Source organism: Triturus cristatus, chromosome 7 (assembly GCF_964204655.1).
Source record: "Triturus cristatus chromosome 7, aTriCri1.1, whole genome shotgun sequence".
Lineage (NCBI taxonomy): Eukaryota > Metazoa > Chordata > Amphibia > Caudata > Salamandridae > Triturus > Triturus cristatus.
The window spans coordinates 1,131,185,388-1,131,329,566 of NC_140590.1; the positions used below are offsets into that span (position 1 = coordinate 1,131,185,388).

General features: G+C 46.1%; 1 protein-coding gene across 1 annotated transcript; it reads right to left on the minus strand.

Moving 5' to 3' along the window:
- Nucleotides 1-11,881: 11,881 nt before the first annotated feature.
- On the minus strand, nt 11,882-83,842 carry THOC3 (THO complex subunit 3). The gene is made up of 6 exons (XM_085618265.1): nt 83,574-83,842; nt 48,729-48,885; nt 44,138-44,342; nt 43,602-43,763; nt 29,133-29,233; nt 11,882-13,143 (listed from the first exon to the last, which is right to left on the minus strand). The coding sequence occupies exons 1-6, from the start codon at nt 83,751-83,753 to the stop codon at nt 12,980-12,982; spliced, it is 969 nt and encodes a 322-aa protein (XP_085474391.1). The 5' UTR covers nt 83,754-83,842; the 3' UTR covers nt 11,882-12,979.
- Between the last annotated feature and the right edge of the window lie 60,337 nt (nt 83,843-144,179).

The window sequence follows — 144,179 nt, forward strand, 5'->3', positions numbered from 1 at the left end:
TTTTTTTTTTTTTAGCCTTTCATAAGCGTGGCTGTGGCTTCACCATATGCTTACTTGTTTTTGCTTGTGTTACATAACGTAAGGAAATGTCTATATCCACCCTTATCGCACAGGGGATTTTATGGTGGGTCTTACCGTACACTGACTAGGTACACACCTTCTAGGTGATCATTTTACATGTGTTCACATTACACTTCTTTATTCCTTACGCAGGGATGGGAATGGGTACTTTCCCCATTTGCCCCCATACATTAGCCTACCTGGACTAATTACAGTTCTTTCCCTTACATAGGGCACCATTTCATTGGTCTCATTCCCTTTTACATGTAAACTGTTTCCCTTACACAAGGTACAGCTTTGTGGGTCACAGTCCCATCTACTTTTTTACAGGTACCTTTACACAAGGCACCGTCTTATGGGTCTTAGTCCCATTTACATGGCTACCCTCACTCAGGGTGCGTCTTATGGGGTTTTTGACCCATTTCTACTCTGCACTGCATAGTACCTCTACATGGGGGTTGTCCTCTCACGGGCTTTCACACTATGGGTCTTAGTCCCATTTACAGTGCTCCTCACACCCTTGCATAGGAGTAGAGGACAGCCATGGGTTTTAGTCCCATCGGCTGATTTTGCCTTTCTACATTTAGTCACATTGCTGTTTTTTCAATGCAATGTTACTCTCATTATCGATCTATTGTCTTTTTGAAAATTGGGAGAGGATCAGTTGCACTATTGTGTTTCTTTTCCTCTTCACCGTTTTCTCTTATGTCCAGCTTAACTTGTGTTGTCATACCTATTTTCATCCTTGGTCTCTGGACTTACATTGCCTGTTGTCTTGCCTTGTCTCCAGCCTTTTCTCCCGTTATTGTTCATTCTTTTTCTTCCCTGTTCAGTAGGAGATCCGCTTTCCCTCCTCTCTGTGTCTGTGTGTAGGCTGGTGTCCGTTTTGCGTTGTCCCTAGTTCTTCCCTTCCTGCCTGCCTGGGCAGTGGGTGCGTTAGGAGCTTAGTCTTTGGTGCGTCTGTGTCCTTCTGCCCCTTGTTGTTTCCGTCGTCTGGTTACTTGTTTTCTCCTCTCACCTTTTCTATGTCCGTGAGTTTGGGTTATCTCCATTGGCTTTTGCTTTACCCTTTGCATCCTCCTCATCTTCTTCTTCCTCGTTTTCTTACACCTGTTCTTTCGCTCTGCTTTGCTCACTCCTTTCCTTGACGTTGTTTCTGTTCCTCTGCAGTTTTTCCTTGTTATCTCTTCCTTGGTTCTCACTTGCTATTTGTTATTCACATATTGGATGTGTGCTTCAGTTAGAACGAAAGGGGATATGTAGTATCCTGCATTTGGTAAGGTTATGTATTTTACTACTCCTGCTCTGCCAGCGTTTGTGCAGTAAGCCCAATAGAATGTTGGGGTCATGATGTGCCTCGGAATGTTGGGACACTGAGAGCTGAAGTGACAGTTAGGCATGGGCTGATCCGCAGACAGGCTGCTCCTGGTGGGGCTCTCCTTCAGAACTTAACTACCTGTTATACTACTAGTTACCTGCTTGAATAAATCTTACTAAATCACTACTTCCTGCGTGGACCTCCTCACTACACTCTTCTATATCTATTACGTGTTGAGTTCAGTGCAGTGCATGCATGTATAAACAAGCATTTGCAATGCAATAGGTCTCGCATTTCCGCTAGTTTGAGCTATTGACATTGTAAATGACAATGCCTTTTTTTGTTTTCATTTTTTAAAACATAAATAAAAGGCATTGTTATTTATAATGCCAATAGCTCAAACTCACGTAAATGCGAGACCTATTGCATTGCAAATGTTTGTTTATTTTTTCCAGCGTTTAATCAACTTCAGGACCAAAAAGGTGTTTTTTATCGAAAGGTATATTTAGTATGGATTGCTGGACTTCAGGCTTGAATCCTAAAAATCCGTAGCCAAATCCGTAGCCAATCATGACGTCTCAGTAAGATGCTGGTATCTAGAGCATATCTGATAGAAACATTGGAAATGAATTTTCCTTCTTGGACTAAGTCCTGAGCTTTTGCCCTATGCTCATCTGGGAGAAACTGCAATGATTGTTCCATTTCGTCCCAGTGGGCTCTATCATACCTTGCTAGTGGGCCCTGCGTATTAGCAATAGTAGCAATACGCCATAGATTAGCTTCTTGCGCCGCTACACGTTTGTCCAAAGCATCAATAAGCTTCAACTCTTTATCTGGGGGAAGGCATCCCCAGATGCTTGAGAATTAGCTCTCTTTCTGGCATTTGACACCACTAAAGAGTTAAGTGGTAACTGACCCTTAATAAAAATGAGATCTGTGGGGGAAGATTAATAAATTTTGTCTACTCCAGGAGAAAGAATTCTAGAACGGGCAAGGTCTTTAAAAATATAGTCTGTGTGCCTTAACATACCTTTGAGCATAGGTAGTGTTTGATTAGATTTATGTGATCCTAGGGTGCCAAAGACAAAATCTTCCTCTAAAGACTCTTTACGTAGCTCCACCCCATGGTATTCTGCTGCCCTGGCAATAAGCAGTTGGTATGACAGGTTGTCATCAGGCAGAGATGGCCTAGCAGGATAAAGATCCGGGTCTGTATCTTGTAGAGGATCAGTGGTGTAATCTGTCCAAGGATCTGGAAGTTGTCCGCCATCATAGTCAGTGTCACCTGTGACAGTTACAGTGGAGGAGACTGACTAGGTGTAATATTTAATGGATCAATCTGTGGTGAAAAGGGAGGAGGAGGAGATGGAAATGTGTGGAAAGGAATAGTGCCAACACTTTTCCTCTCCAAAGGAATTTTGTCTGGGTCATCATCATCGGGAAGATTGTGCTTAGATGGTGATTTAGCATGAATGTGTCCTGTATCGGGATGAATGTACAGTTTTTTCTGTTTTGGATCCAATTTAATAGGTGCAGCATCTTTATTTGGATCCGGTTGTATAGCAGGCAAGTCTTTGCTTTTCAGTATCGAAGTTTTCAGGGTCGAGCCGGAAAGTCCTTTTGGTGCTGAAGGTTGAGACTCCGAGGGTTTCTTGGGTTTGGAGCTCGAAGGTTTGACTCGGAAGTAGGCTTTGGCTGATTGGGTCCCGAGCCGGAAGGCTTTTTTGAGTGTTTTGGTGCCGATCCCAAAAGCAGAGCGTGAGAAACCTCTTTTCGGTGGCAGCCTTGGCCTTCAGCAGAGGTGGTGCCGAAGCCTTAGATTTTTTAGGGAAGGTGGGAGGGGGTGAAGAAGGCGTCTTCGGTACTCACGTCCCCTTGTCCCTGCAGCACATCATCGTCTTCGAGGTCGATCTGCAATTCTGAACCGGAGTCGGACGCAGCCGAAGCCAGCTCTTCTGCCGCTGATACCTCTTCTTGTTCGGAGTATTCGCCGAAGATATCTGGTGTGACATCCAACTGTGGCATATATCGATGTCGAGCCCAACTATCACAAATAGTTTTCTTTGATCTGAAGGACCGGCACGCGTCACAAACTTTCTCTGTGTGCTCAGGGGACAAGCACAAATTACACACCTGATGAGTCTGTGCGCAGATATTTTGCATGGCACAGAGGACAGAATTTAAATGGGGTGTGTTCCATCGACGAGGAGCCGAACGGACGCGGATGGGCCAGAAGGCCGCCCGCAGTTCTTCGGACTGAAATGTCAAAGTCTTGGGTTTATATTCGAACCACAGAGAGAAAAGCAGGTTCGAGAACAATACAGCCGAGGTAGATAGAAGTACGCACCAAGGGGTAACCCGAGGATCGACTCCAAAGCGGGGCAACAATACCCGTCCGAACCCGACGGCAGAAAAAAACAATCTAACAATGGAGTTGATGCCCATGCACACCATCACCGAAAGGAGGAGTCACCCACCTCGTGACTGGAAAGACTTCATCGAACAAACACAACTTGCAAACATTCGGACCCAACACTAGATGGCAGGAGTATGCAAATCATGTGATCTACAGCTCACATTCCTCAAACACACTGTTTAGGCAACGGGAGGATAAACTGAACCTGTAGAGCCTAAATCAAATGAAGACAACAAATGGAAAGCCAGAACACATGATTTACAACTACAAAGCCAATTGTAATCAACGGGCGAAATGCATTCATAGATCAACTTTCTGAAAATGCCCAAGGTGTCTTTAGCATAGGCTGTAAAATAACAAGTATACACCAAACAAATGCTCAAATATTTAAATATTTTGGTTAATTCACAATCAAATATCAAACAGGCTTTCACATTTTCAATGTTGCTTCTTTATTTGTATACACTTTATTAATTTCAATCTATGAATTTAATTATTATTTAATTTTGCAACAGTCATAGACCCCTTGAGCAGGCCTTACCGACCACCTCAGGAGTTCTTGGACCCAAGTTAAGAACCACTGCTCTATAGTAAATGCCATCTAGTCCACAAAAGAACTAGCCACAGGTGTATCCACAGGCATACACTGAATACAGACAGCCATCGTAAATGCTCCAATGTAACTGCCAGAAGCGGCCAGAAGTGACAAAGGAGGTACCCCAAAGGGATGCATAAACATATGCTCTACACGGTCAGCAAAGTAGCGGCAGCAGAACAATCCAGAAGAGTACACTACATGCTGACAGAGTATGCTCTCTATTGAGTCATTCTGGGAGCAGCCTGGTGGCAACATCATAGTGGGTATCTCGTGCTACAGGGAGTAACAGTGTTAGAGGAATGGAAATGTCGAGGAAGGAATATAAATATTAAGGTAGATTGAGCTTGTGCCCCAGCTCACTTGCCACAAAATAAAGCCTTCAGCCAAAAGAGTCGGCAAATAATCAAAACAGGCAAACTACAAATATAAACAGCTTTGAGTGCTGCAGATTCCCATAACTCTTTCCCAATGGACACAAGTGATACGTCAGGATGGCTACTCCATCATACAAGTACTATTGGTACCTTTAAAACCAGCTTCCCATGTCAAACTAGAGGATTATTCTCAACCCTCAAAACCTTTGAGCGGCCTCACAACAATAAGAGCTGGATAGAAATCAAGGCGTAGCAATTCTACTTAAACCACTAGATCACTAACCAGGCTCACAAGATTACTTAAATTACAGAAATATAGCTAAGCTTCTAAAAGCCTTAACTATCAACTTTCCATTCTCTGCACAAGTAATAAGTAAAGTTTATTTATTGCCAAAGGAGGAAAATGACGTGAACGAGATCACAAAACCGAAGCTGGAAACGAAGGCAGCTTTTGCGATCCTGGGCCAAAAGGAGACTTTCCAACTGGGGTATACAGGTTACGCCCCCGGAACCTGAAAGATACGTTGCCATCTTTAAAATGACAACTAAAATACACCCCTTTCCTGCCATGTACAACCGGGCAAGAGCAACAGAGCGATCTACAGCACCCAAGATGCTGCCCGATCCGATCAAAGTTCACAGTATTAGTGCCCACTCAATTTTGAGGGTCACCGGTCCAACGAAATGTAACAGTCCAACAGCCGATGAGCTAAGAGTAATTGTAGAAAAGCAAGGCAGCCAATGCTGCAGTTTGAGGAATGTTACCAGTCAAGGGAAACTTGATTGGTCCTGGCTCCCAGCAACTTTAGGGCAGGCCAATTATGAACGAAAAAAAGCATAACTGGCAGTTGCTCATTTCCCACGACCATGAGGTGCTACCAGCAAGAACCAAGCTCATTTGATCAAATTTAAGATCATAACCCTCTGCTCATGGAACATTAATGGCTGGGACCAAATTAAAATGCAAAAAGATGTAAATGCTTACTTATCCTTTGATTTTATCTGCTTGCAAGAAACCTAGTGTAGTGATGCCATTTTGTTAACAGGGTACAAATAATTTGTTGTAATCCAAAAGGGCGACCAAAGGAAGTCCAGCAGGCAGTCTTGCAATCTCATGTCAATCTTCCATGAATTGCAAAACAGAGAGATTAACGTCACATAAATTATGGATTCAAGGGATCTCAATGAAATTACAGAATAAGAGGGTGTGGACAAGATGACAGCCATGGTGGATGCACTCTAAGGAGCTCCCGGCTGGCCCGCAGTCACCTTCACTTCTGCTGCTCCTCCTGACTGCTCCAGCTTGGCAGCTACCCCCCCCCCCCCCAGCTGTGGTGGGTGCCGGGGGCTCTTCGGGGACAGGGGCACTTCGGGGTCTTGGAATGGAGTCCGGGACTGCTTCTCACCGTTGCAGAGGGCCTGGCCGGCTGCGGCCTGCGGAGGCTGCGGATCCCCGACCTCAAGTGATCCGGCACCGAGGAGAGATAGGCGGGGCTGCCGCGGTGCTGGGGCGTAGGTTTGACCCTCAGAACAGAGACAGCACAACATCCTACGGGCCTGCCCGCTAGAAGGGCAAAGCGACAGCTCCCAACACACGATACACCCGTGGCGGAGGACCTGCCCTGACAGAGAGAGTGGCTGGCGGGGCCGGGTCTATGGATGGTGAGAGGAGGCCTGTCTCAGAGGCGTGGGGAGGACTCGTGCAAGGCTCCTGCACCGTGCGCCATCGAGATCACCAGCGACTGCCCTGGGACTGGAATTGCGCGGCCGGGGCGCGGAGAGGCCGGTCAGTGTGGTGGCAGCCCAGTGCAGCTCTCACCTGCCACACCACCCGTCAGCGAGCCAGTGGTTGCCCCGGATGCGCCTGCGACTGGAGGAGACTGCTGCCAGCACCTTTGGTCATACGCCGGTGAGTGACATTGTTCCTCATGGAGTGGGTATATGAGCAGATAACTAGAGGAATGTGAGGACTACCCAACTTCCCTCTAAATACATACTGCGACATCCTGACTGCCCAGCTTCATCTACCTATTTGCAGCACCCTCACTGGGCACTGTGGGTTGTTCAGCCGGGGCCCCGATTGCTGGCAGAGTACAGCGCCTGGAGTAGGGCATGCAACTTCTGGTCCTCACATGTGAGCCCCCTTCGCAGCTCCAATAGTATCTACAGGCAGTCTCCTCATTTTGGGGAGGCAACGCAGACTCCTGCATTGCCCCTGGGCACCCTGCTGCTCTGGGAGCTGGCCACTGTGCACACCTGGCAGTGAGAGGTGGGGACTCTGGTTGCGCAGAGAGGGAGCCTGCATTTGGTTTTTTTTTACGTCTTGGAGAGCTGGGCCAAGTGGAATGACAGACTGTAGAGGGGGGCGCAACAGACCAAACTGGATAAATACACAATGCATAGCGCACCGCCGTGGATAGAGTTGCTGCAAGACCCCTCTTTAGCTACGGAGAATACACAAACTGACCCCTTAGGGGCTCAGATCCTTGCAGCCATTGAGGCCTTGAGCACAGCGGGGCAAGTCAAGATAGAAGCAGTGTCTCTGGACGTGGGCCCACTGAGGGTGGACCTCTGTGCGGTAGCAGAGAAGTCATTGGCCACGGACCAGACCGTCACTGAGCTGCAGGCCTAGGTTTTGACATTGAAATCTACTCTTACAGATCTTTCTGCGAAGGCTGCAGTCCTGGAACGCAGGGCTGAAGATGCAGAGGGACGTTCTTGAAGAGGTAACCTGCGATTTGTTGGTTTCCCAGAGGGATCTGAAGAACGAACCCCTGAACTGTTCCTAGAAAATTGGGTCAAGGCTGTATTCCTGGAGGCCTACCTATCCTCTCCGTTTATGATTGAACAGGAGCATCAGGCATTGGGCCCAGCCCCTCCAGTAGGCGCAACACCTTGCACACTCATTGCTAAAATTCTGAACTATAGAGACTGTAACTGCATTCTCCGGGAGGTCAGACGGATAGGAGACCCTGTCTTTGAAAATCACATTATCCTCATATTCCCCGACTATACGCGGTTGGTACTACAGCAGAGAATGTCTTTCACTGGTGTAAAACAGAAACTGACTGCAATGCAGATACAATACATGTTACTCTACGCAGATAAACTGAAAGTTCTACAAGATGGACGCTCGCATTTTTTCTCCACCCCCGATGCGGCAGGGGACTGGCTTGAGGTACGAGGGGTGACCCCTGACCTCGAGAGGAACAGACACCTAATCCAGAGGCTCGCAGCACTCACGCAGGACCAGCAGGCAAGGAAGGCATAATAGACAATCCTCCGTTCATGTCAAAGGTTAGTGGTACGACAGGATGGCTTCCTAGACTTGGAGCGGCTGAATTCGGACAGCGAGGACGGACGCCTACCCCATATTGATCCAGCACAACGGAGGACTGAGCTAGAGGTAGCCAGGGCTCTGGTGTAGGTGGTAACTGCCTCAGATGCGGACACCAGTACGGGAAATGTCATAGAAGACGCCCCCAGACTGCGGTGCCCTGACATGCGGCAGTCACACCGCAAACATTTGTGCCGTTTAGGATGGCGCCATAGTAGGCGCGATATTTTGCTAGTGTATATGACATATGTGATTGATGGCTTATTTGGAGTATGTGTTGAGTGCGATTGGATATTCCTCATAGTGATGGCTCAAGAAGGACACTGAATGACTATATGGGTGGGCCGCCCCCTCCCCGACTCCTACCCTGATCGAAGGCTCTGTGTGAGAGGGACACCTGAGTGAATGACTGAGTGGCTGAGGGCGGGGGGGCTCGTGTGGCACACCAATATATATATATGAATAAGTGATACAATATATTTGTGTGTATGCGGTAGACGGCATACACCAACCGAGCCTGAATCTGCAAAAACTTACGCCGTTGTGACCTGTGAGATGTTTTGTGGTTGTTGTTTGATTTAAACTCTTTTTTGGTTTGAGATAGAAGTTGGGGGGTTTGAAACATGATTGAGGAGGTACATTTTGTTATTGCAGTGTTTACCTGGGGGGCGGGAGGGAGGGGTTATCCTCATAGAATTTTTTGCTGCAGCATTGGCGGGGCATATGTGATGGGATCATACAAAATTACAAGCGGACTGATGGCGCAGTTTAAAATTGTAACATGGAATGTACCGGGCCTTAACTCCTTTGTAAAGAGATATTGAGTGCATACTTACCTTCGTTCATATGGCATCCATAAAGCTATGCTGCAGGACACATTTATCAGAATCGGAGATTCCTAAGCCCCATAGGGAATGGAGAGGCCAGATGTTCTCTGCGACTTATTCCACCTATGCCCAGGGAGTAGTAATTTGGGTGGTGCCCCCAAGTCCCATTCAGAGTCCTCGGTTGTGAGGCAGATATAGAGGGGGGGTATGTCCTGGAGCATGCGGAGTTAGACAGTAAAGAAATCTGCATATTTCAATGCTTCTTCTCTTGGCTAAGGGCAGAAAGGCCATCCATTGGGGTCGACGACCTGCTCCCACTGTGTCCGTCTAGCTGCGAGACACGGCATTCTGCCAGGATCAACTATCTGATTTCTAGGATTTGATGCCCCTGCAATCCCACCCCAAGGATATTTGGGAACCGTTTCTTGCATACAAGCGTCACAGGAACTCACCTGCAACCTCGCCACAAGGGCCTGCACCCGTCAGCCCACTTCCCTCTGCCTCATCATTCTCCCCCAACCACACAATATAAGGGATCAGACATTTAACACTAACAGCTGGGATGTGTAGCCCTGCTCCCTTACCACTGCTTCTGTATCTCTGGCTGAGAGATGCCAACACAATACTGAGGGCCTCGGCCCACATTGTTGATATTGGTTGCTTGGAGCCATCTGTGAAGGAGGAACTGTTTTGATGCTGCTTCATTGCTATACACCATTATGACACCGTACGTCTTCCATTCCATCCCTCCCTCGCCCCTCTCCTTCCACTCCCTTCCCCATCCAATCTTCTACGGTTGTGACACTTGTTACTTGTATTGCACTATAAATGCCAATAAAAATAATTTAAATAAAGAATTGATTGATTTTATTCCACTTTCTATTAGGTTTTAACACAGTGACTTTCGGTTATATAGAATTGTCTATTCTAAACAGTAAAACAAACATTAAGCAGTTTAATTCCGCAAACTTTTTGCATCACATTTTTGATACATCATGGTAAGATGCCGTAATCTGATCGCTTTTAGCCATAGAGGGTTTTAAGATACAGGACATCTTAAATTAATTTTCCTTAAGATTAACTAAAAGTACCCCGGTACAGATGAAAGTATGCCTGTCAAATTATCCGTCTGTCATAGTATTACCTCAGGTATTGAGGAATGCAGGTTTTACATTATTTGAAGGTTTTAATTAACTATTAAATAAAGACTTTACTACTGGGTAGATTGATTTGAAGGAGATAAAGAGTTAGCCAAGGAAAGATGATGATGGAAGGCCAAGGCTAACGGGTTCTGGCTCACCCTGGCCCAAACATGGAAGATGGATGCCTTTAACATCTCCAACCTTTACCTAGTCACCCAGTCTGGATACCCTGGGAGGATAGTTGTATAATGGAACAACACATTCCGTTGTAACGCATGCCTTTACCACACATGCGTTACAACGCAAATGCCTTTACCACGTATTTCCTCCATCACACATGCTTTTACAACGTATTTTGTTGAAAATCATGCATGGTAAAGGCCTATGCGTGTTAAAGGTTTTCCCTAACCCCTGCCCTCAGTCCTTAAGCCGGTTCCCTAAACCCTAATTCTATACCCCAGCACGACCTCGGCCCTGTTAAACATTACCCAACCCTTCCCTAAGCCCTAAATCTAGATCCCAGCGCGACCCCATCCCTGTTCAAAAATTCCTGACCCTTCCCTAAGCCCTAAATCTAGACCTGCAGCGTGACCCTCTGTTAAAAAAAAATCCCAACCCTTCCCTAAACCCTAAATCTAGACCCACAGCGTGCCCCCCTCCTTGTTAAAAAATACTCGTCCCTTCCCTAAACCCAGAATCCTGCACAACCCCATCCTAGCCTCCAGCACTTTAAAAAAAAAAAAAATACCAGCCCCCCCCGCCCGGAACCCTAAATTTGTCCCCCGCCCCCCAGATCCTTTAAAATAAAATCAGCAATCCCCCTTACCTTTTCAGGATGAGGCACTGCACACACGTCGTCAACAGGAAGTGGAAGGATCCCTTCGCTCCTCTAAAGACACCGATAGCCTTTACTACGCAGGTGCCATTACCAGCATATGCCCTCACCACGTACATTGTTAAAAAAATGTTTGGTGAAGGCTAGGTGTGGTAACAGTGTATGCGTGGCAATGCCTGCGTGGTAAAGGCCCTGCGTGGAAACAGCTGTGTTGTAATGGCTGAATCCCGGGAGGACAGATTAAACAGAGTGTGGAGAGACCAGACAAGGAGAACTCTGCAGGTCATGGGAGAGAGCACTGGCTTCCTATTGGATGGCAAGGAGACAATGCGGAGGGGAGAAGCACCAGCCAAACGAGGAGTGCTTGAGAAGTGTTTGTACTCTGAACATGACCTAAAGGAAACTAGCACAGGATGGTGGTAAATATGTGTTTTGGAGCCATAAGGCCACTGGCCATAAATGGCTCCCTTTAAAACAACATTCAATCATGTCCTGGAACCAAGACACAGTAATCGGAAAACAAATTTACCAAAAATGGAACAGGCTAAATTATAGATTATCAAAAGGGGAGGAGGTAGAGTATCTGCCCCAGCAAAATGCTACACCTACATTTGTGTGCACTGCTTATGAATGCATATGGTGTGCACTCAGATTTTGCCCAGTGCAAGCATCATCACAGGTCTTCCTCTATGCACCGGACACAAGTCACAGCTCCATGAAAGGTCTCAGCCCAGGGATGACTAGGTAGGAATGTCTTTGTGGGTCGAATGACTGTGGGTGCCACGTGGCAGTAGGTGAAGGAGATAGAGGTCAGGATGGGAAAGAAAGGGAAGAAGCACAGGTCCAATGAGAAGTGGTTAGGCACAGGCAGGGCTCACAATATTTGCCAGATTGCACCAGCTAAACATGGTGACAAAGATGCATGTTGGAGCCCAAAACTCAGGAACCAAAAAGAGCCATACACTTAGACAGTAAACAATCAGGCTCTTTACTAAAGATACAGCATACAAAACACAAATCCAACATTAGAGAACAGGCAATATCACATCTTTGCTGAGAGGGTGAAAGGGTGATTTCTGCCTGAAATGAACAGCTAGGAAGAACTTGGGGTACACCTCTTATCAGATGCACCTGGCCAGCAGCTGGGCTCAGGCTAAGGCACAGCACAGAGACAAATATCTCCTCTGTACTGATTTTGGCTTGTAGATCTATAATTTTCAGGATCAATTCAGTGACTAGAGGTAATTATGTTTCACAGATCTAACTCCTAAGTAAATCAGTTTTGAATGAAGCTTATACAGGACATAAGGAGGGCGAGCTTATAACAGGAAGGAAAGGGTTTTGTATGGATAACGTGGAAGGCTTGCATGTATTTTTTCCAAGGAACTCACAGGAGATCTCCCAATAAATCCAAATTCTAATAACTGGAAGATCACAACCTCTCAACATCAAGAGAGCCGCCTGTCCAAGAGCACATCCAGTAACAGCACAGACATCACTAGCAGTTCACACATTATAGCGATTTATTCTTATCAAAAGTGAATACAAAAATGAAACAAACCCACCTCCGAGTCTACCCTTCTAAAATCACAGACGTGTTCTGAAAGCAGAATACTGAACATAATATATGCCTGCTTGCAGCTCACGTCTGCATTGAAGGGTTGGAATGAAGTGTCTTTTCCAAGCCTACTGCCAGTCTTCTGCTGCTTCCTAGTTTAAGACCGGGGATTTGTAAACTAAGAGTTCTCGAGTCCATGTCTAGTTACATCCAGCAATTACCAGAACTGGTCACCATGGCTCTTTGTGACAAAAAAGTCCTATTGGGGTGACCGTCAAATATTAAACATCCCAGGTTCACAGCTTACACAGTTTTCTTTCGAAGAGGAGTTCAAAGTGTTCAGCAACATCCCTTGGAGACCAAGCACAGATATCAAAATGTTCCAGGGAAACCTTCCCATGATCTTGCCTCCTTGTAAGCATTTCTAGCATGTTACAAGCCTTTGCGCTTTCACAGGTTCTAGGCTCTACACCTGCTGAATCTGAGAGATGCACGTAGAGTCTGTCATTGTCTCTTAAGAGTCATTCGGAAGCCCAAACAACTTGACGGTGCCAGCTTCCCGATTGCTATCATATTTGCCATCCTTGTCATCGCATGCAAAGGCCAACAGGGGGCGTTTAGGGTGCCAAGCCACCGTGAAGGTGGGTGATTCACACTGTACCTCACAGAGCTTCTCACCTGCATCAATTAAAAAGAAAACACACATTAATGCACAAACAACCAGCGTTCAATGGAGGGTCAAGTGTCAAGTAAGTACATTCACTGTTATGAACAAACAAAACATGTTACTTACAGGTAACTACATTCTCAAGTGTATGTTTCTTTTACAGTTTCATTGCGATTTCCAATAGTAGTAAATACCATTAGTACGTCAAAAAGGCTTTAAAATGGGGTGTGTTTACTAGCACATGAAACTAACTAAAAACATTCAATCTACAGCAAATTAGGTGAATTTGCTCTGAACTCCACACCCCCAGGAGTCTACTGTATCTCAGAATTCAAAGAATGAGTGTGAACGGAGGAGGGATAGGAGAGTCTGCCCCAAAACTAATTAACAACTTAGTGAAGGAAAAGGGGCAAGTCTTCAGCTGATTGCCAAACCTAGAAAAGGCCAGCAGCTGAACTCTCAAAGTAAACCTGAATCCTCATTTGGATAATGGGATCTTGTGTGGGAGCAACGAAAATGGATGGGGACCTAACAGTGAACAGGAGACACAACACCTCTTCCACTTGGCTGGATACATCTGCGTTGTGGATCGCGCTGTGGCCCGTGGGAGGAGTTGTTGAAACTCCACCAGAATGGGGAGCAAATGCATTTAGGAGCCAGGCCGTCAAGCGCATGGGCGCAAAATGATGCAGGAGCATCTGACCCTCGCATCTGGACAGGAGGTGAGGACATGAGTTCCGACAGATGGGAGGTGCTTCACTGGGTGCCGTAGGTCTATCAAACCAATATTACCTCAGTACTCTAGAGTTTAGGATAATTTGATATAGCACCCATTTTATCTTCCGGATGGTCCTCAAGTGAGAGGAAATGGCAGACAACCATATCCAAATGTCCTGTAGCAACTTTTCAAAAATATGTCCTAACTCACCCGTAGTTGTCTATGCCATACACTGTTACAGGACTGACATTTCCCATTGGTCTCTGTGGCAGAGAACCAGATGTGTCTTGCCCCAGCAGAGAAACACTTTGTTCAGTATCGCCTGGTCCAGTTCCCGCTTTCAAGTCTCCTGTCAATCTGCTCAGCTTATCGGCCTAAATGTTTCTGCCCCCCCCCCCCCAGAAGGTGTTCTGTCCTCAGTAGTATGCCATGCGGCATTGTCCATACAAGATAACCTCAAATTCCACCAACAGGAAAGATGGTCCAGTTCCCTTCCTTTGGATGTGATCAGAAATGCCTGCTGGCACCCCTTGATGGCCATCAGCTCCAGAACATTAGCATGCAGGTGCGTTTCCTGGCCTGTTCATAATCCCCTAGTGGACAATGCTTATGCTGCAAGATGAGCACTCAGCCTTTCATTGCACCCATCATAATGACTAAGTGGGCACCCTGCAACTGCAATGGAAGACCTATGGAGAGGTTAAACTCCCACATAACCACAGAAGGGCCACTTTCTTTCAAGGTGTGGCCTTTACCAGATCGAACAAAGCAAACATCTGTCCTGGTCTCCTGGTAGTGGCTCATGTCTGTCGAGGCAGCAGTAAGCATAAGAGGGATGAGCAATGATAACCCCACAAGCAACTTGAAACCTGGAAATGAGAGGGAATGCACCATTTGGAATAATACCTTCAAATAAAATCTTATGAGTTATTCTTCCAAAGGGAAGGCTTTTCCTGCCCTTGTGCCTCTGATTCCCCCACCAAGAAATGGATGTGAACAGACATGAGGAGACAGGGCTTCTCCTCATTGAGGCTCAACACCAGGCACTTCGTTAAAATGATTGTTCAGAATTTCAGTTTGAAAGTGTCAAGGTCCCCCTTGATTTCTCTCCTCAGGATGACGCCGACGCTATGTGTGGGTCCCCCGCCCATCCGTCCCCGGTCCGGTGTATGCGTAATACTCTCGGACGCGGAGATAGGTGGATGAGGGAAAGAAAGGGAGGAACCGGTGGAATGACCTGGTACTCCTTCCTTCCGAGGTCTGTGTGTCTGCTAGGGTTCAGGTAAGCGCGCGTAGGGCCCTGGTGTTCTCCACAAGTTCGAGCCCTCTTTGGGCACGGGGAGACGACCTGAGAGCTGACCCCACGCCACCTAAGGAGCCAGCCGGTGATAGAGCCGTTAGAGGGTTGTCGCCTGAGCACTCCCTTCCGCGCCTTCCTCGTTAATCCACGGGAAAACGGAAGCGGAAAGAGAACTCGGAGACACCAGCGAAGCCGGTGTTCTCGGGTGCAGGCGCTACCACTCAACGCCGGTAAATCCGGGGCGGAGGAGCGCCCGTGGGACCAATGTATGCGCTGCTACTCAACGCCTGGAAATCCGGGGCGGAGGAGCGCCGATGATGCTGAAGGTCAGGCCGGCGCTGCTACTCGACGCCTGGAAATCCGGGGCGGAGGAGCGCCTGTCAAGCCGGTAAGGATACCGGTCCGGGTCGTCAGGATGGGGTTATACCACGAAGTAGGCACCGTCGTGATGCGTGGTCGATGTTTGGAAAAGCAACCGCCGTCTCTCACCTCCTTGCTGGTCCAGGGGGAAGCTCTGCGAACTCCGTCCGGTCTTTTCTCGTCGGGTCTACGGCGGGTACGAAGGGGCTGGAAACAAGGGTGGAGCAAAAGGATTCAAGGTTCTGCTCGATGGGGCCTTTGATAGGAACTGGATACAGGAATCATTGGCCCCGCCTTCCGGGTTGACGCGCCTTTTATTCGCGTCCCTGTTTACGTAAGGTCTTCTCCTGGTGGGAAATCACGGAGGATTCTGGGATTTGGAGTTCGTCGCTCTCGGAGGTGCGTTGCCGCAACCCCGATCATGACAGAAAGTTAATGGCGACTGGTAACCTTGATGTGTAGGAATTTGGGGTATTTGAAGAATATGATATTAAGTTGAATAATACCAAGAAGGTTTCGATTTTGTGAAGCTGGAGGACTTCCTCCATGGGGACTATAGAAAGCTACTTTTTAGTTTACTTGTCGGAAGTTGCAGATTTCAAATTGGACACCAAACTTCAATTATTTTATGAGCAAGAAGCTCAAATAAAATCCTTTGGATTACATTAATCAGTGGATGGCCTAGAAGTTCCATTTCTATAGAAGGGAAAGGAGACAACATTCTAGCAGGATGTATTCTGCAGGGGGACCTCAGAATGTACCTGAAGAAATTAGAGCGTGACCCTGTTTACCATGTCAATCAAGCATCTGTAGGATGTGATATACTGCCATTTATGAATTCTAGGCTTTTCCCACAAAGCCCTGGTGGTCAGCAACAATGAAAACTTAATGTCACTTGGCAGTTTCCTGAGATCTTGACTAACAAGCTCCTCTTTACCTTGCAGTCTGCTTAGCACTTGGATAGTGCCAAGGACTGTGATGGAAAGTAGAGCACGGTGCACCAGAGTTAGTCCTGGTAACGGTGGACCACTGCCGCAGTTAGTTGTCAGTGGCTAAATCCACGCCACATGGATGACTGCAGACAATGTAAATTCTCCCTCATGCAGATTATCCTTCTAATCATTGCCTTGTCCTCAGTGATCAAATCCTGACAAGATCCCATGTCGGCCCACATTTGGCAGAAATACCTGCAAAGAATAACAAAGGTCTTCATACCTTTGCTGAATATGGCCACCATGTTGGATGCTCATTTGTCAAACCTGCCATTCCCCTATCCTTATGATTAAGAGCTGTTTATCGAGACATGGGATTACGGGATCCCATTTGTACTGCCGCCATAGGCAGAAGTCAGATTTTAGATAGCTAATGAAGAAGGTAGTGGTGTTATCCAGAACCTTGCACTTTTTTTTCCAGCCAGGATGGTTGCATGATTTTCCACTCTTCCAGATACATTTGGCCTATGATATGCACCTTGGTGGTCACAAAAAAGTTACAAAGAAAGCACTCCCCTTTGTAGTGAACGGCAACTCAAATGTGCAACTCATCTGCTTTAGATGCTCTCATAACTAACGAGTAAAACTTTGCGATATCATCCGGTGCTGAATTTGCTGTGAAGAATTAGTGAAGAGTGATATATTGAATTGGATGCAGATGCACTGTCATCTTATTCTACCCTCCCACAAGCTGGCTCAACTTCTAGCACCACTTCTTCCTCAGACTTATTGTCCTCCGTAGAATAGGTCTTGGCTTCCACAGTACAGGTACTGGAGGTAGTTGCAGAGGTTTATGAATTAGGAGCTGCAGGATGAAGAAGGTGGTGGAGGTTGTGAAGAGGCACGGGCATTAGGGAACCTGGAATAAAATCTTGCTTTGCCTTGATGTCCAGAAGCTTTCTCAGAAGTTCTGGTCACACTTTACTGCGAGAGGTATGCACTTCCTTGTCAGATATTAGTGAGCTTCCCCAGGCAGTTTGAGGCTCTTTAGACTGTGCAGTCAACTGAGTGATCATTGACAAGAGAATTGCCAAGAAGCGTTGACTATGTGGTGTGCGATCAACAATGGCGGCCGGAGACTAAGTTGCAGTTGACAAAGGTTGGGTCATGGACATGGAAGTGACTGGCAACAGGGGCGACGTTAACAAGCCCTGGAGCCAATGAGTGCAGTCCTTGTGAAGGCAGCAATGTAGGTGGATCTGTTGCTAAAGGACAAGCTACTTACCTTCAGTAACGCCATATCTGGTAGAGACAGTATCTAGCCGCAGATTCCTCACCTTTGAATTTCCCAGGCGTCAGACAGAATCCGGAAGATTTTTCTTCGAGCAATACCCCTGTGCGCCGGTTGATGGTGTCAGTGGGCTCCGCGTGACATTGTTGGCATGGTTTGTGACAGAAGTGACATCTGCATCAACTATATAAGCGCCACCTTAGTGTGCTGACATCAGTTACTTTCAACGACTTTCCACACCAGAAATGTGGAGCCATGAAGAGTACGGACACTGGCGTATTTAAAAACTAGAGTCCTGAAAGGGAACAACCTTGACCCTATAAACTTGTCCACAGTGCACGGAGGATAGTTGGCTTGGTAAGGAATCTGCTCCTAGATACGGTGTCTACCAGACAAGGTTTTACCAAAGGCAAGTAACTTGTCCATCTGATAGAGACATCTAGCCGCAGATTCCTTACCTTTGAATCGATACCCAAGCAATACCATCCCTTGAGGTGGGGCTGCGGACAGGTTTCAGACTAGAAAGTCCAGCAGGACCGAACGCACAAAATGACCATCCCTACGGACCTGGCTGTCCAGGCAATAATGCTTGGTAAACATGTGCAGGGATGCCCACATTGCTGCTTGACAGATTTCCAGGGCTGGAACTCCACATGCTAACGCAGTGGTAACAGCTTTAGGTCTGGTGGATGAGCTCTTAAGCCTTCAGGAGGCTGCTCCTTTGCCAAATCATAGCGATCTTGATGCAGAGAACGACTCATCAGGAGATGATCCTTTTCTGCACCACCTGACCTTTCGTCACACCAACATACCTCACGAATAGTTGGTCGTCCTCCCAGAACTCTGTCTTGCAGTCAAGGTAGAACGACAATGCTCGTTTTGGGTCAAGCTGGTGGAGTCGCTCCTCTTCCTTAGAGGGATGTGGAGGAGCGTAGAAAGTGGGCAAGTAGTGGAGGGACGCCTGGCTTCCAGAATAAGATTACAAACTTCTGGATGGAAGGTCGAATCTGCCACCGCTCAATCTCCACGTAAAAAGGCATAGATTGACAGGTTCAGGTGGAGAACCTCCACCGCCGCTGCGACAGAAGATCCCCTCGAAGGGGCAGCCTGATCGGAGAATCTATGCTTATTTGCAGAAGCTTGGGATACCAAACACTCCGTGCCCAGTGCGGAGCCAAAAGGATGACTTGGGCCTAAACGTTTGTGATCTTCTTAAGAACTGTGGAAAGGAGTGGCATGGGCAGAAAGGTGTACAGGAGGCCTGAGCTCCACCCGAGACAGAAAGCGCCTCTGAGCGAGAGCAGTCTTGGAAACTCAGGCGCGCAAAACTGCTGACACTGCACATTCTCTGCAGAGGCGAAGAAATCTAAGCAAGGCTCTCCCCACAGCTGAAAGAGAACTAGCACCCCCTCCGGATGGAGACACCACTCGAGATCCGCTAAGCATTGATGGCTGAGTTTGCCCGCCCTGGCATTCAGGGAACCTGCCAGGTGTTGAACCACCAGGGATATATCCTGCTGTTCCAGCCATGTCCAGAGACACAGGGCCTCTTGTCAAAGAGTTCACGACACCACTGCTCTGTTTGTTGCAGTACCACTTGGCGGTGGTCTTGTCTGTGATCACTTGAACTAGCCTTCCTTTGATGGAGGGTAGGATGACTTTCAATGACAATCAGATCGCTCGGAGCGCCAGCATGTTGATGTGGAGTCCAGATTCCGCTGGAGACCAGAATCTTCTGATATCCACCCCTCCCATATGGCCTCCTCATCCCAGAAGTGAACCATCTGTCACTACTGCGAGATCTAGTTGGAGAAGTGTCTGCCTCTGATCCAATCATGGTTCATCAGCCACCAATACTGGTCTCGTGCAGTTCCCTGCGAGATTTGGACCATGTCGAAGAAATTCCCCTGATGCTGCGCCCACTAAAATGTCAGGTCCCACTGCACAGCCTGCATATGCCTTCTGCCATGTGTCACTAGCATGATGCAGAAGGCCATGAGGCCCAGCAGCCTCAAGAGTTAGTCTCACAGAATTCCAGGATAGAGGCTGAAACATCAGTATCATAGCCTGAATGGGCCCAAAACTGCACTGTGTCCAGAACAGCTCAGGTGAAAGGGAGCATCCGAGAGGGAGACAGGTGCGACTTCGGCAAGCTGATGCTCAGTGAATGCAGGAGGTTCGCCATAGAGAGGAGGTGGGAAAAGACAGTCTGGGGCGAGTACGACTTCAACAGCCAGTCATCAAGATAGGGGAAGACTGGTACCCCTGATCTCCGCAGATGAGCTGCGACCACCGCCATCACCTTGGTGAACACCCAAGGGGCACTGGTAAGGCCAAAGGGAAGCACGGTATACTGAAAGTGCTTGTGGCCCACGATAAACCGCAGGTAGCGACGATGGGCAGGCAGGACGGGATACAGAAATAGGCATCCTGAAAGTCCAACGCTACCATCCAGTCTCCCGGGTCCAGGTCAGACTGAATTTGAGCAAGAGTAAGCATCTTAAACTTCTCTTTTCTGAGGAAGTAGTTGAGGGTTAGGAGGTCGAGAACAGGACAAAGGCCCTCGCCCTTTTTAAGGGCCAGAAAATAGCAGGAATAGCAACCACAGCCTATTTCGGCCCGGGGACCCTCTCTATGGCTCCCTTGGCCATGAGTGTCTTGACTTCCTCTCAAATCAAAGTGATCCTCCGTCAGCTGGTCATATATTGGAGGTATGGAGGGAGAAGCAGTTTCGAAGGGGAGGGAGTAGCCCCTTCGGACTATTTGCAAAACTCACCTGTACGAGGTGATGTCTCACCAGCGGAGGAAGTGATGGTGTATCCTGCCAACAACTGAACGCCCATGATCTGGGACCTCTGGCCACCCAAGCCACGTGGTCTGGGCGAGCCGTGCCCAAGGCCAAGCAGATGCTGCGCAACTTGTGCAGTCCTCTGGCTAGGTTAGGGCTGGCGCTGCTGGAAGCCCCTTCTGTAGCCACAAAAGGAGCAAAAGGCGGATGCAGGACGGGATGATACTGAGAGGCTCAAGGATTCAGCTGTAACTCGTGACTCTTTAAAGCAATCTAGCGCCGCATCCACCCTGTCTCCGAAGAGACGAGAGCCATCAAAGGACATGTCCATACGGTTGGATTGGACATCCCCAGAGAAGCCAGGCGTGGTGCATAACGGCCACCGTCGAGGAAATCTCTCCGCCCAGCGAGTCTTGTGTCAAGACCACAGCGTACGGCAAACTTTGCTGCATCCCTCCCATCTACAACAGCTTAGGGGAGGACAGCCTAGGCCTCCTCAGGGACTTGTGGTAGCACTTGAGCAACTGTCTCCCATAGCGAATGGGAGTAATGGCCCAAAAGGCATGCAGTGTTTGTCGACTGCGATGCTAGGCTGGTGGAGAGTACATTTTCTTGCAGAACTATCCCGAAATGTGTATTCCCCCATCCAGGAGTGCGCAAAGGAAAGGGCCACGGAGAGTAGAGGCTTAGACCACCAAGCTCTCGGGGTCGGGGGAGAGGAGAGGAAAGCTGGGTCGCCCGGTTTAGGGCGATGGCAGAGGGTGATGGTTCTATTCACAGGAGCCCCTATACTGGGCTTGGACCAAGTGCCCACAAGAATGTTGGTTAAGGCCTCATTAAATGTCAACAAGGGTTCTGAAGTGGAAACACCAGGGTGAAGGGCCTCTGTAAGGATGTTGGTCTGGACCCAAACAGTAGGAAGCTGCAGGTCCAAGACCTCCGCAGCCCTATGCACCAACATAGCGAAGGAAGCCCCCTCCTCCTTAGCCAGGTTAGGTGGAGAAAGCATGCCACTGGGGAGGTATCCAGGCCACTGGTATCACCCAGATCCTAGTCCATTTCCTCTGTATAAGGCAGGAATTCTAAGAAGTCGTACTGTCCCTCCCAATCCTCATCCAAACCTACCTCCTCGGAATAAGGCTGAGGATACGGCATGGAGTCCAATGGCTCCGTCTGCGCCAGGGGGGCGCCCGGCTGGCTCCGTGTCATCTGGAATCAAGACACTTCGACTTCTTGTGCTTTTTATGGTGCTTCTTACCAGACTCCTTGGAAAATTTCGAATGAATAACATTGTTGGGGACTACAGCAGCCAGAACCCATCTGAGATTCTGGAACCAAGACCCACATTTTGCTTCTGCTTGAGCCAGTCTTGCTCACCATCCTCACTGCAATTTTTGAAAACTCTATAGTCTTTTCCTCTCATATGATTCCCAGGATCAAGAATTAGAAGTAGAGTTTTACAAACTTTTCAGGAAGGCAATCTAAAGATGACGGTCTTTGGTCAGGGCGTTGCATAGTCAGAACAGTTCATTTGTTGTTTGAATAGATTTTTGCAGTGATTCATCATGTAAAACTCCAGTCTTGAGACTTTCACCTTTGGCCTGCTTCGATGTTGATGTCTGGAGGACTGCCTGAAGGAGAATGATTTTGTATAACTTGTCAGCAGTCAACATCTCCTAAATGAAGATGTTTTTGCTGAATATTTTCTTATGAACTGATCTTCAAATCTAAAACCCTGTTAAAGCATCTGCAAGGCCACAGATTTTTTTGCGACAAATGTAGGTCAGTCTTGTGGACAAATGCATCGTCTAGTCACTAGGGTCCTAACACCATTAAAAAAAAACCTGTATCAGCATTTGTAAGCCAAATATGATGTTGAACTGAGGGCAAACAGATACCACCCTAGGATATGTTTACGGGTAGGTACAATCTGTTATCAGCTGCAATAACTGTTGCACCTTCCAATACTGCCCCTTTGTGGAAATCTACGAGGAATAACAGCTGGATGGACTACATAAAGCTTCTTTTTAAACCAATTTTTAGGTAAGCGAATATGAAATAAGGGGGGGGATCTACTCTATTAGGGTCTCGCAAGTCTCTTACTATTACATCTAATATGCACTTGTAAGAACAAGTGATTCTGTTAATGTTAAAAAAAACGCTGCAGGATTTTACCAGGGAAGCCCACAGAAAGAGACAATAAACTCTGGGAAGTATATGTAGATCTGTTCTGTGTAACCAGTGTCAACATCTTCCACAAACTTCTCATCAGACAGGGCCTTATGAGATGTTTAAATTGGGCCAATCCTTGACAACTCTTATGACTCCCCTACTGCCTCTCTGCTCTTCAGGTGTCACTGTGGGGAGTCTGTGTTCCCAGCTCACAACTGCAAGGGTCATAGCGGCTGTAGTACTCCATCTTGTGCAAGTATAAAAGTTGCCAGGTCCTAACCATATTGCTTGTTACTGTGGATAACTCTGGAAGTGAGCAGCTGGGAGTTGGTGCTAATTTGTCAATGGCTGCCTTCACAAAGAAACTGTCTGAGGAACAAAGGCTTATGGTAGTGACTTTCTTTCAGACTAATCATTCAGCAGCGACTCCTTTAATAATGTCCAAGTAGGACATAACTGTCCTTCAATTTACTGGATTACTTTTGTGGCTTAGTTGCACTCTGCGGTACAAAAGGGGGTGGTGATGAACGGAGCATCAGAACCAATCAAACACTCACACCCAGTCAACAGATCTGGGTTTGATCCATCACCGTTCTTTAGCCCACTCTGCCACCCCAGTTCAGACATGGCCATATGCAAATCAGTCTGACAGTGTGCCTCATGGGAACAGTCCAGCCGAATTGCCAAGCCATGTCTTCCCTGGACCGGAAACAAGCTTCCTAGGACCGGTTTCTGGCATTTCAGCGTCTTCAGCCAGGCTTGCTTGAATCCAGTGGCAAAGTGAGCAAGGGACTCACGTCTGAGCATACCCTGCCAATTTATGGCGAACAAAGCGGTACAAAAGGGGGTGGTGATGGACGGAGCATCAGAACCAATCAAACACTCACACCCAGTCAACAGATCTGGGTTTGATCCATCACCGTTCTTTAGCCCACTCTGCCACCCCAGTTCAGACATGGCCATATGCAAATCAGTCTGACCCTGTGCCTCATGGGAACAGTCCAGCCCGGACTGCCAAGCCATGTCTTCCCTGGACCGGAAACAAGCTTCCTAGGACCGGTTTCTGGCATTTCAGCAGTCTTCAGCCAGGCTTGCTTGAATCCAGTGGCAAAGTGAGCAAGGGACTCACGTCTGAGCATACCCTGCCAATTTATGGCGAACAAAGCGGTACAAAAGGGGGTGGTGATGGACGGAGCATCAGAACCAATCAAACACTTACACCCAGTCAACAGATATGGGTTTGATCCATCACCGTTCTTTAGCCCACTCTGCCACCCCAGTTCAGACATGGCCATATGCAAATCAGTCTGACCCTGTGCCTCATGGGAACAGTCCAGCCCGAACTGCCAAGCCACGTCTTCCCTGGACCAGAAACAAGCTTCCTAGGACCGGTTTCTGCCATTTCAGCCGTCTTCAGCCAGGCTTGCTTGAATCCAGTGGCAAAGTGAGCAAGGGACTCACGTCTGAGCATACCCTGCCAATTTATGGCGAACAAAGCGGTACAAAAGGGGGTGATGATGGACGGAGCATCAGAACCAATCAAACACTCACACCCAGTCAACAGATCTGGGTTTGATCCATCACCGTTCTTTAGCCCACTCTGCCACCCCAGTTCAGACATGGCCATATGCAAATCAGTCTGACCCTGTGCCTCATGGGAACAGTCTAGCCCGGACTGCCAAGCCATGTCTTCCCTGGACCAGAAACAAGCTTCCTAGGACCGGTTTCTGGCATTTCAGCCGTCTTTAGCCAGGCTTGCTTGAATCCAGTGGCAACGTGAGCAAGGGACTCACGTCTGAGCATACCCTGCCAATTTATGGCGAACAAAGCGGGACAAAAGGGGGTGGTGATGGACGGAGCATCAGAACCAATCAAACACTCACACCAAGTCAACAGATCTGGGTTTGATCCATCACCGTTCTTTATCCCACTCTGCCACCCCAGTTCAGACATGGCCATATGCAAATCAGTCTGACCCTGTGCCTCATGGGAACAGTCCAGCCCGAACTGCCAAGCCATGTCTTCCCTGGACCGGAAACAAGCTTCCTAGGACCGGTTTCTGACATTTCAGCCGTCTTCAGCCAGGCTTGCTTGAATCCAGTGGCAAAGTGAGCAAGGGACTCACGTCTGAGCATACCCTGCCAATTTATGGCGAACAAAGTGGTACAAAAGGGGGTGGTGATGGACGGAGCATCAGAACCAATCAAACACTCACACCCAGTCAACAGATCTGGGTTTGATCCATCACCGTTCTTTAGCCCACTCTGCCACCCCAGTTCAGACATGGCCATATGTAAATCAGTCTGACCCTGTGCCTCATGGGAACAGTCTAGCCCGGACTGCCAAGCCATGTCTTCCCTGGACCGGAAACAAGCTTCCTAGGACCGGTTTCTGGCATTTCAGCCGTCTTCAGCCTGGCTTTCTTGAATCCAGTGGGAAAGTGAGCAAGGGACTCACGTCTGAGCATACCCTGCCAATTCCATCACCACCCCCTTTTGTACCGCTTAGTTGCACTCTGGCCAAGCTAACGGAGCCTCCAACAGGACTCAGTAAACTGGATTCCCTAGTTGGTTATCAATTGACAATAGAAAAAGTATCGGTACCCATTTGTAGCATACCTTTGAACAAACATGCGCTGTTGCAACAAACTAAGTTGCAACTTTGACTTTTATTTACTAAGCTGCTGTAGGAAGCTGGCTCTGTATATCCTATACCTAAATGAGATATAGTGTGCACAGAGTCCAGTGGAACACCAAAGGTAGGCAGAGGTAAAGTTAGATAGTACCTCACTCTCTATTTGTGGTAGTGTGGTCGAGGAGTAAGGCAGTATCAGAGGACAGTGTTAAGCATTTGTTGTACAAACTCAGTCAGCAAATTATTTCACACACTCAAAGACGTTCCTTCAGACCAATTGTTTTTGTATAAAAATATTCTTTTAGTGATTTTGTTTTCTAGAACCAAGCAAGCCTGCCACAGGTAAGCAAATACTTTATAGTAGTAATGCAGTTTGTAAACAGTTTGAATTGGAATTGTATATGCACTTTGTCTGGATTACAGTACTGGTACTGAGAATGCAATGCTTTGGAAATACAGTACATATAGTTTGTATAGGCTTTTTAGTAAAATTACAGGTAAGTTACCTTTGAGATTACTTTTCTTACACAGTGCAGTATACCTGGATACTGCACTGGGACATTTCCTGTAAAGAGGTAAGTAAAAGCGTTTTGGTTATTTGGTTACAGTTTAAAAGCTTTTCATAAATTTCCCAACTCCACACTTAGAAACTTTACACAGCAAAACAGTAAATGTTATCCTATGGAAAAATAGTGTTATCGGTTTAAGGGCAAGTATTTGGTTGTGGGAGTTAGTGTTCTGGGGGTAGACTCAAGGATCCTCCAGGGTCAGGAAAGCACTCTTGTTACACCCTCAGCGGCACTAGGGTGGCCAGGTGCTGAGGCCCAATGTTATCCAATGGGGGATTGGGGGCCTCCGGTTGGTGGCTACTGACAAGCAGGCCACTAGGTTGTGGGAGCAAAGCTCTTGGATTTTAGCTCAGGGCAAATGGGGAAACAAAGTGGCACCCTCAGCGGCACTAGGGCGGCCAGGTGCAGGGTGCTGTTTCGTCGTCGGGCGCCCTGTTACTTGCAATGGGGAGTCTCCAGTTTGTAAAGGCACTGCAGGCTCGGGGACAAAGGTTTTCTGGGTGCGACCACCAGTTTGAGAGGTAAGTTGGGGGTTGGCTAGGCACCATCGGTTGGGCCACGCAAGGCCGTGGGGCATCGGGTGCAGGGGTGCCTTTTAGGATCGGATCTTCTTGCCAGCTCCTGGTCGCGGTTGGGGGGCCCTTGCGGTTTGAGGCTGCAGGAGGCTTGAGGCAGGTCAGGGATCGCTGGATCTTGGGTCAGGATCCACGGGGAGACCTCCTCTTGGTGTTTGCCCGCTCGGGCCGTGGACGGCGGGTGCAGAGTGGTGCGGATTTGCGGTTTCCGGCCGGGGTCAGAGGTTGCAGATGAACAAATCTCGTGTTTACGGGAAACAAAGACTTTGGGATGGAAGGCTGGCAGGTCCTTTGGGTTTCTCGAGGTAGCTGGCTGCAGGACACACCGGGCTTTCGCAGGAGCAGGTTCGAGGTGGAGACAGGCCAGTAGGGCTGGGGCCAAGTCAGTAGGCGTCTTCCTCTTCTTAGCTTCAGCACGGCTGTTCGGTGCTTCTTCTTTTCTTCTTCTGGTTACTTGTCTGAGGAAGCAAGGTTCAGAGGTGCCGCTAAATACTAGATTTAGGGGCATTACAGGTAGGTAAGAGGTTGGGACCAATGGGCCTCTTCCCTGGGGTGGGTACACCCCCTATTATGCCACCCTCGAGTGGGAGGGGGCATATGCCTCTCCCTGGTTGGCTGGGTCCCCCCCATCTGCAAGATGGCAGGGACTGAGAGTTGTGCTTTACCTCGCCTCCCCCACCTGACCGGTGGAGTTGGCAGAGGTGGGCACACCTCTCTTCCTCACTTGTTTTTCCCGCCAGTTCTTACACCCAAAGTGAGGGTCAGAACCAGTGGGTACCAGTTGTTGAAAGCAGCAAGTGGCCTGGGGAAGCTCACAAAGGCGACAAGCCTTTGAAGCTTCCCCTTCATGGACCCTGCTCATCCTGGGGGAGGAGGCTTAGCACCTCGTCCCAGGATGTGCATTGTTTCAGGCCCCTAAGAGCAGCAGGCTCTAGACCCAGGGGTCCAGAAACATGTCTGGTGGTGGTAGCTGAAAGCAGCCACTCTGGACACTAGTGGTAGGTCGTTTTTCAGGGGGCATCTCTAAAATGCCCTCTGTGTGCATTTTTCATTAAATCCCACACTGGCATCAGTGTGGGTTTAATGGGCTGAGAAGTTGGATACCAAACTTCACAGTTTTCGGTGTAGCCATTATGGTGCTGTGGAGTTCATAATGACAAACTCCCAGCACCATATACTCTTAATGGCAGCACTGCACTTACAATGTCTAAGAATGGATTTAGACACTGTAGGGGTACAGGGCTCATGCACCTGTACCCTCACCACTGGTACAGTATACCCAGCTAGAGGGGAGACTGATCTATGCCAGGGCAGCGGGTTTTAGGCATGGCACACAGGGACGTGTGCCATGTCGGCTCTTCACTTTGTTCTGCACCAAGACACGCAGCCTGCAAAGGCAGTGTTTGTGTGTAGAGGTACTGGACCTCTAAGGGTGGCACAATAAAAGCTGCAGCCCTTAGAGGCCTTCCCTGGTTATAGTGCCCTGGGTACCTGTGGTACCATTTACCAGGGGCTGACCTGTGGCCAGAAATGCCACTGAGTTTAGGTTTCAATGCAGTTTTAGGGAAAGAACATATGCCCTGGGTACCTGAATAGCAGGGGCCCAGGGCACACTCAGTCAAAGCACATCAGCAGTTCAGCAAAAAGTGGGGGCTACCATGCAGAAAGAGAGCACTTTCTCACAGCTGTCACTTGTGACACAACATGCATCTAAGGTAACAGGATGTCTGATGTCCTTGGAAAACAATGCAAGTATAAATACAGTAAAAGAAACTTTAAATTAGTGAGAACTAGTCAAGGATGAATTACTAGCATTGAGTGATGCTGTTTGTACCCTACTTCTTATAAGTGTTTTCTTAATGTGAAGATATTTCTATAATCCAGCGAATTGTTACAGATTTAACAGGTGGCCACTGTGACTACCATGTGATCATTTTTTACCAGATTTCCTTCCTAGCTGCACCCTCCCTAATTGGCTTTCCTTCATGTGGTCACTCCAATACTATGTGCTGTCAAATGCGGAGTCGATGATAGCAAAAGGTGGGCTTCTGGAGGCTTGTTTTTCCTGAGGATCAAAGCCTGGCATTAAGCTATCTTTGTCCCAGCTGTACATTCTGCTAGCCTATGTTTAGAAAAAGATTGTAACCAGGAAGGTTTCTTATGTTTCTTTTGATGTCACCTTTGGGGGAGGGAGACCTTAAAGAAGGTTCTTGCTGGAAGTCGTTTCTTAGCGGAGTATAGTTTTTGAGAGGCGCTAAACAACTTACAATAACTGTTTCAGAAATCCCACAGCACACCCAATAACCACCACACCTGTTGCGGTGCAGAGGTAAAATGTGGGTTTCCTGCAACACGCAATCAAAGAAGGAAACATAGTGTGAGTTACTGTGTGAGTGAGTTACAGTATGAATAAGAGCTAGCGAGAGTTAGTTTATGAGTGAGTGTGCAGGTGTCTGCAAGTTAGTGTATGAGAGGGCTGGTTGATCTCTATGTGAGCACCTTTGGAAGTATATGTGTGTGTGTGACAAGAGTTTACATGTGTGAGTGTGTCCAACACATTTCTACTACATCGCACAAATTCTCCCCAAACCCGCTCCCTCCAATCTCCCACATACAATCTTTCTGATCAGGAAATTCCTACAGTGCTGATACAAACCGTACCTGTTTCCACCTGGGCAATATCAATAAAATGATCCTCAGATGCCGAAGCCAACATTTTTCCATCATGGCTGAAGCTCAGTGTTCTCACTGGCCAGTCAAGTCTGTGGGAACAAAATGTAACAGTAAGTGTGATGGAGTACAAGAGTAAGGATTTAGCTGAAGCCACAGACCTTCTAATGGTCGCAAACAAATGGCACCAATATTCATGTCATAATTTAAGACCAGGGCTATGCAGGTTGATTAACTGGCTCATAACCAGGAACAGCAAGTAAAATTGTCAAGGTCCATGATTGTTACACTACATCCTACCTCTTGCAAATACACTTGCTGTGAGTGAACAGTAAGTTTTTGAACCCTCTGCATGACACTTCTAGCCCTGAGAGCTTCTATAACCTCCCTCCAAGGTAGGTGAGGGGCCCTAAATATGCTACCCTCAGTAGCAGTAAGGTGATCTTAAACTTAGTTAAAGGACACTGGAGCATCACTAACTTTGGGGGGGGGTGAGTTTGGTTTTGTTTTGTTTTTCTTCAAGGCAGGCTTTGAATGAGAAGAGCGACCCAGGATCCTACATAAGGTAAAGAAAGATGTGCCACAAAAGAATGTAATAAAAAAAAAAACAGTTTTGACGTAGAGTATAATTTATTAGTAAACTTGACTATCAAAGTATTCAAATCACTTATCAGAAGTGTCATTTTGTTTTCAACATCCCTTCTGTTTATTACGCAACTTAACAAATAACCAGTCTGGATAAGGTAAACTCTGCTAGGAACAGGCATGAGGGCAAGCCTCCCAACTCCCACTGGTGCACAAAGTAAAGGGGTAGGATAAGTCCTACATTCGTTAATCTCATAACTTTGGGCGCCCATGTATGAAGACCCTTCTGCGTATGTTACAAGTGAAATCCATTCACAGTGTGGAGTAAGATCAGATAAAGGGCCAGTGATAAAAACATCACCTCAAAGGGCATGAGTAGCACGTCAATGCAAATCAAAAGACTACTATAAAAATATAAAGTGATACAAGCATAGATTCTAAGTCAGAAAGGAGGTTTAGCAGCCTCACACCCATTACCAAGTCATCAACGAGTTCCTAGATATGGAGTGAGCAGCCCAGAAGATCTTTGGGTGCATCATTGTCTTGGATAGTTAATAACCCTGTTTGCGTCGATCTTGGATTTACTTTTTCTGTTCTGTTGGTGCTTCCTATTTTGCTTAAACACCCATTCCTTTCTGCTTGCGAACGCTGGGTTTCCCACCGATTGCTAGCATGGACTCTGGAGCCTCCATCTGCTAGGGCCTTTCCAGAGGAAGAACACTAGCAGCATATGCTTTTGTGGTGGGTGAGAAAAAGATACTGTGAAATTGGAAGATGAGGTAAAAAGGTGATTCCCCACAATGGTAGCAAATTTCCTCCTTGAGAACATTTGTCATTCCTGGCAGTAATGGGAGTGAGTCAAGTGGTGCCAAATCTTGAAATACATCTAGCAGGAATATGGCTGAACGAATTTAGATTAAATATGGCAGAAATATAGATTATGGGGTGGGAAGGGTCCTTTGTGGTAGAAGATCTAAAGTGGTTCAGTAGTTTAAAGTTATAAGCCACAAAAACGTTGTGATATATTGGGCTGTGGTATACCACTGTAATTTCACAATATAGCATGGTACATCACTACTTTTAAAGTCATATATATTTTTTTAAGTTTACAGAGTACTGCGGTAGTACCCCAAAAGTACTACAGTACTTACAGCAATAAAAAGTAAAAAAAAAACACACATGCTGAAAAATTACACTGTACTATACTTAGCCTTAAAAGCTAGAATGCAGACTAAATATTGTCTAAACAATATTTTGCCCTTGCAAAATGAAAAGGCAACCATATTGTTTATGTACCTACCTTTTCAGACTGGGCTACACTGCCTCTTTCCTTCCTATGCACTTCTAAAATAGTAGTCCACAATATTTCCCCTTCAAATCCAGAACACAGAGTAAGTGTGATGAAAACAATATGGCTGCCTTTTAATTTAGTACGGACTTTCCTTACCCAATCATACACTGTTCGGTCATCACCATGAACAGCGGCCCAATATATCACTTAGTTTTTGTGCCTTACCATATTAACACTACAGCACCAATTTAGATCTACTACCAAAAAGGGCCATTCCATCTATACTACAGCCACATTTCATATGAATCCATCCTGAAATTTTCCCCACCACGTCTGTCTAAAATGTCTATGGAAAATGCATAGGTGGAAAAACGTGTTTTGGAATCTTTTAGACAAGCATTGGCAAAGCCAATAGGTTTTGCCAATGTAACATTGTTTACCTTTGCTATTTTTTTATTTAATTTGTTTTTATTGGAATCCAGGTTGCTATTTAACATGACTATTAAAATTTGTAAAAAGGTGATTGTAATATTTGTTTTATATTTTAGAAACAATTATTAGCTATTCAAGTTGTGACAAATGTTGAAGAAATAACCAAGGGGCCCACGCTCTTAATGTAGTACCTGTTTAGGTCTCGCCTGACCCAGCGCAAGCGCTGGTCTGGCGAGACTTATTGAGAGGGCTCCAAAAAGTGCTACCAGGCCAGCCTAGAGCTACAGTGCATGTGCGCGGGCGCTGTGCTTGACCAAGATTACTTTCATTTTCGCGGCTGCACGGCCGCTTTGATGTTTGATGGTGATCGCGATCAGTTTCACTTTCGCGGCCGCACGGCCGCTGTGCATAGCCAATAGGTCCCGCTTTTGGGACCTTTTAAGTATTTAGTTATGCAACTGTTGCATAGCTAAACACTTATAAGGTCCCAAAGGCGAGACCTATTGGCTATGCCAATGCTTGTTTTTATATGGCACTGAACTAGAGTATAGTAAGGTGTAGTCAGCAGAGATTTAGTGTTATTAATAAAAAAGAATTTGTTTTATGTAAGCACACGCAAAGTAATGGTTACATTTAATAGAATGGTATGCATCAACAAACTGATGCAAATAGGCATTGGATTAGAGGGAGGAAGCAATTTCACTTACATTAGGATCAGAGGGGTCCATCACTGAAGAGCAGAATGAAACAAGGTAGTATGCATTCAAACTCCGGAGGGGTTGAGACAATTTATTAATTGAAAACCAGAATTGTTAATTAAGAATGCCAAGTGATGTATGGTCGTGCGGAAGGTGTGGCTGTATTTAGAGGAACCTCAGGCAAAGAGTGTGTGGGCCTGACTTTGGAGGGTGATAAGAAGGGCGCAGGATGAAAGGTAAATATGGTCACTTGTGCCTTGGTTTGAGAAGCCGGAGCGGTTGGCACGAATGTAAAAAAGTGGTGATAGGGCTTTTTTTTTTTACTTTTAGACAATGCTGTGTTACACGTTTTACAAATGAAATTGATCCTGTGTAATGTAAGGGGTGCTCATGTAAAGCATTCCAATACCTTCGGGCCGAGTTTGTGCTATATAAAAGCGCCCAAAAATGAATTAAATAAAACTAAAAGTCCCTGAATGGAAAATAGGATATGATAAAGGAGGGTGGGGGAAGCGAGGGAGGAGGATGGCGGCCACAAGGGTGTTTGCCAGAGCAGGGGGTTAATTCCATACATAATAGCATTCATAAAGTGGTAAATATGAAGTGGAGACAGCCGACCAAGGCTGCAGAGTGAAGGAACACAGGATTGTGGGTGTAGGAGCCACAATGGGGGAACTAACCGGGGGCCTGTGGAAAAAGATGAAGGAGAATGCCTTGAATGGGAGAGCAAGGGGTGCGTAAATTAAGGGCTCGGTGAGTGTCCCTGTGAAATGCAAGTGGTGCTCATGTAAAGGACTGCAATACCTTCGGTCGTGTTTGCGCTACATAATGCACCAACAAAGGTGCAGGAAGACAAACACATGCACTCGCATGGAGTGGTTGTTTGGGATTGATAAAAAAAAGTACCTGGTGGGTAAGTGGAAGGAAGGTGTACTTAGGCCAAGCTCCATGTGACAGCTAGGTTCATTTGCGTTGTCAATGTTTTTAGACATGTTGGATAGCAGTGCTGGCTGCTGTGCAACACGGATTTAAGTAGAGAAAAAAGTTCTGTGAAGTGGTTCTACTTTAGGAGGAAGAAAACAGAGAAATTTCAATGTTACCTAAAAAGTTACTGTCACAGATATCTTGCACAGTGCCAGGAATAATCTCATGGTGTCTTTTTATTGCTAAGACAAAAAAATAAACACCTGAACATAAATTAAACAGCAAGTCCAGACAGATAGTATGAAAACCCTTACCCGGCACTCTGAACTCAGACCCACGAAAAACTTCTCAATTATATGTTTATGAAATACTTTGGTGGAGTTTAGCTCAGTGCGTCCCTTACCTAAGCTTTAGTTTTCCCTTGAGGTGAAAGGGATGCATAGCGACCTTGCCTGTCCTGCTTGTGAAGTAGAAAAGTGCGAGCAGCTCCTTATAACCCACCCTGACAGGAATGTCCTGTGGGTGGAGAAAGTGCTGCTTCCATGACCACTAGTTTATTTTGGCAAGACATGTGCGGCTTCTGTGCATGCTGGGGCCTGTAATTGCGCGACTGGCTGCCCTGCTGACATCGGATCATGGATGAACAAAGATCGTCCCAAACTTTTGTGTACATTTGAAAAGTTCTCAAGCAGTAGTGGAAAGAAAGACAAATAAAATGTGGGAAATAAACCACCAAATTACCAAAGAACAAGGGCGCAACAGCATACAGCACACATTTTCGCTTATTTCTATTTAATCTGAGAAATGTGGTTTGTTTACAAAACAATGCTACCACTGCACGAAAATCCCATATTATGCCTTCTCCTTAATTTCCAGTCTGGGAAAACTTGTTCTCGAGTGCCTTGCAGCTATCACGGCCTGCATTCGTGCTGAAAGAACTTCTCTACTATTGTTACACATGATTTACAAATATATCTAAATGCCCTATTATATTGTCTGCCTTTATAAATAGCAAAAACAATATATTTCGGTTTCTAATCGTCTCCTTTTCACGGATGCCAACTTGGAACATGCATTGCTTGAGAGGTGAAAACTTAATAATGGAGACGGGGAGTTGCTGGGTTTCACAGCTCATGGGGGTCATCTTCCCTTTTGCTCTGGAAGCTTGATGAAACCCTCTTTCTGTGAATCTGTGCCACTCAGAGTCGAGATGGTCCTGGTTTATAAATAGACACAACATTGGTGGGCCACTTGTGAGATCAAACAATGCTTTAAAGACAAGCAGCAAAACTGATTTATGCCCGGTTTGAGTAACATTCAGCTATTGCACCACTTATCAGGATGAACATATTATCATTGCCAGTCACCCAAACCAAAGGCCATGGATTTTAACCACTTGTACGTGGTACAGAGAGCACGGCTCGGAGAAAGAAGCAGCCTAGCCTGTCTGCGCTGCCTTGTTTAAAAATACATTGTTTTTTGTTTTACCTCTCACCAGAGAAAGCAAGCTCCCAACTGATTTGTAATTGCTCGGTACGTCAATCAGAGACACGCCCATGTCAATCTAATCTTACTGGTGCAGAAACAGACAAACACACACAATCCGAAACTTGCATTATTACTATGAGAGCCACAATTCTTTCTCCGAAGAGTAAAAGAATTACACTGCACATCAATACATTTCACAAAAAATGCAATAACAGATATATGATGTGAAGAGAACACGCTCCTTAAGTACTATATCCAATTATACTCAAACAGTGATGCTCAGAAAACACTACACCCGCTTTTCACTGCTGATATCCTAAAATAATTCCCACAAGCATAGACTATTTGAATGTTGGAAAAAAACTCTCCCCTCTCCTTCCGTGGCAGGAACAATGGGCTGAACAAGCAACGGAAAGCAGGTGGACGTCGAGGCGGGTGGGTCAGTTAGAAACAATAGACAATGGGAGGGTGGGTTTGAAACAGCAGGGAGGAGGGTGGGATGGGTTTAAACACAATAGCGGGTGGGTTGAAAACAATGGTGGAGGTCAATGAAAGACTGCAGGGACATGCACTCTACAATTGCAGGGCTAAAATAAAAATTTTTTAAAAACAAGCATTGAAAATGCAATAGGTCTCGCCCTCGTTTAAGTTAAAGCAATTCTGTTTGTAATTACGTGGCTTTTTAGCTTTGCTTTTATTAGTGTTTTTCAAACGTTCATGTACATAACATGCATATGTATGCATATATGTATACGTCTGCATGCATTAATATAGATATCCATATGTATGTATATACACATACATATATATGCATATGCATATATATATACATATATATGTGCATATGTGTGCGCGTAGAGAGGTAGAGGGTAGAGAGAGGTAGAGCGTGAGTAGTAGAGAGTGAGTAGTAGAGTGAGTAGTAGAGTAAGTAGTAGAGTGAGTAGTAGAGTGAGTAGTAGAGTGAGTAGTAGAGTGAGTAGTAGAGTGAGTGGTAGAGAGGAGTAGAGTAGTAAAGAGAGTAGTAGAGAGAGAGTAGTAGAGAGAGAGTAGTAGAGAGAGAGTAGTAGAGAGGAGTAGTAGAGAGTAGAGAGTGAGTAGTAGAGAGAGTAGTAGAGTGAGTAGTAGAGTAGTAAAGAGAGTATTAGAGAGAGAGTAGTAGAGAGAGAGTAGTAGAGAGGAGTAGTAGAGAGTAGAGAGTGAGCAGTAGAGTAGTAGTAGAGTATAGTAGAGAGTAGTAAAGTGAGTAGTAGAGAGTGAGTAGTAGTAGTAAGAGAGCAGTAGAGAGTTAGTAGGTAGAGAGTAGTAGAGAGTGAGTAGTAGAATGAGTAATAGTAGTAGAGTGAGTGGTAGAGAGCGAGTAGGAGAGAGCTGTAGAGTGACTAGTAGAGAGTAGTAGGGAGAGAGTAGTAGAGTGAGTAGTAGAGTGAGTAGTAGAGTAGAGAGAGTAGTAGAGTGAGTAGTAGAGAAGTAGAGAGTGAGTAGTAGAGAGTGAATAGAGAGTGAGTAGTAGAGAGAAGTGAGTAGCAGAGAGTAGTAGAGAGAGGAGAGTAGTAGAGAGTGAGTAGTAGAGTGAGTAGTAGAGAGAGGAGAGTAGAGTGAGTAGTAGAGAGTGAGTAGTAGAGAGATAGTAGAGAGTAGTAGGGAGAGAGTAGTAGAGAGTGAGTAGTAGAGTGTGAGTAGGAGTGAGTAGTAGAGAGTGAGTAGTAGAGAGTAAGGAGAGTAAGTAGTAGAGAGTGAGCAGTAGAGTGAGCAGTAGAGTTAGTAGAGTGAGTAGTAGAGTAGTAGAGGGTGAGTAGTAGAGAGTAGTGGAGAGTGAGTAGTAGACAGTGAGTAGTAGACAGTGGGTAGTAGAGAGTAGTAGAAAGAGTAGAGAGTGAGTAGTAGAGAGTAGTGAGTAGTAGAGTAGTAGAGAGAGTAGTAGAGAGAGTAGTAGTAAGTAGTAGAGAGTGAGTAGTAGAGAGTAGTAGAGAGTGAGTAGTAGCGTAGTAGAGAGTGAGTAGTAGAGAGTAAGTAGTAGACAGTGAGTAGTAGACAGAGAGTACTAGACAGTGAGAGGTAGAGAGTGAGTAGCGGAGAGTGAGTAGCAGAGAGTGAATAGCAGAGAGTGAATAGCAGAGAGTGAGTAGCAGAGAGTGAGTAGCAGAGAGTGAGTAGCAGAGAGTGAGTAGCAGAGAGTGAGTAGCAGAGAGTGAGTAGCAGAGAGTGAGTAGCAGAGAGTGAGTAGCAGAGAGTGAATAGCAGAGAGTGAATAGCAGAGAGTGAATAGCAGAGAGTGAGTAGCAGAGAGTGAGTAGCAGAGAGTGAGTAGCAGAGAGTGAGTAGCAGAGAGTGAGTAGCAGAGAGTGAGTAGTAGCAGAGAGTGAGTAGTAGCAGAGAGTGAGTAGTAGCAGAGAGTGAGTAGCAGAGAGTGAGTAGCAGAGAGTGAGTAGCAGAGAGTGAGTAGCAGAGAGTGAGTAGCAGAGAGTGAGTAGCAGAGAGTGAGTAGCAGAGAGTGAGTAGTAGAGAGCAGTAGTAGAGAGCAGTAGAGAGTTAGTAGAGTTAGAGAGTGAGTAGTAGAGTGTGAGTAGGAGTGAGTAGTAGAGAGTGAGCAGTAGAGTTAGTAGAGTGAGTAGTAGAGTAGTAGAGGGTGAGTAATAGAGAGTAGTAGAGTAGTGGAGAGTGAGTAGTAGACAGTGAGTAGTAGAGTAGTGGAGAGTGAGTAGTAGAGAGCAGTAGAGAGTTAGTAGAGTGAGTAGTAGTTAGAGAGCAGTAGAGTTAGAGAGTGAGTAGTAGAGTGAGAGTAGGAGTGAGTAGTAGAGAGTGATCAGTAGAGAGTGATCAGTAGAGAGAGAGTAGGAGAGTAGTAGAGAGCAGTAGAGTAGAGAGTAGTAGAGTAGTAGAGGGTGAGTAGTAGAGAGTAGCAGAAAGTAGTAGAGAGAGGAGAGTGAGAGAAGTAGAGTGAGTAGTAGAGAGTAAGGAGAGTAAGTGTAAAGTAGTAGAGGGTGAGTAGTAGAGAGTGAGTAGAGTAGTGAGTAGTAGAGAGAGGAGTGAGAGTAGTAGAGAGGAGAGTGAGAGTAGTAGAGTGGGTAGTAGAGAGTAGTAGAGAGTGAGTAGTAGAGTGAGTGGTAGAGAGAAGTAGAGAGAGAGGATTGGAGAGTGAGTAGTAGAGACTGAGTAGTAGAGTGTAGTGGAGAGTGAGTAGTAGAGTGAGTAGTAGTAAGCAGAGAGTGAGTGAGTAGTAGAGAGTGAGTAGTAGAGAGTAGCGGAGAGTTAGTAGAGAGTGAGTAGTAGAGAGTAGTAGAGTGAGTAGTAAAGTGAGTAGTAGAGAGAGAGTAGTAGAGAGTGAGTAGTAGAGAGTAGTGGAGAGTGAGTAGGAGAGTGAGTAGTAGTAAGTAGTAGAGAGTAGTAGAGTGAGTAGTAGAGTGAGTAGTAGAGTGAGTAGTAGAGAGTAAGCAGTAGAGAGTGAGTAGTAGAGAGTAGCAGAGTTAGTAGTAGAGAGTGAGTAGTGTAGTAGAGTGAGTAGTAGAGTGAGTAGTAGAGTGAGTAGTACAGTGAGTAGTAGAGTGAGTAGTAGAGTGAGTAGTAGAGTGAGTAGTAGAGAGCAGTAGAGAGTTAGTAGAGACTGAGTAGTAGAGAGTAGTAGTAGAGTAGAGGAGAGTAGTGGAGAGTAGTAAAGTGAGTAGTAGAGAGTGAGTAGTAGTAAGAGTTAGTAGGTAGAGAGTAGTAGAGTGAGTAGTAGAATGAGTAGTAGAGAGTAAGTGGTAGAGAGTAGTAGAGTGAGTAGTAGATAGTAGGGAGAGAGTAGTAGAGAGTGAGTAGTAGAGTAGAGAGAGTAGTAGTAGAGAGTAGTAGTGAGTGAGTAGTAGAGAGTGAGAAGTAGAGTGAGTAGTAGAGTGAGTAGTAGAGAGGGAGTAGTAGAGAGAAGTAGAGAGTGAATAGGAGTAGTAGAGTGAGTAGTAGAGAGAAGTAGAGAGTGAATAGGAGAGAGTAGTAGATAGTAGTAGAGAGTAGTGAGTAGAGAGTAGTAGAGGGTGAGTAGTAGATAGTGAGTAGTAGATAGTGAGTAGGAGAGAGTGAGTAGGAGAGAGTGAGTAGGAGAGAGTGAGTAGAGAGTGAGAGTAGTAGAGTAGAGTGAGTAGTAGTGAGTGAGTAGTTGAGAGTGATAGAATGAGTAGTAGAGAGTGAGGAGTAGGGCGTAGTAGAGAGGAGAGAGTAGTAGAGAGTAGTAGAGTGAGTAGTAGTAGAGAGGTGAGTAGTAGAGAGTGAGTAATAGAGAGTAGTAGAGAGTGAGAAGTAGAGAGTGAGTAGTAGAGAGTGAGTAGTAGAGAGTGAGTAGTAGAGAGTGAGTAGTAGAGTGAGGAGTAGAGTGAGTAGTAGAGTGAGTAGTGGAGTGAGTAGTAGGGAGTAGTAGAGACAGAGTAGTAGAGACAGAGTAGTAGAGACAGTAGTAGAGACAGTAGTAGAGAGGTGAGTAGTAGAGAGGTGAGTAGTAGAGAGGTGAGTAGTAGAGAGTGTAGTAGAGAGTGTAGTAGAGAGAGTAGTAGAGAGAGTAGTAGAGAGAGTAGTAGAGAGTAGTAGAGAGAGTAGTAGAGAGTAGAGTAGTAGAGAGTGAGTAGTAGAGAGTGAGTAGTAGAGGGGTGAGTAGTAGAGAGGTGAGTAGTAGAGAGGTGAGTAGTAGAGAGGTGAGTAGTAGAGAGAGTAGTAGAGAGAGTAGTAGAGAGAGTAGTAGAGAGAGTAGTAGAGAGTAGAGTAGTAGAGAGTAGAGTAGTAGAGAGTGAGTAGTAGAGAGTGAGTAGTAGAGGGGTGAGTAGTAGAGGTGAGTAGTAGAGGTGAGTAGTAGAGAGTGAGTAGTAGAAAGTTAGTAGAGTGAGCAGTTGAGAGTGAGCAGTAGAGAGTGAGCAGTAGAGAGTGAGCAGTAGAGAGTGAGCAGTAGAGAGTTAGTAGTAGAGTTAGAAGAGTGAGTAGGAGAGAGTAGTAGATAGTAGAGTAGTAGTGAGTAGTAGAGAGTGAGTAGTAGAGGGTGAGTAGTAGAGAGAGTAGTGAGTAGAGAGTAGTAGAGAGAGAGTAGTAGAGAGTGAGTAGTAGTTAGAGAGCAGTAGAGTTAGTAGAGAGTGAGTAGTAGAGTAAGTAAGAGTGAGTAGAAGAGTAGTAGAGAGAGTAGTAGAGAGTAGTAGAGAGTGACTAGTAGAGAGTAGTAGAGTGAGTAATTGAGAAGTAGAGAGTGAGTAGTAGAGAGAAGTAGAGAGTGAGTAGTAGATGGTGAGTAGCAGAGAGTAGCACAGAGAGGAGAGTAGAGAGTAGTAGAGTGAGTAGTAGAGAGAGAGTAGTAGATAGTGAGTAGTAGATAGTGAGTAGTAGAGAGAGAGGAGAGTAGAGAGTGAGTAGTAGTGAGTAGTAGAGAGTGAGTAGTAGAGTAGAGAGTAGTAGAGAGTGAGTAGTAGAGTAGTAGAGAGTAGTAGAGTAAGTAGTAGAGAGTAGTAGAGTAAGTAGTAGAGAGTAGAGAGTGAGTAGTAGAGTGAGTAGTAGAGAGTGAGTAGTAGAGAGTGAGTAGTAGAGAGAGGTAGAGAGAGAGAGACAGGCTCCAAAGATGAAACCGCGCCTCTGTCTCCGAGGGACATCTGTGTCTCTGCCCCAGGGCAGCAGCTCTAAAAGAAAAGAGTGGAAGTGAAAGCACAGCGAGGCCAAAAAAGGAGGGGCAGGGTTGCTTAATGGATGGGGGGGGGGGGGGGGGGGGCTATTCTTTCACTAAGCACAACTGTGCCTTGGCTGGGGTTTACGTCGAATGACGCTGCTCGGGAGTAAACACAAACAAGTCCCACAACGGTACCTTTATCTGCACTAGCGCCATGTACATTTGTAGCCACATCATTGACATGGCAACCAACTCTCGGTCTGGTCAGCAACAGGAAATGCCTCAGAGAGCACGGAACATTAAATAAAAGAAAATGCATACCACACGTTAATAAAATAACCGTTTGTAAGACTGATGTGGAAGGAAGGGGGATAAACGACATTACAGCGTGACAGGAACTGAAAGGAAAAGAGGCGAAATCGCAAGAATGGGGAAACGGGGCGAGAGATTGGTATTCTGGTAGACGGCAACATTTAAGCAACGTGTCTCTGAGATAGACAGACGGAATGGGAAACAAATAGTGCTTGCCCAGTAATTAAAGGCAATAGTGTAACGCCGCGGGTAAAAGATCCAATCCCGGTGGGAGTGCCTAAAAGGAGACAGGGTACAACAAGGAAGGCTTGACATTCTTTCAGTGCAATCATTGCACTGCCTTTGGCATAATTCATGACACTAAACAACGGGCACAAATGAAAGCTGACGGCGGAGCTGGGACGAGGCTTCTGGAATCGTATCGATTCCAAGAAGCCTCGTATGACGAGAGCAGCGCATGCGCTGCTTACGTCAGGCCGAGACCTAAAAAGGGGTACCTGCAGCCAGTAATTGAGTAAATTCATATACATAAACGCCTCCCGCGCAACCTTTACTTATCGAGCTGCGAGTGCTTAAATATGTAAAGCACGGGCGCAGGCATGCACATGTGACGGCCTGCAGATGTGCTCGTTCGTAATGAAAATAAAAAGTACCTGCAGAGTGAGTAGTCAGTGGAAGGACACTGGCCAGTAGCCAGTGGCAGTGACCCTGAAGAAGTAATTGGTCCAAGCTCCATGCAATGGCAAAAGCAGAGCTGGAAGTGAAAGCAGACAACGTGCTGGCCAATGAGAAGCAAGTAAATATGAGTGGCATTGGGAAGAACAAATATTAAATTCAGGAAAGTATTAGGTGGGTTTTAAGTTTCTTTTAAGAATTTTCTTTTTAAATACAAAAGACTTCGCAAGCACAGTGCACGCGCTTGTGCAGGCAAAACCTAAAAAGGAATAGGTCTGCAAAGTTTCATGGAGATTTGCCAAACAAATAGCAAAGTTATTAACTATCAAAAATTCAATGAATTCCTATCTCTCGGAATCCAGTCACTGCAAGTTATTTTTAGTGCCTATTGGTCCGTTCTAGCGAGCTGATACAGAACAGGTGTTCTGTTATCTCAGAAAGTGAATGAGCAATAAAAATAACTTTAAATCTTGTTTTTATCCTGTCACATTTACTCTGTATTGCGAGACAGAGGGCAAATGTCAGCATATGTCTTACAATTTGCAGCCAGAGAAAGAAAAGTAAACACAACCTCCAGGATAAAATAAGCAGCAAAGTTAAGATATTTTGTAAAGTGAACTGTCTGCCAATCATGCTGTACAAAGAGAATGAAATGAAAGGCTGTAAAATGTCAGTTTTTTCTAACAAACACCATTTAAATAGCTTGTAAATGAACGGTACAAACACTTCCAAATATATTTCAGTAGTTAAGAATGCACTTTTTTGTAATTCTGTATGATGAAAAAAAGATGTAAATAGGGTGAAAACAAAAACAAACACTTTACTTGGTGATGTGCAAATGGCAAACATTTTTGCTGAATCCTAATTTCCACACTTTATTGTGTATACGCTACGGTTTTATCAGTTAAACTGCATGTTAGTGGGAAAGTTTGCGGCTATTTCTATTTAAAATATGCTGTTTGTAAATGCCAGTGCGCTACCAAATCATGCTTCAGTAATACATTTATTAAAAGTGAGTTTTTAAACATGAACTGAGAAACATTCTGGCCCCCGACCCGGATGACAATGCTATTAGTAAATTAAGAGGCAGGTCAGGTGGTTACGCTATATGTGGGCTAGATTACATGGAGCAAATGTTTCATCTATTAAATCAAACGAAATAGTTTTTTACATAGCAGAAATGCTGAACTTGCATAATTGAAGGTGCTCTCATATGAAGTAATGAGGAAAAAGGCAGCTTTGTAATGTAAAATATGTGCTAGGATCACCCAATTTGAGACCAGAATATGGGTCAAGTACATTACAGTTAGGCCAAATAGATTATTCAAGTCCCTAGGCATACAGGTCTAGGGAAATTTTTATAATTTTTTGAAGTACATATCTCCAAACACACATGAATCGCTGGGGCTGATGAAATACCATATATTGGCCCACTGCCTCAGCCCACAACGTCCCACTGGAAATTTAGGACAATGAGACATGACAGAGTGGGCAGTGGCCAGAGATTCACACGAGGGCCTTAAGAAGAAATGAGAGGGATGCTGAAGGCCCAGCAGCCTGGTCAGAAACGATATATAAACTATCAGACCCCCCTAACTCACAGACACCACCCCGCTTCACTAGCCCAGGAAGGAGAGGTCATTGAGTAGAGGGATGACATCCTTGTATTCAGGGATCAAGGAATGTACCCAGTACCATATACTGGCTAACGATGAATTAAATTATACAATGGACAAAATAAATGCTGACTGATGAGGAAGACAAATGCCTTAGTTCGAATGAAGAAAATGAACGCAAAATTATCGCAAAATGCAGTAACTGAGTACTTTTGTTCCAAAAGAGGCACAGAGCAATTGCACTTAATGAGAATAGACAAAACGGAGACAAGTTGGAGCAAGAGAAACGTTGTTAATATTCAAACCAGCAGTTCATTAGTTAATAATCCGAATGGTCCATTAAGGAGCATACTAAATGCAAATTGGTGTATCAGTCCTAATACAACAAGCAAGCCTCTGAAGTGCTCTCATATGATTTAAATAATAACACACCCAACATGCTGTCTATTATTGGAAATGAATAATATTGGAAATGAAAATGTTTTTAACCTTTAGAACATTGCTTTACCTCCAATCAAGTCAGTAAAGAACTGTGATCATCGGTTCAAAAGCATATAATCAAGATCCGCACTATAGATTTATATCCTACACTATAAACCTCAACCAGAACCATTATTGAAAAGACCACTTATACAAACAAGGAGTCTAGAATGAGTAAGAAATTAATCTATGGGATTCATCCATTGTGCCAACTTGGTTAAATCTTGCATCAATGATGAGGAGTATGATGCAGTGCCACATGTACCTAGGGTCAGGCACGTTGAAAACAAACACAAGCATAGGTCAGTATGTCATCATGCAATGGGTTGCCAACCTCAAGACACTCACCTGGAAAAGCAGCGCACACAGACCAGTTCATCTACATCCCACAGACTGACCAGAGCATCTGCACTGCCTGTAGCAAAGTACTTGCCTGTGGGGTCAAACTTAATGCAGATGCAGTTAGACGGGTGGGCATTGATAGACTGCACTGGCTTCAGATCCGGGTAGCTGTAGGGAAAAAGTACAGCAGAGATAAACAAAGCGGCAGACAAAGACTGTGAGCAAAGACATGTCACTTTGCTATTTGCAAGAGAAGAAAAAGCAAGGAACAAATAATAGAGGCTTTCAGGAAATGTTTGTTGCGAACACTGTAAAAAGTATGATAAAAAAAAATGCACAATTCCTGGTTGATTCTGCACACTATGGGGGGGTCCAGAATCTAGCAGTACCCTTTAAAATGAATGCATTTATTTAACCTAATAAAGCTTAAATATTTTCATCACAGAGATACTACAATTATAATTCAGATCACCACTGTTGGTGGGAACTGACCTCAAGCTAACGTGAACACATCAGCTGTGGAGAGGCCTGCCGCTGCTCACCTGAGAATATTGATGCACCCATTGCCGTTAGTCAGAAAGAAAAGGTTGTTGTCATTGTTCCAGGATATCTCATTCACCTCGAATTTGAACTGCTCTTCGACTTTGCAGCGATGCATCTTGGCATCAATGAATGTCACTACATCATCCTTGTTCCCTACAGCGATGGTCTGTCCATCTGGGCTCCAGCAGATGTTAATATTTTCTCCTAAAAGGCAAAAAAAAAAACAAAAAAAAAAAGAGAGAGATCCAAGAACCATGGATTATAACCCATTAACTCACAAAACTGACACTCAACCGCTAAATGGTAGGCAAATATGACAGTTTCAGATGGTAAGAGAAGGGACAAAGTTAAGCAAAGTTGTACAGAAATCAGACATCTCACATTTAATGCCCACTACTGCACAGATTCATAGTACGAAACGTAAAGAGAGTGAACAACGACACAGCTATCAAATGAATCACTTTATCAACCCTTTGCTCATAGCATGAAATTGGGAACCTGAGAAGAAGTTAAGAATGAAAGAAAGCATGAATTTATATTAAATGGACACAAGAAAATCACTCACACACACAACTGGGCAGAAGAAAATAGTTGCGCATGCAGCCACTACAGCCAGTAAATGATGAGCAGGGACTATGTACAGCCCTACAAAGCACTTGGTGTTCAAATTCAACGTTTTTGTGGTCAGTTTGGCAAGTGCACAAATGAGGACAGTAAGCACCCTCTACTGTAGTCAAGAACTTCACAGAATTTCAACTGGATCACCTCCTGCACCGACTCCCTTGCCTCCCTCAAACACAGCAATACAACATGATCCAGACCTCAGGCCGGTTGGTACAAGGAGGAACTCAGACTGATGAAAAGCCATTGCAAACAACTAGAGCGCTAATGAAAAATTAGCCAGAACAATGCAGACGCTACCACCAAATAATCTGGACCACAAAACACGCTGCTCCGGCCAGCACAAACAGAAGCAAACAAATCTTTGCCATTGTTAAAGATTTTACCTCACCATCGGCCACCTTCAAACCTATCACCCCCTCACGGGAGCTCTGCAACAATCTCTCTGCATTCTTCAGCAACAAAATCACCATAATTTACAGCAACTTCAGCACACAACCGGACACAATAGACCCCACTAAACACCTTACGATCTTATTCAAAGAACCAATGCTAACCACATAGCCCATCATCACGCTGGAAGAAACAACCGGCACCATTAAGTCCATCCACTCAGGGACACCATCGGACCACTGCTCCCACTATGCCTACAGTAAAGGACGAACACATCAGTGCCATGCTCACACGCATTATTAATGCATCCACCTCTAAAGCGACATTCCCAGATGCTTGGAAACATGCAACTGTCCTCCTATTTCTGAAGAAACCCTCTGCTGACCCTTCAACTCTCGCCAACTACAGACTGATCTCCCTGCTACCATTCCTAGCCAAGGTCTTCGAGAAATCATCAATAGACACCTGACCGAATATCTCAACAACCACCAACTCCTCGACATCACTCAGTCTGGTTTCATACCCAACCACAGCACGCAAACTGCCCTCCTCGCCACCACAGATGACATCTGCAGGACTCTGGACAAAGGAGAAAAAAAAGTGGCCCTCATCCTCCTGGACCACTCCACAGCATTTGACACAGTCTCCCACACCATCCTAATCCAGTGCTTACCCCATATTGGAATCCAAGGGCGCGTGCTCTGATGGGTCTGCTCTTTCCTAACTGGAAGGACCAACTTAGTCTGCCTGGCACCATACACCTCAGACGCCTGCGACACGTCCTCATCTGCGCGGTTCCGCAGGGATCCTCCCTGAGCCTGACCCTCTTCAATGCATACATGATCCCTCTACACTGTAAAGAGCAAGAGGTCCCCTGCTAATAGAATGAGCATTCCTTAAGACAGGGATCAATGAATAAATGCAAAGGCTAAGGCAACTAACCACTAATTAAACACAACAATTGCAATATAAACTGAACGAACCAAAGATACTTTTTCCAAAAATACAACACATAATTTTATTATTATTACAAATTAATACACTTCACAATACATACTCACTCATACTACCTCACTCATACCACATGCACTCAACACATCCAAAAAGTTTATTTTAAAAACACAATATTAAAAAAACATTCCAAAGATAGCTGATGTATTTTTTGCAGGGGCTAATCAATATTGCTCCAACGCTGATTAGATTACTTCATACAAGTGTCAGACAAAGATTAAAAAATCCAAAGATATTGCATTAGGACTGGAAAGACAAACAGTGTGGCACAGACTCAAATGGCATCAATGGTTTCTACGTGTGTTTTGGCACCAGAAGTGCCTTCGTCAGGAAACACCACAACTTTAACAGCTTGATATCCTATGATCAACTAGGATCTATGCAGTACGATGCAGAGAGTTGGTCCTATATCCACAGGTATGACGCATGCCACGTCTACTCTCGACCAATGGTTACCTGTGAATATGCTGGAAAAGGCTGCCTAGAAGATCGGCAGGTCAAGTCACAGCCAGAGAAAATGAAACGAAAAACGCTGAGGCTACACAATAAGGGGATAACGTTAAATGCAAGACGCGAAAGTGATAATGATCAAATGTCACACGGATCGGCAATGATCCCGCAGATAAGAAAAGACGTACGTGCCAACCAAGGCTAGTTGTGATGCGCTACTCCAAGACTTCAATTTATATCTGGAGATTATGCTGCGAGCAAATAAATGGATTGATACGGGCCAATCAGATAAGTCCATGTTTAGGATAGCTACAAGGCTACACGATAATTGAGCCCTCCTTCAAAAACGTCCTCCACGTAACCGATTACGTGGAGGACGTTTTTAAAGGAGGGCTCCATTATCATTATCGCCATTGGTAAGAGTAGACGTGGCACGTGTCATACCTGTGGATATAACACCAACTCTCTGCATCATACTGCATAGGTACTTGTCAATCATAGGATTTCAAGCTGTTAAAGTTGTGGTGTTGCCTGATGAAGGCAGTTCTGGTGCCGAAATGCGCGTAGAAACCATTGATGCCATTTCAATCTGTGCCACGCTGTTTGTCTTTCCAGTCTTTATGCAATATCTTTGGATTTTTTAATCTTTGTCTGACACTTGTATGAAGTAATCTAATCATCGTTGGAGCAATATTGATTAGCTCCTGCAAAAAATTCATTAGCTATCTTTGGATTGTTTTTTGAATATTGTGTTTGTAAAATAAACTTTTTGGATGTGTTGAGTGCATGTGGATACGAGTAAGGTAGTAGCAGTGAGTCTTTATTGTGAAGTGTATTCATTTGTAATAATAAAATTATGTTTTGCATCTTTGGAAAAAGTATCTTTGGTTCTTTCAGTTTATATTGAAATTGTTGTGTTGTTTAATTAGTGGTTAGTTGCCTTAAGGCTTTGCATTTATACATGATCCCTCTAGCCAGCATCATCCGCTCTCATGACATCAACATCCTCACCTACGCCGAAGACGTGCAATTCATTCTCTCCCTTATGGACAAGATCAAATTCAATGCCCGCATGACCGAAATAACACATTGGATGAAGACCAACTTTCTAAAGCTAAATACTGAAAAGACCAAAATCGTAATCTTTGGAAAGAGCACATCATCGTGGGAATCCCCTCCCCCCTGGTGAACAACAGAGCTCAGACCGCCACTAACCCCGACCACCCACGCCACAAACCTCTGGATCATCAACATTAAACTCGACATGGCCTCCAAAGTCAATGTCGTCAATAACTCATGATTTCATACCCTGAGGATGCGGAAGAACATTTTCAAATGGCTCACAATCAGCACCCGGAAACCTATCACACGCGTCAAAAGCAAGCAGGACTACAAGAACACACTATGCCAAGATCAACAACAACAAAATCTCACCAGAAGGCTCCAGACCATTCAGCACTCGGTAGCTAGAACCACTCTCAACCTCCCATGCCGCATTCACATCACACCATACCTGAAGGACCTTCACTGGCTCCCCATTCAAAAACAAGCACAATTCAAACTCCTCACCTGCACTTTCAAGGAACTGCATAACACTGGCCCAGTTTACCGCAACAATCACATCAGCTTTCATAAACCTATCAGGCAACTCCACTTGTCCAGACTCATACTTGCACAAATCCCACGCATAGGGAAAACCCGATCAGGTTTGGCCTTCTACATTGCTCCAAAAAAGGGGAATTGCCTGCGGCTACACACAAGAGCCTCCTCCTCACTTCTTGAATTCTGCAGGAAGCCAAAGACCTGGATTTTTGAGTATTCCCACCAGGCTCTAAGTGTGGCAAGACTCACACCTGCTCAGCACCAGATTACCCTGCCGGGAGATAGTTCGCTCAACAAATCTGCATAACATAACACAAAATGGTAATAACACTCTAGCTATTGCTACATATTGTCCCAGAACATGACTCTCGGTAATATATGTCCAACCTTATGAGCAACCACATACATTCTTGCCTTAAAAAGACATGTCTTCCCATCTGTTGCTTTTTACTTGTTGAATTGAGGTTGGTTTTATTGAAAATAGAGGCACTTCTCCTACAAGACTTTTCTCACCTTTTGTAGTAACAGTGGTAATGCATTTTGCAGATCGTACATCCCAAATTCGGACGGTTTTGTCCCCTGATGCAGTGACAAAGAGGTCCGGGTTGGTAGGATGCCAGCAAAGTTGATCCACACTGTCGCCATGTCCCCGATAATTGTTCTCCTTCACCTATGGATGCATTTGGAAACAAACTGATCAGTTTTGTAGACAATTTTCCAGGCAGCATTTGACTAAAGGGTTGTGTAATAATTCCAAACAATGCAATGCTTCCCCTTCCCAAATGTTCAGGGCTAAAAGCAATCATATATGCTTCCCGCAGTAAGTAGTGCTAGAGCCACTATGCCCAATTCCTGTAGGCTCACCAAACCTTTCTGGTCATTCCTGTAGGACCTCAAACTCCCACTATCAGAACCCAAATTACGGCATACTATTTTAAAAAGTAAAAGACAGCATACTGTCCCTTTAAGAAATGTACCACAAATAACTTTCACTAGTGTCCTCCAATTTAAAAGCGAATTCATATTACCACATATGTGACAAAGTGTAGTCAAACTGGAAACCCTATTCCTTAGAAAAAAATGATACTCCACAGATGGTTAGAACAGAGGCAATCATATAACTAATCTGAATCAATTAGATAGTATGGAAAGGGTTTACCTCCTATCATCAGTAGGAGCAAAGTATCCCTGTGTACATTTCACCACAACTCCTTACACTGGTTTAATGAAAAGCAGTCGACTATTGGGCTGATGAAAGTGGATAGAAAGGTGCTTTTTACCTCAGTGACCTTTGATATGGTCAATAAACTCTCAACCAGCAAGGAGATACTGCAGGCTGTTCTCATGCCTCGTTATTGGAGTATGCCAGATTTCAACCCCCAAGCGCTTTGTGGGGTTCTCTTGTAGTCCCTTCTATCTCCATGCATACTACTGGGGAATCTAATGTTAGGACACATTCGTCATCCATCAGCATATATGGGACCCCTAACTTTACCTCAGGTTGCCTCCTATTTAAGGAGCACACAGAAGTCTAGATTTTAATGTCTTCCTACTTTAAATTTAATCTCGCTAAAATAGAATTATTCTTCCGAGATCATAGCCATGAGGGCAGACCAGGCTCTGCTTGAAACGCCCCCATTGTATCTCCGACAATACATTTCTAGAGATTGCGTGATGATCAACAGAGTATCTTTAATATAAACATGCCCAGAATACCTACTAATAATAATTATCTCTTCCAAAGTAAACCATTCAACTCCAAGAGAAGATTTTCAGGTCACAGTTAAATGTCAAAAAGTTAATAGACTGGAACTTCCAAAAACACCCTACAACCCTGAAAGTCATTATTTACTCAGCAGGCCTTTCATCACTGGATAGAAGAGATTGAAATATATAAAATTGCTGTTCGTCATCCTGACTTGCTGATTACAATACATTTATCTTCTTCAAGAACTGCTAGGTAGTCTGCTAACCCCAGTGGTAGGTCAAATGGCAACTACAGGAAAACTACAATCTCCAGGTAGCCATGTACACCTGCAGCAAGAGGCATATGAGGTCTTTGACCTGCAACCACCCCATGCTCTAAAATCATTAACCCGTGAAAAACAAATCTTTTCATCTTTTACGTGGCACCAGCATTCTCATTCATGTGTCAAGTCAGCTGCTGTCCTTCTTTCTAGGCTACTTGGCTCCAGTGCACAACATAATTCATCGTGCCTGCTATTGGATGTGCTTCTAAATAAAATGTTATGTCCCTTACAGCTTTTTATAATCTAATTACTAGTGTGTATTACCATGTCCTTTCAGTGACTGGGTGTAATTCTATTAACAAATAAAATGGTAAAGAAAGCACCCCTCACACATTGCTGAGCCTCATTTCACTTACCAAAAGAGCTGAGGCCATAATGAAAATACTACAATGAGGTCAAAGCCAACAGAACCAACATAATCATCCATTTTGTAATCTTAAGATTGAGAAATGAGAGGAGGAGCCTAGCGCGCAACCAAGATGGCCGCGTAGGTGCGAGGCTCCCGAGGACCTCCGTGACCTCCTACATACATCCTGAAAATATCCTGTCCTAGATGAGGGGACTGTGTTGGTGAGCCCGAGCTGAGGTGTCACCCGTTTTCCGCTTCCAAATTGGACCTCGGACACCGGCGGGAGCACCGATTGAGGTTTGCGGCCTTCTCCACGCCGGCCCCCCGGATTGGAGTTACGGGGCGATCCGGAGACAAAGTGATCAACAGCGGCGGGCAGGGCTGGGCGACTCGCGTACCCCGCACTTTCACTTTCGCTTTTGCACCCTCCTTGCTGTGTAGGCGAGGTTGGGTTGGGTTGCGGGTCGGTGTGTGGTGGTGTGGCCTCGTTGGGGTGCCCTGCTGGCCCGCCGGCTGTGACCCGTCCTGCGGACCTGTGGCTGCCCCCCCCCCGGAGCCCGTGAACTGGTTTGTCGGCCCTTTCCGAGGTGATCGGCACGATTTGGGGACTGAAACCATGTCCTCAAAACAAGATGGCGACCGGGCAAAGGTGAAATCGACCCGCCGTGGCGCAGCCCATCAGTCCAACAGCATGGACCGCTACACCCTCCAGAAGGGATCTCCCGAGGTGCCGCGTAGGTCTCCTGAGGACCCGACTGATGCTCCTGCGCTGCCCGTGGATCTGACCCTGCGAGATGTCATGGGCGCTATCGCCGAGATGAAGGCCTCGGTGGACCAGCGCTTTGACACACTGGCGCAAAAGATTGACTCGGTCCACGTGGATGTTGGCCTGGTGAGGGCTGATTTATCCAAGACCAATGACCGGGTCGATTCTTTGGCCCACACCACCTCGGGCCTTACAGCGGACGTGGCGGCCCTCCAAAAGGAGGTGCGCCGGCTTGGCCAGGCGAGCGCCCTGATGGATCGTCGACTGGAGGATTCCGAGGGTCGGGCCCGGAGGAATAATGTCCGCATTGTCGGGGTGCCGGAGGGACGTGAGGAGGCGGCGGCGGACCTGTTTGTGGAGGACCTGATTCTCACCCATCTCCAGCCCCGGGGGCTGAGTAAATTCTTTGCGGTGGAACGTGCCCACAGGGTTCCCGGAGGAAGACCTAAGGCCGGAGCCCCTCCGAGGCCTATCATTGCCCGGATTTTCAACTTTCGGGACAGAGACGCTATCCTTCAGACTTCTAGGCAACAAGGACCGATCAGACTTGACAATATGGACGTAAACTTCTATCCTGATTTCACCCCAGCGGTCCAGAAGCAGAGACTGAGCTTTCTCGGAGTCAAACGTCGTCTACGGGACTTGAACCTCAAGTATGCGATGCTTTTTCCAGCTAAGTTGCGGGTGGAGGTGGATGGCCGCACGCACTTTTTTGATCGTCCCGAGGCGGCCGGGGACTGGTTGGATTCCTTGCCCGGGGATCGGGGCCGGGGGGGTGGGGGGGGCGCGGTTGGAGGGGAGGGATCGCCGGATCAGGACTGAGGGATTAATAGTAGGCCTCGCTCTGGACAACATTGTCGTCATTTTTGACTGTTCGTTAAGTCTCCCTCCTGTGGAGGTGGTACGGGGTCTCTTGGGGGTTCTCCCTCCTCCTCTGGGGGACTAGTTAGTTTAATCATTCATGGGGCGACAGGCACACTGCACTTTGGGGGGGCTGTTTGGGCTCATGCAGGGGTGCAGGGAGGGGGGAGTTCTGTTGGGATGGGTGGGTTGGGGTGGGGTGTTGTTCGTTTTTACCGCAAGGCAAACCCTTTATTGTATTGGTGTTTTTAAGGTGCTCTCCGGGGGACGAATGATGGCTTCTGTATGTGATGGGGGGTAGGGACCTGACTTTATTGTCCTGGAACGTTAACGGACTGGGGGATAGGATTAAGCGAGGTGTGGTCCTGCAGTATTTGAAACGACTTTCACCAGATGTGGTCTTTCTGCAGGAGACACACCTTATTGGTAATTCCTTTTGTGCCATGAATCGACGTGGCTATCGCTTGGTGGCCCACTCGGGCTTCACGTCGGGCTCACGGGGGGTGGGCATCATGGTGAAGAACTCGCTCCCGTTGGAAATAGACGAGGTGCGCCATGATGAGAGGGGACGCTACACTGTCTTAGTGGGGAGAATGGAGGGTAAAGTAGTTGTCTTTGTATCAGTGTATGTCCCACCGGGGTTACAGTCTACGACTTTTGCAGACTTAGGGCGCCTCCTCCTTGACATTCCGGGGGGGCTTCTGGTGGTTGGGGGGGGGGGGACTTCAATGCGGTGGTTTCTGGGACCGTGGATCGTCACCCCCCTAGGGACCTCCCCCGGGCGCAGGCGTGGCTGTCCGGCTTCTTAGATACACTGGGATTGGTGGACTGCTGGCGCTTAAAACATCCCACGCAGCTGCAGTACACTTTCCACTCGGGTGCCCATGGTAGCCTCTCACGGCTTGATTATGTCCTTGTCCCTGCGGCCTATGTTGGGAGGGTAGGAGAGGTGCGCCATTTGGCGCGGGGTATTTCAGATCACTCCCCGCTCCTGTTGCACGTTGATGTCTTCCCGAGGGGGGAGGGCAGGGTAGCTCCAATCAATGCCTGGTATCTGCGCGACCCCACTATTCGCGCTGATTTGATTAAATCCTTGCAGCGGTATTTCGATGAGAATGTGGGGTCTGTCCCTTCGGCTATCTCCCTGTGGGAAGCCTTCAAAACAGTTCTTAGAGGGGAGGCCCTCTCCTTTATTTCCCATGCCCGGAGGCGTGAGCAGGAGGAGGTGACCCGGGTGGAGGCCGAAATTGCTGAATTGGAGGGTGGTCTAGAGGGTGGGGTGACGGACGCTGCACTACATGTCCTACAGCTTAAGCAGGCGGCCTACAGGGCCCTCGTCACGGAGGCGGCCAGGGGCCTCTATAGAGAGCAACAGGGGCGACTGTATGATGTGGGTGATAAGGCTGGTAAACTGCTTGCATGGTTGGATAAAAAGGAGAGAGCGAGTCGTGTGGTCCCGCTGATTGAGAGGATGGATGGTGTGCGTGTCACCGAGCCAGAAGACATTGTCTCTTGTTTCGCGGATTATTTCCGCGAGGTGTATTCCCCGGTTTCTCCCTGCTCGGAGGAGGACTCCCATGCCCTGCTTAGGGATATCGCGCTGCCTTCCCTTTCGGTGGAGGACAGGGTGTCGTTAGATGCCGCTCCTACCTCCGACGAAATTGCCCTCGCCATACGCTTGGTCGCCTCCGGCAAGGCCATGGGCCCGAACGGCATCCCTATTGAGTTGTATAAGCTGCGACCGGATGTACTGGCACCCCACCTCCGTGCGATGTTCCTGGCGGCCCACTCGCTGGGCTCCCTCCCGCCGGACCAACGTCTGGCTACAATCGTGGTGATCCATAAGGAAGGGAGACCTCGAGAGCGGGTTACATCCTACCGGCCTATCTCGCTCTTGAATGCGGAGCCCAAAATCCTCGCCAAGGTGCTAGCCAACCGGCTGGTCGGCGTGGTGGGCGATTTGGTCCACCAAGACCAGTCCGGCTTTATTCCCCATCGCAACACGGCCCTTAATCTGCGGCGCTTGCACGGGGTGCTCGCGCGTGTCCCGTTTGTGCGGGAGCCGGCCATATTGGCGTCCTTAGACGCCACCATGGCGTTTGACACGCTCGAGTGGCCGTACATCTGGGCTATGCTGGCGAAGTTTGGATTTGGCCCGGGGTTCATCAGCTGGGTCAAATTGTTGTATTCGGGCCCATTGGCACAGGTGGTGGTGAATGGAAGAGTATCGGTCCCATTCGAGCTGGGACGGGGCACGCGACAGGGCTGTCCCTTGTCGCCGCTCCTGTTCGCGCTGGCCTTGGAACCGCTGGCGGAGTGGCTGCGGTGGCACCCTTCCATCCGTGGTCTCCGTTGGACCCCCGAGTATGAGGACCGCGTGTCCCTATACGCTGACGATATCCTATTGTACCTAGCCTCCCCGCGTAAATCACTGATTGTCCTGGTTGATGTTTTGCGCTCATTCGGCCGCAACTCAGGCCTTGTCATCAACTGGGCTAAATCATGTGTGTATGTGCTTTCCGGGGAGGCTCCCGTCCTCCCGCGGGGCTGTCCGATCCAGATTGCCTCGCAGGGGTTTCGGTACCTGGGGGTTTACATTACTCTGGACCCGGAGGCCCGCTACGAGCGGAATTTGCTTCCCCCCCCTCCAGCGCTTGAAGGAGGACGTCGCGCGCTGGCGGCGCCTGCCGCTTTCGCCGCTCGGCCGGGCGGCATTGTTTAAGATGATGTCGTTGCCACGCTTCCTGTACGCTCTCCAGAATACTATGGATTTAGTCCCGGCGCGCTACTTCCGTGAGGTGGAGAGTCTACAGCGCCGCCTGTTCTGGGACGGGAGGCCGCGTATTGCCCTGGCGAAGTTGACGCTCCCATGGTACGACGGGGGGATTGCCCTCCCGGATATTAAACGGTATTACTGGGCCTCCCAGCTAGCTGCAATTAATCATGGCCTTTACGGGCCCGCCTTAAACCCGGCATTTGAAATGGACAAGATGCTCCTGCCTGGTGGCGACTATAATCGAGCGCTCTACTCTGGCGCGCCCGGACCCCGCCTGACGGGACCTACGCGTGTCATGGTACGAGTATGGCACGCGGCTAACGCAGCTATGGGGTGGAAGGACCGTTTGACCCGGGCATCACCGTTGTACGCGTCTGAGAGATTGGGCTCCCTGTGGACCTCGAAGGGCTTCGAGAAGTGGGACACGAACGGCATCAGTAAAGTGGGGGACCTCTGGACGAGGGGGGGATTTAAAACATTCGAGACGCTGCAGACGGAGTTTCAGCTGCAGGGCAGTGAATACTTTCGGTACTTGCAGGTCCGTCACGCGCTGGGCTCAGTCTTCCCAGACGTCGCCTCCATCCCGGAGTCTTCCCCCCTGGAGGATAGAGTGCTGGATGGCCATGTTCCGGACAACACGATCGCCATCATTTACAAAAAATTGATTAATGATCGCTCGGGCTTGCTGACTGGCCTCCGCGAGGCTTGGGTTGCCGACGGGCTGGAGTTGGACGACGAAGACTGGATTTCCGCGGTGGCCTCTCCGAAGGAGGTGGCCATACCGGCTCGCCTTCGCTTTGTCCAGCTTAAGATACTCCATCGGGTTTACATGACAGGGCCAAGGCTTCTGCGTATGGGCTATGCTGAGGATGGATTGTGTAAGCGTGGGTGTGGTGCTTTGGCGACTTTTTTGCATATTTTGTGGGAATGCCCGAAGGTGGAGCGATTCTGGCGTGGTGTGCATGAGGTCCTGCGAGTGGTTACGCATGTCGCGCTGCTGCCTGAAGCGAGGAGATGCCTGCTGAATGTGTGGGAACCAACTGACTACTCGGTTCCGCAGACGCGATGGGTGACTCTGGGATATATGATAGCTAAGCGTGACATTGCTCAACTGTGGGGATCCCAGAGGCCCCTGGCGGTGTCGGCCTGGAAAGAACACATGGATTGGTGCATGTTCCGAGAAAAGGTGGTGTATGTGGCGAGGGGTAAGCCTGGGGCATGGGTGAAAGTATGGGGCCACTGGAACGCCTACCGCGGGGGTATCTGCGCGCCACCACTGCTGCCTGCGGCCTCACCAGCCCCGTCCCCTTAGTTGACTCCTTTCCATAGCCCCGAGCACGGAGTTCCCCCAGTCCTCGATCTGTTCCCTTTCCCCTCTTTAGACTCCTGCTGATGGCTGGGGTCCCCCATTCGGGGAGCACGTGCTGTTACTTTCGAATGCGGGTTGCCTTGCGGGTGTGGTTTTTGTGTTGTGTGTATAAAATGAAACCGTATTGTGGGGTCAGAGTGATGTGGCCCACGACGCCGATACCTCCTGATTTTGCTTCTCTGCACCGCCCAGTGTTCTTATATGAATGTCATATGCTCCTGTCATTCTAGCGGCCGGCCGGAAGGTTGTAGGCCCATACTTGTATATTTTTGAGATTGCAATAAACGGTTTCACAAAAAAAAAAAAAAAAAAAAAAAAAAAGATTGAGAAATGTTCATCCAATATAGTCATGCAGTCTAGAGTGTTCAGTCCAGCATGGAGTCATACACTGTGTATCCATATAAGGACCTTATAAAACAAAAAGATAAGGGACACCACTGCTCTTCCAACTTTCGCAATCTTTTAAAAATAAAATCTTTCCCACAGGTGCTCCAGATTTCACTGTCAGGGAGAGATGTGTGGTCGCAACTGGCCTACCAAAGTGACAAAACTCCAGCAAACCAGGATCTTCGCTGCAGCCAACATACCTAAAAATGTAGTCGGGATCCTAGCTGCACCATGTCTATGTTTTGAATTTGGTACCACTAACACCCACAGCAGCGAGCCACATCAGATAATTATGAAGGAATAAAGTAATTCCTCACATCATGCTAACACCACCTACAGTCTCTGGAGAGAAGCTAAAGGAGGCGGTTTTCTAAGCTTGTCTGTACTTTTCAAAACTATCTACTTTAAAAGAATGAGGAGCACTTTGTCAACTGTACATTTCAGAATTCCAGATGGTGGTGCAAGCCTTTTTACTCTACCAACTGGGCAATGGGAATTCTGTCATGTTTTTTACTTACTCTCTAACACAATACAGATTACGCAGTCAAATTAAAATTGACCCATTTGTTTTCCACTTAGTCACTGAAAGTTAAGAAAGAAATTGTGTTCACGGTAATGTGCAAAGAAATAAAGGCAAAACCTTCATGTGCTTGAGGAGAAATTGAACTTTTAGACCATGCTCTCAAGCCTATCACCATAGGTTTGCTCTGCATGCCCAGCTGCTAGCTGATGAAAATATGACAGTCCATGATACCTAGCAAACACAACAAGACAATGGATAGAGTGCTCACTTTTCAACCATTGACACCCAGTCAAGAGATCTAGGTTAAACCCTTTGTTCTTTTACTCCCTATGCCACTCTAGTTTGGACACAGCCATATACAAATCAGTTTTGACCCTGCTCCTCATGGGAACAGTCCAGCCCAAATTGCCAGGTCCTCTCAGGACTGGTAACAAGCATCCTGGGCCTTGCCTCCTGGCTGATATGGGGTAATACCCAGAAACTGGCCCCAGGCTACTCGTTTCAGGTCCAGGGCAGATCTGGCCTGGTAATTCAAGCTGGACTGTTCCAACGGGGAGCAGGGTCAAGACTGTCTTGCATATGGCTGGGTCCTGGGTTGTTCCAATGAGGAGCAGGGTCAAGACTGTCTTGCATATGGCTGGTTCCTAATTGGGATGGCATGGTGAGCAAAAAAACGTTGGATTTAGGCCTAGATCTCTGTACTGAGGAGTTAATGTTTGACAATGTTCAGCATTCCGTCCATCATCTTTCTGTGTTGTTATAATCCACGATACCTGCCAAAGGGCTTCGAAAGCTAGGAAAAACTAAATTAGAGATTACCACTATGATAAACTCAAGAAAAAGCAGAAGGGGGTTTGGCATTAAATAAATAGTTGGTAGCAGTAATATGTTTCTAATTCCATGACAAAAAAAGAAGAAAGGGTCAAAACACTATAAAATATTGAGCAAAAAACAAATGTAAGGAGAGTTGGGAAACAAGGGTGGTTAAAAACATGCAAAGACAAAAGCAATAATCTAAACATCAGGCGCTGATGGCTGCCTGATCCTGTCTCTCCATCGGAGCGGAGTTGAACTGCCGAGATTCCAGAGTTCCTAACGACCATTCATACATCGCAATCATAGACTTCAATCTATGAAGGTGCACTGCAAACACGGATGCCTGTGTCATGCATCATGGTGTCCTACTTTGTACAGGATTTGATTTTCTAACCCCTTGATCGCCGGAGACCGAGTGCACAAAATGGCGGCCACTCAGTCACTAAGTTTGAAAGTCTTGGTTTGCCGATCCCCCGACGCGGTGCCACTGCCACTATCAACCGTTTGCTGCCACGAGGATCATAACCACCAGGCGACAAGGTATTTACACCCCCCCCCCCTCCTATTGGGACTGTGTAAATACACCGATACCTGCGCCAGAGTGCCTGACTAACTAATGGCGGCGATCTGAGACATGAAAGATCTATGCGAGTAACCGCAATTGAACTGCGCAATACCTGTGGGGCGAAACAATCGTAGGACAATAGTCTGATGCGCAACTGTGCTGCCGCGTGAATCGGAATGTGAGCCCAATCCATTGGTGTGTTTTTGGGATTGCTGAGGAGCTTTTGTTGTCAGAGGACGCGACAATTGCCGGGGAGCTGAGTGCTGCGTCATAGGACTCGGCGGAGTGAGGTGCGTGGAGCTCCAGCTGGCGGCACTGCACGAAGCCAGCTGGAGCGTGGACTACTGGTCGCGAGTGGCCGGAGATGATGTGAGGCCTCGGAGAGGCAAAATAAGCGGGGCAACGGTGCGCTTGTGGCATGCCTGTTCCGGCTACTCCTCTGTGTGGTGGATCGTCCTAGGATGCTGCCGGTGGCCCCGCACCGCTATCGGCCCATAGGGTCATGCGAAGCTGGCTGCGCACACAGAGGCGTCCTCCAGCGGCTGCAACCTCGTCTTCTGTGGATCCCCCCCCCCCGAAAGGTACTGATGGTGCGGGTTCGCTTCTGGGCCTCATGCAATATAGCACAGTCCGACAGTCTTCCTGGTCGGCATGCTGTGCCCCGTGGGAGCGGAGATGGTGCTTCCCTGAGCCCTGATAATGCGGCGCTATGCTTGGCTGCAGTGCGGTGTTGCTCCCCATTGAACTCTTAAGTTCTTAAGATGGCTGCCTGATAGTTCACCTCAGTGACTCCTGGGTTTGGGACTACTAAATTTGTAGAAATCCCGTTGATTATCCCACCGCTTCCTTGACGATTTCCTGCAACCAATCTTCCTGTGAATCTTTACAACTAGAATGCACTGTTTCTTACCTGTTTGGCGATGACAAACGGCAACTTGATGACCCTCCGACTCGCCGACCTCTACACGCCACATCTGCAATGAACCCTCGGATGCTGATCTTGGCAGGTTCCCGGTCGCTTTTGGACACAATCCCGATGACTTGCTGACCTCTCCGCGCCTCATTTGCATCGGACCCCCGGATGCTGATCTCGGCTGGTCCCGATCACTTTTTGTGCACAGCCCTGACTTTTTCCCGCCGGCAACTACCGCTGCAATCCCTGCGACGGGCCGCCTGGCCAGGTCTCACAGCTCGGCTCATGGGGAGGCCTGTCCTTCGCGGACCCAGCCTGGTTTGCCTCACCAGACTCAGACTTTGCTGTCCGACAGCTCCTGCCTCCAGAAGCCGATATTACTTCCCGGCTGCTCCAGCCTCCTGATGCCACCATTTCTATCCGGCCGCTCCAGCCTCCTGATGCAGCCTCTACTTCCCGGCTGCTCCAGCCTCCTGAATCTTAATCATAACTATTCATGGCCACCCCATTTTCCTGTCCCTACTGTTTGATGTCGCCTATTTTCAAAATGGCGCCGGTCAGGCGATTTCAGGTTGACGCCCTGTGTGGTCCACAAAAGGTGAGCAGAGGGGCCGACTGGACATCAGCCATTGTTTTCTTCCTCATCTTGTTTTTCTATGTTTATTGAATGGTTGGGCCCCAGAGGTTTGGGATCGCCATCGGCGTAAATCCTGAGTAAACCCTGGGAATCGAGCCTATCAAACCAAGCTACTTGCTTCATATTGCTAAAATATGATATATTATAATATTAATATAATATAATTGCTCCCCCACAGACTATTGTTTTTGGATTTTATCTTTTGCTTTTTGAGGTTTGTGTTTGTTTACCTATTTAATTTTGCTCCAATTGTACGATGTAATCGGTCTTACTACCTAATCTGCTCTTGATTTTTTAATTCCTCACTTGTTTATCCTTCTCCCCTATTTTATCGTGTTTGTTTACCTATTTAATGTGATCCATATTAGCACTGGAATCTGCTTTTTGTATCTTATCTGCGCCTGACTGTATTTCCTCGCTTATTTGCCCCCTTGCTTGATTCATCTTATCTACCATGCTTGTTTTACCTTTTCTACCCTACTGAACATCAGTGATGTAATTTGTTTTGCTATCGAATCTGATCCTGATTTTATTCCTCTCTTGCTTAACACTACCTCCTTATTCTTGCCCCCGATTTTTCATTCTCCCAGCTCCCCCCCCCCCCCCCCTTGGCTCCCAATCCTCCTCTCCTCCTCTACCCCCATCTCCTTTAACCTCCTTCTCTCTACTCTGTCTCCGTCTCACGTCCACCCAACATGCCCCTTCACAGGACTGACCATCACCCTCAGGACCATACCCTCTCTAAACACAGCCCCAACTCCTGGACCATTCTCTACCCCCCAAATCTCTCCAAACACGCAAGGAAAAATATCAAACAAACTCCTCATCCACAACCCTGAAACACTCATTGTCGATAACTACCTCAGCCTCACCTCCCCCATTATTACCAACTACATCTTCTACTCCAAACGCCCTTCCAAATGGAAGAGCATCTTCCTTCAACACCTCCCTATCGCTAAATCAACCAATATACCATATGGATTTAAAATATCCACCGCTCCCTCCTTAGCCTTTCATGGTGATATTGATATCTCCATCTTCAAAACAGGTAACATCCTCATACAAGCCTCGCCATCCCACCTCTCTATCTTTGAACACCACTTTAGCACTATGTCTCTCCTCCTTAACCACCCAGCACCTAACACTCCTCCTCCCCAAACAAACAGAACCCCTCAAACCTCTTATTCCCCCCTCCCCCCCCCACTCTTCCTCCACTCTCAAACTCCAAAAATTGACCCCACCATCTCCCTCCCTGGACCCCCCCCTATTGATAACGACAACCCCCATCCCCAATTACCTACTTCTCATCCCCCACTTATCTACCTCTCTCCCCCTAACCCCCTTAACCCTTACTCCTCGGACCCTTCCTTGAATAACGGTAGCCCCAAACTCCTGTCACCTACTTATCATTCCCTTCCCATTACCCACCCTCCCCCTGTCCCCAAAACCTCCCCCCCGACCCAACTACTCACGTACTCCACCGTCCCCCTACTCCTACCAATCCCATAAACTGTCTACTCCTCCCCTTCCTCTCTACCTGCCCCACTCAGGCTCTACCTACCCAACCCCGCACCTCAACCCCCAATAAACTCCCATCTCCCTCACCCCAACCCTCAATAATCCCACATCCCCATCACACCAATATATTCATTTCTCACTCGCTTCATGCCCTTTTACCCTCTCTGACCACATCACCTGAAGATTTCTGCCCCCTGTATAACCTAACCCCTCCACTCACACTTAACAGCTCCGCCAGCCATCACTCCATACCTACTACCCTATCTCCCCCCTCACACAGAACTCCCCCATCCGCAACTAATCACGACCACTCGCTATCCCCAGACCATTCTCCTCCCACCTCATACGCCCCTGCATTCCTTCCCTGTACCCGGAATAACCCGAGCCTACACAACACTGTACTCGTCCTACCTACTTTAACTTCCGAACCCCTTACTCCTCCCAGCCCCGTCTCCCCTCACCCCACACCATCTACCACATCTCCCCCCTCACACATTAGTCCACCCTCTGCAAATAACACAGACCACGCACTCCCGATACCTCCCCTCTCCTCAATTGCCCAGATCCTACACAACATTGAATGTGACCTATCTAATTTAACTACGGAATTTGCCTGACTCAGAAAAGATTTCTTCGTCCACAGCACCAGAACCCTCTCTCACCATAAAACCACCATCCTCCCTCCCTCAAACATCCCCAATAACAAACACAACCTTTGGAGACCACTCCCTCTCCGATGCCGTAAGCATAGACCTCTCTGCACCTCGAACCATCTCTCCCCGTCCGACCTCGCCAACCTATGTAACTCCTACCTTCCTAATCTGCCAACCACCAACCCTCCACTCCCCTATGCCCCCATCCCTGTTATCATAGGGACAAATAGAACCCCCTCCTCCCCTGCTGTCCCCAGACCACCACCCCAACTTTCGCTGATCCACTCTTGCCCACCTTCCATACCCAACCCCACACCACTGAAATGCATGCTAGTTAACTGTCGCTCCGCGGTCCTACACGCCACGGAAATCTTGGAAACCATCCTGAGTGAATCCACTGATATTGCATTCCTCACTGAAACCTGGCTTAATGACCACTCAACGAGCATACTTGACCTTCTCCCCACCCCCCCCGGGATACTCTATTCTTAGAAAAGACAGACCTAACAGAGTTGGGGGAGGGCTAGCCATTATCTTCAAAAGGAACTTCAGATTTCCATTATCACTAACACAGGCTACTCCTCATGCGAATACCTGGAAGCAGAACTGTTAACTCAAAACTCCCTCCCAATTCGTCTACATAACATCTATCGCCCCCCGGGTCCACCACAGCCCTTCACTGAGGACTTATCTGATCTACTGGCGCAATCAGCATTATCCAACTCAAAAAATCTCTTTCTTGGGGATCTTAACCTCCACTGGAATGATACCAATGACCCCACCATCTCCCTCCTCACTACACTTCTTTTTTTTTTTTTTTTTTTTTTTTTTTTAAAACCTTTATTCGGATATTTCAGATACACAGCTATTCAGCCGACAACCCGGAGGTTCGGCAGCTCGTCAATCAACATATGTAGTCTTCTATAGCTGTCATGCAGGAGAGAAAAAAGGTTTCAATTTTTAAAGAAAAACATAACGAGCAAGGCAATATACATCATGTGTTCGCGTCAGCTCCCACCGATGAGGCGGCCCCATATCCACCATCAGATCAGCCCTCAAGTGTGGAGGGGAGGGAGAGGCAGAGGCACTAACTTTCTATCAGATTTCATCCGCAAAACTCAAGTCGGAAGTGGGGCTAGGGGGAAAGGTGCTCCTCTGGTGGGTCAGTGGCAGGAGGCAGGCAGATGTACCCCCTATACTGGTTCCACCCCCCCCACACCTTGTGCCATTTCTTGGGCCTCCCCCGTGCACAATACACTGTTTTCTCCCGAAACATGCACCAGTCCATGTTGTTCTTCCATGCATCCAGGGTGGGCGGGCTAGGGGATCCCCACAATCGTGCAATATCCCGCTTGGCCACCATATTACCAAGGGTCACCCGTTGAGTCTGCGCAGCATCGTAGTCTGTAGGGCCCCACACGTTCAAGAGACAGCGCCGCGCCTCTGAGTGCAACACAATACCCGTGACCTCCTGCATCACAACATGAATCTGCTTCCACAATTCCGCAATCACACCACACTCCCATATAATGTGCAGAAAGGTGCCCACCATCCCGCAGCCCCTCTTACACAGCCCGTCCTCGGAGAAACCCATGTGGACCAACCGGGGGCCAGTGACATAGACTCTGTGGAGTATCTTAAGCTGGACCAGCCGCAGCCTGGCGCGGATGGCAACCTCTTTCGGGGAGGAGACAGCGCACTGCCAGTCCTCATCGTCCAGCTCAAGACCGTCTCTAGTCCACTGGTCCCGCACCCCCAGGAGGAGATCGGTACGGACGTTCACCAGCTTCTTGTAAATGAGAGAGATTGTGCTCTCCGGCACATGGCCGTCCAAGATCCGGTCCTCCAACGGAGAGGATTCGGGCACCTTCTCCCCCTCAACGAGGACCGACCGCAGCGCATGACGTACCTGCGCGTATCGGAAGTATTCCGTGCCCTCTAGCGCATATTCCGTCTGCAGCTCTGTAAACGACTTAATCCGCCCCTTGGCCAGCATGTCCCCCACCCTGGAGATACCAATCAGGTCCCATTTGTCGAAACCCTTAGAGTTCCAGAGTTTCCCCAGCATGTCCGAGTCAAACAGCGGAGTGGCCAGTGTGAGTCTATCCTTCCACCCCAGGGAGTTCGTGACTGCCTTCCACACGTGCACCGCCACCCCGGTCGGCCCCGTGAGGGATCCAGCCGGGGCCCTTGAATAAAGTGCTCTATAGTAGCCACCACCCCGCAACAACCACCGGTCCATAGCGAAGCCGGGGCTAAGCGCAGGACCGTAGACTCCGTGGTTGACTGCGCTCAGTTGAGAAGCCCAATAGTATCTCCGGATGTCGGGTAGCGCGATACCCCCGTCATACCAAGGGAGAGTTAGTTTTGCTATCGCTATACGCGGGCGGCCGTCCCACAGCAGCGAACGCTGTAGACTCTCAACCTCCCGAAAGTAACTGGCCGGGACCAGCTCCTGGGTGTTCTGCAGGGCATAGAGAAAGCGGGGAAGCGACATCATTTTAAAGAGCGCCGCACGACCGAGGAGGGAAAGCGGCAGCCGCCTCCAACCTGCCACGTCCCGCCGCAGGCGCGCCAACGGAGGGAGCAGGTTTCGCTCATACCGTACCGTGGGGTCGGCTGAAATATAGATCCCAAGATACTGAAAGCCCTCCCGGGCGATCTGGATCGGGCAATTCCGCGGGGGAACCGGAGCGTCTCCACACAGGGCGTACAGATATGACTTACCCCAGTTGATGGTGAGCCCCGAGTTCCTCCCGAAGGAAGTCAAGATGTCGCAGACAACTATAAGGGACTTCCGGGGTGAGGTAAGATAGAGCAGAATGTCGTCGGCATAGAGGGAAATGCGGTCCTCGTGATCGGGGGACCAGCGAATCCCCCTCACGTCTGGGTGCCACCGTATCCATGCCGCTAGCGGCTCAAGGGCGAGAGCGAACAACAGCGGCGAGAGGGGACAACCCTGCCTGGTACCCCTTCCCAAGACGAAGGGATTGGAGGCCCTCCCGTTAACCGCAACTTTGGCGAGAGGTCCTTCGTATAAGAGCCTCACCCAGCCCACAAATCCGGGCCCGAAGCCGAACTTCGCGAGCGCGGCCCACAAATATGCCCACTCAACCGTGTCGAACGCCATCGTTGCGTCGAGCGCCGCCACCACGGCCGGTTCCCGCATCGTCCCGACCCTTGCGATCACACCATGAATGCGCCTAAGATTCAACGCAGTATTCCGATGTGGGATGAATCCAGATTGGTCGGGGTGGATCAGGTCACCGATCACCCTGACTAGCCGGTTTGCGAGGATTTTAGCAAGGATCTTCGGCTCAGCGTTAAGGAGCGAGATCGGCCGGTATGAACTGCACCTGTCTCTAGGCTTGCCATCTTTATGGATGACCACGATCATTGCCAGGCGCTGGTCGAGCGGGAGGGAACCCGTCGCCCGCGCCTCCACAAACATGGCTCGTAGATGCGGAGCGATCTTGTCCGGCTGGAGTTTGTAGAGCTCAATGGGCAGACCATTCGGACCCGAGGCCTTGCCCGGACGCAAAGAACGGATCGCCCCCGCAATCTCATCGACCGTGATGTCGCCATCAAGGTCGTCCCTGTCCACGTCGGAGAGGCAAGGCAGGGCGAGATCGCGCAGGAGCGCACATGAGTCCTCCACAGGCCTGTCCGACACGGATGTATAGACCGTGCGGAAGTAATCCGCAAAGCACTGGACTATATCCTCCGGCTCCGTGACCAGGACGCCAGCCTCCGTCACTAGGTCCGGCACCACTCGATTGACCCTCTCCTTCTTGTCCAGCCACGCAATCAATTTCCTGGCCTTGTCCCCGACGTCGTACAGACGGCCCCGCTGTTCCCTACTCAGAGCCTTGGCTGCGTCAGTCACGAGTGCCCTGTACTCCGATTGCTTAAGGCTCAATTCGTGCAGCGCCTCCTCCGCGACCTCACCCTCCAGGGCCAGCCCTAGGTCTGCGATCTCCGCCTCAAGCTGGGCGACCTCCGCGTCCCTCCGACGCTTGGCCGCTGTAATCAAGGAGAGGGCCTCACCCCGAATCACGGTTTTGAATGCTTCCCACAAGGACACCGCCGACGTGACCGAACCGAGGTTTTCTTGAAAATAACGGTCGATCGCCTTAAGTACCTCACTACGAGTCACAGGGTCTCTAAGATGCCACGGGTTAATTGGGGCCACCCTACCACCCACTCCTCTGGCAACATCCATACAGATCCACACCGGAGAATGGTCAGAAATACCTCGTGCCATGTGCCTGGCCTCAGAGACACTGGAAGCGTGTGCAGCCAGAGTAAGGACATAATCAATTCTGGAGAGACTGCCATGCGCACCTGAGTGGAAAGTGTACTGCCGTTGTGTGGGATGCAACATTCTCCAACAATCAACCAGCCCTAGGGTATCTATGAAATCAGGAAGCCACTTCTGAGCCCCCCCCGAAATCCTCTGCGGGTGCCTGTCAAGCAGGCCTGAGCCGACCGCATTAAAGTCACCACCCACCACCAACACGCCCTCTGGGAGATCCAGTAGTGTCCTCTCTAAGTCCGCTAGGGTAGTGGGCTGCAATGCAGGGGGGACATAAACAGACACCAGGACCAGCGTCCTGCCCTCCCACCGTCCCGCTACTGCCGCGAAGCGCCCCCTATCGTCTACAGTAGTAGAGTCAACCTCAAATGGGAGAGAGGACCTGACTAGTATTCCCGCCCCTCTGGAACCCGAGGTGAACCCGGAATGCGCAACAAACTTATAGCCTTTACGATTGAGTGCATGGCACGTATTGCCAATCAAGTGCGTCTCTTGCAAGAGGACAATATCAGGGGCACATCTCTTCAGAAATTGCAGTACAATCCCACGCTTAATACGATCCCCCAGGCCATTCACATTCCAACTGAGTATTTTGAGGCCCCTACCCCCCATCCCAGCATGTAAGGAGACCACCACCACCCACGTGGAACCCGACCCGAAACACAGGAGCTTGCATCATGACGCCTTGCAGAACCAAAAACAACAACAACCCCAACAACAAACCCCACCCACCCCCCACCCTGCACCCCTGCGTAAGCTCTAAAGTGCCCCCCAACTTGCAGTGTGCCTGTCGCCCCTTATAAAACTAGTCTACGGAAAGAACCCCAGAGGAGGAAAAGCTCCCTTACTGCCCCCGCCACCCCCCGGACTATCAACCTCCCGGAGGGATCGGAGTCGTGGTACTTAAGTCCCGGTTCAATGTTCGTCACCGGCACCATCTGCGCCACCAGAGCGTTCCACGCCAGGCCGCCCTTGGGGCAGAGTGTCCAACCAGTCTCCGACCATGTCGGGTGCCTCAAAAAAGAAAGTTCGCTCTTCGAACACCACCCGCAACCTTGCAGGAAAGAGCATGGCATATTTTAGTCCCATCTCACGCAGTCTTCTCTTGACCGCCATGAAGCCTTGCCGCTGCTTTTGCACCATCTGAGTGAAGTCCGGATAAAAGCTTACAGTAGTGTTCTGGAATGGCAGCGGGCCGGCCATCCGCGATGCTTGTAGTATGGCATCTCGATCCCTGAAATTAAAGATCCGGGCGACAATCGGCCTTGGTGGGGCCCCCACCTTGGGCCTCCCGCCAGGAACTCTATGGGCCCGTTCGACGGTAAAGAACTTGCTAAGGCCTTTGGGTGCCAGATGGTTCACCACCAGGTCCTCCACGAACAGGTCCACCGACTGCTCCTCCGAATTTTCCGGGACCCCAATGATGCGGACGTTGTTGCGCCTAGCACGGCCTTCGAAGTCCTCCAACCGGCGGGCGAAGTGATCATTTGCTGCCCGGAGAGTACGGACTTCCTGCTGGAGGCCGGAGACATCGCCCAGGAGGCCGGCAGTCTTGAGGTCCAAGGACTGAACCCGCTCATTAGTTTTGCCGAGGTCGGCCCGAACCAGGTTGACATCTATCGATATGGCATCTACTTTTTGTGCCAGGGTCTCAAATTGCTGCCCAATCGAGGACTTCATCCCTTCGATGGCCCCCATGATGTCCTGCAGGGTTAATTCTGTGGAGGGGGACGCCGCGTCCTTCGAGGCTTCCGACGTCGGGCCCGATTCGCCCGGGGACCCCCTCTGATGGGCATAGCGGTCCATGGTATTAGTCTGGGTGGAGGTGCCCCGCCTGGTGTTCTTGGGCTTCTGCTTTTCGGCGTCCGACCTGGTCGACATCTCAATCTGCCGTGTAGACAATCTCCTGGCCCGTACAGGGTAAATGGGCATGCAACCAGTGGCTGGCGCCGCGCACGCCCCGTCCCGGGCGCCCTGGGGACTGGAAGGCGAAATCGAAAGCGAAAGTGAAATCCCCTCCACCTCCGACGACTCCTCCCCGACCAGGCCGCTGTTGTTCAATTAGGGCACGGGCACTGTGCCAACTCAAGTCCCGGGCACCGTGCGGGGATTAGGCCCCAAACTTCCAGGCAGTATAACTTCGGTCTCCGGTGGGCGATTTCGACCCGGACAACGGTTCCCGCCTCAGCAGCAGATCCTCTCCAATAGTCCGGGCATCAAGTACAGGATAATAGACAGGATAGATGCCGGAGGGAGCGAGGGTCTCGGGAGCTCTAGGCTCACGCGGCCATCTTGATCACGCGCTAAGCTCCTCCTCCCTCACTACACTTCTTGAAATCAATGAACTCAAACAACTCTGCCAATCTCCAACTCACACTAAAGGATCCATACTTGACGTCATTCTGTCCAACGATGATCTGACCTCCGTCACCAATATCATCCCCACTGACTGGTCACCATTGCTACCTCAGCAAACCTCCCCGCCCCTAAAACTACCAGACCTAAGAAATTGACCAGAAACCTAAAGGACATCGCCTCAGGTGTTCTACAAGCGAAACTCCAAGCTCAACTTCTTCTCATTCCCCCCTCCCAAAATGCGAATGAGCTCACTGAACTTTTTAACAATACTGTTACAGATATTCTTGACCAACTAGCCCCGCCTAAACTCAAAAACCAAAGAAACACCCCCTCAAACTCTTGGTTTAATACAGAGATAAATAATGAGAGACGGGCACTCAGACTGTCGGAAAGAACCTGGAGACACCATCCCTCACCCGCCCATCTTGCACTTCTTAGACATGCTAAAACCACTTACAAAAAACACAACCTCAAAGAAAAGGCATCCTTCTTCGGCACTCAACTTGACCGTGCCAAAAACAGACCCAGGGAACTCTTCAAAATCATCCGAAACCAAACTTCCCCCGCACCTCCAAATAGGACAGCCTCATCAGACAGATGTGAAGAAATTGCCCACTTCTTCTCGGAAAAAATGGCCAAAATTGACCAATCCTTCCTTCCCACACAACTATCCTCCAACTCCCCAATCCAATCTTGTCCTCACCTCTAATGCCTACTCCACATCCCCCCTTCCAGACGACATTTTCTCTCCTCTGCCCTCTATCCTACCGCTCCCCAGCGAGCCTCCTCACCCTTCCATTTCCATACCCCTCCACCACTCCACAGGTCTCTCACCTTCCACATCTCCAGTAACCAACTCCCCTAAATCTCAACTTAAGAACAATGCCTCCTTGCTCAACTTTCTCCCCGTCACTGAGCTAGAAGTCCTCAATATAATTTGCAATCTAAAACCGTCCTCCCACACAAAAGACCCAATACCCACCAACCATGTCCCTGCCCTTAAGCACATCATCACCCCATTCTGGACCAAAATCATCAACACCTCTCTCTCCACGGGCTGTGTCCCCTCCTCCCTTCAGCTTGGTCAAATATCGCCCATAATCAAAAACCCCAATGCTGACCCCAATGACCTAAATAATCTCCGCCCCATCACCAACCTCCCCCTTCTCTCAAAGGTACTTGAAAAGAACAAGTTACTTACCTTCGGTAACGCTTTTTCTGGTGGATACAGTATCTGCCTGTGGATTCCTCACCTTGTGAATATCCCCTGCGCCAGCATTCCACGGAACTTTTCTTCCCCAGCATTCCACGTCGACGTGGGCGACGTCACAATACATCGGCTCCGCACGCGACTCCGTACGACGTCATCGGAGCCATAAGAAGCCCACGTCGGCGTGATGACGTCAGTTCCACCCATTTTTTCCGTGCCTTCGAGGCGAACAGGTGAACCAACGACAACTCCAAGTATACCCAGTATATAGCATACCAATACATATACATAGCATACAAAAACAAAGGAATGCTAACCAAACAAGCACTTCCTACAAATGTACAAGAGAATATACAAACATTTCAAACAAGACCTATTCTATGGTATACAAAGGCGGACAACGGGGAGGCGGGTGGGTCAGTGAGGAATCCACAGGCAGATACTGTATCCACCAGAAAAAGCGTTACCGAAGGTAAGTAACTTGTTCTTCTGATGGATACATCTGCCAGTGGATTCCTCACCTTGTGAATAGATTCCCACAGCAGTCCCCACTCCCGGAGGAGGGTGTCCACCTTTCTATACCAGAAAGTCTTGCAAGACAGAGCGCGCGAAGTGGCCCTCCCTCCTCATCTCAGAGTCCAAGCAATAATGCTTTGCGAAAGTATGGAGGGAGGCCCAAGTCGCGGCCTTACAAATATCTGCCACAGGAACACCCCGGGCCAGAGCAGATGTTGAAGACTTAGCTCTCTAGAGTGAGCACGAATACCCTCAGGAGGAGTCTTACCAGCCAGGGCGTAGCAGATCTTGATGGTCAGTATAATCCATCTTGACAGCGTGCGCTTGTGCACCGCTTTACCTTTAGAACGACCAACGTAGCCAATAAAAAGCTGGTCATCAATACGAAAGTCCTTGGTCCTGTCCAAATAAAAACTCATAGCCCTCTTCGGGTCAAGGCGATGGAGTCTTTCTTCTTCTTTGGAAGGATGAGGGGGTGGATAAAAAACAGGGAGGGTAATAGACTGCCCCAAATGGAAAGGAGTAACAACTTTTGGCAGGAAAGCAGCCCTGGTCCTGAGAACCATCCTTTCAGCATGTAAGGTAAGAAAAGGAGGTTTGGAACTAAGAGCTTGAAGCTCACTCACCCTCCTTGCCGAGGTTATGGCTACAAGAAAAACCACCTTAAAGGACAACAGCCTCAAAGGACAACTATGAAGAGGCTCAAATGGGGACCCCATTAAAAAGGTTAAGACAAGATTAAGGTCCCACTGAGGCATTACAAATGGAGTGGGAGGAAACATGTTTGTAAGGCCCTTGATGAACCTCAGAACAACCGGAGATTTAAATAGCGAAGGTTGATCTGGAAGGCACAGAAATGCCGATAAGGCCGAAAGGTAGCCCTTGACCGTGGCCACTGCACAGCCCTGCTGAGCCAAGGAAAGAGCAAACTGAAGCACATCAGAAAGATGAGCCTTTAAAGGGTCAATGGATCTCTCTCCACAACACTTTACAAACTTAGACCACCTGTAGGAGTATATGGACTTGGTGGAGTGTCGCCTGGCCGATAAAATAACGTCCACCACATCAGGTGGGAGAGAGAAGGAACTCAGGTTGCCCCGTTCAATCTCCAGGCATGAAGGTGTAAGCTCTGGAGGTGGGGGTGTAGAACCTGCCTCTCCGACTGCGAGAGGAGGTCTGCCCTCAGAGGGAGACGGAGCGGAGGGCACGAGGAGAGGTGGAGAAGATCTGTATACCACACCCTTCTTGGCCAATCCGGGGCGACCAAAATAACTTGGGCCCGGTCTTGGCGAATCTTCCTCAGAACCCGAGGAATCAAGGGTATGGGAGGAAACGCGTAAAGGAGTTGCAAGCCCCAACTCAACTGAAACGCGTCCCCCAACGCCCCCTGCATCGGATACTGGAGACTGCAGAATGACGGGCAGTGCGCGTTCTCTCGGGTGGCAAACAGGTCCACCCAAGGTGTCCCCCACGTCCGAAAGACGTGACGAACCACCTCCGGATGGAGCCTCCACTCGTGGTCGGCGGAGAACTGCCGACTGAGACTGTCCGCACGCACGTTCAGCACCCCGGCCAGATGATTTGCCATCAGACAAATCTGATGGTCCTGAGCCCAGGACCATAGTCGTAAGGCCTCTCTGCAGAGACAAAGAGACCCTACTCCTCCCTGTTTGTTTATATACCACATCGCGGTCGTGTTGTCCGTCAGGACTTGAACTGACTGACCGCGAAGGGAAGGGAGGAAGGCCTTGAGTGCCAAACGAATCGCCCGCAATTCCAGAAGGTTGATATGAAGCAACCTTTCCTCTGGAGACCAAAGACCCTTGATCTCCAGATCCCCCAGATGAGCTCCCCACCCTAGGGTGGAGGCATCCGTTATCACTGTGGCCACCGATGGAGGTAGATGGAAAGGCTTTCCTTGGGACAGATTGCCCTCCACGCTCCACCAAGATAGATCCGCTGCAGCTTCTCCGGAGATCTTGATCGACTCCCCGAGATCCCCGTTGTGCTGATACCACTGCTTGCGGAGGCACCACTGGAGCGCCCTCATGTGCCAGCGTGCATGGTTGACCAACAGAATGCAGGAAGCGAACAGACCGAGCAGGCGAAGGACCTTCAGAACTGGAACAACCGCTCCACTGTGGAATAAAGGGACCATCTCCTGAATGTCGAGAATCCTTTGAGGAGGAGGGAATGCTCGACACACAGTAGTGTCCAGTACTGCCCCTATAAACAGGTTGCGTTGAGAGGGCACCAGGTGAGATTTGGGCACATTGATCGAAAAACCCAAGTCGAACAACAGCTGAGCTGTCACCTGCAGATGACGCTGCACCATCTCCGGGGACTCTGCCTTCAGAAGCCAGTCGTCCAGGTAGGGAAAAACCGGAATCCCCGACCTCCTGAGATGAGCAGCCACCACTGCCATCACCTTTGTGAAGACTCGAGGTGCAGTAGTAAGACCAAACGGGAGGACCGCAAACTGATAATGTTGCGACCCAACCGTAAAACGGAGATACTTCCTGTGCGACTTCAGGATTGGGACATGGAAGTACGCGTCCTGCAAGTCGAGCGACACCATCCAGTCTCCTTGCTGCAACGCTTGAAGAACCTGCGCAAGGGTCAGCATCTTGAACTTCTCCTGTTTCAGGTAAAAATTCAAGATTCTGAGGTCCAGAATCGGACGCAATCTGCCGTCCTTCTTGGGGATCAGGAAATACCGGGAGTAGCATCCCTGACCTCTTTCCTGCTCCGGAACCACCTCTATTGCGCCCTTCTGAAACAAGGCTAGAACTTCTTTCTGCAGGAGAAGCAGGTGGTTCTCCGAGCAATAACCTTGGCAAGGAGGGTAAGGGGGAGGAAACTCCCGAAAGGGAAGGGCGTACCCAGTCTCTACGAGGTTCAAAACCCAAAGGTCGGTTGTAACAGATTTCCAACCCCGTAGAAAGTAGGACACCCGACCCCCCCACAGGTCTTACATGATCCGGGAAGGGGGATCTAGGGCTGCTTCCCTGAAGCCTCATTTGGAGCAGAGGAGGAGGAGGAAGAAGAGGGGTTGCGACCAGAACCTCTCCGACCCCTATGCTTCCCTCTATAGGAGCGATAGAGGGGATTCTGCTGCTGTTGTTGCTGCTGCTGTTGTGGCTGTCGGAAGGAGCGAAAGGATGATCTTCCGAATCCCCTAGCCTTACGGAAAGTTGAACTTTTAGCAGGAGCCTGCAGACCCAAGGACTTCGCCGTCAACCTACTGTCCTTAAAACGTTGAAGGGCAGAATCTGCCTTCTCCCCAAACAACTTTTGTCCGTCAAAGGGCAGATCTACCAGCGTGGCCTGGACATCTGCAGAAAAACCTGAGGAACAGAGCCAAGCCTGTCTCCTTGCGGCAATGGACGACCCCATAATCCTCGCCACCGAGTCCGCCGTATCCAGCCCAGACTGGATCACCTGCCTGGCAGCTGCCTGAGTGTCCGCCACAACCTCCATGAAGGACGACTTATCCCCCTCAGGTAACTTAGGGGCCAAAGTTTTTATAGAGTCCATCAGGGCATGAACATAACGCCCCAGCAAGCATGTGGCATTTGATGACTTCAACGCCATACTTCCTGAGGAGAATGTCTTTTTGGCCGCCTGATCAACTTTCTTTGACTCCCTATCAGCAGGAGATTGGGGGAAAGCACCCGAAGCATGTTTAGAACATGAAGCCTGCACCACTAGGCTCTCCGGAGAAGGATGCGTGGATAAAAATTCCGTGTCTCCTGGCGCAACCCTGTACCTCCTTGCCACCTGTCTGCAAACTGCCGGAGCTGATAGAGGCTTCTTCCACACCTCCAACATGGCTCCAAGAGAGCCTCATTGAAAGGTAACAAAGGCTCCGAAGCCGACGTCGGAGAGTGCAAAACCTCTGTAAGCAGGTTGGACTTGTGTTCCACAGAGGGCAGCTGCAGATCTAACAACTCCGCGGCCTTCTTGATCACAACGTGGTAGGGCGCCAATTCCTGTGGTGGAGAAGACCTTGCAGAAGCATGCTCCCACTCCGGGGTGGTATCCAAACCACTTGCTACCTCTATACCTCCAAACTCATCCGAAGAAGAGTCGACTTCACCTTCTTCCACCTCAGCCCGATATCTTTCCTCCTCCAAAACCCTTTGGGCCTCCCGCCTCGATCGGATCCGGGGAGCCGGCGTCGTCGACGCCGAACACGGCGTCGGTGGAGCCAAAGGCACCGGCGTCGGAGGCGCCACAGGTGGAGTCGGCGGCGCCGGGTGCGGCGTCGATGGAGTCGGCCTCGGCGTCAGAGAAGGCTCCGAAGATTGACGATCCATCCGAGGTCGAGCCGGATTCCCAACCGGCGCCGGAAACTGCCAAGAAGGCGCAATCGGCATAAAAGGCAGAAAAGGAGCCTGAGCGTATTGCTGCGGCACTCCCAGAGAAAACGCCATCGGACCCACGGGACCTGCTGGTGCTCCGGATGGGAAGGATGCTCTCTGAAAAATGCCATACATGGCATTCAGAAATCCCGAAGGATCCGTACCTGGAGCCGGGAATTGGGGATAAGGAACTGCCCCTGTATCCTCCTGTGGAGTCACCGGCGTCGGCTCCTCAGAATCCTCCACCGGAGCCGCGGAGTCACCAGGCACCGGAACAGACTCTTCCTGCTCCTGCTCATCCAAATGCACATCAGATTCCACCCGACCCGGAGTCGAAGCCTTGGACGGCGCCGGTGAACGAGCTGGAGTCCGCTTCGGCGAGGGAGACTTCGAAGACTTATCAGGAGAAGGCGAAGGAGACAAGACCTTGCTCTGACGTCGACGAGGCGAAGCCGACCTCGACCTCTTAGACTTCGAGGACCGACGCCGAGAAGAATGCTTCCTCTTCTTGTGGTGCTTCTTCGACTTAGACGACCTCGAAGTCGAAGACTCTCGCCTGGACTTCTCCTTTTTTCTCCCTCTCTTCTCCTCACCGATCTTCTTCATGAAGAGTTTGGTCTTCCTCTCCTTCAGCGCTTTAGGATTCATGCTCCTACAGCACCCGCACTCATCCACGTCATGATCAGAGGAGAGACACCATAAACAGTTCTGATGCGGATCCGTCATGGACATCAGGCCTCCGCACTCCCTACAGGGCTTAAAGCCCGACTTCCTCTTCGAAGACATACCGATTTTAACAAAAATACACCACTAGACTACAAAGTATCTAGAGAGCACTAGGAAAAAACCGTTGCGCGTCGACGGCGCGGAAAAAAGGGAACGGACGTCATCACGCCGACGTGGGCTTCTTATGGCTCCGATGACGTCGTACGGAGTCGCGTGCGGAGCCGATGTATTGTGACGTCGCCCACGTCGACGTGGAATGCTGGGGAAGAAAAGTTCCGTGGAATGCTGGCGCAGGGGATATTCACAAGGTGAGGAATCCACTGGCAGATGTATCCATCAGAAATGTGTCCTACTACAACTAGACAAACACACAGAAAATTTCAACCTTCTCGACCCCTTTCAATCTGGCTTCAGAAAAGGCTGCAGCACCGAAACGGCAATGCTCAATGTCATAAATGACATCTATCAATCACTTGACAATAGCGAGACCTGCCTTCTTATACTTCTTGATCTCTCCGCAGAATTCGATACAGTCAACCATTCAGCCCTACTTAATGTGCTTAGGACCCGTTTCGGCCTTAATGGCACCGCCTACAAATGGTTCATCTCTTATCTACAACACCGTACTCAGCAAATCAAAATTCAAAACGGTCTCTCTACCCCCACTCCTGTCTCTTTATGGAACCCCTCACTCTCATTCTTAACCAAGCAGGCATAAATTACCACCTCTACGCCGATGACACCCAAATCTATTACATGATTAAAACTCATGCTGACATCTTACACCTGAACAACACCCTTACCAAGATACAAACCTGGTTCCATTCCAATCATCTCAAAGTCAAACCTAACAAAACCGAAATCATACTCTTCTCCCCTAAAAATAACCCTCTACCCGTTCAATCATGGATCCCTGACCTCAATGCACTCAATTGCTCACTCACCCAGTCCAACTCCGTCAAATCTCTTGGCATCACTATCGACAACACCCTAACCCTTAATGTTCACATCAAAAACTCTGCCAAAGGAACCCTCTTCACTCTCCGTCACCTCAAGAAAATCAAACCATTCATACCCACCGATGATTTCAAACTCGTAGTTCAGTCGCTTGTTCTGTCACGTATTGATTATGGTAATGCCATCCTTAATGGAATCCCCAAGGTACACCTAGCTCCAATCAAAGCTGTGCTTAACCTTGCTGCCAGGCTCATCACGGACTGCAAACGCTTCGATCATATATCCCCGGCTCTCAAATCTCTTAAATGGCTCCCTATCGAAGGCAGATCTGCCTACAAAACCGCCTGCATTACTCATAAAGTCCTCCACCAAAACACTCCGCATTACCTCTCAAAAAACTCCACACTGCGGGCTCCACTCGGCCTCTGAGAAGCACCAACACCCTACTCCTAATCTCACCTCTGCATAAAAAGAAAGCTACACAATCTCACTCCTTCTCTGGCAATGTCCCTATTATCTGGAATGCCCTCCCAAAAAACCTGCGCTGTAATCCCTCCTATTCTAGTTTCAAAAAAGACCTCAAAACCCACCTCCTCAATTATTATTGGGGTTCCTAGCCTGTGTCTTACTCCCGATTTCTTATCTATCATGATATATTTGTTCAGTAATATATACCCTGTTCTCCTGTTTCACCATTTACCTAATTACTTAAATGTATAGCTCCTGCCCCTGTTTATTTATCTGGATTTGTATAATGCTCATGTTGTTTGTACTTTGTATATTTCAAATTTTTGTTGCGCTACCTTTCATATGCTTTTATACTCTATATGCCTTATACTATCCTTATCCTGTAAAGCGCTCGGATACCTCTGGGTCCAGCCAGCACTATATAAACCCTTTAAAATAAAAAATAAAATAAAAAATAAGTCTCACATTGATATTGTGAGTGCCGAGCTGTTGGTGATGCTATTGTTTGTCTGTAAAGTATTGATTAAAAAAGTGAAACACTGGAGGAAAAACAAACATATCTTATGGTTTCTCAAAACTATATATTGAATTCAATTTTTTAAATCTTTATAACTGTCATGGTTTGTTTTTCAAATAAATTTCACTCAGGAAACTCTGAACAGAATTTAGAAATAAGGAATTGTCAGAATGTACAGGGAAACGCTTGCCCACAGTCTTGTTTACTTTCCGCCTTTTTCAGTCATTTGGTCCTCCTGTAGTAGCCCATGGAGCATATTTATGGACCTCAAGGAGGTGTCAGGCCAGGTACACCGGCTGCCTCAGATGCCAGCTGAGTGAGTACGGCAAAAGGCCCAACCCCTGGTGCTATAAATGTCTATATATGCCACAGTTTGTGCTTTCATGCATTATGTTGAATGAAGGAGGTGAAGCAAAAATAGCCCTTAAAGTCTGCTCTTCAGTCATACCAAACAAAAATATCCCTGTTGCTGTGCATTTACAGACAAGATGGGAGGTGTGGGGAACAACACAGTCGAGGGAGATGGTTATTTGGGGGAGAGGAAGAACAGCACACAAGAGGGAGTAGCACCCTCATGGCAGACTGAGAAAGTAGTTCCCTAAATGTGCAGCGGAAGAATACAAGTCAGCCAGTCAAAAGGATCATAAAGAGGATCTGCTCGACGGGAGGGACAAATACAAGAGGAAGGCAAGTCTTCCAATAAGAAGCCAGCAAATGAGAGTGACAATAAAAGTCAACAACTTTTCACAACCACACAGCTCAAGGTGTAAGGTAGGCAGGACCTAAAAGAAAGAAGGGTGACTGTGTCTCTCATTTGAGGCGCTCAGCTGCCAACTGACTGGCTGAAGTAAGGGAAGCAGCAGCATTGCCTCCCCCGCCAACTTTAAATCTGGAGCAAAAGCTCGATTCCGGATTTCAATGATTTTAACTGTAGTGAGACGACTCTTTCCCTGTGTAGAATACAAGTTGGTCTGCCACTCTGGTTAGCAACACGTGAGAGCTGCAAGTACAGCAATGCAGGGGACAGAGACACAATGGCTTGAGGACTGACCAGCCAGGCATTCACTTGGTGTGTGGACAGGAGTGTCCCCTGCATGATGTGCAGTCATGACCCTGCCCAGCTTGCCCAAACTGCATATACCTATGACCCAAATTTTTGATTTTGTGTCATGCGAGACACACTAATTCAGTGTGCATGCATTGACCTGGGCCTGGTTTCTGACAATGCTCGGTTCTGGGACATGTTCTGAACCAGAAGGGGTGCACCAAGCACACCTTTATAGTGACAGATGACTACCATAACTGCTGTGGGTTTCATGCGTGAAGCACAATGGGGTGTTAGTGAGCTATAGCAACAGGCCTTTTTACCTATAAGACATGAATGCAAACCTATTGGCCCATTCATCTGAAATGTTCTGCGGCTCACGAGGAGCCAGAGATCATGAAACTCAACATCTCATGCATTGTACAAATACAAGTGTGCTAGGACTGACAGTGTGCCATGCAAGAGTGATAAATGCCTGCAGGTTCAGTTTTGGAAGCCCACAGTCTGGACCAGAGTGCAAGATGCTTGCGTTCTCCAGACAAATGCAAAAAGAACTATTGATGGACAGAATGCAGAACAATGTCATACATTCACCCCAGTACAGAGATGTGGGCCTAAATCCATCGTTTTTTTGCTCACCATGCCATTCCAGTTTGGACCCAGCCATTTGCAAATCAGTCTTGACCCTGTGCCCAATGGGAACAGTCCAGTCCGAACTGCCAGGCCAGGTCCTCCCTGGTCTGGAACAAGCATCCTAGGACCGGTTTCGGGGTTTCACCCCTCTTCAGCCAGCATAGCTTGATTCCAGTGGCATGGAGAGCACGGGACTCACGTCTGAGCATACCCATCCCACTCGGGGTGACAAATGCAAAAAGAACTATAGATGGACAGAATGCAGAACAATGTCATACAGTCACCCCAGTACAGAGATCTGGGCCTAAATCCATCGTTTTTTTGCTCACCATGCCATTTCAGTTTGGACCCAGCCATATGCAAATCAGTCTTGACCCTGTGCCCAATGGGAACAGTCTAGTCCGAACTGCCATTCCGTCCATCAAGTGTGTGTCTTTTGCTTTCTCGCCCTAAGTGCGCTAGGTATGCCCAGACGTGGGTCCTGGGCTCACTGTGCCACTGGAATCAAGCTATCCTGGCTGAAGAGGGGTGAAACCCCGAAACCGGTCCTAGGATGCCCGTTTCTGGTCCAGGGAGGACCTGGCTTTGCAGTTCGGGCTGGACTGTTCCCATGAGGCACAGGGTCAAGACTGATTTGCATATGGCCAGGTCTAAACTGGGGTGGCATGGTGAGCAAAAGAAAGATGGATTTAACCCAGATCTCTTGACTGGGGGTGAAGGTTTTGATTTGTTCTGCATTCCGTCCATCAATTGTGTGTCTTTTGCTTTCTCGCCCTAAGTGCGCCAGGTATGCCCAGACATGGGTCCTGGGCTCACTGTGCCACTGGAATCAAGCTATCCTGGCTGAAGAGGGGTGAAACCCCGAAACCGGTCCTAGGATGCTTGTTTCTGGTCCAGGGAGGGCTTGGCAGTTCGGCTGGACTGTTCCCATGAGGCACAGGGTCAAGACTTATTTGCATATGGCCAGGTCTACACTGGGGTGGCATGGTGAGCAAAAGAAAGATGGATTTAACCCAGATCTCTTGACTGGGGGTGAATGTTTTGATTTGTTCTGCATTCAGTCCATCAATTGTATGTCTTTTGCTTTTTACCGGACAGCATGTGTTTATTGCTGACATCTCCTAAATGGCAGGAAGAAACACGACACACTATGGTGAGAAAGTGGGACACAGGCTTTCCTTGGATGTGCCAGGGCCATTGATACATTGGGCTGTAAATGACTGACTGCAGCTGCCATCAGATAGATGGCAGGGGGTAGAGTGTGGGTCTTTGAAGGGACATTATACAAAATATAGTCCAGCACTATAATCTCATCTTTGTGAATGCTGAGAGCATGACATTTGTCGGGAAGTATCTGACTCGGAAATGGAATTTGTCGACTATGCCTATATATGGGATATGAAGTGTATATGACTCACAGGAGAAATGCACTTTATCTGAAAGCAAGAAATGATAAGCCCTGAAGAAGTTTGCAGAAAACTAAACGCTTTGGTTGTGCTATGAATGAAAAACTATGCTTGGAAAATTATTCATCAATAAAGGATGACTTATTAATGAAACTGTGGATCCTTGTGATGTTCTTTGAAGATTACATTACATAATTGATTGAGATATGTTCAGAATCTATGATATTTAGAATATATAATATTCTCTCGGTATAAGATCTGGATACTAAGTTAGAGTGCTGGACCATATTTTGTACAATAGTTGGAATTCTTCAATTAGGGGGATGTGTAATGGCTGCCTTTTCAGTTCATGTGCACCTAATGCAAATTGGAAGAATTAACCTTGGTGATTGTGACAGGAGTGGTGTTTTTTAAGCCTCAGCCAGTATCTTGTAAATCTTTCATTCCATTTGTCCACATCATGGATTTCCACAAAAGACTCAAGCAGCAACATCATTAATCCTCTCAAAAATTGATTATGTAGATGTACTGCATCATGGGATTCTACTCTAAACCTTAAGACATCTCCAAAGAACTCATCCAGAAAAGTAATTTTACATGTTACGGTACACACACACACACACACACACATCTCCCCTGCCCTGAAGACTCTCCACTGGTTACAAGAACATCCTCAAACTACTATTTAACATGCACAAGGCAATAAACAGTAAACACCCCATATTCCAACAGATTAATAAAAGAAAAATTCTCTCAACTTTGGAGTCTATATTTTAGGCCTGCGCTGCGACAATTGACACACTTTACGAAAACAAAACAATTGGTGGCACTGCTTTTGCCATACAGGCTGCCAGATTATGAAGTTTGCTCCCAGCAAAAGAATGGTTAAGAACTGGATTTTCCCAACCTGACAACGATGAACACCGTGATGTGCTTTCTTCTGAAATTCAGACACACAACAAGAATGATGCACACATAGTTCGCAGCAGCTTGTCAAAAATCTCATGCAAGGACACAGCCAATATTACCTGCCAACAAATCTGCCTTTCTCCTAGCCCCGTTTAATCAAATGTGCTAAATAAATGCACTATCTCATGTCCAAATACTCTCTACTAAGGCCCTGATTACGAGTTAAGGCGTTATTTAGTGTCCCTGATAAATAACACCTATTACAACTCCATAGGGAATAACAGGCAGATGTCGTATGACGCACCAAAATCTGCTCAATACTGCACATTTCTAATGTTTTCCCCTGTTACATTTCAGCAGGATCGACCTGCCGAAATGTAACTGAAACTTGAGTTATTCAAGGCATCCGATATTCATCAGATGCGTTAAATATCTTCAGACTCGGAATCAAGCGTAAACAGGAGTTTACACATGGGTTGGAATATTATGAGCAACTTATAATCAGGCTCTAGGACTGTACAAGATTTGACAACCATCCTCCCACAATACTGCAAAAGCTCTGCAAGAAACATAAACAAACTTAAAATCATCAAATACCTCCCAACCTCTGCATGCCCTTCTCTCCTTATTTGATAATACTTCAAAATGACATGCACTTATTCGCCTTCTATAAAAACTGCACAACCTCTAGAAATCACATTGAATTCCTCTCTTATTTCCCCCATACACTAGGGTGATGAATGAAAGAGTTACATGGAACACTAAACCCATTTCGGTGGTCACCTTTAGTCCTGTCAAAATTTGTTTCGTTATGGTTTTTGTTAAAATTCAATTTGAGATGCTGCGGAGCCCTCGTCAATATCAAAAATAAAGAATGGCTAAAAGCAAAAATATTTTTGGGTGTCACAAAGAACACTTTACCACAGCAACTCACTGGAAGTGGAAGGAAATACTTGTGTGGATGTGTTCTTTGTAAAAAGAACAGAAGACCAGCTCTCACAGTGAAGTTAGCCAATGGCTTAAGTGGGCTCACACACTGCCCCATGCTGTATTTTGTAGTTGAAATAATAATGTGAGTGAAACCACAACAGAGCAATGGATAAAGAGGGCTGCCAGAAAACCAGATTAATTTAATAAATGATATGCTCAAGAGGTTGTGGCCAATACCAGGCCTAAACAACATTCCGTCCAGCATCTATTCTTTTTGCATTTGTCACCCTAAGTGGGAAGGGTATGTATGCCGAGACGTGGGTCCAGTGCTTGCTACACCACCAGATTAAGGCTAGCCTGGCTGATGAGGGGTGTTAACCCTAACCTGAACCCAGTCCCAGGATGCTTGTTTCTGGTCCAGGGAAGGCCTGGCCTGACAGTTCGGGCTGGACTGTTCCCATGCAAAACAGGGTAAAGATGGATTTGCATATGGCTGGATCTAAACTGCAATGGTGTGGTGTACAAAAAAAACGATGAATTAAACCCAGATCTGTGACTGGAGGTAAATGTTTGATTAATTCAGCATTTCGTCCTTCATTTGTCCTTTTTGCACTAGTTATAACCAGCGTAAACACCTTACCAGAGGTAAGAATCACATATAAATGCAATCACAGTATAGTTAGAATGAGATTCCTTGTCTTGTTCTAGGATAGAAAAGCTACCACCACCCCTCTTCAACAAAGTACACACCCACCCAGCAAGCCTTGTATTCATTCGCTTCCCTTGAGAGGCTACCTACGTTAATATCTTGCCCCGCCCCCTTACTACGTGCCCTACTCACCAGCCGGTCTTTTTCCAGCAGGAAGACACTTGCCGTCTTATCGAAAGACCCGGATGCCAAGCGGCGTCCGTCGCAACTCCAGGCGACTGAGTGAACCTTGGCGGTGTGCGCTGGAAACTCTCTCGTCTTGTTATTCGCTTTAAAGAACTCCTGCATCTCTTGCGTGTATAGAGATGCCATGCCGAGAGCAGGGGACAACGTGCTACCACGACTGCGTAAAGATGTATCCTTAGCTGCGTGCGCAGACAGTCACTACCTAAACAACCTGTAACGACAGTACGCACGCGCGAGGCGTCATAAGAAAACTGACGAATCTGGTTGTCTAACGAAGGGCGCGCATGCGCTTATTCATTGATGCCATGGTGGGAGTTCGTACCTGGAATGAGCCTGCCAGTGTCGCTGTCTTTTTGCGAAGGATAAAAATTGTTTGTAGGCAGGGGCAGGGCCACTGGAATTATGCGACAGGGTAGGATCCAAATATGCGGCATGGTTGACTAAATTATGCGGCAAGAAAAGGCAAACGATGTGCGTAACATGGTGCATTTTGTAATAGTATTTTTTAACTCTCATTTTCACATATTGAAACCCTGGGCCCAGATTTTACCCCACTAGTACCAGTTTACCATCTTAACCCCCAAATACAGCACTAAGCAAAGGAAAGAAGACCAGTCAACCTTTGCAAAGGTGCCACTGTGCAGAGGCACATGCTGCCACATTTTTACTAGCTTTTGATCCATTTCAGGTAGAAACCACATTTTTTGTTGAAATTTGCAGATTTTAATCAGCATATGATGGATTATGTGGAAAAATGCAAGCAAATCCATAATTATGTGGAAAACACCACATCTGCAGAATTTCGTAATTCCATTGGCCCAGTGTATGGGGCGAGCTTTCCCTTTGAGTGTTTACTGGCATCTGTAAAGGGGGCGTTGAATGGGTCAGGAGGTGGCTCGGAAATAAAGACACTGCATTTTCGAAACAAACATTCATTTGTAGACATACTTTTCATTGCAAAGCGTTGTTTGCTGAGAATGTTTGAATTGGACTTTGTATTTGTATAACTAAAGATAAACATACATCTGTAGATATGTTCACACAAAGCCACATTTGAAGACAAAGCTTATATAATTATAAACCATTTGTAAGTGGTCCCATGTGGTAAACTGTAATCTAACCCAGTGCATTCTAAGCTATGTTTAGAATAAGTTCTTCAGACAATTGCCTTCTTCCTCTTGTGCCCTTCACGCGCTCCTTTTGAAAGCCTCCAGCCATTAGCACCTTCTCTCTCCGTTCCTTACCTGTTCCTTGCCATGCTTTCACTAAGCCCTTCCCACCACCCCAGCGCTTCTCCTCCCTCCCAGGATATACTTAATGGTGGACGCGCAGTTGGTTCACCAAAGGCAATCCTGCCTGAGCATTGTCTGCGCCCAGTGCCTCAAACCCTAGATCATCCACTCCCTAGTGGAACTCGGCAGTGCCCCTCTGATCACTCAACCATGGATGCCGAACAACAGAGAAAGAGCCTTCGCTTGCACCCAATTCCATTTTTGTGCAGTAACACACCCACCACGTTAGCTTCACCCACATCACACACACCCAGTCTATGTACAGCACACCTCCGACTCCCACTAGCAAACATGCACCTCAAGACATACTAACATGCACTCCTCAACACCTGCTAGCTCAGTAAACACACCAAGGAAAATCAGAAACCTACTGGACAACAGTGCCCCAGACCTTTTCTGCATCACAGAAAGGTGGCTGACCACCGCATCGGCATCCGACATCTCCATGTCCATCCCGGCAGGATACAACATTACACAACAGTACCGCTAAAACAAACTGGGATAAGAAATAACAATTGTTTTCAAAGAAACATGCAGCTGCACCACTGCCACAGAGAATGCAACCTCCTTCATGCAATACCTACACTTCAAACTGTAAATTTCACTCTGAACAGAACCCTTGTCTACCGTCCCACTGGGCCAATAGGAAACTTGACCGACAACATTGCAGATTTTACTGCCCTCTCACCATTGATTCCAAAGCCTATATCTTCCTAGGTAACCTCAACATCCACGTGGAAGACCGGACCTACCCCAGCTCAGCTACACTCCTCGATAGCCTAGGAAAACCTCAGACTGACACAACATGTGGCTGGATGCACTCACTCTGCCGCACACTCACGGAGCCAGTCTTCCCTACTTTCAAGGGCATCATAGTCGCTGCAACCACCAATATGTCTCTGCCACCACCCCCGCCTCCTATCCTCGCTCCTCGCCCCCTCGCCTAGCAACTAACAATCACCTCACCTCCAGCTCACCCAACTTTCCCCGCAACAGTTCCGGAACCTCCTCCTCTCGGAGCTTGCCTAGCCCTCCTCTCCCCCCTCCTCCCAGCTAGAGGGGGGTCGAGCTCCCCCGCCTGCCCGACCGCTCATGCCCCCAAACCATGTCCCGTCCCCCTTGCCCGCAAGCACAACCTAAACCTCTGGACTTTGAAACCCTGAACACCAGAGCATCCATCATAGTTAAGAAAATCCTGAAATCTCTATTTGATTTGAAGAAAATCCTTCTCCTCACTGAACACTATCGCCACCTTCAAGCCCTCCCTTAACTCAGCCCTCCGCCCACTCACCATTCCCACCCTCCAGCCCATGCCGCTGGCCAGCAGACACCCTCGCCCTCGCAAACTTCCAAACTACCTTTCGGAGGAGGAAACTCTAGCACTCCTTACATCCTACATGACCTTGCCCGACGCCCCCGTCCTCCTAGCAAGGAAGTCAATTGCCTGATTCCCACTATCGCAATCAACACCAATAGATCATCATCCCTCCGTAATAGAGGGGTAAACAGCAACAACTTAACACAACTTCATTTACCGTCCTCTTCTTACAACACTCGTACCGATGCTCCACTCTCTGGCCTCCTTATTAACTGTCGTTCAGCTGCGAGACACGTCTCGGACATCGCCGCCCTCATTTTAAGCCATAAAACGGATGTAGCTATCCTAACCGAGTCGTGGCTCATTGATTCCTCATCTCCTTACCTTGATTTATTGGTCCCACCTAGCTATAACATCAGTAGACTTGATAGACAAATTAAAAAAGGGGGAGGCATTGCATGCATCTTCCGCTCAGACCTCCTTGTCACAGAACTCCAAGCAGAACCCACGGACTCCTGTGAATTTCTTGCTCTTTCCCATTAGCAACAACACTACTCAGTTATGCAAACTGCATATCTTCTACCACCCACCAGACAAGAACGACACTTTCACTGTTCTCCTCTCGGAAATCATCACTGCTAAGGTCTCCCCCCACTCCAATGACCTTTTCCATGGTGACTTTAACCTGCATTGGAACGACCCCAATGATTCCCAAGTCAACGCTGTCAAAGTTTTCCTCGCTGACCAATCACTCACTCATGTAAAAGAAATACAGGAGCATAGACCCATAAACCTAGTTGAGATTAGGGTAAGTGAAATAGAAAGCAAACAGAGATCTCAACCGGTCTCATTCAAAGGCAATTATACATGCATGTCTATAACATTGCAAGTAAATTAAATAAATAAATAAGAACAAAAAGAGAGCGAGGAAAAAGAAAAACTTGTCCTCTTCCCCTGAACAATATGATCAAACAAAATGGACAAGTTTCATGACTCAAAGCAAACTTTTTTTGCTGTCATTGTTGAAAACAACGTGAAAGGAGAGAAAAAGCACAACTGCTGTGTAAGAAACCCCTCACCCACCTACCTGGTAGGTGGCATGCTTCATCATCGGGGCCCAACTGGATTGTCTAGCACAATCCAGTTGTGCTACAACGCCTGAGATACAGCGGAGCAGGGTTTTGAGCAGTAAGTGAAGTGCTATGTGTGAAGTGATTTAAGAGTTAAAAAAGTCTCTGGGAGATGCCCTATGAAAAACTTTAATTATAAGGGTCCCAGGACTAATGTAAAAAAGAGTTTTTTAGCGGGATACGTAATAGGAATGTTATTTTCCTTATATCCCTAGTAACTGAGGTCAACTAGTTTCAGCCTTCTTGATGGTTCTAGAGGCTTTCGTCAGGACCAACCAAAATTAAAAATGATTTTGATGAGTGGCCGTAAAAGTAATGTATAGGCCACGTGTAAATATCAGCACACACCCTAAAGTGTGCTGTGAGTGTAGTGATATGGTACTCACAGTAACTCCGTTCGAGATTACCTGAAAATGAAGAATTAATTTAGATATGGGGAACAGTTGTGAATCATGCATATACGCTGAATGCATGCTCCTTTCGACTAAAAGGCTAGTGATATCGAGCCAAACTGATTTTGTGAGAGTGCATGAACACTATAGAGGCTTGCGTGGCTACAATGTGCCCCACGGTATCCGTAAGTGTGTAATTGTTGTAGTATTGGGGCACATGGTGCACATATTCGTAATCCATTATGTGCGTGCCTATAGCGCAGTCAAACACATATTGTACGTATCAACTTGTGACTGTGCAAGTATTACAGACACTAGTAGCTAATGTGCTAAAGTGGCCAGGTGCGTGTGCAGTTACATAATAATAGGTTTACATGGTGGTATATGTAGACATAGAGTTCAGCAGACAGACACTCGTGTTTAAAATTGAAAGACAAACAACAACTAAATGACAGACAACATAAAGTACAGTCTCACTTGAGTATAGAGGTTGTTATGCCTCTGGAAATGGAACGCCGTAAGATTCTCCGCTTGCCCTTAATGGAGAAGGAATGGCGAGGGGAGTTTGTAAACGCGTTGACGCACAGTACAGAAAAATGGTCAAAGCGATGTGATATTGAGGGTCTAGACGGGACCATGGTTGGCCCGTATTGTACTCACAGTTTGTAAGGGAGGACAGGTCCGAAATACCTAGGGCGGCACAGCAAAGGAAGACTCTCAGACAGTGAATTTTTTAACAAAAAGCAATCATGTATTAAATACAATTCATACAAAAGGACAGGGGTAGGGATTTTGAACCAATCTTCAAGGGAAGAAGGTTACAGTTATATCAGCACTGCACGCAGGATCAATTGGCAAAACACAATCCGAAATTGTACTTGGTGCTGGGAAGTGTACGTGACACATAAAGACAGCGACACAAGTGACAAAGTGAGGTCAGCAAGGGGACGGCGCAAAGTGAAGTGAAGGTGAATATATACAATATAATACAGTCGGCGGTTCTAATCTTAATTTAAACAATGAAGTTGAATATAATCCATTTTTCATAGAACCATATGACAGGGTGTTGCCATCAATTAAGCTGACAAGTCGACGGCGTTTCGAACCACACGAATTGGGATCGTCATCAGGACCGGATTGTTAAAGTTTCAGACAGTGCTGGGGGAATAAGCGATGGAAGTGTGCATCCAAGGAAAATTCAAACCGAAGTCAACCTCTGACTTAAAGCGTATTCCGGATGCGACTAGAACGCAGAGCTTCGGAGCTCCTAACTGGAAACGCAGCGTATTCCGGGTGCGATTAAATCCACGAAGCTTCGGAGTTTCTAATGAATAGAGAACCGGTGTATGAATCAGCCCGAGTCCGACAGAATTCGGTTTGAATTTTCCTTGGATGCACACTTCCATGCGCTTATTCCCCCAGCACTGTCTGAAACTTTAACAATCCGCCGTCGACTTGTCAGCTTAATTGATGGCAACACCCTGTCATATGGTTCTATGAAAAATGGATTATATTGAACTTCATTGTTTAAATTAAGATTAGAATCGCCGACTGTATTATATTGTATATATTCACCTTCGCTTCACTTTGCGCCGTCCCCTTGCTGACCTCACTTTGTCACTTGTGTCGCTGTCTTTATGTGTCACGTACACTTCCCAGCACCAAGTACAATTTCGGATTGTGTTTTGCCAATTGATCCTGCGTGCAGTGCTGATATAACTGTAACCTTCTTCCCTTGGAGATTGGTTCAAAATCCCTACCCCTGTCCTTTTGTATGAATTGTATTTAATACATGATTGCTTTTTGTTAAAAAATTCACTGTCTGAGAGTCTTCCTTTGCTGTGCTTGCAATGTTATAGACATGCATGTATAATTGCCTTTGAATGAGACCGGTTGAGATCTCTGTTTGCGTTCCAATCACTCACTCAGGCATGCACCCTACCCACCCACACAAAAAGCGCCACTTTGGATTGGATAATCGCTAAGGCATCAGTGGTCAGGCTGATTTCAATTGAGCCGTGCGACTGTTCAGACCACCACGCCATCACCTTCACAATACCTGACTACCGCCTGAAATATCTTGGGCAACCGGTGAAACCAAAACGCTGGCTCAGAGACACTAAGAGCCTTGACCTCGAGAAGCTGACAGCTCACTGCGTGAGCAACCTTCACCCCCCCTAATCTTTCTAAGGTCAACGACCTCACAGACCACTACAATTCGACTATGACTAACATTTTGGATGACCTGGCCTGTTAAAGCTCAAAAGGTCCCAAATCAAAGACAAAAAACCCTGGTTCATCAGACCCCTTAATAGCGAAAAGAGAGCTCTCCGACTTTAAGAAAGAACCTGGAAGCTGCACCCCTCAGCCTCCCATCTTAAACTTCTACACCAGGCCAGAAATACCTACAACAAGAATATCTTCTTGTCCAAAAAATAATTCTTCAAATCAGAACTGGAAAATGCCAAGAACAGACCCGCAAACTCTTCGAAATAGTCAAACTTCAATCAAACAAACTAGTGAAGTCATCAAAAGAAACAACTAAATCCCGAATAACCTGCGATGAGTTCTTCTCCTTCTTTACAACCAGAATCAACTCGCTAGGTAACAAACTCAATGCCTCCTCAAACTGCCCTTCTCCTCCTACTGGAGGCCTTCTCCCCTCTCGTCCCCTCCAAACACCACCCAAAAACAAGATCCACTGGTCCAACTTCGAACTTTATGATGACCAGTCCATCTCTAAAATTCTAGCCTCCTTAAAACCGAACACCCACTTCAACGACCCTCTCCCCGCCAACTACTTGGCAGCGACCTCCCCACTCATCATTCCCATCTGGACTCCAATTACCAACGCTTCCCTTTTTCAAGGGTGCATACCTGACTCCCTGAAAACCGGGCAAGTCATCCCCATCCTAAAAAAACTCACTCTAAACCCGGAAATTCCAGACAGCTTCAGACCTATTTCGAATATTCCTCTTCTTGCGAAAGTGCTGGAGAAATGTGTGCAGCTTCAACTAAGCCAACACATCGCTGATTTCAATTTACTTGACGATTTCCAATCTGGCTTCAGGCCTGGGCATAGCACTGAAAGCACTATTCTTCACATCGTAGACGATTCTCTCCTAGCCCTTGACCAAGGCAAAACCTGTCTCAAGATCCTTGTAGATCTCTCCTCAGCTTTCGATACAGTCAACCATGAGCAACTTCTTGAACGCCTCGAAAACTGGATGGTTTGGTTCCTTCATCCAGAACCGCACCCAGAGATTCTCAGTCAACAACAACCTATCTGCTCCTTCCCCGATCTCTATCAGTGTCCCTCAAGGCTCTACTCTGACCCCTACCCTCTTTAATCTCTACCTTGAACCACTAGCTGAAATTCTTCGCACGGCCAACATCTCCTTCCACATGTATGCCGATGACACTCAAATTACATCAAAATCGATGGGGCGTGGTTTGGACGCCGGAGAAGATGGCGGCTTAGCGCACTGCTCCTCCCGTGGCAGTGAAGCACGGAGCAATTTGGGGAGTCAAAGTCAAGCCGTGACTGACGAAAATGCAAGATTTGGTGTTCGGAGGTTAATGCCTGCCTCTGGGACGATTTTGAGACACCTAGGCAGCTCTGACGGCGAGTTTCTGACAAGTGCCCTGGAGACCGATCCCGAGCGAGACATGCAACCGTAGGACCCTGCTGGTCTCCGGGCGGATGCTGACGCTGCCGCTGCCTTATTGGAGGATCGGAGGGACTACACCGACGCCACACCAAAGAATGAGTGGGACTGCGTGAAGGACTAGATAAGGTGGTGCATCCCCGACATGCTGGGTAACGACGATATGCGAAATGGCGGCGATGGGAATCTATGAGGTCCCGGCATGTTCGTCGGAGCGCGAGCCGGACTTAAATGAGAAAAGAGGTCAGCGCGGGATCACCGCTGGAGCATATGAAGGGTAAAACACTCTGTGGCTTATATTTATCATCCCCAACGTACTGGGCTTTGTCGGTAATCACCGATGTATGGAAGAAACATAATGGCGGCTGCAAAGGGTTTCCGAGGCTCCTGTGTGTTCGTTGGAGTGCGAGGAAGGCTTTATTAAGGAAGGAGGTCAGCGCGGGATTGCCAATGAAGCGCATGTCGGGTGAAGTACTTTATGAGTAATGCTGCAAATGGTGCATAATATCACAAATAAGAGCTAGATTGGTACGTGGGGTTGCTCCTTCACAAAATGGCGACAGTGACGGCGGTTAGCAGACTCTTCTAGAGACACTGAAATCAGTGGTTGGACATTGGACATTCACTTACTCAGCACATGGAGTGTGCATGGAGGGCATAATGAGTACTACTGAAGGCACGGAGTACTACACAGTGTAAGGCTGATAATGCAGGAGGCTCCCTAATGTGCCTATGTACCGGCTGTGCAGCTAATGTCGATCTGTGAGAGGCTGTCAATGAGGAATGGCACTGTGCAGGGTCATGCTGAAACGAGATGAAATAGTAATTGTATTGCAGTGAGATGAGGATGGGACGCATAATGTCCGCGTTTGAAGTGCAGGGGATCTCAGCAGTACATGGATCGCAGAAAACTGAGGAGAAGGCGTGGGTAGCTCGGATTTGCGGAGCGGATGGATAAATCACGGAGAATGGTGGCGCAAGAAGATCTGAGCATGATGAATGCGTTGTGATAAGAGATCGACGACACCGCTCCCCCTGCACGACATGCTGGCCATAGGTAGGGCGCTGATGTATACTCTACGGTTTTGAGTCCCTAACCACACCGCTATCAGGGAGAGACCAGATAGAAGGATCCTTGCCGAGGTGAATATCTTCGGGCTTGGTAACTGAGTTAAGCAGCTTCTACGAGTGATCACAAGATGTGAGACACAGAAACAAAGAACCTAAAAAGACTTAAAGCTGAACCACCTAATCCGATCTCACCTGTCAAAGGTAAAAAGGATGTGACCGACACGATGGACATAATACTGAATAAACTAGAAGAGGTGAGGGAGATTGCGAAGTCCACAAAAGAAGAAATTGTAGCTATCCGTAAGGACATCCGAGACACTAATGCCAGACTGACGGAGTCTGAATCAAGAATCAGTCGCCTAGAGGATTCAGAGACCAAAACCTGTAGCTCCCTGAAACACCTACATATCTCCACAGAACAGATGTCGAGGAAGTTGTCGGAATTGGAGGACAGAAATCGGAGAGGGAACCTACGTATCTTTGGAATACCAGAGGGATCAGAAGAGACATACGAGTCCTGTGTCTCATTTCTGGAGGCATGGTTCTCGCAGGCAACCAACCTTAACTTTCATCACCCACTGGAATTTGATAGAGCTCATAGGGTTCCGGGCAGGATCATGCAGGGCCAAAAAGGCCCGCGACCTATTGTTTGTAAACCATTGCGTTACCAACATGTAGATCAAATACTATCATTTGTGCGCAAAAATAACCACGTACTATGGAAATCCAGTAAGGTGTACATATCACAGGACTACAGTAAAGAAACTGTCGATACGAGGAAAGCCTTTATTGCTTTACGTCCAAAGTTGAAGTCGCTGGGCCACCAATTTGGTTTTGTGGGTCCGGCAAATTTCCGTGTCTTTATCAAGGGTTCTCCGCAGGTCTTCACAGATCCGCTAAAGCTCAGGCAATGTCTGGAAGGAGGCGAGGAGCTACATATGGATACATCATTGGTGGCCTCTACTTCCTCCTCTAAATAGGATCTCTTGTTTCCGTAGCAGACTATTATGTCGTTGTGTCATTTGTGGTCATACATTGTTGGGTCCTGATGTACTGCTGTACAGTTGCACTGTTGCACTGTTGGGCTCTGTTCATGGAGTAGGGGGAGATGCAAGTCTTATCTTATGTGCTCTTAGGTGGTTTGTGCCTTGTTCGAGTGCTGATTACTAATCCTGAATCGTTACTAATCACTAATAGTTAATTGGTATGCACTAGTGGTTCCCAACCAGTCAAGAAGTGGGGAGGTGCATCTAATGCCTGCTTATAAGGGGATCTTGCATTGTATTGTATTGAGTCCTTTGGGATAGATGGGAGGCCTGCTCGACTGTGCTTTCTTGTTAAGTTAAGTTAAGTTAAGTGAGGATGGGTAGTTACTGTAGAGAACCCCACTAAGGGGTGGTCCAACGGCAGCTCTGTTTGTATCAGGTAGTTGTTACTTAAACAGGTACTATTGCTTAATGGGCGCACAAGTTATGTGCTGTTTTATATGTTAGGTTAATTCCCGAATTGTCAACATGGATACGAATTGAGGCCATGGGAGGGACACTATTTTTTCCGTGTCACCATGTCCACTAGCTTATCTCGAGGTGGGGAGGTGGGGGAGGGTGGCTGGGAGGGAGAGGGGGAGGAGGGAGGATGGGAGAGGGAGATAGGGTGGGGTAAATGTTTGCTCTCTGTGTTAATTTTCTTTTCTGTCGATGTTTATGTCATGTTCCAATGCATACTAGGTCCAACATCATTTTACTGCCAATGCCTATACCGATTGTACTGCCACGACCTTGATGGTGTTTATGTCATGTTCCAATGCATACCAGGTCCAACATCATTCTACTGCCAATGCCTATGCCGATTGTACTGTCACGACCCTGATAGTGTTTATGTCATGTTCCAATGCACACCAGGTCCAACATCATTCTACTGCAAATGCTTATGCCGATTGTACTGTCACGACCCTGATGGTATGCTCTGTTGCGTTTCCTATGCTGACACCTCTCGACATGTGGTTGTCTCCCTAGACCAGGTTCAGACCAGACACTGCTTTTACCTTCATGCCAATGCTGTGAGAGTTGGGGTGTTCTTGGAGAGAATGAGGGAGGTCCATATAAATGCATTTAAGTGTAGTCTATTAACAATTCACTATGTTAGCTATTGAATGGCTATGTCACCATCCACAATTGACACTCCTATAGGCGTAACAAGAGTGAATAACTTGAAAATACTCTCTTTCAACGTCAAGGGTCTCAATCAGCCAGTTAAGCGCCAGAAGGTCCTGGATTATTTACGTAGGCAAAAAGGCGATATTGTACTGTTGCAGGAATCTAAACTTGAGGCTACACAGTTTCATACTCTCAGGAATAAATTCTTTGTTGAGATCGCAGGGTCAGAGGCGATAGGAAAGAAAAATGGGGTCCTGACATTGATTGCAAAAAAATCTAACGTAGACTTGCTCTCCTCCGCTTCTGACTCCAAAGGGCGGTGGGTTACAACCAAGCTGACTGAAGATGATACTGAATTCTATGTTACGAATGTCTATGCTCCTAATACATGTGACCTGACTTTTTGGTCCGATCTGGCCAAGCAACTAGAGACTATCCCTGATTCAGCCATACACATTCTGGCAGGGGACTTTAACCTACCATTTGATCCAGTATTGGATAGGGATTCCAGATGCTCCTTTCGAAGCAATAGATCTCATAGGGCCTTCACTAATCTATGTACTCGGTTCCATTTAGTAGACACATGGAGGTTGCAGAACCCTGATGGGAGGGATTATACCTTTTACTCTCCTCCACATGATTCATTCTCTAGGATTGATTATTTATTCATTACAAAGAATGGCATTCCCAGAATAGAAGGAACATCCATAGAACCAAGGGTTTTATCCGATCACTCATGTATCTCCCTATCCATCTCCAACGTCAAATCTTCTACTCAACAATCAATCTGGAGGTTTAATGAGGAGGTCCTCGAAAAAGAACAGCATAGGGTAGCGATCGAGACCGCGATTAGAGAGTACTTAGATCATAACAGTAGGGGAGACACTACTGACTTGATTCGTTGGGAGGCGCTAAAGAGTACGATAAGAGGGGTTGTTATTAAAATAAAATCTGCCATAAATAAGAACCACAATAAAGCTCTGGAGACTTTAGAGGGAGAAATTGCCGCTCTTGAGAAGAAACACTTGTCTGATAGGAAGGAGGAAACACTGAATAAACTGGCCAATAAGAAGTATGAATATCACAAAATAGTAAGTGAAAGAGCGGGGATTTGGTTAACTAGGAGGAAACAATTCAAACTCTGTGAATCTAATAAGGCAGGGAAGAGCCTCGCTGCATACCTCAAATTCAAAATACAGAAAAATATGATAAATTCCATCAAGGATCAGGGGGGAACAACACACTCGGACCCGGTCAAGATAGCGGAGGTATTCAAACAATTCTATGAGCAACTTTAAGCCAAAAATACAGAGGTAGTCGACTCCAAAATTGAGGGCTATTTGGATGAGTGTAATCTTCCCTCCCTCTCCACTACGGACCGTGATGACCTTAACGGTCCCATCACGCTTCAGGAAGTCGAGATGGTCATTAGATCGTTAAAATGCGGTAAGGCACCCGGACCGGACGGGTTCACTGCTAGATTCTATAAGGGCTTTTCCTCACTTATATCACAACCACTCTTGCACCTATTCCAAGAAATCAGTACTATAGGGGAGGTGAAAGGTACACTATCGGAAGCCATCATTGCGGTGCTTCAAAAAGAAGGGAAAGATCCAACGTTACCAAAGAACTATAGGCCTATCTCACTCATTAATCTTGATTGTAAGCTCCTAGCCATGATTCTGGCTAACCGACTACAAAAGGTCCTGCCCAAACTGATACATGCTTCACAGGCGGGTTTTTTAAAACATAGACTGTCCAGTGATAATACCAGAATACTGGCGCATGTACTCGAAAAAGCAAAACTGTTATCTACCCCTACTGTTGCAATCACACTAGACGCCGAAAAGGCATTCGACAGAGTCGACTGGAACTATTTGAATGCAGTCCTAAATAAGTTCAACCTGGGTTAATTTTTTACAAAGATGGTGATGTCTCTATATTCTTGCCCCTCTGCTAGAGTTAGAGCTGGCGGCTCATTTTCCTCCGCGTTTCAATTGCACCAAGGCACCAGACAGGGATGTCCTCTCTCACCATCACTGTTTTTACTGTCCATTGAGCCATTTCTCTATCACTTGAGAGCTAACGATGGTATTGCTGGAATCCCATTTGAAGATTGTATAATAAAGTTGACCGCATATGCGGATGATGTCTTAATAGTATCAGAAAGGGCAGAGGAAGCTATACCGGCCCTCATTTCTACCATTGACGACTTCTCCAGGGTGTCGGGATACAAGTTGAATAAAGATAAAACAGAGGTTAAATTGTTGAATAATTTGGGTAATAGAGAGGTTATGGGGGACTCTGGCTTGACGTGGCAGCCAGGCTGCTTTAAATATTTGGGACTGGAATTTGATAAGGATCTAATCACAACATTGGGGGTTAACGAACGCTTGACTCTGAAGAAAATATCTAAATTACTAGAGGGATGGTCCCCGAAATTCCTTTCATGGTGGGGCAGGGCGGAAACTTTAAAGATGATGGTGACCCCATTGGTAAACTACCTGGCGAGTATGCTACCGATGACATTTTCGGAGGCCTTCTTGACAAAGGTGGATGGGCTGTTTGGTGTGTTCTTGTGGCAGGGGAAGAAACCCAGGATATCTATGAAGAAGCTACAGCTATCAAAAGGAAAAGGCGGCTTGGGTCTCCCTAGCTTCAGGAACTATCAGACGGCCTTTTTCTGTAAACAAGGGGCACAGTGGTTGACTGAGGACGCGGATTACACTCCGCTGTGGATTGGGATTGAAAAATCTCTGATTGGTAATGCCCCTCTTATAGCATTACTCTCGATGGATCTATCCCATCTCCCCCACTCCAAATACATCTTACTAAACACTAGAAGAGCACTTCTGAGGCTAGATCAAACTCATAAAGTAGGATTGCGGTGGAGAAAGTCGACTATGGTATCCTTATGGTATAATCCATCACTTAAGATGGAAGGAAAACCTCTGCAGTGGAGGAGTTGGTCTAAGAACGGAGTTAACCTGGTGAATGAATTATTTGAAGGGGGGCATCCTTTGCCGTTCTCCTCGCTCCAGGCCAGCCACAATCTGTCACCAATGGATTTCTATGACTTTTTGAAACTCAAAGTTATTCTGTCTACTCGCTCCCTCAACACGAACGACCCTTGGCTTAAGACCCAGGTTCCACGACTTATGAAGTCGGGTCATTTTGTCTCCAAAATTTATAAGTTGCTTCTCCCTGCCCCGAGGAAGGCGCACAAGAAAAATGAATCCAAGTGGGAATCTGAACCTAACTCTACCGGTTTAGTATTTGACTGGGATTTGATACATGCTGCTGCCCTAACGAATAGGATCTCCCCGATTCTAGCCCAAACCAAATACATGCTCATTAATAGGACATACTGGACGCCAGAAAAACTCCATAGACTCCATCTGAGGGATAGCCCCCTATGTTGGAACTGTGACTCAGCGATAGGAGACTTAGCTCATATGCTCTTTGGTTGCTCTGCGCTGGGACCATTCTGGGGAAAAGTGTTTGATTGCATAGATCATATTTTCAAGGTCAATTCTAAAAGAGAGTTTGTCTATGTTCTATTGGGGGGGGTTGGACCAGCAGCTTCATAATGACAATGATCGTCAGTTGGTAGATATCTTGCTTACTCTAGCCTGTAAGGTAGTACTATGTAAATGGAAAAGCGCCTCTGAGGTCTCATTCAGGGTCTGGCAGGAATGGCTCTCGTTTCTAAGAGGAGCTGACAATCCAGCTCTGCACTCCTCTCCGTGGTGCGCTCCCCATAGGAGGTTATGGAAATCCCTAGATAGATCTTCGTTCTCATTTGACCCGCCCTGAATGGAAGAGGCGGAATTATGGCTGATAAAGCTATAGAGTAAGGGGCGTGGCTGACTCGGAAAGGTAACACACATGAAATAAGGCATTGGCAGTTATGGTGCTCACTCAACATAGCGCAATCGGAGCTTGGTGTGCTGAGCGTGGTTTCATGACATATCTTAGTTTAATTTAATTTAATTTAAGTTGTTATAAGTTCGTCCATGTTACTCGGACGTGAGGGTCAGAATTATTGTCCTGACTTACGGATTTTATTACTATGTTTTGAGGAATATGACTCCATATATGTCCGTGATGGGGGTGACTCATCTATAGACTTGCCAGTTCTCAGGTACTATGGGTCTGTTGGTTCGGGGAATGTATATGTCATGTAGTGTATGTCTTTGTCATTTTTCTATTTCTTTATCAATAAAAAAGATTTGAAATAAAAATAAAAAAAATTACATCAAAATCTCTTCTCTTGAGGAGATTACCTATCTGAATGATGTGCCCAGATTCTGACTGTTCAATAGCTCGCCAACAACCAGCTCAAATTGAATGCCCAAAAAACGGAGTTCCTTCTCATCTCCCCCCAAAAAAATCCAATGACATCCTGAATGGATTAACTTGATCACAGCACTCAACTGCACGCCAAACATAGTGGATTCTGCCAAATCACTTGGGATAACTTTGAACAGCAACCTGAATATGCGTGAACACATCAACTCGATGGCCAAAACCACCAGGTTCCCTCTGAGCTACTTGAGAAAACTAAAACCCTTCCTTGATACTGCCGACCTAAAAACCGCAGTTCAGGCGTTAGTTATCTCCAGAATTAAATATGGCTGCTGCACCCTATCTGGCCTATCAAAGACTTCGACGGCCCGCTAAAAGCTTGCCTCAACGCAGCATCTAGACTCTTATCTGGCTCAAAAGAATTTGACCACAATTCACCACATCTGAAGACCTTGAACTGGCTTCCTCTTAAGGCAGAATCCTGCTCAAGCTGGCCAGCATCAATCACAAATCTTTATACACGAACACCCCAAAGTATCTTGCCTAGAAAAATGTGTTATCTGGGAGAACCAGAAACTCTCAGTCCATCAGATTCCGTGTGCTCCAGCCACCCCGCTTCCGTAATGCAAAAACATATAACGAGTATTCTCTGGGGCCGCACCAAGAATCTGGAACTCTCTACCTCGCTCCATCCGAAGAATTCCTATGTTGTCGCGCTTCAAAAAGGAAGCGAAAACCTTCCTAACGAGCAAATTCCTCCATTAACTCGCCTTTATTGCGCATTCCCCTTCTCATGGCCTATGTTTCTGTGCATAATCTCCTGTATTGCTTGGCTCTCTCCATGTATAAATTGTTCCCCTTGTTTTATTGCTGACATGTCGCTCGCTGATTTTGGTACTGTATTGTTTATTGTATATAGCTCTGACTTTTATCCTACTGTATTCAATTCCCTAACCCCATCCTCGTATTTTGCCTATGCCTATACTGTACGCAATGTGTTTATCCCTGTAAAGCGCTCTGATATCCTAATGGGTCATGTTTGCGCTATATAAAACCTCAAATAAATAAATAAACCACGCATCTCACCTGGACCTACCAGGTCATGGTCTACTTCCAGATGAACATCCCTTGCCAAATGAAACCTGCCACCACCAGTCCGGCCAACTGAAGGTGGAGTAGCATCGCAGAATCAGACTGGTCCCGCACCCATGCATGAACCAACCCAACGGCACCAGCAATTTAAACAGAGACATAAAACTACTTGACAAGTGGATCGCAGACTGCTTTGACTCCCTAGCACCCCGAAAACTCAACCACCAAACAAGAACTTGAAAGCAGTGTAACTAGTACACAGAGGAACTCCGATTAACCAAACAATACTGCAAACAGCTAATGAAGAAACAATTACCAAGAGTTTGACAAGGACACCTTCTAAGTGTCACTAAGAGGCTACCTTCATCAGATCGGAGAAACCAAGAAGAAGGCCCTAGTTGAATGCATAGAACGCAGCTCTTATAGCCGTATCTTCACGATGATCAAAGATTTCACCTCACCAGCAGCATCATCCCTTCCCAAAACTTATATGATAACCTACCGGAATTCTTCAGCAACAAAATCGAAACCATGTACAACAATTTTGACCCTCAAACGAATCCAGCCACCTCGCCTCCAGCCTGCCCACAAAAAAACCTTGGAAGCACCATGACTCATCCTCGGAATCCCCCGCCACAGCCACATCACCGTCCACCTGAGAGACCTGCACTGGCTCCCGATCAACAAGAGGATCACCTTCAAGCTCCTCACCCACGCCCACAAAGCACTCCACAATGCCGAACCGGCATCCCTTAACGTACGACTCACCTTCTACATCCCGAACCGCCAGCTTTGCCCAACAGACCTTGCCCTCGCCACCATCCCACGCATCCGCCGAATGACCACCGGCGGCAGATCATTCTCCCACCTCACCGCCAAGACCTGGTACACTCGCCCCATCCACCTGCGACAGACCCAGGACCTGCTGACCTTCAGGAGACTTCTCAAGACCTGGCTGTTCGATCAGTAGCTGCGTCACCCCCCCCCCCCCCCCCACCCCCAGCTCCTTGAGACCGTCACGGGTGAGTAGCGCGCTCTATAAATGTTCTGATTGATTGATGACTACTTAGAAAACAATCACCATGGAAGAAACAGCCAACTTCATGGGAACCATCCCAGGCCTCGATAAATCATAAAAATGTTACCAGACCTTCAGGTCTAGTGACTTGAATAATCTTCTCAACTGTAATGCGCTTGACCTGTAAACTGATTTCAAGTTATGTGATCCTAGGCAGCTATTTTATTTGAGAGAGTTGCCTTTGTCTTTATTATCACATATGAGACCACCTTCAAATATGTGAGGTAAGCAGTTCTGCTGTACAAAATATCTCTTTTGTTTGATGTAAAAGCCTAAACTTTTGCTCCACATATAATAATAATCTGGCCCACATCTGGCGTCCATATGCCCCATGTGACTTACCTCTTACTTCACTAATAGCATTGTCATCAACACAGGTGCAGGAATGTTTTCCAGTTAGTGTTTAAAAACTCTCACTTTTAATAAATATATTACTAATGCATGATGTGGTAGCAAGCTAATTTACAGACAGCACATTTTCCATTGAAATTACCACAGACATTCCCACTAAAATGCAGTTATACTGATAAAACTAAAAAGCGTAAACACAGTAATGTGTGGAAATGAGGTTTCAGCAAAAATATTCATAATTTTCACATCACTAAGTAAAGTATTCTGATTTGTTTTGATCATATGAAAATTTTTGTTTCCATCACACAGAATTGCAAAAAAATGTGCTTTCATAACTACGGAAATAATTGTACTGTTCATTTACAGGCTATGTAAATGTGTTGGAAAAAACCTCTGACATCCTACAGCCTTTAATTTCACACTCGTACATAATGATTGTAAGTTCATTTTACAAAATCTCTAACTCTGCAGTCAGAGAAAGAAAAGTAAACTCCAATTTCCAGGATAAAATAAGCAGCAAACTGTACAAGGTATAAGCTGACATTTGACCTCTGGTTTTGAACCACAGCAAATGTGACACAATAAAAATAAGTTTAAAGGCATCTTTTTTGCTCATTCACTTTTTCAGTGAACAAAACACCTGTTCTTAATTAACTTGCCTGAATGGGCCAGTAGGCCCCTAAAAATAGCTTGCCCTGATAAAATCCAACTTGCCATAGTGAGTAGGGTAGTAGATTTCTCAAGCCTGAATCCACTCTGGGCCCCGACGGACCCTTGCTCCCACCACATCTACAACATGGGTGTCTCCCCGATCAGCGAAGCACTCACCCTTATCCCGAGCACCCCCATCACCGCTGCCATGTTCCCAGAGGCCGGGTAACATCCAGCGGTCAATGAACTACTGAAGAAACCTTAGTCAGACTCTGCCCAACTAGCAAACTACCACACAATCGCCCTACTACCATACCCAGCCAAGGTCATGAAAAAAGCAATCAACAAGCGACTCCCTGACCACCTCAACCTACACCAGCTCCTCGACACTACTCAATTAGACTTCAGACCCAATCACAGCACAGTTGCAGCAACTGACAATATCAGGATGATCCTCAACCGAGGAAAAACATCGGCCCTCATCCTGCTCAATCTCACAGTAGCCTTTGACACAACTTCACAAGACAGACATCCAAGGACCTGATTGCAACTGTATCTGCTCCTTCCTCACGGAAAGAGCCACTCTACACATCAGAAGCCAGGAACTCCATCTGTGGAATCCCCCAAGGATCATCATTCAGCCTGACCTTATTCAACATCTACTTGACTTCACTAGCCAATGTCATGAGATTGCATGGCATCAACATTCTCTCCTATGCAGACTACATTCAACTGATACTCTAACTTACGTAAAAGACTCCTGTGACAAATACCAATTTGGCCACCTGCATGTCCACAGTAGCCACCCTGGAGATTCAGATTCCTCAAATGTATCTCGGAAAAGACAAAAGTCTCCATGGGACTCTACGTGGTGGCCAGCAGACCTCAAACCCACATCAACCCCGACCGCCCAAGAAGAAGTATTCATCTAAAGACAGGATTGTATGCTGCTTTTGATTATAAATAAAGGGAGATGACAAGTTCATCTTCAAGAAGTGAAAAGTAATATCAATCCATTGTGATATCTCTCTTCAACCAGCTTTGCAGTGTTTCACCTTCAAATGTTTTTTAGCCAGAAACGCCAGTGCGAAACACAGACATTTATCAGTAATTATCTAATGTAAATGTGTGACCTCCAAAGAAGTAATTGCTAATTGTCTAAGGAGGCCTTTTATTATTATTTCTTTCTCTAATGACTTACATGTTCTTCCCAGGTTTGAATGGTCCTTCAGAAGAGCGGTTGGTTCAGACGTTGAATAAAGCACGGGTGGGAACGTGGTGCGCCGAGTTCACAGTTCCGGTTGGAAAAACTGTTCAGTTGAGATGGTTCTATGAGGAGATGCGACTGCTTGCAGCGCTCCGGAACCTTAGCCAAACCCTGCGAGTCATGCTCGGTGGGAGAAGAGCAGAACCGCGACACCTCCACCTTCTGTGTGGGCTGCGAGGACCCGGTCATGTCATGCAAAATGGAAGCAGGAAAAAAACAGTGGTAGCTGCCTGAAAACTGACCTGGAGGAGCCGGTTTGGGAAAACTTTGCTGCTCTGCTGGGGTAACTGCATTTCCCATCGCCCTCTGCACTGACATCGTGCATTTAAGCGAGTCACCACCTCGTGGCGTGGGACACCCACCGGGACACGCCCGGGCCAAGGGCTGGCCCGTCAGAGCCCGGAAGAGGCTTGGCTGGGCCACCCCAATAACCTCTGCGACCGGCTGATACTCCTTCAAGGACAGTGAGTAGATTTAAGAGTCTGTTGGGCCAGTGGACACCAAGATAATTGGTAAGCGCAAAGCTGAAGCGCAAACAACGGGGAAAGGGAGATAGTTAATAATCTTGATTGCTTTCTGACGAGGGCAGCAAGTGTGTTATCCCAAGAGATTGAGCTCACGGAGCGTCGTCTCTCCTTAGAGGAGGGAAGGAGAAATGGCCCCCCGTTGCAGCTCATTGTATCCCCACAGCCCGTATTGACTGAGCAGGTGGACCCCATTGCTATTTCCAATTGTCCTTTGATAGTGGCGACGACACTTCCGCCCCACCCCGACTCTTCTGTGTCCAACAAGTTGGTAATTGGCCCAGTGGTTAAAAGGAAGCGACCTTCAGGGAAACAGAAGCCCAAAATCCAGGGGGTGACAAGTGAAAAAATCGACCCAAGACTTTATGGCCCCGGCAGTGTTGACTACGGAAAGAGACTTTGTGGTGGGGGGATGCAAGGACATGAGTGTAAAACTGGAACATATGGTTCTACCACTATTTAACCCATTAAATTGTAGATTGGGAAAGATTGAGGAGAAAATAGAGCTCCTTATCAACAGGGGTTGTATTTGTCCATCTAGCAACTCTGGTAACTCTTTGAGTATGCCCCAGCCTTTAGTAAAGGGAGGTGATCTTGGTCCTTTGGGGGCCCCTGTTGGAGGGGACAAGAATCTAAGGCAGATGACCCAACCTAAATCTAAACCTCCAGACCCACTGATACTACCTGTTATTTCTCAGAATCCCCCCGTCTTCCACGATTACACCAATGGCCAGTGTTAACAACACTATTCAGGAGGAAAATTAAACATCTGCCCAAGATTCCCAGGGAAACGTACAATCAACAGGAGGAAGGGAAAAACTGGGGCTAGAGTTAGCCTTAGTGTACAGCCCCCCTGTTGGAATACAACACCCACACATATTAGATCTTCCTCCAGCAGCCCTTTGATATGTCCTTGTCCTGGTTTATGTACCCTTACTAAAAATGGGTCAAAGGGAATTGACGGACCAGTTAATGGCTAAGGTCCTACACTGGTTCAATACACATCTGAAAGGTCATGGTTTATGGGGTAATACTCTGGATAAACATATTATCATGGCTAGGAGGGTTGGGTGGGTGGGTCCTTTCCATAAGGATAAAAGCTGTGATTGTGATTGTGTTGTTGTTAATTTTAGTAACTGGCATGTTGTAAGAAACTTGCTGACAGCTTGTACAAACGATCTTTTGCCTAACACACAGATCACTGTTTTTCCCTTGGAGAAATTCTATAGTCCTGCCCAACGTTTCCTCCTGAATAGCTTGCAACCTATGAACAATTCTCTACGTTTGCCCTTATTGGCAGCACGGTCCCCCCCCTCAGCTCCTATAGATTGAGGACGAGATTTGAGTCACTAACTCAATTTATCCCTCTGATTGATCTTGAGGCTTGTGACTGATTACCTGAGGGGGCCCAATAGGTACTCCAAATTGTACCAGCCAACTTTTAAATATAACAATAGTATCGGTCCCGTTGGACCGGCCAAAAGTATTTGGGGGGGGGGGGGGGGCAGCTATGGGTAATTCAACCAATATTATGGTTCAGACGAGACTAATCTCAAATACACTAGCTCTTAAGGTTGTAACATTTTATAACTCATCCCAGTTCTTTCACCTCCTAGCTTTTGAAGGAGGAAGCCACCAGCTTTGGTTACTGATAAATTATTATAATAGAAATGTTGTCAGGAGCATGGCGGCGGTTGTAGATCAAATGGAAAAAGACCTGGTAAACTTCATAAGGAACATTGACGCGTAAAGATTTTAATATTCTATGGCTAGGAGACTTAAATTCCCAACCATGTCCTCACTCACTGGGAACGGTTGGTGGTTTGGAAGACACGTATGGAGACCCACTGATCCATTTTAACCATCATAAATATGGGAATGCCCTAAATAGGTTCTTATCATCTAAGAATTTAGAAATTTACAACAAAATAGACTCAGCTGTAGGAGCACTTGAAAAAACTTTTTTTCGTGCTGAGTCCAACTCTATACTATATTTTATAGTGGCACCTTCTAACTCTCATGGAAATATTCTTCATACTGATACTATATTTTCAAATTTCAGTGGCCATGTAATATTTTTTTTGAGCTGCTTGGAGTTGGAATTCATCCTCGACAATTAGTGAAAGTACAAAAACCAATTTTAGCCAGGCAAATGGATATCACCTTAAATGGAACAACATAGACAATAATAGAATCATCCAACAAGTTGTAACCAATAAGCTGAATCTTGTTATAAATTGCTTAGATATGGACACCTCCCCAGATATTTTATTTCAACATTTTATAGAAATACTGAAGGAGATTAAATTGTTCCTTACCCGGCATAGAACTAACAGGGAGAGACCAGAAATAGGATGCGTCGATGATACCTGTACCTGGGCTCTACAAGATCTATGCAGGGCTTTGAAAGTATCTCCTAGAAATCAGTCCCTTATTAAGGATCTGCGGTTGAGGTATAAGAAAGCGCCTAAAAATAGGGAAGAAGAGTTAAAAAAAAGAGGCTTGGGAAACTTGGCAAAGGCAGCATTTTTAAACAGTAGCAAGGAATTTTGGAAGATAATAAATGCACCATTTTTTTAAAAAGAACACAGAAAAATCACTGGATAACCATGTGGGTGAGGATTCATGGGTGGCGCACTTTGAAAGTATTTTTGGGAGTGAGACTCCATTGCGGTTTGAATCGCTAAACTCCTTAGAGCCCCAGCCTAATCCTATGGCTTTTAATTTGGATGAAATAACTCTCGCCCTGGCCAAGTATAGTTGTTCTAAAGCGCCTGGCCCAGATGGGGTCCCCATTAACTTCTTTTTTAGAGAAACAGGAACTGTGGGCCCCACTGTTAACTAATATTTTTAATGAGATATCCAAGAGGGGCCCCCCTTCATCATGGAGCACAAGTATTATGGTCCCAATATACAAAAAGGGGGATAAATCCATACCACAGAAGTATTGTCCCATTTCCCTTCTGGACTCCACCGTCAAACCTTTGGGCCGTGTTTTACTGAATAGGCTAGAAGACTGGGCAAGGGAAAATAACATCTTGATGCCAACCCAGTATGGATTCCAGAAGGGTAGAAGCAGGATAGATCAATGCCTGAACCTAAGCTTGTCAAGTATACCACAGCGAAGGGAGGGCATTTATATATGGCTATTCATGGACCTATCTGTGGCGTCTGACTGCGTAGGCCATGAGAAACTGTGGGTAATAATGTCTGAGATGGGAAATGATTCCAGGTTGATTATTCTTATACGCCAAATGTACTCACAAGCGACGGCCTCTGTACGCCACGGGAGGGATGGGGAATGCACAAGACCCTTTAAGATCATAAGGGGCGTCATACAAGGCTGTATCCTTGCCCCAATTTTATGTTCACTTTATACAAATGGGGTAGAAGCAGCCTTAAAAGAATACATGGCTGACGTCCCCTCTTTTCCCCCCCGCCACACTACCAATCTTGGCCTATGCGGACGACGCCGTCCTAAAGCAAGGACAGGCGTAGCACTTCAACGCCTAATTGATACTTACGTGAGTTTTATGTCATCCCTGGATCTAAAGGTAAATTATTCAAAAACCTTCATCTTAGTGTCAGGACAAACCTCCAGAAAGATTCCATCTTTTTTTTATTGAGACACGCAAATTAGCAGTTGTGGAGTCCTTCTCCTATTTAGGAATGGTTTTTGATAGCAAACAAACCTGGTCTCACATGGTGGGTAGCAGGGCACAAACAATAGAGTGCACTTTGGCTGCAGTTTCTAGCTTTACCAAGAAACTGGGCTCAAAGCCCTTAGCGACCATAAAAAATATCTATAGTGCCAAAACAATTTCAGCCACGACATACGGGGCAGGGGTTGGAAGTATAGCGCCAGTAGATCCACTGCAGGAGATAGAGAACGGTTTCTTTCCTTCTTTGTTTTCAAACTATATTACTCACTTAGAGCTGGACTTACCTTTTGTGTCGGACATAGTGAGATTAGCCCTGATTATGCTCTGGCACACAATTTGGAACAAACACACAGGGGATCTTAATCAGGTCATAATACAAAATTGTCTCTCATTGGACAAGGCAAATAAAATTCCCTGGCTAGAGTGTGTTAAACTGACTTTGTACTCACTAGGTGTCCCAGAACTGTATGTAAACCGAAGTTTTTGGACTAGCTTCCCAAAAAAGAGGCTAAAAGCTTTATTGTTAGCGAAGGCAGCAGATGAAAAGAAAGAATCTCAAAAAGAAAAAACAACTGTAGAATTCTATTATTTGATTCCGTCCTTATCTGAGGGGGAATATCTGTATTTGGATGCGGTAAGGAACCTGCAGCACAGGTTTATTCTTTTAAGGTTTCACGTCAATTTAATTCCTCTAATGCTGGGTTTCCCGGTGAAAAAGTTCTCCCTTAGTGATCTGACAAAATGTCCATGCAATAACGTATCTGCGCAATGTGACCATCACCTTTTTTTTCTTTTGTCACTTCTATAAGGAACAGAGAGCCAAATATATTCTACCTCTTCTAAGACGGTACAACTTCATGGATCAGACGGTTGCTGGTCGCCATATATGGAAGGAGGTATGGATGCCTAGGTCTTCCTGGGCGTGGGGGCTCTACTCTTCTCCTGTAACGCAGCCGACCTTTCAGGTCTGGGATAGGGTGGCCTCTTCAGCGAGCCTCACTACGTTCCCCTCGCCTATGACCCCCTTATTTTTGCATCCGGATTTTCACCCTGGCATGACTAAGGGAATGGATAGCCGCTGGATAGAGGGAGGTTGTAAACGGCTGGGCTGTCTTTTTGACCACAGTGGCCCTATTCCATTCACACAACTTACGAAAGACTATGACTTATCTGACTTGGACCAATTTCTTCCCTCGCAAATGATGCATTGGGTGTTAGACCCATCCATATACCCCCAAGCGAGCAGACCAATGTCTCCATTAGAAAAGTGGTTATTCCTTAAGAAAGACGATAAAAAGCGAATCTCTGAAATGTACTTGTTTCTATTCCGGAACTTGTGCAAAGACAGATCTGCTGGTCAAAAGCTGTGGGAGGGGGAAATAGGCTGATCACTTTCGGATAAGGAATGGGAGGACATTTTTTATAGGACACACCACACAGCACATACCATGGGACATACTGAAACATTTTACAAAATTATTTCATATTGGTATTATACTCCCTCCCGAATAATAAAGTGGAACCCTCAGTGTGACGGGCTGTGCTGGCGGGATTGCGGTAATCCTGGCACACTACCCCATCTCTTATGGAATTGCTCAAAACTCACTAGATATTGGGATAGACTTTTAGACAGAATTGACAGGGCCTTCGACCCTTCCTAGGTTTCCTGCTTACTCGATACTGGGTCTGCCCAATGCATTAACTTTCCCTTTCCGCTCAATAAACGGAAGGCAGATGGCCCTGGCTTTTAATGCCACCCATCGGGTGTTCTTATCTTGCTCAAAATCTGATAGAATCCCGGCTCATACACAGTGGCTTCACCAGTTGTGGTCCCTTCTTGGCATGGAAAGATTGTTAATGGCCACATTGGGGGATAAATCCGACTATACGAAGATTTGGGCCCCTTTTATATCTATTCTCTCCTGTGAGTTTCGAGAACTGTCCTGTCCTATTTATCTGTGCATCTTGAAATTGATCAAGGACCCCCAGGGGGAGAACGACACCACTGATTCTGGCTTAAGGTCATGATAACCTTGCCCCCTTTGTTTTTCTATAGGAGGTACCTTTCTTGATTCTTGGCTTGCTCGGAGAGGGATAGGGTGGGGTGGGTTTCTCTTCCCCTTTTTCATTTGGTTCTTGGGTTTCTGTTGTTGTTCTTCAGTTTGGAAATGGCGGGTTGACCGGCTTAGCAACTGCCCTTTTTTCGATGAAAGCACTCTGAGGATGTTACACAATGTAGAATGATCTTCTCCTTTATTGTTTGTTGATGCGGCCGGCCCATGTTGGGTTGTAGGCGGCTTGTTATGTATCTTCTATTTTGCATTAGCGTATACAATGGTTATTTTCTTCGTCGTCTTTAGTAACCCTTATTGCAGCCGGCCCAATTGGGTTGTAGGCAGTATGCCGTGTATTGCTTTTATTATGCGCTCTGCTAATAAAAACTGATTTAATTCTAAGGCGGTACAACTTTGATCAATGTCGTAATGCTGTCTTTTTTTAAGAAGCTCCATGATCCCTATGTATGTTTCTCTGTGGCATCCTTCCTTTGGGTTTAATCGAAGGAGACACTTCCTACATTAAGAAGTCTACACTTAATTTTTAGTTTCATCCTTACTTGAGATTTTAAAGAAAAATATTATATAAACCACGTGAAATAGGTCTTAGATGATGTATGATTTATATAATATATGTAAAATCTTTTTTAATGTTTCAATAAGACTCCGATGGGCGGTTTTCTATTCTAAACTCTGGTTTTAACTATTCGTATTTTAACTTGGTAATTGGGAATGTGCACCACTCTAATAGAGCCCTTATTGCATCTTTTGCATAAACTATAGTGACTGTATTGCAAGTCCTTGCACTGTTTAAATCCGCCAATGTAATATCCCTACTGTGTGGGGGGCTGTATTTTGTATCTTTGTTGTTTTAATCCCAAGCTTTTTATATGTTTTTATTGTACTAAGTAAGATGATTCCATTCTAATTGTATACTTTTATGATATATGTTTTATATTACATCGAATAAAGTTTGTTGAATGAATGAATGGTCTCTATACTTATATTCCCTTTCTTACTTTCTACATTCAGTATCCATTCCTATCAAGTCACCCATATTTGGTGGCTGCCACCCACTTTTCACTCCTTTTCACTTGCCTGATGGGCAAAATGCCTCCATAGAGTTTTATGAAGTCACTCGCTTTTCAAACCTAAATCACCATCAAAAAAGTATTAATTCCTCATTGACCTTAATAAGATCACCCTCTAAATTGCTTGACTTCATCCAAATATTTCAGGCAAAAGATTGCCAGATATGAGTAGTGCGCTTTTAAGTTCTACCCAGCATATTTCTTCAGTTACCTAACTAAACATTACTGAGGCACTTGCAGTTTTTCAATTGTGTGCTATGTTTCCATCAAACAAGGACTAGTGCCAGATCTAGGGGACTAATGCTTGTTTTTGTTTGGGGGGGGGGCTTGGGTATAAACCTAATAACAAATTTGCAGGTGTAAACACACTCAATCTCTCCATATCATTTTCCATGATCATTACAACGTCACAGAATTTAGCTGCATATGGACAAGACCGTAACTTTCAGTTTTTAATTTGATAAGAAAAGGATGCATTGAATAGGTTGCATTTGTGATGCTGTGAAATGTCTTCTTGTATTCAGGCCTCGAAAAATCATAAAAATGTAACTAGAACTGCAGGTCTAGTGACTTAAATAATCGACTTGACCTATTTGTAATGCTCTTGACCCATAAACTGGCTTCAAATGATGTGATCGTAGGCAAATATTTTAATTAATCGAGCCGCCATTTTCTTCATTATCATATATGAGAGCACCTGCAAATATGCGAGTTCAGCATGTCTGCTGTACAAAAAACTCTTTTGTTCAATTTAATTAATAGACTAAACTTTTTTTTCCATATATAATACAAATCTAGCCACGTATAAGCTACACATGACCCCTGACTTGCCTCTTAGTTCATTAACAGCATTGTCATCAGGGCAGAGGAAGGAATGTTTCTCAAATCACGCTTAAAAACTATCACTTTTATGAAATATATAACTAAAGCATGAAGTAGTAGCACACTGTCATTTGTAATCAGCAGATGATTTTACATTTAAATGGCAACAACTTTTCCCACTGACATGCAGCTTTACTGATAAAACTATATAGTGTGCAAACAATAATGTTTAGAAATAGAGTTTTGTCAAATATGTGTCATTTGCACATCACCAAGTAAAGTGTTCTGGTTTGTTTTGCTCCTATTTACCTGTTTGTTTGCATCACACTTCTAATTACAAAACAAATTTGCTTTTGTAATTCCTGATATATTTTGAAATATTTGTAATATTAGTTTACAGGCTATTTATATAAAGCTACTCAACTATGTTACTTTCAGGATTCTACGAGGTTGGGCTCATGAGGGTCCTTCTTTCTCCCTGTTTTAAAATGTAATACTACCAAACACAATGTAAGCCTTGCTCTTCTTCAACCAGCTTGGTTTCACCCTACCATATTGGTGCATTCCGGTCCATGTAGTCCTTTCCTTTCTCAAACCTTGCCATTATAATGCCCTGAAGCCAGATGGTCATCTTCCAGGTTCCCATAGATTCACTGGCACATAAACATACACCTTTCTGAATTTTCTCTGTCCCTTCTCCTATCCTCACCTTGTACCTGATTTCCCTGACTCCCTTCTCACGCCATTTGGTTTTACTCTATTGTTGAAGCTCTGATTTCCTGCAACTGGATAACTGCTCACACTTGGCCCTCTCCCTGTACCTGTGCATATCCACTGATCTGAGAGCTATGTGTTTCCTCTGAGCTCAGTCCACGAGGTGCTTCCATCAGTCTTCCTTTTCAGACTCTGCTCATATCTAGTTTGTCTTGCTCCTGTGGTTGAAAACCTATTCCTTACTATTCTGTTTTCCATTCACAAGTCCTTTATTAGGTTTGCAGTCTTGCTGCTAAAGCTTCTCTGTTTGTATTCGTTGTTCTTTGACGCAGTAGCTTGCTTGTTCCTATTCTCTGGTACTATAGCTCCCTCCGTTGCTTCTTACTGTGCAAGTTTTAGTCTATGGTCCTTTGCTCCTGTTGCTATTTGTATTAAGAGATTTATTGTGCTGTCTTTTGCTGTCACTATAGGTCAGGGTTCTTTGTTCAATCTGGATGCTTTCAGGGGATCTGTTTTGTTATGTTGTAGTAAGCAATTTCCTAAAGCGCACTATCACCCAGAGGGTACCCTGGCGCTAAGCAGGAGTGAGTCTAGCCAAGCATAGGGCCTAAGAAAAAACAGATCTTCAGATTCTTGCATAATTCAAGAAGTGATGTGGAGGCTCGGATGTCCAGTGACGTTCCACGCTTTGGGGGCGATGTACAAGAATGCTCGACCCCTAGATCTGGTTTTTCGTATGCATTGGATATGTGCCAGTAGGAGTCCTGCTGAGTGACGGTGTCCGCAAAGGTTCTGAAAGTAGATGTAGTTGTTCAGGTATACTGATCCAGAGTTATAAAGTACCTTCAAAATGTGGAACATGAGCTTGAATTGTGCTTGATTGTGTATGGGTAGCCAGTGTAGCCCCATGGGGTAGGGTGAGATGTGTGTGCGGCTGGGGATCTTGAGAGTGAATGTGACTGCTGAGTTTTGAATGGTTTTCATCCTCCTGGTTCTGTTGATGCTGGAGTAGAGGGTGTTACTGTAGTACAGCTTGCCTATCACAAGGGCGTGGGAGTTTGTTTCCCAGATGTTGATTGGGAGCAATTTGAAATCTCATCAGCCTCTTCAAAATGTAGAAGCATGAGGCAGTTATGTTGTTAGTTTGGATCATGTTGAGTTTGCAGACAATGACGAGCCCGAGGTTCTTGGTGTGGGTGTTGGTCTTAGCTCCGCTGGCCACCAGGTGGAGTTCCACGGAGAGGGGGAATGATCTTATAATTGTTGAAGTTGACACATAGCTATTTGCCAAAGAATCAGCTAAATTGACTCTCAGTTTGTTGTGTTTCATTTCGCATCATAAGATTTTTTTGTTTTTGTGTTCTTGGTCTTAGGTGGGAGACAACCCCTTTTGCATTGGCATGTAACCTGTATAGTTCCTGAAGCCCTGATGCCAAAAGGCACTTTGCAGTCACAAAGATACACATAAATGGCAGGGTTTGCGACCACAAAATACCATTTTACTCATTACCAAAGTCCTTTTACAAGTTAGAAAAGTCCCAAGAGTCTGCATTTGTTGGGGCTTTGCCTAGTTAGCATTCATATCCCACCAGAGTGGCCACTTTCCTTCTAAATAGACTTAGTTTTCATCCCTGGGTTCCCTCGAGGGATCTAGTCATTAGTCTGTAAAGGGGGAAGAGCACACAGAATCCCCATATTGTTTAATATATTTCCATTTTAGGAAGCTCAGGTGTGAGTGAGTGATATGTTTGACCCAGTGTTATCTAAAGAAGCTTGGGGGCCCCAGGCAAGACATATTTTGGGGGCCAATATACACAACAAATTTGAATTTTATTGTCCATTTCCTGCTAATTCGGGTCCATATAATGGCAGACAATACTAAATTCTATGTTAAACTTTAGCAAGGTCACAGAAAAACTGTTGAAAACTGTTAGGCCTGGAACCTCAGGGTACACTGGGTAGAGAGACAGAGTCAATGGCAGCAGTTAGCAGAGCAGTTTAAATAGAGAAACAGACTAGACAGGGATCAAATAGAGAGAACATTCACTTTCCCAGGGGCACCCTGGAAGGTGGGGACCGTGGGTAATTGCCCACGTTGCCCATACCTTTGCCCTTGCCTTAAAACATTTCTGGTTTGACCACCTCTAAGAGTATGGAATATGTAGACTCTGTATCCGTAAGTGATTTTGGGCTTCCACATATATTCCATGTGGGCCTATTACGCCTAACAATGTTTCCTTATTATATGTATGTCAGTACCTACATTTAAACCCAAATAAACTATCCAGGTAGCCTGAGGAATAAGATGATTGTTTATTTGATACACGTGTACTTGTTTCCTCAGTGCACACGATCAAGACACTAAATAGGTTAAGTTGACTATATCTTCCATAAAATAAATATAAAACACAAATTATTCCAAGTCATCAAAAGATTACAGCCACCAAGAAAAATCTCAACTTTCAAGGCAATCTATTCAGACTGTCTTCACTGGTTCAGGTTATGGATAAATGGTACTTTTAGTCAATGACAAATCAGATTATCAATAATCTGATTTGTCATTGATTTAAGGTGCTTTTATCAGAGAAGTACAATTGATTGCATAAACAGTTGGTTAAATGGAATTATTTGTGCTGCATGAAAACATTTGGAAATATTTTGTTCCTTTGCTACATGCAAAACGTTTGAATGAATGAGTGTGTGAATGGATTTAGGCAGAACTAATTAATGAAGTTTATGAAGTAATTGTATGGAATTAATGCTTAAACCGACATGAGGATTTAAAAAAAATTGCTCTATTGTATTACTAGAACTGATCTGAAAAGTGAACGATAACCCTTTGTGAATAGATTTCATTGACTGTTGAGATTTGACTTGGGTGTTATAATCTTCTGGTGATTCAGAACAGTCATATTTCTGTAAGATACAATATTGCTTTCCCCAAAAACATGAAATAGATACTATATGATAATATATGATAGGTTAAGCTGACTCACAGACCAGATATTGCACAGATCACACATTTAATCATCCATGGCAACTACTACATTACACATAAACATATACATGTTATGGAGGTTCTTTATTGCTTAGTTGTGCAGCTGTGCCTTCCTGGTAGTAGGGAATGTGAATTGCAAGGGGACATTTTTTCTTCTGGAGGTACTGCTGGGATATTTTAATTTATGAGGCATGACGTGTGTTTGTTTACTGGGATCTCAACCAGTAAAGAATACTCCCCTATCCAACCATGAAATAGGCTATCAAAAAAAATTACGCTTTATTCGATTTAAAATGTCAAATCATAAAAGCACAGTGCAGTAATAGAAGATAAAATTACGGCAGTACGTAAGTATTAAAATCAACAGTCCAATAAATAACATGTTAATTACAATTTTAAAAAATAACTTTTCTTTTCGGGGGTAATCAGAGCATACAATAAATTCATATGCAACTACAATAAGGCATTACCCTGCATGCTCATTCTAGATCTGACCACCCCTTTCAAGAATTTGGCAATGAGATTAATGAATGTCATTTCATCACGGAATTGTAACTTAATAAAAGCAGGTTGACATTGTCTCAAGTCTTGCCATTTTAGAATGGGCAAGATCCATCTTTTCCTGATAAGAGTATAACATTTACAAAAGAAGATATTATGGATTGTGGACTGAGTTGAGATATCATCACATGGACATGGGCACGAGGTACGGGACCAGTCATTTATCTTAGGGAAAGTAACCCTGTTATGAAAGATGCCTAAGCGTAGACGCGTCAACAGCATCCTTTCATAGTTACCTGATGTTTTAGATAAATAAGGTTGTAGACCTCTGTTGTGTCAGGAGTAGTTGGTGTTCTCTGACAGATGATTTCATAACATTGGCGGACAGTCTAATCATCTCCAGGTGGTCTAGACATAGTAATCTTAGTCCCTTCCTTATGATGCGGGACAGGCTATCAGGGTTGGAATAATACTCAGGGTGGCCTAAATCGTTCATAAAGTTTTTAACGAACGCAAGCCATGGGATGCAGAGGGCCTGTTGCAAGTTCTGGCAATCAATGATCATGTCCTAATTAAGCCTAGTCGCAGAACTTGTCCAAACCTTGTGCCAGAGTAAAACTGGCTGGATTTTAATTAGGTCAGATCAATATGGAAGACCCAGCTCAGCATGGCAGATATACGTGGCTGTACTGTTCGAGACTGCTAAAAGATATTTTAAAAACCTATTCTCAACCAGCTGTAAAGACACTGTGTTTGCAAAACCCCAGATGCCTGCTCCATACATACCAATGGGAATGCATTTAACTTTGTGGATGGTCAAAAAATCGTCAATGGGGCGCCTACCTAGTTTCCTAGAAAAATGTATTAGGGTCCTGTGACCTTTGCAAACAACAATTTTCTGGTGTTCATGGCTATGCTCCATGAGTCCCACTTTTCAAATACGATACCCAGGTAGGAAAAGTAATTAACAGATTCGAGTTTCCTATCATTTATCAACATGTCTCAACACTTTACTTTTGGTTAACTACATTTCATAACAAAGGTTTTGGTGATATTTACCTTCGGGTCGAGCCTAGACATGAAAGACACAAAACTCGAAACAGTTTTCTGCAGACCTAATGGGGTTCGAGACAGGAGAACAGCGTCGTCAGCGTATAGCAGGGCCCCAATTTACCGCCTGCCAATGCTGGGTAATTCCTGGCCTTCCCTCGACAGTGTGGCACCGAGGCTGTTTATATATAAGGTGAAGATGAGGGGGGCCAAGACACATCCCTGCCGTACCCCCTTCCTGACAGGGAAATTGCGACTACGTTCACCAGCTGACCCATAACGGACGCTTGCCTGGGCATCTAGGTAAGACTGTTTAAAAAAGTTAATCAGCGGCACTTCCACCCCCATGGACTCTAAAAGACAAAGTTTCGAATGGTTAACACAATCAAAGGCCGAACTTAAATCGACAAATCACAGGAAGAGGCTACCCTGTTTAGCCTTTGTATATTTACCCCATAGGAGGCTTAAATTTAGGCCCTTCTCTATGGTACCAAGCCCTTGACGGAAACCATACTGTAGCTCTGAGAGAACACCCCTGTCCTCCGCCCACGTCTGTAGTCTATTCAAGACGACACGCCCGGCCACTTTCACAATGGAGTCCAGGAGTGAAATAGGTCTGTCTGTAACAGGCCGGGTCATTGCGGTCGCCTTTTTTAAAAAAATAGGGACAAGTGTGGACTCTGTCCAGGTTGGGGTAAAACCCTGTGTGCAGCATGCTTTTAAAACCATAGTAATTAATGGGCCCCATAGTTGAGGACAAGATTTATATAAGTCCACCGGGACGCTGTCAGGTCCAGGGGCTTTTCCCCCCACACTCTCATTTATTGCCAAAATCCCCTCATCCACATTAAAATCGATTTCAATTGGGAGATTACTCGTGTTTCTGGTGTGTGGCTCCTCACACTGAATTAGATCTACGTTATCACAATATAACCTGGAAAAGTGGGTTACCCATTGGTCCTCCCCAATCGTGATTTCAATGCTGGGGATATTTTTGGGGGCCAGAAACGGGGCATTTACAGCCTGCCAGAAGCTTTTAGTATCTCTTAGCTCTGAAGCTTTCTTGAGTGACAGCCACAGTTCCATTTTTATTTCCTCTTAACGATCTTTTTTTTTTTTTTTTTTTTTTTTTTTTAAGTTTTGAAAACCTTTATTTGAAACAGTACGGTACACAGCAAAGAGCCTACAACCCAGCGGGCCGGCCGCGAAAAACACATTTGGATGCATATCTGATCACACAGCCCCATGCCGTCAACCCGGAGGTACGGCGGCGTTAAGGAGTGTACACGTATCGTGAGGTAGAGAAGAATGTTACTTGTCTCAGACTTAAGCAAACAATCACAAATTTGGTCAGGTTGCCCAGGAGGCATAAAGTGCCGAAACTTCCAACTCCCCCCCCCCCCTCCCCCTCCCGAAACATCGGTCAGCACTGCGTTTTATGTGTGCCCTTAGCTAGCCAGCACCCTCCCCCCCCACTCCCAGCTCCCCGAGTCGCGGTAACACGGGTCTAATCGTCTCCGGGGTCATCTTGCACAATGGAAGGAGGTTCGCAGATTCCCCCCCTAAAATCATTCTCTTAACGATCTTTAAGTGACATTTTGTACGCGGCTCTCGCACTTCTTATGACTTCCTGGTCCCTCGGGGACTTACATAGGGCAGCTTTCAAGACAGCGTGAGCTTTACTATATTTGGAATCGAACCAGCCTGTCTTGGGAATGTGACGTTTTTTTTAGTCTGATGACAGGTTATTTTGTAAAGCCTGTGTAATATTTTGGAAAGAATTAAGAATATCCGAGTCCGCAGCAGACTCGGCAAGGCAAATAGCAAAATCTTTTTTCCAACAGCTTAAGATTGACTTGGTTAGCTTCAGAGAGTCTGCCCCCTTCCACTTAATGGTATAGCTATTGGTTCTGTTTATGGCGCTATCGTGTTCAGGAATGGCCGAGTGTCCCCCTGATAACACATTAGCCCGTAGGTCCATGGTAACACTAATGGGGTAATGATCACTGAATGCAACAGTATGAATTTCAAGGTTCTGTATTCTTTCTGCATATCTGTTGGAGATTAAAATGTGATCTATGATAGAAGACAGTCCGCGACCGTTAAAAGTGCTATTAAACGGCAGGGGTGGTGAGCATGAATCATTCGCAAAACCCAGGTCCATAGTGTATTTGATCTCATTTAAATAATCCCCAAGGGGGGAGTGCGGAAAGTGAGAGATGTCTGCTTCGTCATCGAATATAAAGCCGCTGTTACCACATTCAGCATGGACACAGGGGCCAATATGAAAACCACCTACCCATATTAAACACAAGTCCATATTAGTTGACTTTTGTGTTATCTCCAGATGCTTCATTAATTTCATCAGAACTACCTCAGTGTGTGGCGTGGAAATATTATTGTAAACGTTTATTAGGATGGTACTATGTGTGGCATCGATATTCATTTTTATAACCTGGTAATAAGTGTTAGATACCAGAAGGTCTAGCTTTTTTACATTTAGCCGATATGAAATATAGGTACACAAACCACCCTTTCTTCTCCCACGCCTAGATGATACAGCAGGGGTAAAAAATGTTTTAAACCCGTTGATATGCAGTGGGCTATCAACCCAGGCTTCTTGAATGCATAGGATATCAAAGGCGGCTATAAAGTCAAGCCAGGCAGGGTTGGTAAGTTTGTTGGTTAAGCCCACCACATTCCAGGATACAATTTTGATTGTACTGGACCTGTTTTCAGCCGGTTTGGAATTTTTATTATGAGCAGGTTCACTGTTAAGAACAATGGGGTGATGGGCAAGATTTTTGGGAGGAATTGAATGGGGGATATTTAGGTTGATCAAATCAGCTCCCATCTCGTAAGGATGATGCACATTGGTATCAACAGCTACGGCACCATGAAGCAGGACATCAAACTAGGCCCCCGTGCTACCATTACAGGGACCAATATGTGAATCATCAGTAGCTCTTGCAACGCTGTTTTTAGATTCATTTGAGTCGCTAATTTTCGGTTCCAGGCCAGTTGGATGATTAACAGTAACCCGCTTATGAACTGCATAACTGTGCGTAAGGATGAGTCAATCTATATCTTATAAGCTTGTAAGTGTTTCAAATCTCTTATGGGTAGGTATGGTAAATTGTTGTTGGTGATTGGGGATTGTCTCTGTGAGATGTGGGGAAATTGGTTTGGGGAGGGATAAAAATATCCAAGTGGCAGTACATTTATTCCTCGATGGGTCACATAGTCACTCCCGAGTCTACGTAAGACTTCGCCTACCAGTCTCAGAGTTCTGAATGTGAAGACTATGCAGTCACCGGGGTGCAGTTTCTCCCTTGTTCCAACCCAGCCTACTTTTCTTACCATCTTGAACTCATAGAACAGTGTTTCGGTTAAGCCGGTTTTAGAGCCAATCCAGCAAAGAGATTTGTCTCTCAATGCCTCCCATGTTTCATTAGCCTGGTGGGAAAGATGTGGTACATTCGACAAAATTATTGTATAGGGGGTAACCTCAGGTGGTAGATTGAGTGTCACGTCCTCCATGTCCGTGGGTGTAGTACGTGAGGGAAGGGACAAGCAATTTACTCTGGGCCCTGTTGAAACAACTCTATTGCTTACAGCACTATCATTTTTGTCTCCGGGTGCAATTTCTTTGATTTGGGTGTGATCCACCTGAGTGGGGGCATCTACATTTCCTATGTCTGTTACGAGAATTGAGGATTTGCTGGGGGGGCAATAGGATGGGCACCAAGACTATTTCCGACTACCTCCTCAATGGCTGCAACCTTAGCCAGTAGTTTCTCTACGGACTCAACAACTGTTTTATGAATCGCATATAAGCTAAGGCACAGTTGTTCGTGGGCCACCTTATGACTGAAGTTATCAGTAAGCGGGATGGAAGGTTCTAAAGGGCCCATCCCGTCATTTTTTAATTTGTCTATAACTTCATTTAGCCGTGCAAAAGCTGATTCTAGGCAGACTCCCCGGCAGTGTCCAAGGTAACGTCCCCTATAGCGCTACGTATGGGCACCAAAGAAACAGCATCAGTCTGTGTGCTGATAGTGCAAGTTTGTGTCACTTCAGGGTTAGGGTGGCGAGTCAGTTTCTGTAATTTAGGTTTTTGAGGGGCCGTACCCGCACCCTTCCTTCGGTTCACAGTGGTTTTTAGACTTAACCTCATTATGGGGCTTAATAGTCCGTGTCCTTGTGACTGTACTTGGGCCGGCTTTGGTGTTCATAAGGGATGCATCCAGGTCAGATGCAGGATAGGGCTGCGGTTGCCCCTGTGAGGTGGGGGACGAACAGGTTTGTAGGACATCACCCAGAATGGTGGAGCCCAGGGAAGAACACCTCTGCGGGGGTAATTGTCCTAAAGGCCCTAAGGAGAGTTGCCTCTTGGTCAGTTCGATCTCATGGCTGAGCATAGATTCAGCCCTGACGATGAAAGCGTCCAGTGTTCCCGCCACTCCTTTATGTTTACTCATTGTAAGTCAAGGGTAAACAACACCACTAACACGATTGATGGAAATGAAGTAAAAGGAGTTGGGTCCAACTCAGTACCTGGGGGTGGTTGAGTCCAAGATCAAATGTCCCGTGCCTCCCTTGTTAGAGGGGGGGCCCAGCCCAGCCTCTTCTGGGCTACGACAGGTGTGGATGGGCCTGACCTTGGCCCGGGCTTGTCCCGGGCGCGGCCTGGGCACGCCCATGCGCATTCCGTGCTGCGGGAGCCCGCAGCCGGTAGTGAAGCGCCTCCTGGCGCAGATCGGTGACGCTAGCAGCCGGGCGCCGCAAAGGGGCAAAGCAGGCTGGTCGTTGTGTTTCCCCTGGACCCAATAAATCAGGCAGGCAGCAAGCAGCAGGCGAAAAGCGGGTCCCGCTCTGCGGGAGCTCGCGGCCGGTAATGAAGCACCTCCTGCTGCAGCTCGGTGACGCTGGAGGACGGGTGCCACAAGGGGGCAAAGCAGGCTGGTCATTGTGGTCCCCCCTGGACCAAGGAATCAGGCAGGCAGCAAGCAGCAGGCGAAAAGCGGCTCCCGCGCTGCGGGAGCCCGCGGCCGGTAATGAAGCACCTCCTGGCGCAGCTCGGTGACGCTGGCGGCCGGGCGCTTCAAGGGTGCAAAGCACGTTGGTCGTTGTGGTCCCCCCGGACCAAAGAATCAGGCAGGCAGCAAGCAGCAGGCGAAAAGCGGGTCCCGCGGCTGGTAATGAAGTGCCTCCTGGCGCAGCCCGGTTACGTTGGCAGCCCGGGCGCCGCAAGGGGGCATAGCAGGCTCCTCGTTGTGGTCCCCCCTGGACCAAAGTATCAGGCAGGCAGCAAGCAGCAGGTGAAAAGCGGCTATCACTTTGCGGTGGTCGAAATATGTCTCTAGGTTTTTCATATTTCGCCTCAGCATACACAACAACTGTGCATGAGTGCTGAGGGTCTCCCCTGAAACATCGGGAGGCCAGAGTGAGTCTTTGTGGTCTGGAGGGACCAGACAATATACTTCACTGTGATGTATACCTATCGTCTCACCTGTTTGAAAAAAACTGGCTCGAGTTGTACCAACAGGTTATAGCAAAAAGAGCAAACCTTTTTAGGTCTCGCCTGAGCCAGCGCATGCGCAGTCAAAGGCGAGACATTTTGTATACTGGATTTTCAAAGCACTACCAGCGCTGGCCTAACGCTTGCGTTCACGCGAGCGTGCACGCGCGCAGCCGCCAATCACGGCTGCGCACGCAGCACTCGCGTGCTTACCACACAGCGCACCCGTCCTCGCGATCGCGATCACTTTCAACTTTGATCGCGATCGAGATTACTTTCGCTTTTACGGCCGCGCGGCCAATGCTTGTTACTTCCTATCGACTACATTTTCTATGTAGTGCCATTCAGATAAAGAATCCTTTCTCATCTAGCAACAGATGTGATGCAAGAAATCTCTAACATTATTTTGACTGGAAGCCTAAGGTGTATTTAGGGGCCGTCTGCGTTCATTTTTAATTTTAGCTGGTTCTATTGAATGTTCAGAGTTAATGGCCTAGCTATACATTAGAGAATTGTTGGTAGGATTATCTGCTATGGTAGTCCACATGTTACTTGGTGCTCCAAAGATTCACATGACCCTATCTAATCTGTTGGATGTGATGTAATCTATCAAAAGCCATGCATGAGATTTCCTTCCACTCACCTTGACTTTTTATGTCTGGCTTAACACTGGAGATGTTTGTTTACTTATTGCTATTCTTTACACCATACAAAGTGGAGTTTATCTTCCAGAGAAGTATTAACCACTGAGCTCATGCTAATGCACGAGGGACTACTTTACATCAGAAAATTACACTCAACAATCATCTTCTTGCTTCATTCAATTCTTTATCTCCTATATGATTTCTGTACAGACCGCAGTAATATTTGCTACTTTTTACATAATATTAGCAAAGCCAATAGCAGAAGTTTCAACGAAAGCAACAAATATGTTCACCTTTTGAGAATTACTCTGTTACTATGTATTTGCACATTAAACTATACATAGTAACTTTTCCAATGCTTGTTGTTCTGGTGTTGTTTTCTGTAATCTCATCTGTTATTAGTTGAGATGAATGTAGACTCTCTTGTGTGGTTTTCATCAGGATGTATTCATTTATTTATTTGCCTCTTTATTTTCCGCTTTTTATCGCACAAACAAGACCAAGTAGATGGCAATGTGTTTTAGACAGGATTGTGTTACGAATAGCAGTCTACATGAGTGAATGATGAAAAAAATTCAGTAGGTAAAAATGTAACAGAATATCACACAACAAATCTACAATAAATAAAACAAGAACTTTCGCTATGTGCAATACTGGTACAGATGGGAGAAAAAAATTAAATAACAGGTTGACATCCGATATATTAAAAGGCATGAAAGAAAACAATGCAAGACAGTAGGTGAGTAAACCATTAAAAAAAACAGAAACCTAAAACCATATGTTATCCATATATACATTAATACTGTAATAGCTGTGCAGAGTAAGCCTGGCATAGATAGAGCTTGGCACAGAAATGGCCCTTTTTAGGTCTCGCACGACCAAGCGCATGCGCTGATCTGGCGAGACATTTTGTAGGTGGGTTTAGAAAGTGCTACCCACCTTTTTGTGCTGGCGACTAGCTACAGTGCACGATGGCGTGCACGCGCACAGCTGCTCCCCGCATTCTCCCCTCCCTTCTCGCCCGGCCATCTCCTGCGCCAGCCTTCAGCACCATACCCCTCCCCCTACTGCTGCGCGCGCATCCCTAGCGTGAGTCATCGCGATCGCGATCATGTTCGATTTTAGAGTGAGCGCGATGTCCGTTTTAATCATATTCTAATACTTTCTTTTCTTGTCAATACACTCTTACGTGAAATTCACTCGTACGATATGCGTGATTCATATGGGAACGCTTTAGTATGACTTAAAGATAGCCGCCCAGTTTACTGCATGTGACTCAGAATTTGGGAAATAAATAGCGATTCCAAGATGGCGCTCATAGTCCACGCTGTGGGCACGCGAGAAGTGCTCACCTCCTCTACTTTTCCGTTAAACTGTAAGTTTCGTTTTTGCTAATTTTTGTACTATTGTAGCCTGTGTACCCCTTGTTCAGATGTGGCATATTAATGGAGTATGAGGCCAATTGCAAGCAAAGAAAATGGGTCGTCTTAATCCCTGCTTAGGCGTCTGCATTCCTTCCCATTGTTTAAAGTAAATTGTCCAAGCTGCAATGCATCTTGCATTACAGCTGCCTGGTGTGCTGTACTGCCGGCTTCTCTCTAAGCTTTGCCTGGACTTTTTAAATGGGCCATTCTTAGATAGATAGATAATACTTTATTCGATTTCAAGATTCACGAAATCATAAAAGTAACATGTTCATGTACAGACAAAGGTAAACGACATTAAGAACAATAAAAACAATGTTACACAGAACATAAATAAATTACCTAAGAATTGATTAAACATTTCCTTTTCCTTAAAATACTTTTTAAAAAGCCCAACATTATTGACACACAGTATTCATCTTGTAAAGATACTAAAAACAATAAGGCGGGCCGACAGTGTCTCCATGAGCCATGCTTTTTTAAAAATGGCTTAATCCATCTAGATGTTTCCGTTGAATAAAATTTACAAAAACAAATAACATGCAAAGTTGATTGGATAGACAAATTATCGCACGGGCAATTGCATAATATTCTTGACCAATCATTAACTGCAGGGAAGGAGACTAAGCGGAAAAAGACGTCGAACCTTAGCCTAGTGAGCAAAAAACGGTCAAAGCCCACCTGACACCATTTTAAATATGGCTGAATATCATTAGAAACCAATGTAAGTTGATGTTGTAATACAAGGTTCTTATTAAATTCAACGCCTAATCTAAGTGATTCAACATGGGACCAGCATAGCTCCTTCAAGTCCTTTCTTGTTAAACTGCACATGGTCTCTGGTTGAAAATAAAACTCGGGTCTGCCAAGATCCCTTGTAAATTGGCAAATATATTTCAACCAGGGTATCCTAAGTGCTTTATCCAATCCCATGCAATCTTTGAGGATGTCTCTATTTAACGTTAGAGCTGGAGAAGTCCATACCCTGTACCAAAGCAGAACTGGTTGAATACTAATCAAATCGCTCACATAACGCATACCTAACTCTGCGTGACAGTTAAAAACAGGGGAGCTAGCAGGGGTTGCCAAGATAAATCTTAAGAATGCATTCTCTACCCTTTGTATCGTGGAGAAATTATTATTGATCCCCCAAATGCCTGCCCCATAAATGGCTATACTGATGCACTTGGCTTGATAGATTTTTAGCAGTATTGCAGGCGGCCTCTTCCCCAGCTTTTTTGAGAAGATCATAAGTGCAGCAGTTGCTTTCTTAAATGATAATGTCCTATTTCTAATAGCAGGACCCCAGGACCCCCTTTCCTCGAGAACTATTCCCAGATAGGAAAATATTTTAGATGTGGCAAGTTCCTCTTTCCCCACAAACAAACGACACACTCTTTTCTTGCCGCTGCCACAGGACATTACAAATGATTTAGAAACATTCAGTTTTAACCCCCTGTTATCCATAAAATTTATATAAGTGTCCAGAGCAGTTTGAAGACCTCTTTGCGTCCGGGACATGATCACTGCATCATCAGCATATAGGAGGGATGCAATTTGGTGCTGATTGGCCTGGGGGGAATCGCGTACTGTAGCAATCAGGGCTTTTTCTAAGTCGTTGGTATACAGGTTAAACAGCAGTGGGGCGAGTACACACCCTTGTCTCACGCCCCTTTTTACGTAAAAGGGCTTAGTGCATTCCCCATTTAAACCGTATCTAACCTTTGCCCTAGCGCCAGCATACAGCTGTCTTAGAAAGGAGATAATTACTTCGTCAACCTTCATATCACTCAAAATCTGCCACAATCGATTGTGAATAACACAATCGAAAGCCGCACTTAGGTCGACGAACACGACAAAAAGTTTGCCCTCTTTGGCCTGTGTATATTTGCCAACTAAAGACGTAAAGTTGAGTACCTGTTCTACAGTACCGCAGCCCTTACGAAAGCCGTATTGAACCGGCGATAAGATGTTAAACTCATCTGCCCAAAGTTGCAACCGATTCAGGATAACTCGCCCAGTGACTTTTAAGAAAGAATCCAGAAGGGATATGGGACGGTAGCAAGAAGGTCATTCAGTCATGACGTCACAGTGAATCGCAAGACACGAGCAGACCTCAAACCACACACACACAACCACACACACACACACCCACACACACATACACACAACCACACCCACAACCACACACACAACCACACACACACAACCACACACACAACCACACACAACAACCACACACAACCACACACACACAACCACACACACACACAACCACACACACACACACAAACACTACCACACATGCACACAACCACACACACAAACACACTCACACACACAACCACACACACACTCAACCACACACACACACACAAACACACACAATCAACCACACACACACACAACCACACACAAACCACACACACACTCAACCACAACCACACACACACTCAACCACACAAACACACACAACCACACACACACAACCACACACACACACACACACAACCAGACACACACAACCACACACACACTCAACCACATACACACACTCACTCAACCACACAAAGACACACACAACTACACACACCCACACACAAAACCACACACACCCACACACACAACCACACACACACCCACACACACAACCACACACACACTCAACCACACACACACTCAACCACACAAACACACACAAACACACAACCACACACACAACCCCACACACACACACACTCAACCACATACACACACTCACTCAACCACACAAACACACACACACAACCACACACACCCACACACACACACACACAACCACACACACCCACACACACAACCACACACACCCACACACACGACCACACACACACACCCACACACACACAACCACAAACACAACCACGCACACAACCACACACTCAACCACCCACACTCAACCACACACACACACACACTCAACCACACACACACTCACTCAACCACACACACACTCACTCAACCACACACACCCACACACACACACACACCCACACACACTCACTCACTCAACCACACACACACTCAACCACACACACACTCAACCACACACACGCGCCCAACCACACACACGCGCCCAACCACACACGCGCCCAACCACACACGCGCCCAACTACACATGTGCCCAACCACATGCGCGCCCAACCACACGCGCGCCCACCCACACACGTGCCCAAACACACGCACGCCCAAACACACACGCGCCCAATTATTTCGGCTGTGAGCATAAATACAATGTCACCAAACACGATGAACACCTCGGGAAAGTTTGGGAAGTCACCCCCAACTTTGAAACCACTTGCTGTTGCAGAGTGTGTGCTGTACACATGGCAATACCTTGACACAGCGGACTGTTGCAAGGAATGCTTTGAGCCTCGGAGTCTGACAGACCTCAGTCTGTGCATTAGTTCACCCCGTCTTGGCGCTGCATGAAAACAGGGTGCCCACTGTCCAGCATGAAGTGAGACACTGTGATCGGGGCTGGAGATGCTATTTAGCAATCTGCTTAGAAGATTGTGTTTCATTTATAGCATTAAACATAAAGGAGCACTGGCAACGCTGATAAAATGGATTTCATTTTGAGTAGTGACTAAAACTTTTTAAAAGCCTGCAGTACTGAAACAAGCATTTGCAATGCAATAGGTCTCGCATTTGCAAAAGATTAAGCTATTGGCATTGTTCATAACAATGCCTTTTTTTATCTATTTTATAAAACAAACATATAAATAAATGCCATTATCATTTAGAATGCCAATAGCTAGTGTTGCATTATTATTAGCAATGCCAACTGCTCATACTTTTATAATGCGCGACCTATTGCATTGCAAAGGCTTGTTTGTGTTTGGTACCAGCTTCTCCTCTTTAAAAAGTCCTGCTAGTTCCTTCAAACTGGGTTTTTATCACCATCAATGTGGGATTTTCATTGCACAGTTAAGTTTGCTGTGTATGAGTGCGGCAGAGTGGACATGGAGTAGTATGTCTGTGATTCTTTATTGTATGTAAGCAGGAATCCATTTTGAGACTCTTGTATGTGTTTTGCTTACAAGATGGGGGATAAGAAGCCTCCTAGAAAGGAATGCAATTTGGTGGAAAACTAGGAACCATTCTTAGGGCCTTTTAGTGAGCCAATCTCATATGAATGGAGAATGGGGAGCAGATCCCACCTTTTTAAGTGCAGGGCTAGCTCCTGTCCTTTTCCAGCTTCAGTCGTTCTGAGAGATGGAGTGCAGACAGTTTTGTATAGTAGCCCAGCAGGGATGCCCACCCTCTCCTTTTGTAGATCTCGCTTAGAGCAGCGCTTGCACTGTCTCTTCGAGACATGCAGTATTCAGTATATGTGCATTAAGCTCCGCCCATGTTCCACTCATCTTTACAATTGGCTTCTCTTCCTGTCCTCTGTAAATGATGGCTTTTGATTCGTCAATAGACTTAGTAGTCCCCCCTTAGTACCTCCTTGTCTCTCTTTGTAACCTTCCATGAGGATTTGCCCTCTTACTGTGGTATTACGCAGTATGTTTTATTTACTGTCTGTGGGCACTATTTTCTTAAATGGCTTTCTTCTATCACATGCACGACATGCTTTCCTGCAATCTGCAACTGTTTGTTTACAATTTACTACTGGCAGAGGCCGCCGCCCTCTCCACGGCTCCTTCCTCCTCTCTCCTGCTTATTTCATCAATGCTGTCTGCTGCTAATTTTACATTAACACCCCCACCTAGCTTTAATTAGCACCAACATCCCTCCCTCCTGTTGCTTGTTTAAATTGCTGTGCAGAAATGTGAGTTATGAACGGAGGGTTTAGTAATGCATGAGGGCAGAGAAAGATTAAACTTGGAAAAAACACTTTTTGGGGGCAAACCCACATTAAATGTAGTTTTCCCCACGGTCACCTTTTCTTTCTCAAAACGAGAGCTTTGCAGCCATTCAGATGTTAAAAACAACTTCCATAAAGGTGAAGTTTGGCACTTTTCAAAGAACCAGATTATTTATGAGTGCCTTCACTCCTCCTGCGTCCGTAGAGACAGTTTAGCAATGCATTAAAGACATATTGTGTCTAAAAGGCGCTGTCTCTGGGTATATAGGAGGAGGGGGGCACTTTATAAGTAATTATGTTAAAGCGACATTCAGCTTGCTTTCTGAACATATGTTCACCTCCACAGGATTGTTTTCTAAGCAAACTGAAAGGATTGTTGTTTCGCGTTTTAAGTACAAATGAAAATGCTTTGTAAAAATGCATTCCATGTACCAACATGAAATGCCTTTTTACAAAGCTTTTTTGTTTTTTCTTAAAAAGTAAAACAGCATAATATTTCTTGTTAGTTGTAAGATTATGAAGTGCACACCCTCCTCCTATGTCCGCAGAGACAGTTTTGCAATGCATTAAAGACACATTGTGTCCAAAACGCGATGTCTCTGCGGAAATAGGAGGAGGGAGGGCACTTTATAAATAATCTTGTTATGATTATTATATGTGCAGTAACAGCTAGTTGCATCTTTCATTTACTGCCAGTTAATGCAGTTTTCTGGCTTTAATGCAAAGGGAGTGTTTTTCTTTAACACACATTTAAGTTGCTAGAACACAAAGCTTTAGAAAATGCAAATGTCACTGCTCTGTGAAAGCCAGTCTTTTGTTTATTCTTAAGTAAAGTTTATAGCGAAGTGTTCACCCTACTCGCCATCTTATATTTTTTTAGACCAGTCCTCATATCACCATGGCATTTGCAAACCTTGAACCCTGTAACACACACTATCCACCTTATGGCCCGCTGCAGTCGCTCGCATTGAGCCGCCATCGCTGAAATCGCACCTCATGGGCCAACCCCAAGTGCGATGACCAGGTTTAATTATAGGACCGTGATGTTTAGGGAGGCCTGGCGGCCGTGAGGTGAGAGGCCGCTTGGCTGCCACGGAAGAGAAGCGGTGGCTCCCTGATATGCCCATTGCGCATTACCTGTAATGCTTGCGGTCTTTTTTTTAATTTAATGCCGCCTTGGTGGGGGCCCGCTGGTGTGGTTATTACGGCCATTCTTCCTCCGAGGTGAGGAAAGCGATCCTGACATGGGCTATGATGTAGACGAGCAGCGCGAGCTCGCTCCTACAGTGGCAGAGCCAGCACAAGTGAAAACTGGCTAGAGGAGGGAGAGAGTGGCGTGCACGCCGGTGTTCAGCATGCTGCAGTGCCCCAGCGTCCAAGTGAGGACTGGGGAGGCAACGAAGACCAGTGGGCACACCGGCCCACACCTGTGGAGAAGATTCTCTGGGCACCAGAAAGAGTAAGTTGCCCCACTGAGAAAATCTCAAGGTATACTCTGCGTACCTGGGCAATTAGTAAATCCACAGGGGTAAACTAAGGGTTAGAACTACCCATTGTCACTGTGGCCCCCAGCAATAAAGGCACCTGTAGGGCAGGGGGGACAGGGCCTGCCCCAACAAAGCTGGGGAGAACAGGGAAGTCCTAAAAACAAGCTGGTAAGAGTCCGCGTGGAAGGGGGAGAATAATCTCTCCCCCTCAGGTAAAGGATACCCCCTTCCTCAAAACATTCTATAAAGTTTTTGTTCAACCAGCAGTACAGGGAGGAGGCTGGGAAAGAAGTTAGCGTATCCCAGAGGTGGTCCAAAATGGAAAAAACAAACCCTATGTCAGCAGCGGACAAAGAGGTCTCTTCTATGGGTAGCAGGAGCATAGAAACAGGCAGAGGGCCTGGAGCCGATGTCAGCAACGTCTTCCAGATATCAACACATAACAGCTTTAGCATATAGGCAGAAGAAGACGATACAGCTGTTGCAAGGAGACAACATCAAGAATCCCAACCTGCAGTGGAGATGAGGGGTCGGAATGATAGACAATCGGAATCCCCCCTGGCCTCTATCCTTTTAGACCTAAAAGAGGAAATACAAAACAGGTTCAGGATATCAGAAGCTAATCAAGCTGGCATACAAGCTCAGTGCGCTGCATTAGCACAAAAGCTGAGGAAGTTGCCATCCAGACTGGCGTATTAGATGAAGAGGTAGACCTAATGAGGAAAGACATCACTAAAAATGCCGCTGGGCTAGGTGTGCTCTCCAAAGAGAACCTAGGTTTCAGGGAGGATCTGAAAAGGATCAAGAATCATTCAAGGAGGAACAACTTGAGGCTTTTAAACATCCTGCAAGCTGAAGAGGGGGCTAACATCAAGGCATTTATAATTAAGTTACCAAAGGATTTAGCTCTAAAAGAGAAGGGAAACATTAATTTGGACCAAGAGATACTACGTCTCCACCGGGACCCCTTTAAAACAAATACTCAAAGACAAAAGCAGAGTAAGATCCTTGTGAATTTCCTTGTGAATTTCCTTTCATATTCTGTCGAAGAGTATATATTAACTACAGCTTTGGGGAATGGTCCATATAAAGTCGAAAACTACTCCTTCTCTATCAGGTCGGATGTTTGCCGTGCAACCGACCAGAAGCAGTGGGAGCTGGGCAAAAGAATGGAGCAGTTGAATAGGCTGGGGGCCAAGGCCCAATCGAATTTTCCAGCAATGCTCCACGTAATGAGGAACAAGAAAATACGCAATTTTCGAACAGTGGAGTACACGGATGCTCTGATTGAGACTTTTAAAAAGGGGGAGTATCATGAGGGGACACCCTTTATTTGAAGCAGTAATGGAATAGGAAGCACAGCTCAATGAGGATGGGGCGGGGAAGTGGGGGTTCATTGTCTTAAGTTTATTGAAAGCGTTTTCTCCTTCACAGGGCAGCCCTACAGGCAGTATGCCTGATAGACAAAGGAGGGTCCCTGTTGGAGGGAGAGGGGTTAGGGCACTGGGTGGGAAGCAGTGGAAAAAATAAAAAAAATATGAGTCCTCAGTACCACCTAGGCACATTATCATAACTGACCAATTTAGTCTGTCGGATGTTACGAAAATCATCAAACTTTGGAATGATGGTAGGGGGATAGAGAGTTGCACATCCTAACATGGAATGTAAAAAGCCTTAGATTTAAGAGTAGGCAGAGATTGGTGATGAGATACCTGGAGGACAGCAAAGCTCACGTAGTTATACTACAAGAAACACACCTAATGGTGAGTGAAAGTAGAGGCCTCTATACCAAATTTAGATGGGTCGAACGTTATGCTGCTTTAGATCAAGTAGGGTATTGTAAGGGAGTTGCGATATTGATTAAGAGGGAAGTGGGGGTGGAACTGGTCTCCTCTAGAATGGATAATTCAGGGAGGTGGGTCTTAGCAACTCTTAAATGTTCTTGAAGGGAGTTTGTTTCTGCTGGCTTTTATGGTCCAAAAACAGTCGATCCCCAGCAGATAGTGAATTTGGAGTAGAATCTAGTAGGGGTAACAACCCCTATAATAACTGGGGGCGATTTTAACATCCTTTTTGACCCGATACTTGACCCATCCACCAGCTTGAGCAGGGCCCAAGTTCAAGCACCGAGGAGAAGGCAGGCTCTTAAACACGTTACATGATTTGAGCCTAGCTGATGTATGGAGGTGGTTACATATTCCATAGTAAAAAATATAACCATTTCTCTAGGTTAGATTATATACTACTGGACAGAGTTTGGGCCAGAAAAATAAAAGGTTATGCTATTCCCTGGGCTTATATCAGACCACGCTGCAGTTTGGGTCTCACTAACGCGGGTTGGGCCAAGCCATAATATAAGATGGACATTAAAAAGATCTATTTTACTAGATACTGATGTCGTTATATCTTTGAAAAAAATGGCAAGCAAATTATTTTTGGACAATGCCCGTACAGCCTCTATAGAAGTAATCTGGGATACCTTCAAAGCATATATTCGAGGGGCACTCTAAAGTCAGGTGTCCTTTAAGAATAAGGCGGATAAAGCAGAGTTGAGAGGGCTGGAGGAAAGAGTCGGGATGTTAAAGGCTAAACTGCAGCAAGAGGTATGTAGTAACAGGGACAAGAACAGAATATTGAATCAGTTGGAGGAGGCCAGATTAAATTATAGGATTAATCTGGAGGCAAAGTGTTGAGAGCGGTGGGCAAGGGGACGTATGCAACAATTTGAATATGAAGAAAAAGCTGGAGCACTGTTAGCTTGGAAGTCGAGGGTTGAAAGGACCCGAAATTACATCAGGGAGCAAATTATTAGCCCTCGGGGGGACATTTCGAAAAATGAGGAGGAAATGCAGGCCCTGCTGGTTTCCTTATTTTCTGATTTATATACCGAAGAGGTTCGCCCAGGCAAGGCGAAATTAAAGGAATGGTTAACCAGCGTTAGACTCCCGGAGGTCACAACGGAGGGCAGGAATTGTATGGATGCTACAATTACAGAGGGGGAAATTAGAGAGCAGCTCCTGTGTATTAAGAACGGGAAGGCAGCAGGACCAGATGCAATACCTGTATAGCTCTACAAAGCAATAACGGACGAAATTGTCCAAGAAATGAAGGCATTATTTAACTCACAATTCAGGGAGGAGGATGGATCCCAAGTTAATGGAGGAGGGAGGCAACAATTGCCCTGATCTTAAAACCTGCGAAGGATCCAAGGAAGGCTGATGCATATCAGCCAGTCTCCTTGCTAAATGTCGACTATAAAATCTTTACTGGCATTTTGGCAGGGAGATTGGCTAAGCTAGCGCCGCAGTTGATACACGCAGACCAGAAAGGATTTATCCTGAAGAGACAAATCCAAGATCTAACGTTATCTTTGATTGGCACTATTGATCTTGCTATTACACGGTCGTTCCTCTTGGCAGTGGTTACAATCAATGCTGCCAAAGCATTTGATTGGGTCTGTTGGACATTCCAGAGGGTGGTGTTAGACTCAATGGGGTTTAGCGCAGGTTTAATCTTGACATTCCAAAGGATATATTAAAACCCCTCAGCCACAATTCTGTTCAATGTCACCTTAACGAGAAGCTCCAAAATTCAAAGAGGTAGCAGGCAGGGGTGTCCTCTGTCACCCCTCTTGTTCGATCTGATTATCGAACCATTAGCACATCTATTACAAAAAGATGACCAGATAGTTCCTATACATACACTCCCTCTCAGCAGTAAGATTGCATTATACGCTGATGACCTAGTAATATACACCTCTGACCCCGCTCAAAGAATACCTAGGGTGGTGCAGTTGACAAAAGAATATGTGGCTATGTCTGGATATTAAGTGAACATCTCTAAGACAGAGGTAATGTGTTGGAACATGGAGGATTGGTGGGAGAGAGTTTGTGAAGAGATAAAATATCCAGGAATCACTATAGTTAACCAGATCGAAGAGATTCTACTATGTAATCTGAAGAGGATAGCCAGAGGTGGATAGGTCACTATCTAGATGGGAGAACTTACCTTTGAATATCTATGGGAGAGTGAATTTAGTCTAGATGGCTGTCATCTTCAAATTGATGTATTTATTTAACAGCATCCCCCTTAAGTTCCCAAATGTAGTCATTGATAAGATCCAGGGGAAAATAACCAACTTTATTTGGGCCTCCCATGGTGTAAGACTGGCATGGAAAAAACTTAGGCGCCGTCTGAAGAAGGGCGGGTTGGCACTCCCCGATTAGAATTTGTTTTGCATGGCATTTCAATTTTTAAAAATGTGAATGCTTTTGGGAGAGCCCAACTCCACTACTTGGGAACACTATTGGGGGGAGATGGTCAATGAGTTTGGTCCAACCACTTTTTTATATAAGTTTGGAGTCCCAAAGGTTTTTTAAACAGTACTGCTGAAGGTCTTAAAGACATCTTTCAGACTCTGGTATGGGGTGAGAAAGATACTCAACATTAGGTACTATTTAGAATTTGCTCCAATTTGGGACTCCCCAGGTACACCAGAATGTTTGAAGGATAGACTGAGCCTTCCATTAAGAAAGTAGGGGGTATCCATGTGGGGGATCTGATGTTGGTAGAGGGTTATCTCCCTGGGAAGTCTTGAGGATAAAAACCGGGGACAGGCTATCAAGGTTTAAATACATCCAGCCTATGTCCCAGTTTTTGACATCTACCCCAGAGATCGGTGGGGTATGGGAGTTTGAGGCCTCTCTCCAGGATGTTGGACCAAAGAACAATGAGGTAGCCAATTGGTATTGGCAATTCTCGGAGACGGAGGATGAGAAATTGGTGGGACCCCATCTATTCTGGATAGATGTACTCCAGGGAGAGAATGTGCCAGCATTATGGAAAGACTCTCTGAACTTGTTATATCTGGTGGTCACTCCTGCAAACAATAAACAACACCATTTCTTTGCCATCAGTAGGCTGTATTGGACCCCGCAAAGAATGGCTAAGTTTGTGCTGCAGCCCATCCTCCGGTGTAAAAGATGTGAGTGCCTAAAAGCTAACGATGAACATATTTTCTTTACATGTCCTGAGATCAAGGAATATTGGAATGCCGTCGGAAGTATGATAAGGGGTATCATGGGGGTCCCTTTTGTTTTTAACTCTATTTTAGTTCTTTTTGGGGTGGACCAAACTTCAAGTAGCACCTTAAGCAGTAAGCAAAGAGGCCTGGTTTTCTATCTATTGCAAAAACAAAGAGAGGGTGAGGGAAAATCACTCTTGTTCCCCCTGGTTAATTTAGTTAAACAACAGAAGAGTGACAAGGGAAAAAGGAGCAAAAGAGCACGGGCAAAAACCAAAAGGATTTGTTAAAAGAACCCTCACTCACCAACCTAGTTGGTGACATGCTTCATCATCGGGTTCCCACCAGAGAGACCGAGTGCCTCTCTGGTGTGCTGCGACGCCTGAATTACAGCGGAGCTGGTTTTAGAATGTGAAAGGAAGTGAAATTAAAAGGTAAATGATTTTAACCAACAACAAATTTAATCATGGCAAACCAAAGACCAATAAAAACACGTGAGTTGGACAAGAGCTGGTTGGTTAGGCTAACCAGAGCTCAACCAATTTACAATAAGGTCGACATGTTTCTGCTTATCATGCCCAGTTGGCTAAGCTTTCATCAGGACCACAAGGACCTCCACGGCGGTATGCGCACGCTAAGGCGCACCCTAACCTGTGGAGATCAGATGGTAAAACTTACATTTCTACCGTAAAGCCATCCTATTATTCCGGGGCTAAAAACGTCTGTAAGAGAGAAAACAGACAAACACACATAAAGACATAAAAAGACATAACTTTGTTGGTTGCATTATTATTCTTTACGTGATTGGGTGAACAAATAATTTGATAATCCTGTGCTGTGGAGCGGGAGTGGGTGTCAAAATAGCAATTATAGCCAAAGAACGCCCAAACACGATTGATTACTCGTCGCAAGCAGGGGACCTATAGAAATGTCAAGGTGTTTCTATCAGGCCCTATACACTGATTGTGCCTGCGTTTGATTACATTGTGTGGTGTCAAGTCAGCAGACAATGTGCAGTCGTAGTGGCTATTTAGCCGCTGTGTATGCCGAAGAAATAGCGGACTCATGAAGGTGATAGGCATGCTAAAAACGAGCGTCTGAGGTGATTGCCAGGCGCCGTTGCTCCAGAGCATGTCTAGCGTTAAAAAGTTGTTAAAAGCAGCTGCATGGAAGAATAATATTGATCCTCTTACTCATGTACTTGGTGCTACTAACATCATGGGTCCGAGAGGGGGGTAGTGAGCTATAGTATCTGCCAGGATGGAAGACAAACAATAAATTATTTTTATCTGTTAAGTTACTCAATACAAGCTGAAAGGAACCTAGTGCTGTCTCAAGGAATGGTTCGCCAACTTACTTCCATGCTCGCACACTCCCGCGATCAACCTGGATCTGTCCTGCTCGGCCCGGATATTAGTGAGTTGTCGTACTTTAAAATTTGGGACCGCGTAGGAGGCAGGGCCCTACCCCTGTCTCTCCCAGTATTAGCGAACCGCGAATGGTCAATGCGGTATGTACAAGTGCTTTATATAACGTTCTAGCTATGAATACACTGTGTATACATTATTAGACATCACTACGTGGGTTCCATCTTAGAGCGGTGGCCATCTTATGGTTGCCCTCACATAGGCTATATACATATCATGAAGCAAATACGGATCTTTAAAGGGCATGTACTTTCCTTTGACTTCTCTGTGACCTGGGCAGCTTGGCTCCACCGCACCAGGTCAGTCCGGTCTCACGAGCTCCCCGTCCCCTGGCCACCTGTGATTAGTATCAGGGCTTGACACACCATAAAGCCTTTTCATCCCACACAAGCCTCCGGCTAATCTCTTTCACACCTGACTGTTCCTGCTTTATGGCTTGTTTTATCAACGGGAGCTGCCCGTGTTTATTGGGGTCAGTTGACATCTGATGTGGGATCTGAGCCTTGCTGGGTAAATAATTGCGGGCTGGCTGAACTGAAATGTGAGATTGCAATCATGACTCTGCTTGTTCTTTGAAGTAAAATATGTGAATGACCAACTGCAAGAGAAGGGCGGTGTTGCCCAGAGCGTAACATTTTCCATAAAAGAGGAGACTGGTTTCTGTTCTGGAGACTGCCTCATTCAGTTGCTAAGGCTTCTGTGCGACGTAGTCTCACTCATGTAGTTTAATAAAGATGTCTTTTCATATTTCAGCTTCTGTTGCCAAGTTCTTTGTTATATTATCAAGATATGCAGAATTTTATAATACCACATCAGGAAGTACTCGAAGTCATAGGGTGCTACCCCTGGCACCTCTGGGGTCTCAAAAATTGGAGTACTTCAGTTGGCGCCCACCAGCGCGGCCTCATCAGAGAAGTGACTTTCTGTGGGAGTGATCTTGTCAGGAGACTGAAATCTACTGAGGAGGACAGAACGGGATTCTACCAAGAAGGTACTCTGTGCACAGGGATTCTGGAGATTCTTTGATTATGTAGCCCGGTATATTTCTGCTCTTCCTGATTTTGATCCTCCACATGATGTCACTCAAAAGGTGAGAAAAAGAACCCTTTTGGCGTGAGTATTATAGAAGACGTTTGGTCATGTAGAACTTGGCAATAGGAATTTGGATAACCTTTTGATTGTAAAGAATAAGAATTAAGTATAAGTGGGTCGCTCCCAGTCCTTTGGTTCTTTGGGTCTTTAATTTGGTTATCGCAATTACCAAAGCCGAGGGGTTGGTTTCTTGGTTTCTGATTTGGTTATTGCAATTACCAAAACCGAGGGTCTCGCATATTTGCGAGTGTATTGGTAGAGATAACCCCTTGAAGTTTGAAGCTAGATTAGTGAGCTATAAGATGCCTGATCTTAGTAAATTTGGAAATGTAGCTTTTGGTTTGTATAGGTTTGGATATGCGAATTGCAATGTGTGTAGGCAGGTAATGAGGAGATATTTCTCCATTTGGTTTTGAGTATAATACTTGCGTTTTCCGCAGTATTTTTGGCATGCCTGTTTGTAAGCTCACATGGAAAAATGTGTTGCTTTTTGTTTTGAAAGGTACCATAGTGTGGGAAATATCTAAATAGGTTAAATTTAAAAACATATTTCTTCCTTGGTGATTTTGTATCCCCAGGGAATTAAAATATGACATAATGCAAAACAAGGATCCTTCGTTCTGCGCAGTTTCATGAATGAAGATATGCAGAACGATTTTGTGTGGTGTTCTGCTAGGCAAAGCTAGTGAATTGAGCGCATTCACTACTTCTTGGACATGCATCTGTCTGTGGGGCTGTTTATGCAGCCTTTTGGAACACTATTGAAAAGCGTTGCTTGTAAATATGACCTACAACTAGTATTTGCAAATGGTTTGTTTCAAGTATAGTCTGTGAGCTGTTCTTTCTTTCTGTCATGCGTATTGATTTGTAAGTCAACTGTGTGTTTAAATGTCTGTGTTTTTTTTTTCATTACTGCAACTTCTGTAAGTAAATTGCGACGGCGCTATTTATGAAAAATGGCTAAAGCGCGCTGTATTGTCTGTTTAACTCCTTTCTGTTTATGTCTGAAATGAGCTCAATATGTGTTTGTGGGTCTTCTGATGTTTCCAGTCTGTTAAGTAAATTGTTGGTTAATTTATATCAAGTAGAAACTTAAAAAAGAAATCCAGAAACGAACCATGTGACGTGCTAAAATAGCTATATGGTGCTCTTTAATTTATAGAATGAGCAATTGTGCACATATACAAAACTGCCGTTAAATGCTTAAAGGATAAAATTAGAAACACATTCAATAGATATAAATCAGGCCCCAAAAACGAAATTATCTATTTTTGCAACAGTAAATAAATTTACAGCATTTTCCTTAGATGCATTGTATTAGATGTTCACAGGCAAACTTTTCAGCTGCAGTATATTTGATAGAAATGTTCATTCAGCCAGCACCTTCCCAGTTGAACACGGGTGGAATTTTGCAGAACCGTCCTTTTAAATGAAAGTGGCGCAAAAATGTGACGCGTTTCAAGTTGGGCTTATGCGCTTAGACGTGTGAGTTAATGTGTCCAAAATGATAGGCAAGAGATGCAGCTTGTTTTTTTATACATGGAATTATCACAAAAACGAATAATTGGGATTTTTTTTTTTAAAGAAAATTATTAATCATGGAAAAATTATTTAAAAGAAAAAAAAGTGCTTTTCAAAATCGTTTTTTGATATTTATAAAGCTTAATACTCATACTATGACCTCCTAGCATTAAAATTTGATTTAAGTTGTGTTGCATCACTAAAATGACAAGCATTCGCGTGTACAATTTTCCCTTGGCGCAGGCGCAAACAAGCTCATTTCTATAAAGTATAAGTTATTATTTCCAATGCCTGACTCATGGGTTATGTAATAAACATTCTGGTAATGCATATTATGGAAAAAAATTGTAGGATATTCATTTTTTAATGTCAAAAAGATGAAAGTCGAATTTGGGTAGAAAACCCTGTTTGAACTGCATTTTCTTCCATTCAGAGTACTTTTTAAAGTGTCTCAGACTTCAGTAAATGCATACGTTTAGGTTTGATATATATTTACAGGTTGTGCCTTCTTATGATTCAATGAGTCAATGTGCCAGTACAAAGGCTTGTTTTAATATCAGGGTTGAAGGTTCTAACTTTAGCTGTGTCTGCCACGATACTACTGAACACGCTATGAAAAACAGGACCTTTTTTAAAACTTGGAGAAATTAAATAAAATATGGTGTCGCAACCCGCAACTATTTGATGTTAATAAAAAACGGCCTTAATGAAGTTAGCACCCACATAGAGAAAGAGAAATGGAGAATTCTTTTTTGATGAAGGAAAAAGAGGATGTTTGTGAGCAGGTACGTGATGAAGTCAGTAATGATAGAGGGGTGGAGAAATGTAGAATTACGGTTATAGGAACTAGGTAATACGTAGGAAGGAGAAGAACAATTGGGAAAATAGAATGCCGTGGAGGGAAGAGAGATGATGAAGGGGAGTAATAAAGACATGAAGAGTAGCGTGAGGAAGGTTGTATTGACGAAGGGAATAAAAAGGAATGTGGTATCGGTTTAAGTAAGTGGGAGGGGAAAGATGAGATTGCAAGTTCTAGCAGTAGGGGTGAAAATATTGTAATTACCTAACGGGAGGCACTGAGTTTCATATGCTAATATGAAAGCGACGAACAGAGCTTGAATAAAGGCAAGTGACTAAATGATGAAGAAAATATCAAACCTCATTGCGAATGCAATTCGCAGTGCCAGTGGACTGGGGCAGAAAGCGGTCCCAATTGCTGGAGTTCAGTCTAACTCTAGCTGGGCCTACTGAGACGTTCATTCATTTAAGGTTGTTGAAATGTGTACCATTACATAGGATTGTAACAAGGATTTATTCTAAAAAGTGGTATGTGTGTTATTAAGTTTTGTGAATTATTCACAGTAAATGTAGTTTAATAATATGGGAATAGAGATAATTTTTTTAGCGCCTAAAAAGGAGAAATTATTTTTCAAAATAGAGCGAATTATTGCAAGTTAGGAGGAATTAGGAAGGCCTTCTGGCTTTGACGAATTCAGAGTGTCAGAAGCTGGGGGTTGGGAAAGCTGCAGAGGCTGGCTAGGTCACGCTGCTGAGATGCTATCTTTCCCGTAAACAATGGAGTTGACATTTATGACCTTTTAAATTAGGGCCTTGCCTCTGTGGAATGCAGAATGACCTTGCTACACAGGCCTCTAAAGGTGGGGTTTCTGGTTTCTCCATAGCATCACTAAAACTAAAGAACTCAATTTCAAAGGGAAAATATAGCGAAGGGGTTTTCTTTGAAAGTCCAAACATCATGTTAAATGCTTTGCAGATACATTAGTGCTCTAAAAAAAAAAAAATAGAATGATGCCTGCTATAGTTGCTCTTCTTTAACAGAAAACGAAGTGTTGCATTAAGTCTTAGACAGAAAATGAGATTCTAAAATTTTTTAAGGCTACATGCTAAGTATGAACGAATTGACAATTAAGACTTATTTTTCACAGTGGAAATTGTAGGTGCCAAATTAATATGGAGTGTCAGTGTAACGATTTTTATTTTTAGAAAGGTAAAACTAAAGTGGCTTGATGTTGCAAGGACTGACAAGAGGGTAACAGTTAATAATGGCAATTTATTTTTGTGTATTTGTTTCTATCATGAATTGTTCTTGCTGGTCCTGTATGTTAGAAGAGAAACAGTAAAGTTATATTTGACAGCAGATTTCCATTGCCTGGTGATCTACTGTCAAAAAGGAGGGTAAGTATTTTAAACCTGACAAATTAAACAGGCCCAAATATTGGGTTTTGGGCTGCAGTTTTACAGTGCATAAAGTACATGACATGGTGTTTGTGTGTCACCGCTTATTACATATGCTATTGTTTTGTCTATGCTTTTTGTGCTTGATATACAGCAAGTATATCTGATGGCTTGACGTTTTGTGCGTTTTTATTATTTTTTGCATGTTTTCGTTGTTTTTGTTGCTGCTTTTTGATACTATTACAAGTTTACCTGTGTTGTGAGGGGATGGTCACGACGATGCCCATCGCTACGCAACAGTTGGTTGAACTCGTTCTGGTTACTAAATTCCACAGATAATGATATTCATGCTATGAACATGAGAGACAACACTTTACCAGTGCATGTCTATTTGGCTATAATGATAAGGAAAATGAAAGAGATATACAGGATCGAAGTGTGTCACCTGTAGTTAGTCACGTTACTGCCCTTCCCTTAAAGGAACAGGCAGCCCTACATTTATGTATCCTTGATTGGACCTAAGGATGAAATTATAGATCTGTGACTCAAGGTGGCCTAATCTCGATATTACATTAGTTAATGATGTTTTGCTTCCTAAGTAGCATATGGCTCTTGTTCCTTAAAAGAAAACTAGGTTTTCATTTTTCCCTGAAGAAGGAACTGGAACATTACCTAAGATTACCGTATATGGTGTAGTCGCCAGCGGTAGAGTTAAAACGTATGTGACTTTGGCCTTTGTGTATCACCCGTACTCTTGGTGTTGTCACATGCCTGACTATCACCCAAGTAAATTCTTGTCCTTCCAATAGATTTTTATTTTTTGCTTTTGCTTCTTCCCTGACCGATGTCGCATCATGCTTAGTTATTGGGGATCTTAGTTGTGTCCTAGTTCCAATTCCCTTTTCAGTATTCCTTTCACCAGTCAGCCCATTTATTATTGTAGGTGTATGGTTCAGGTACACACTTCCAGACTGCATGTTTATGTATAATTCCCTTTTGTATGGCCATACTGATTTCCAAGAATTTTCCTTAGGCCTGCTTCAATGTTTTCCAGCCTGACTGTCAGGGTAGCGATAGACTGGTTAACTGACTCAATATTATAGTAAGACAAGTTTTCCATCTCAAAAGGAGATATCTTACGTTTACTTTTTGAACATGACGAATTTTCAATGTCTATTTTTTAATGTGGTTTTTACCCTTTTTGTTCGTGCTGCTTTAATTTTCGGTGGGATCAGAAGTTTCTAATCATGCAAATGTCAGGACCCTCTAGTTCTTGTCTTTTGTTTTCATATCTGACTATTAGCCTGTGTATTGCCTAGTGCACCTGATGTGAAAGGTTTCTACATGCCTATGATAATCTGTACCATGTGATTTCTCTATTGAGATGTCCTAGATAAGGAATTTAGAAACACTTATATGTAATCATTGAAAAAAAAATGTGTTTGCCCTATTAGACAATGCCACCATATGTGAAGACATCCATTTAGATAGAATTCTCGTGTAGTTATCTACCCTTAGATGATGGAGGCTCTCACACGGAAACCCAATTGAAAAGCTTAGAGGCACTGTTTTGCCTACTGCCTTTTTATTTGTATTGCTTCCTGAGAAAGACAGTGTATTCTAGACGAAAATTGTCCCATGGCGTGTGGCCACTCCTTTGAAAATCACAGGCCACCTGTTTACAGTCCCCTTGTTATACAACGAACTGTTTAAAGCATCACACTTGCTTCATCAGAAGGCGTTCAACATCAGAAAAGAAGGAGGAGCTGGTTTTGCCACAGAACCAGAATTCCAGTGCAAAAGAGCGCCTGTCATGTGCTGGTAACCTCTGACAGTGTGCAGTCCCTTGAGCCCCTTGGCCTGAGTTTTTGGCCACACCCCCCCCCTCTTTTCCTTTGCTTCAATGGAAGTGAAGTGCACCGGCGGATCCAAGATTGACAGAAGGCACTACATTCCAGTGCCCATGGAAGAGCAGCCTGAGCGTCCTCTGACACTGAATGACGAGTGTTGGAGTCTGAAAATGGTCCCGAATATGCACGAGATGACCTGTGCCCTTGATCAATGGAGAGCACACTACCTGTAGTGCCTGCCGTAAAGGAAAAATACTGGCGCACTGCCTTGAGACATTGAGACTTTTTTTCGAGTGAGCTGTGGGTGTTTGCCAGGAGGGCACTC

Bases quoted from the DNA above. Each gene is read 5' to 3' on its own strand.
- THOC3 (XM_085618265.1), bottom strand. From the start codon at position 83,753: ATGGCATCTCTATACACGCAAGAGATGCAGGAGTTCTTTAAAGCGAAT. The intron at 44,343-48,728 runs GTGAGAAAAGTC...TTTGCCTTTTAG, and splicing joins TACCACTGTTACTACAAAAG to GAGAAAATATTAACATCTGC. The intron at 43,764-44,137 runs GTGAGCAGCGGC...TTTTCCCTACAG, and splicing joins GGGTGCATCAATATTCTCAG to CTACCCGGATCTGAAGCCAG.